This window comes from Cetorhinus maximus, chromosome 2, assembly GCF_964194155.1.
Source record: "Cetorhinus maximus chromosome 2, sCetMax3.hap1.1, whole genome shotgun sequence".
In the NCBI taxonomy this organism is placed as follows: Eukaryota; Metazoa; Chordata; class Chondrichthyes; order Lamniformes; family Cetorhinidae; genus Cetorhinus; species Cetorhinus maximus.
Window position 1 is genome coordinate 124350056 of NC_135880.1, and position 144179 is coordinate 124494234.

The 144179-nt window shown below is 42.8% G+C and overlaps 2 protein-coding genes across 2 annotated transcripts; both read left to right on the plus strand.

Moving 5' to 3' along the window:
* Nucleotides 1-2770: 2770 nt before the first annotated feature.
* On the plus strand, nucleotides 2771-44273 carry LOC144691383 (very low-density lipoprotein receptor-like). Its single transcript, XM_078559430.1, has 27 exons — nucleotides 2771-2795; nucleotides 5368-5487; nucleotides 8857-8979; nucleotides 9763-9885; nucleotides 11412-11780; nucleotides 12728-12850; nucleotides 12931-13044; nucleotides 19798-19917; nucleotides 19991-20116; nucleotides 20532-20703; nucleotides 21213-21437; nucleotides 22082-22200; nucleotides 22285-22424; nucleotides 24102-24243; nucleotides 25077-25214; nucleotides 25563-25676; nucleotides 29356-29727; nucleotides 29947-30069; nucleotides 31199-31312; nucleotides 36043-36162; nucleotides 36236-36358; nucleotides 38443-38614; nucleotides 40244-40468; nucleotides 40886-41004; nucleotides 41085-41224; nucleotides 41766-41907; nucleotides 43655-44273. The coding sequence occupies exons 1-27, from the start codon at nucleotides 2771-2773 to the stop codon at nucleotides 43810-43812; spliced, it is 4101 nt and encodes a 1366-aa protein (XP_078415556.1). The 3' UTR covers nucleotides 43813-44273.
* LOC144691391 (very low-density lipoprotein receptor-like) lies at nucleotides 43843-55366 on the plus strand. Its single transcript, XM_078559441.1, has 17 exons — nucleotides 43843-43927; nucleotides 44256-44375; nucleotides 45736-45858; nucleotides 46998-47369; nucleotides 48384-48506; nucleotides 48581-48700; nucleotides 49222-49341; nucleotides 49423-49548; nucleotides 50187-50358; nucleotides 50541-50762; nucleotides 51541-51659; nucleotides 51735-51874; nucleotides 52333-52471; nucleotides 53082-53219; nucleotides 54275-54385; nucleotides 54911-54985; nucleotides 55228-55366. Exons 1-17 carry the CDS (start codon nucleotides 43843-43845, stop codon nucleotides 55341-55343), a joined length of 2421 nt encoding a protein of 806 aa, XP_078415567.1. The 3' UTR covers nucleotides 55344-55366.
* Nucleotides 55367-144179: the final 88813 nt, after the last annotated feature.

The window sequence follows — 144179 nt, forward strand, 5'->3', positions numbered from 1 at the left end:
CTGATTTACTCTCACTCTCATGGAGATTAATCTTCAATTTGTGATTACACCATGACATTTCCTGAGAGTTGGTGATACTGGACTGGCCTGAAGCATCTACACAACCTGATTTATGCTGTACAGTACACTTAGAATAAAGTATTACATTATTAACAGAAAAAAAAACAGGCTTTTACAGTAAAGTAGTTGCTACATTCATCGGCCCTGTTGGTACATTTCGACCCAAAGAAAGAATTCATTTTGACCTGCGATGCAGCCCCTTATGGAGTAGGAGCAGTACTCTCCCACCGGATAGCGGATAGCTCTGAACGGCCCAATGTTTACATCTCAAGAACACTCAGTGTTGCAAAACAAAAATACTCACAAATAGAGAAAGAAGGCTTATCCATTGTATTTGATGTTAAGAACTTACACCAATACATCCATGGTCACCACTTCACCATTGTATCCAATCACAAGCCACTACTTGGCTTGTTTGGGGGAGATAAGGCAATATCCCCAATTGCCTCTGCACGCATCCAAAGGTGGGCATTGATTCTAGCTGCTTACGAATATACTTTTATCCACCAGCTGGGAAGCCAGATTGCAAATGCCGACGCACTGAGCTGATTAACTCTAAAAGTCAGCAATATGAACGTCCCAATTCCTCAAGAACTTGTCTTGCTATTAAAATTTCTGGATTCATCACTAGTACATGCCAAACAAATAAGAAAGTAGACAGACCGTGATCCAGTTTTGTCTCACATAAGGGAACAAGTCTTGCAGGGATGGTCTAATGAGCCAAAGTCTGATGAATTTAAGCCCTATTTTAATAGGAGATACGAGCTCATCTGCCAGGATGGCATCTTGCTGTGGGGAGCGAGAGTCATTGTGCCTCCAAGAGGAAGAGAGCCATTATTGACCGAATTGCATAGTGCTCACCCTAACATCCCTAGAATGAAAATGTTGGCGCACAGTTACTTATGGTGGCCAGTGATGGATACAGAAATCGAAAACTTAGTCAAGAGCTGCATACAGTGCCAACGTACAGAAATTGCCCCCTTCTGCTCGATTGCATCCCTGGGAATGGCCAGGAAGGCCATGGGTCCACCTCCATGTTGACTACGTGGGGCCTCTTTTGGGCACAATGTTCCTCTTGATTATAGATGCTCATTCGAAGTGGTTGGATGTATATGAGGTGAGATCACCCACATCTGCCACCACCATAGACAGATTGCGGCAGAGTTTTGCGATACACGGGTTGCCAGAGATAATAGTATCTGATAATGGAACAGCATTCACCAGCGGGGAATTCCAAAGATTTACAAGTCTCAATGGCATAACATATGTTAAGACCTCGCCATACCACCCTGCATCCAGTGGTATGGCCGAGAGGGCAGTCCAGACCTTCAAATCCAGAATGAAAAAACTGGATGGAGACTGTATTGCAACTAGAATATCATGTTTTCTACTCAGCTATAGAACTACGCCACACATGAACACCGGTATTGCCCCTGCAGAGTTATTGATGAAGAGACGTCTCGGGACATGTTTGAGTCTCATAAGGCCGAATTGAGGGGGCAGGGTAGAGAGAAGTCAGGAGGCCCAGAGAAACGATCACAATTACCAGAGCCATGAAAGGAACTTCACTGTTGGAGACACAGTTTTTGCAAAGAACTTTGGAGATGGGCCCAAATACCTATCAGGTGAAATTAATGCTGTGACAGGACTCCTTTCCCGTCATATATCGGTCAAAGGTCAGGTAATTAGGAAACACGTAGATCACCTCAGGAAAAGGGAAACAGATCTACAAGAAAGGATGCGCCAAGAATTCCCATTGGAGTCTACACCACATGTGGAAGGAACTCCACTTGGTTTGGAAGTGACTGTAGGATTGGTGAGCCTGAGGGAGTCGAAGAAACAAACTTATAGGTTCCTACTGGAGAGCCTAGTGGACAGATGACTCCTGAGAGGGAAGCCTTAGATAAACCATCCAAAGTCATAGAACTACGATGTTCGACACATTTGAAGAAGCCTCCAGAGAGAATGAATTTGTAAATAGTTTATTTATGTAAATAGTTGATATAATGATTGTAAATTGTACTTTAGAGTAAAGTGGTAGGGATGTGGTAATCTGAGGTGCAACGCACCTTTAAGAGAATGTGAGCAAATTGACCACGTGATGGCATTATCAGTTGTGTGGCACGTGCTACAATGTTAACTAGTAATTTAGAATAGGGTCTGGTTTGAGAAGCACGCATGTGTTAGTGCTCGTTACTTGTGTTAATAAACAGCATGTGCTTCATCTTACATTGGTCTCTGCATCTGCAGTATTTTGTTTACCAACTCACTCACCAGTAGATAGGCGTGCAACCGTATTCGCTGAGCAAAGCAACCCGATAGAAGGAACATAACAGAAACAAGACAACACTAACAAAAAAAAAACACACAGAACAAGTTATGATCTGAATTATTGAAGTCAATGTTGGACCCAGAAGGCAGTGTGGTGCTGAGTCCAAAGATGAGGTGCTATTCCTCAAGCTTGCATTGAGCTGCATTGGAATACTACAGCAGGCCAAGGATAAAGTCAGAGAGGGAGCAAGGTGGAGAGTTAAAGTGACAAGCAACTGGAACCTTGGGGTCACATTTGCAGACTGAATAGAAGCGTTCAGTCGCCCAGTTTGCATTTAGTGTCCCCAGTTTAGAGGAGACCAGGTCATGAAAAGCAAATACAATAGACTAAATTGAAAGAAGTACAAGTAAATCACTGTTTCACCTGGGAGCCTGAATGATGACAGAAGATGGTAAAAGCACAGGTATTGCATCTCCTGTGCTTGCATGAAAAGGTGCTGTAGGAAAGGGAGGGGCATTGGGGGTGACTGAGGACTGAACCAGGGAGTCGTGGAGGGAGCAATCCCTTCAGAATACTGAAAGGAAGAGAGGGAAAGATCTGTTTTGTGGCATCACACCAGAGGTGGTAGAAATGACAGTAGGTGATCCATTCAATATATAGGCTGGTAGGGTGGAAAGTGAGGACAAGGGGGACCCTATCATGATCCTAGGAGAGAGGGGATGGAGTGAGAGGATGTGTGCTTGAAATAAAGGTGAAGGTGAGAGAAGGGTGGAAATTGGAAACAAAGTCAATGCAATTTTCTAGTTCATGGTGAGAAGCAATGCACGAAGGTGGTTAAACATCAATTTTTAAAAAAATAATAAAATTACATACATTCATTTTAAGGAATTACTTCCGTTCTAATTAGTTCTATACAATAAGTAACCTCAAGCTGTTCGAGAAGTTGAATTTGAGCTATTTTATCCTTGAGCTCCTTAGAAGTTTGTTTCTTTCGGAGCTGAATTTTCAATTTAGAGTTACCCCTACTACCACAGAAACGAAACATTCAAGTGCCTGTCAGGGGGAATTGCAATTAATAGTTCGTGAGTTAAACCTTCTTTAGAGAACCTTCAATATGGAATTATTGGTGAGACCGGTTAACCGATTATCATTAATTAGTCCGATTCCAATCAGCCATCTGGATATAGCGACAGGTCCGGATTTACCCTGCAGTTAGTTAATAAGGTAATTGGGTTTGGAGGCACTCATTATGCAATCTATTATTCCGGACGACAAAAGGAAATTTGATATAAAAGCCAAGTCGCCGCAGTTGCTCGATATATGTTTTTGTCTATTTTAGTATAGTTAGATTAATAGAGGAAGCAAACTTTGGGTTCCTGCTTTTGCTTCAAGGTGTGATATGATTCCTCTTCACGTAGCCTTGTTGCTACAGTTAGTAGCATGTTTAAATCCGAACAGATTCGCAAATGGTGAGTAATGTAACTATTGTTTCCAGGCTATGGAATTAGTCTATGGAGGTTGTAATTTAGAATTTAAAGCCTTTACTGTGTGGGAAGTAAGGGGAGGGAGCACAATTTATAACCCATGTGGAATAAAATATCGGATTATGTTCCAATGCCTTTAATCCCAAACGGACTAAAATATTGATTTCCACCCCCCCGCCCCCCCAACCCGGCTTCTGTAAAACTCCTAATGCAAGTAATCACCTTTATAGTTCGTCACCAGTTCCACCTCAAAAACACTTCAATTTATTAACCCACCTGCAGAACAAAACGAGCAGCTTTCAGGAAGGGCTTTTCGCAGTTAATCAAAACCTTTGTTTAGAATATGCCATTTCGGCTCACCCAACTTCTCCTATTCAACCGAAAGCTGGTAGTAGTTAACACTTAACTTATAACTATGCACTTTTGTTAGTCTTACTTTTGATCAGGTTCAGTGTTATTCCCACCTTCAATTTTGTATTGCTGCAGTCAGTAGTTGCCAGGGAATAAGTCAATTGACTCGATTTCTGAATTGGCTTTAAAATCATTAGATGTAGGAACACAAGAAGGCCATTTGGCCCATCAAGTCTGCTCCACCATTCAATGAGATCATGGCTGATCTGATGACCCTCCACTTTACTTTCCTGCCTTTTTCCCCATGACTTTTTTTCCCTTACTGATTAAAAACCTGTCTATCACAGCCTTGAATGTATTTAATAACCCAGCCTCTACTGCCCTCTGAGGTAAAGAATTCCACAGATTCACTATCCTCCTTATCTCTATTTTAACTGGGTGCCCTTGGCCTGGCCATTGTGGCAATGGCAAAAAATGTAATGTTTACTAGGAAGTAATAAAGTGCCTATTTGTGAAGTAATGTTCAATAGTCTTAATCATATTTCAGAAGAATGAAATCATACTTGCCATATTGCTGGTCTTGCACTAAACTGTGCAAATTTATAGATTGTAAATTTGTTTTAAGTGGGCAATAATTAAGGTGCTGCCATTGGTGTTGCCTCCTGCAATTGAAACAAGTCAACCTCCTAACCAGTGGTAGTGCTAAGGTAGAAGGTTTTGGGTTCAAACTCCCTTCCTGTGATCTCTCAGTCTAGGTTGGCACTACTGATGAAGTGCTATAATGTCTTTTGGATGTGATGCTGAATCTCTGATTTCATATTGTTGGCTGAAAGAGGGCAGTGGTGCTCTGTCCAGCTCAGCACCTATCTCTGAGCCAATGCCACCTAAAACAGATTATCTGATCATTATCCTATTAATGTTTGTTGGAATTTGCTGTGTGCAAATTCATTATTTTACTGAGGATCCTTAGTGCCACACTCTCTTGTCTCCCCTAGAATTCAGTTCTTGTGAAATAACTCCAAATATTAAAGCTGTTCATAAGGACTTGACAAATATGTAACCTTTGGAGCAAATGGATATGTATTTAATATACATAATAGATTCAGATTTCATTGAAAAAGAAATAGCCTAACCAACATGAGTTAAATTAGCTTCCTAACTAGCTGTTTATAGTTCAACATCTTTTTGCTTCTTTTGAAGACTTAAAAGCTTCCTGTGATGCACCATGGTTTCGGTGCAAAAATGGACGCTGTGTGCCGTCACTGTGGAAATGTGATGGCGATGATGACTGTACTGATGGTAGTGATGAAGATGACTGTGGTAAGTAACTGACTTGTGTGCCAGAATGGATCTTTGCACTTGGGGCCTGAGTTCAACACACACACACACACACAGACAGAGCGCGCGAGAGCGAGAGAGAGCCTAATAGAAATGGAGATTGAAACTCCACCTCTACAACCAGTAGGACTTTCAATCTGAGTAAATAGCCAGGAGGTAACAAGCAAATCTTACATCCATGACTTAACACAAATTAACATCTCATGAAACCTAAACAATTGGTGGTAGAATTGGGTGAGGTCAGTAAGTTGTCCAGTTGCCTCAAGAAATGCATCAGATGAATGGGGAAGAGTGGTTTTGGAAATCAACAATCGGATGTTTGCTAGTATATAATTTCAATCTCCAGTCACTACAGTAATTTGGGAAATTCCTATCTAAAGAGAACACTACAATATATATTCTGGCAAGCCACATGAGTGCATGCAGCATGATTAGTCTGCAGCACATTGGCTTTTTGTATACAGAAGTCTGTCTAGAGGATGGTATTCCATATTTATGCAGGTATTTAAGCAATCTTGTACCTTTTAATACTACCATACCTATGGTGCTGACCATTGTATGCATGATGGTGACAGTGAAATAAAGTACATAACACTTGCATGTGGTAAACTGTGCTAGTCATGCATGACATAAAATTCATCTAACACTGTTTACTAAGTTACCACAGACCAATTACTAATTCTTAAAGGCTCTGTAAAAATCTATAATTGGCCATAAATCATACAGCCAAGAAAGAGGCCAATTGGCCCCATGTCTGTGCCAGCTCTTGGAGCTATTCAATCAATCCCATTCCCAGCTCTTTCTCCACAACCCTGCATTTTTTTTTCCTTTTTAGAAGTACTTATTTCATTCTGTTTTAATATTAATTCTGCTTCCTCAAACACCTTTTTTTTGTCATTACTTTAAATGTAAGGCTAGTAACCCACCTGACAGTGGAAACCATTCCTCCTGCTCTATTTTTAAACCCCTCAATGTTTTACCCCATGAGTTTCCTATTCCCTTCACTGCTCTACAGAGCATGATCTTTGCTTTGTGCATCTCTCTGGAGCACTAAACTAAAATAGTGGAACATTAAGTAGAACCAAAGAGGGATGCCATAAAATGCATATTAGATCTACTGTGCATGTATGTACAAAACATAAGATTGAGCTGCAGATGAGGGGGTGGGGTGCAATGGGGTGGTGGTGATAATGTAGTCCTAGCTGAAAAGGCAGGACTGGATAATAAATATTCCTGGATATAAGTGCTTCAGGAAAAAGATGGCAATATTATCCTTTTAAATATTGCTACTGTGCTGGAGAGAATGTTCTTGATCCCTCTAGGATACACTTTTTTTGAGGGGGGGGGTGGAAATAACTAGTGGTACCACTATGCTGCTGGGTGTTTTCTATAGCCCATCAACTAGTGGGAAAGGTGTATGAAAACTTTCAAGGAAATTATGGGTACAACAACTATAGAGTTTTTTTTTGGGGGGGCGGTGAGTTTGGTCTAACATGGACTGAGATGTTGTAGTGTAACAAGGCAAGAGGGGAAGACTTTTCAGAAGTGTAATTGGGAGAGGTTTCTGGCCCCCAAAAAAGCATTGCTGGTTCTGGGAATGCAGTGAGTCAAGTGGTGTTAGGGGACCATTTGGAGGATGGGTCAAGTTTAGGTAAGTTATGGAAAAGGACACATGGGTCTCTTTGAGGAGGAAGATGATACTGCCAAAATAAGTGAAAGAAGAATAGTTTGATATACTAGATGTGGTAACAATTGATAAGGGGTATTAGAAAGGCTGGTTGTACTTGCATTTTGTCACCAGGACTGCATTAATGCATCTGAGGACATTGAGGGAAGCCAGGGTGGAAATTGTAGAGACACTGGCCAACATCTTCCCTGCATTCCAGGAGGATTAGGTTGTACCAGAGGACTGGAGAATTGCAAGTGTTACACCCTGATCCAAAATGGCAAGGATAACCCAGCAGCTACAGACAACTCAGTTTAACTTTGTTTCTAAAAGCCATCAACTATCCAAGATGACATAACAGTCACTTGAACAAATGTAAGGAAAGCCAACATGGGTTTGTTAAAATCATGTTTAACTAGATTTAAGTTTTGGGGCAATTTTTGTGTACAGGGACTTCCAAAGGTGTGATAGTGTACCATATGACCAGCTTGTCAAAGCCCATGAAATAAAAGGGATAGAAGCCGCACGGATATGAAGCTGGTGAGTGGTGAATAGTGGTTTTTCAGATTAGAAGCAGGTGTACATAGTGAGGATTCCCTAGGGTGTGTACTAGGACCACTGCATGTTGTCATGACCTAGATTTGGGTGTGCAGAGCATAATTTCAATTTGTGAATGATGCAAAACTTGGAAGTGTAGTGATAGGCTGGCAGAATGGATGGACACACGGCAGAATTTCTTGCAGGGATATGCAAAAGTAATACCTTCCTCATTCAAAGAGAGGCAACATAAACTAAATATAATTCCAAAGGGTCCTAAGTACACAAACTGCTTAAGGTGAGGGGGTGCATTAAGAAGCTACATTTAATGCTAGGCTTTAGCAATAAAGCATATGAATACAAAAGTAAGGAGATTATGGTGAGTTTTCTATAAGACTAGTTAAATCCTCAGCATTCAATTCACCACACTATAGGAAGAATCTGAAGGTATCAGGGTGCACAGAAGATTTTGAGTAAGTTCTGGGGATGAGGGACTCTGGATAGATTGGAGAAGATAGTTCTCTCCTTGGAGAAGGTTGAGGAGATTTGATACAGGGTTCTGGACAGATGGGGAGAAACTGCTTCTGTTGACAGAAGTCTCAAGTGCCAGAGGGCATGGATTTGAGGTGAGGTGAAGAACCAATGGTGACATGAGGAAACCTCTATGCAGTGGGTGATTAGAATTGCTACCTGAGTGCCTGGTGGGGGGGGGGGAGATGCATTCAATTTTGGTTTTCAAAAGGAAATTGGATAATCAGATTTGCAGGGTTATGGGGGAGTAGTTGCTCTTTCAGAATTGCATGGAGATGAATGGCCTCAGCTATAACCATTCTGATTTAAATTGATTGAAGTCTTTCATCTTCAGTAACAGTCTAAATTACTCCAGATGTAATTTTTATGGAAAAAATGTCACTTCAAATTCTGAAACCTTGGCACAATTGAAGCTGGGCAATATAAAATTTGAACAGTGGAAATCTCTCCAATGAGCTTAGTAAAAGGAGAATATCCTTTAGTATTCTGTACCAGAATACTGTATCTTGTGGACCAGGTCAGCTATTGACTATATGTCCTCATGGTGCAGGGTTAGTGTTTCTAAGAATTGCTTGAAATAGGTGAGGAGCTGTATGTAATAGTTATTCTTTCCCCAGGTAAGATCACCTGTGGAACTTCAGACTTTGTATGCCATAGTGGACATTGTGTGCCAAGTAAATGGCAGTGTGATGGCACATCTGATTGTGAGGATGGATCAGATGAAAGTCCAGATATCTGTTGTAAGTATTGATTAGGAAGAAATTGATTAACCTTGATCCTGTTCATTCCTTTAATCACCATTTATCTTGCCTATGCTGAGTGTTGCATTTTGGAATGATTCCTGATTCTTCATCATGTAATAGGAATAGACCATATTGTTGCTTTGTATCTGCTCCATTATTTAATAACATCATAGCTGATCTACTTCAATTCCATGCCTACTTCTTTCTTCATAGTGGAGCTAAAACTTGCTATCTACATATCCATTTGAGTTTAATGCAGTAGCACAACAGCTTGATATATTTTTGACCTGTTGCCTCATTAGCATAACCTTTTATGTATTTTCACATTGTATGCTGCTTGCCCATGCTTAGTGCACATCTGTTTTTGAGACTTCATGTGCAGCTACAGGTTTTGTTGCTTTGTGTAAGTAAACTAATGGCCATAACTGCATCAATCTTGGGTGCTTATGCAGTGGGAAATTAATATCCAGAAAAACATTTAAACAATGTATATTCAAAAAATATTATCATATACAATGTTATATAAATTTGTCTAATGCTGAGTCAGCAAGGATACAGAAGAACTGTAGTGGGTAGTCTCTTGACAACTTTTATTTTACTTGCAGTAATTAAACCAATCCAAGTTGTGTTGGGGCTTCCTGGCAAGTTGGTGTGTAATCTTTTAATCCACATTCATGAACATTTTAAAGCTCATCAGGAAGGATAGTTTTGCATATGTATACTTACCACTAAACTCTGCCTCTAAACTTCCTTAACTATTGTTAAATATCTCTTGTTCAGATGCAAGAATATGTCACTTACATGAAATAAGCTGTGGTCCTGGGTCTCTTCAGTGTATTCCTGCTTCTTGGAAATGTGATGGAGGAACAGACTGTGACAATGGTAGTGATGAAGAGAACTGTGGTAGGTTAATTCTCTCTGGAACCAACTTTTGGCTAATACTTGAAGACAAGATCACAATTGGAGGAACAAAACTTTGAATTAATATGGTGTGAACAACAGTGTAATCTGACAGTAGGAATTGGCTGTAGTAAAATTATTTTCACTAGTTTATACTTGTGCTCCAGCATTGAGCCTTTTAGTTTTGTCTAAAAGAACGCTAGATCCAGCATCAAATATTTTTGATACCTGATTTTTTTAAAACTTTTCTTTCAATAAAGAGCACTTGACAAAAGGTACTTTCATAAATTCAGCCAATTATTTCCATATCTATTAGCTTGACAATAATGTTCATTTTGTAAACTTCTTTTCTTGGGTTCCTTTCTAGCATAAGTTGAGCTCAATTTCCTTAAATTTGTCACTTGCTAAAAGCAAACCATATCAAAGATCCCAGGACACAGGAGTTTAACTGCTCTGGAGTAATTTATTTTTATTCTGCTAATGTCATCTAGTATCAGATTTGTCACTTTCATTAGGCTGAATTCCATTTTTTTTCTCTCCTCAATAACCATACCTAGACCAATGTATTGTATCCTTCATGATGTGGGAATTGCTGGCCAGGCCAGCGTTTGTTGCCCATTCATAATTGCCCCAAATTGAGGCTAGCCCATTACAGGGCAGTTAAGAGTCTACCACATTGAGGTCTGAAGTCACAAGTAGGCCAGACAAGTAAGGATTGCAGATTTCCTTCCCTAAAGGATATTGGGAACCAGAATGTTATTTAAAAACCCAATAATAGCCTTAGTAATGATGACCATGAAACAAGCTTTATATTTCAAATTTATTAACTGAATTCAAATTCCACCAGCTACTGTGGTGGGATTTGAACCCATGTCCCCAGAGCATTGACTGGGTCTCTGGGTTACTAGTCTAGCATTACTACTACCACCCCCTCAATATTGTTTCATTCAAAGTCTGACTTTATGCTTGTGTTCATTTGATGTTTTCTTTGAACTAGTTATGGTTTTGCTTTGAATTTTTCTTTAATGTGATGTGGGCATCACAGGTTAAGCCAACATTTATTGCCCATCCTTAATTGGCCTCAAATGGTGTTCAGTTGCCATTGCCATCTGTGGTGGAGATATCTTTATTTTAAGAGGGAAAATCCATAGAATTAAAGAATGTAAGAAATTGTCTGACTTTTTGGTGAATGTCAGACCTGTATTCCATGATCTTACTGATCAGCATCCCAGAGCAGTCAAATTGAAAGGAGTAGGCCATGACTTTGGAATGTTGGAAGAGGTGAGTGAATGCAGAATAGAGGTTGCTTTTAACATCTAGTTTCCTTTGATGGAGAGTTATTCCACACCTCATTCTCTGCAGTAGGTCTAACTTCTCAGTATAGAACAAGTATTCACTTCCACTTGTATGTCAATAGATTGATATATTGAGTAACACTCCATGTACTATATCAGAGTACATGGTTTGTGCATTCAAACATGAGTTCTAATCCATTTTTTAACCTGTTCTAAAATTGGTATCTCTTTCAGGCACTTTGATTTGCAGTATACTTGAGTTTACTTGTTCCAATGGCAGATGTATTTCCAAAACATTTATCTGCAATGGTGAAGATGACTGTGGTGATGGAAGTGACGAAAAAGGTTGTGCTCAATCTATTTGTCACACTCATGAGTTCCAGTGCAACAGTTCAGAATGTATCCCCTTGAATTGGGTGTGTGATAACAAAACTGACTGTGCTGACCAGTCTGATGAATCTCCAGAACATTGTGGACATACCCTTCCTCCTGTGACCTGTTCTCCCAGTGAGTTCCTATGTAATTCTGGCGCATGCATCAATCATCGCTGGTACTGCGATGGAGATAATGATTGCAAAGATGGAAGTGATGAAATTAACTGCTGTAAGTAGTCTATATTTTAAACTTGTACTAGGCTAAACTTCTTCAAATTTGCTAAATTGACTAATCCTCTAGGAGAGAACAAATGAACTGTCCAATAGTCCATCTAGCTTTCTGGACAGACATTTAAATGACCAGTCTAATAAGACTGAGGATATGTAATTTTTTTTTTTCCTGCTCAAGTTCTTCATAGCCAATGAGTTCTTTTTGAAATAGCCAGTCATTGAAGTCACAAAAACTTGCTGTGAAATAAATGTTGACTTGCGACAACACTGAACTCTCCTGGTCTTTAAACAATGCAGTGGGATCTTTGAAACATTCTTTAATGCAATATCAAAGATAGATATCCCCAAGTGTCTGCCTTGATTCTAGTCCACCTCCTGGAATTGGGTTTGAATGCATAGCCTTCTCATGCATCAGTGAGCATAACTGTGGAATGCTTTGCGTTAATGCTTGTAGAGAAAATCTTGTTGCATCTCATCTTCTCATCCTGCAACAGGCTAGAAGGTTATCTTCCACCTTTATCCCATCCTGTGAGGTTTCCAAAGGGTTTACATTCCTGGAGAATGAAAGAATTTCATTTTCTCAAATTGGCATTTACTATTATACATGTAGTTCTTGGTTTAATTGTCACTTTCATCTACACATGATCCTGATCTGACTTTTTTGTTTAATGCAAACAAGATGCCTTTTGAAGCTTGCAACAGATGGACTTATAGACAACTCTGCAAAAGTCCAAATTTTACAACTTAGTGTAGATGTTCCTGTCCCACATTTCACTTTTTTATAAAAAGGTACCCACTTGGGTCATGCTAAGATAATGCAATCTGTTTAAATAGGGTATATTCTAGTGGATTGTTTGTGTTTCATGCTACATTTAAATTTTGTAGGTAAATGTTATGGCTGCTTTATACTATTTCTAATGGATTTAAAACTTGAATTGACTTTAGCTCCTCAAACATGTAGACCAGATCACTTCCAATGTGGTGATGGTAACTGCATTCCTGGGAGCAAGATATGTGATGAATTTGCAGACTGTTCTGATGCTAGTGATGAAGCCAATTGCAAGAAAGGTAGGTGCATAATTGCAAGTGCAGTTAAATTTGAAGTGCTTTTGAAGTTGCACATTTTAAACAGCTTTCTTTTAATTTAGAATGTACAAGTCCAACTGACTTTGAATGCCAAAGTGGTGAATGCATAGCTATAACTCAAGTGTGTAACCATAAATGGGACTGTAGAGATCGGAGTGATGAACCCTTCAAATGTGGTAAGTAGTCTTTGTAATGCTTGAACTTGGGTTTCTGTAGAGCCCAATATAACAATCTCCATGGTCTTCTGCTTTCTAAATTTGTCATACTATGTTACACTTTTTATGCCCAACTACTCATTGATCTAAGTATGACCATTTATCCCTCTCCTGATGTTCAAAGCTTTTTTCCTGGTTGAGTCAACTGAAGTTCTCCTGCATGGAGAATTACTCCAAGTGTATCCTGTCTATACAGAGTCAGACATTGCAGGACAAACTGACTTAACCAACTTGAGTTTCTTCTGCGTTAAAGATTGAGTAATCCGACTGGATGAGTTTACTTGGCAATTATTCAAAGTAGAATAATGGAGCATATTATGCAAAGATTTGACAATAGCAGTAGAATCTGACTTTTTTCTAAGCAATGGGAGCAAAGAGTAATGAAAAGACATCAACCCGAAACATTGGCCTGATTTGTCCTTGCCAGGTATGGTTTTCAGGGGGCACAATAGGGTAAGAGTCCAGCCCACCCATCCATGAGCTCACCTCCATAACACAATAGGTGGGCAGGCAGCCTTCCCACCATTATATAAGTAAATAATTAGGGGTCAACTGACCTTGTTAGCAAGGCAATTTCTACACTGGCCACAACATCATAATGCTGTTGGCATGGGCAGGCTGTTATCGTTTAATAAAGATGGGAAGGGGTGCCCTCTGGGCATCAGGGAAGCCCTCAATATCATTCCATCTTCTTACCCAACTACTCCAAAACAGCCAAGCTGGCCAAACCCTACTTATCCAATACCTCAGACTTGGATCACTCCAGGATCTGTTGGGCTGCCTTCTTGGGAATGGTTGCAGTCACACTCAGTTCTCAGCACTGCTGGCTAATCTGGCTAGTAGCTCCCAAGGGTGAAACTTCATGCCCAGTGAGGGGCTGAAGTCCCACTGAGCCAGCTTAATCCACCTACAGCAATATTATGGCTGCAGGGCAGGCTAAGAAGGAGCAAGTCTCTCTTCTTCCCTTGTTCTCCCCATCAGCCCTGCTAGCATGCAATCCATTAGCTGTATCTCCTGATGCTGCCTGACCTGTGTTTCCAACCTTTGGCAATCTTATTGCTGCATTGCATGTTTCAATGATGATAGCAAAGTCTCCACCAACTGGAGTTATTTGGCTCCCTTTCAGGAAACATTTCACACCACTACTTCACTCTTCTGGATCACTTGGCAATCTCAAATCAGGAAAATCAGCCTCTGCTCCAAATGAACATTATTTAAATAGGGGAGAAAGTGTTTTGGAATCTATTTCCTGAGCTTTATGGCCCCTTAAAGAATATTTCAGAAGCTTATGGCAGTTGCACCTGGCATGCTCTAATTGTAGTTTGACTTTTAGTCATTCATGGGACAGGGTTGCCCATGGCAGGGCAGCTATTTGGGTAACGATACCCAGCGTGACAAGAAGGGACTGCACAAACACTATATAAAAAGCAGAAAATAAGGACAAAGGGGAAGAAGGGTAACGAACCTAAATTAATGGCTCTCAAATGCATGTGTTTGAAACAAGAGAATTAATGGCACAAGTAGAGGTTAACAGGTGTGATCTTGTAACCATGTCTTTATGGCTATAAGATCAAAACTGGGAATTAAAATATTCAGGGGTATGTGACTTTTTGAAAGGACAGGCAGGAAGGGTGTGGGGTAGCTTTGTTAGTACCAAATGGAATAAGTACAATAGTAAGAAATAATCTTGGATTGGAAGATGTAGAATTCATATGGGTGGAGGTAAGAAATAACCAGGAGAACACTAGGTGGGAGTAGTCTTTTGGCCCCCAATGACTATACTATAGGGCAGAATAAATCAGGAGATAGAGGACATTTTTTTAAAAAGGCAATATATTAATCCTGGGTGGCTTTAATATTCATGTAGATTGGGGAAAATCAAATTTGGTGGTGGTGGGCAGCGGGAGGAAATAAATGCTCTTTTCACTAAAGGAAAATGTACTAGGGAAACTAATGGGGCTAAAGACTGATACATCCTTTGGATGTGATGGGTTGCATTCTAGGATGTTGAAGTACCTGCAGAGATAGTGAATGCACTAGTAGTAATCTTCCAAGAATCCTTAGATTTGGGAGAAGTCCCAGAGAATTGGAAAACTGTCAACGTAACACCCTTATCCAAAAAAGGAGGAAGGCAAATAACTAACTATAGATTAGTTAGCTTAGCACCCATCATTGGGAAAATGTTAGTTAATTATAAAGGATTAATGGAGCATTTAGAAATGTGTAATATAATCAAGCAGAATCCATATGGCTTCATAAGACATAGGAGCAGAAATTAGGCCATTCGGCCCATCAAGTCTGCTCTGCCATTCAATCATGGCTAAGTTTCTCAACCCTGTTCTCCCGCCTTCTCCCCATAACCTTTGATCCCCTTACCAATCAAGAACCTATCTATCTCGGTCTTAAATACACTCAATGACCTGGCCTCCACAGCCTTCTGTGGCAATGAATTCCATAGATTCACCACTCTCTGGCTAAAGAAGTTTCTCCTCATCTCTGTTTGAAAAGGTCTTCCCTTTACTCTGAGGCTGTGCCCTCGGGTCCTAGTCTCTCCTACTAATGGAAACATCTTCCCCACGTCCACTCTATCCAGGCCTTTCAGTATTCTGTAAGTTTCAATCAGATCCCCCCTCATTCTTCTATACTCCATCGAGTATAGCCCAGAGTCCTCAAACGTTAATTATGTTAAGCCTTTTATTCCTGCGATCGTTCTCGTGAACCTCCTCTGGATCCTCTCCAGGGCCAGCACTTCCTTCCTGAGATACAGGGCCCAAAATTGCTCAATATTCTAAATGTGGTCTGACCAGAGCCTTATAGCCTCAGCAGCACATCCCTGCTTTTATATTCTAGTCCTCTCAAAATAAATGCCAACATTGCATTTGCCTTCCTAACTACCGACTCAACCTGCAAGTTAACCTTAAGAGAATCCTGGACTAGGACTCCCAAGTCCCTTTGCACTCCAGATTTCTGAATTCTCTCCCCATTTAGAAAATAGTCTATGCCTTTATTCTTCTTACCAAAGTGCATGACCTCGCACTTCCCCACATTATATTCCATCTGCCACTTCTTTCCCCATTCTCCTAACATGTCCAATTCCTTCTGCAGCCTCCGTGCTTCAATACTACCTGTCCCTCCACCCGTCTTTGTATCATCTGCAACTTAGCCAGGATGCCCTCAGTTCCTTCATCAAGATCATTAATGTATAAAGTGAAAAGTTGTCCCAATACTGACCCCTGCGGAACTCCACTAGTCACCGGCCACCATCCTGAGAAGGACCCCCTTATCCCCACTCCCTGCCTCCTGCCAGACAGCCAATTTTTTATCCATGCTAGTACCTTGCCTCTAACACCATGGGCTCTTATTTTACTGAGCAGCCTCCTGTGCGGAACCTTGTCAAAAGCCTTCTGGAAGTCCAAGTAGATAACATCCATTGGCTCCCCTTTGTCTAACCTACTCATTACCTCCTCAAAGAAATCTAACAGATTTGTCAGGCATGACCTCCCTTTAATGAAACCATGCTGACTTTGTCCTATTTTACCATGCACTTTCCGAGTATTCTGAAATCTCATCCTTAATAATGGTCTCTAAAATCTTACCAACGACCGAGGTCAGGCTAATCGGCCTGTAATTTCCCGTCTTTTGCCTCACTCCCTTCTTAAACGGGGGTTATATTAGAATTTTCCAGTCCTCTGGGACCCTCCCTGACTCCAGTGATTCCTGAAAGATCACCACTAATGCCTCCACTATCTCTTCAGCTATCTCCTTCAGAACTCTGGGGTGTAATCCATCTGGTCCAGGTGATTTTATCCACCTTCAGACCTTTCAGTTTTCTTAGCACCTTCTCCTTGGTAATGGCCACCATACTCACCTCTGCCCCCCGACTCTCTTGAACTTTTGGGGATGTTACTCGTGTCTTCTACCGTGAAGACTGATGCAAAGTATCTATTCAGTTCCTCCGCCATTTCTTTGTTCCCCACTACTACTTCTCCAGTGTCATTTTCCAGCGGCCCAATGTCCACTTTTGCCTCTCTCTTTCTCTTTTTTTTATATATCTTTTTAAAAAAAAAACTCTTGCAATCTTTTATATTACTGGCTAGTTTACCCTCATATTTAATCTTCTCCCTCATTTCTTTTTTAGTTGTCCTCTGTTGGTCTTTGTAGGCTTCCCAATCCCCTGGTTTCCCACTGCTCTTCGCCGCATTGTATGCTTTCTCTTTAGCTTTTATGCTGTCCCTGACTTCCCTTGTCAGCCATGGTTGCCTTGTCCTCCCTTTAGTATGCTTCTTCCTAGGGATGAATTTTTGCTGTGTCTCCCAAATTACTCCCAGAAACTCCTGCCATTGCTGTTCCACTGTCTTTCCTGCTAGGCTCGCCTCCGTCAATTCTGGCCAGCTCCTCCCTCATGCCTCTGTAGTTGCCTTTATTCAACTGTAATACCGTTACATCTGATTCCAGCTTTTTCCTCTCAAATTGCAGGGTAAATTCTATCATATTATGGTCACTTCCTCCTAAGGGTTCCTTCACCTTAAGCTCCCTTATCAAATCTGCCTCATTACACATCACTAAATCTAGAATTGCCTGTTCCCTAGTGGGCTCCATCACAAGCTGCCTAACATGCCTAACAAATTTATTAGACTATTTGAGGTGATCAGGGGAACCAGTAGATGTAATATATTTGGATTTCCAAAAGGGGCTTGATAAGGTACTACACTCTGTACAAGGCTACTTAAGGTAAGATCCCATGGTGTGGGGGTAGCCCATGGTGTTGGTAGTGTATTAGCATGGATAGAGGATTGGCTAACTAATAGATGGCTGGTATAATGGGGGTATTTTCAGGTTGGGAACCTGTAACTAGCGGAGTGCTACAGGGATCAGTGCTGGGGCCACAATTATTTACAATGAGGGAAGTGAATGTATTGTCACTGAACTTGCCTTCCCACCTGTTGATGTCATTCAGAAGTGGGGAGGATGACTGTCTTCAGAGGGATATAGACAGGTTACATGGGTGGGCAAAAACTTGCTGGATAGAATGTAATGTGGGAAAATGTGAGGTTATGCACTTTGGCAGGAAGAATAGAGGAGCTGAATATTATTTACATGGAGAGAGGCTGCAGAAAGCTACATATGGATTTGGGGTCCTCGTGCATGTTTCACAAAAAAGCTAACATACAAGTTCAGCAGATAATAGGGAAGGCAAATGGAATGTTGACCTTTATTTCAAAGGGAATGGTGTATGCAAATAGGGAAGCCTTGCTAAAACTATACATGGCACTAATTAGACCACACCTAGAATAGTGAACAGTTTTGGTCCCCTTATCTAAGCAAAGATATATATACTGGCATTGAAGGCAGTCAGAAGGGTCACTAGGTTGATCCTGGGTATGGCGGGATTTTCTTGAGGCTGAGTAGGTTGGGCCTATACTCATCGGTGTTTAGAAGAATGAGGTGACCTTATTGCAACACAAGATTCTTAAGGGGCTTGACAGGGTAGATGCTGAGAGATTGCTCTCCCTTGTGGGAGAGTCTAGGACCAGAGGGCATAATCTTGGTAAGGGGTCACCCATTTAAGACCAATGAGGAAATTCTGTGGGTAGTGAATCTGGAATTCTTTTCTGCAGAGGGTGGGTTGTCACATACTTAAGGCAGAGATGGACTATTTTTTTAAATCCGTAAGGGAATGAGGGTTATGGGAAAAGGCAGGAAAGTGGGGTTGAATATTCAGATTAGCCATGATCTCATTGAATGGTAAAGCAGACTCAATGGGCCAAATGGCCTATTGCTCCTACATCTTGGGGCCTTATTCCTAATTGCCCTTGAGAAACTGATTTCCTAGTTCAATTTAGGGTTTCTGTGGATCTGGAATTGCCATGTAGGCCAGACTAGGTAAGGAGAGTAGACTTCCATCGTATAGGACATTAGTGAACCAGGGTGGTTTTACAACAATCAACAATAGATTCATAGCAGTCATTAGATTTTTAAATTCCAGATTTCGAATTCAAATTGCACCATCTGCTATGCTGGGATTCAAATTGGGGTCCCCAGAGCATTATACTGGGGTCTCTGGATTACTAGTCTAGTGACAATACCACTAAGCCACTGCATCTTGCTGCATTCTAGTTACATATACTTTTACACTTGACAATAACAAATAGTGGGGGGAGGAATTATTGATGCACACCTAGTATTGCAATGTAAACATGCAATGAGGCTAAATATTCAATCTTGGGAAGTCATGTTAAAGATCTGACCTTTTCTTTGCAAGACCCATCTGACCCACTTCTGGCTTTAGTTTATGACATGGTCTAAAGATTTGATTCATCTTGGTCCTCTTTGCATCAAATGCATTCTTGCTTAACCTGTCAAATAATCCAAGGGAACAAGTTGGATTTGCTCTCAAGATAAATGGAAGGAAGATCATTGACTTTCTAGAGGATTGTTGAATGTATAAATTCATCTTGAATGACCATTTGATTCATAGCTGCTACTTTCTAAACCACTTGAAGACCATAGTGATAAGTATTGTCTAACTCCTTGTGACCTAAAACATTCCTTTTAGGAGCAAACTTTATTTCATTTGGGCAGATTTCCATATTTTGTAATTTGCGTATATGATTTACATAACTGGGTCCTCATAACTAGGTCTACTCTGTAGCCAATCTTAAGGAGGTATTGTTGGATTGAAACATTTTAAGAATACATGGTTTTTCTCAACAGGGTTAAATGAATGCTTGGTGAACAATGGAGGCTGCTCTCATATTTGCAGAGACCTTCTTATTGGCTATGAATGTGATTGTCCTGATGGTTTTGAGCTAATTGATGAGAGAACCTGTGATGGTAAGTCTCTGTCCCTGCCCTGTTTATTCAATTTAATTTTTGCATTTTATTAATATGGAAAATGCTTTTGCAGATGTTGATGAATGTCAAAGTCCTGGAATCTGCAGCCAAATTTGTATTAATTTAAAAGGAAGCTACAAATGTGAATGTTATGAAGGATATCACATGGATCCTGCTAATAGAGTTTGCAAAGCTATAGGCAAGTAAAAAAATTTTATTGCAAATTTTAAAATTTGCTACTAATGTCTGGAATACAAAATGCTAGATTTGTTTCCCTTTTTTTTTAGGAAAAGGAGAAAATTGTAGGGCTGTTGGGTTATTGGGGTATATTCAAAGAGCCAACACAGGCACCATAAGTTAAATGGCCAGCTTCTGTGCTATATTGACTTCTAATTTACTAGGACTGTCAACCCACCAACTCATAAATACATGTCAAACATGATTAAATAGTGGAGGAAAAATGTAGACAAATCCATTTTGATCTGATTTAAGTAGAATTCCATGTTTTTACCTGGTCCTTGTATTTTTTTTTTGTTCATGGTGTTCTTTGATACAAGTTCAACATAAGTACATTTTCAGGGTTCTTGATTAGACTCTTTGGCCTTTTTTTAAAGGCAAAGAGCCTTACTTAATCTTCACAAATCGCCATGATATTCGGAAAATGGGACTGCATCACCATGACTACACCCAAGTAGTTGTGCAGCTGAGAAATGCTGTAGCACTGGATGCTGACATTGCAGAACAGAGAATCTTCTGGGCTGACTTGGGCCATCATGCAATTTTCAGGTAAGTACAGTATTGAATATGGCATTCAACAGTAGGAATAAGACTTTCATACAACTGTATGTTTGTGTATACAGTTACCCAATTCACTTGGCAAAAGTTCATTTGTAGTCATCATTAACACTCCAGAAACCAATATTTACCCCCTTCAGCTGTCATCTATTTTTAGAACTGTTTAATGGCAAAATGTAGTCTGGTCCTGACAGATACTCAATTTAAAAACCTAGCTCAGATTCTAGCCCAATATTTGAAGTGACAATGAAAATGCATTATTTGTGGCAGCAAACTTTTGTATACCTTCATGGTAATCTGGAGAACAAATTGTATTTGTACCTTGTAAAGGTAGGGTCTTTACTTTGAATGCAGTGGGATATAAACGTGATCTAGATTGAGACAAGGTAGTTTGAGTCACATTTCCATACTGGATGCCATATTCCTGTAATGGTACTGTTATCAATTGCCACAAGCAAAATGTTTGGTAACCTCTGCATTCATTTTTTTGCTCTTAAAAGCATGTCTGTGAATAGATATAATGGTACAGCTGGTCAGTCAGTCCTTGCTAAAGATTTGAGCATTCCTGTGGGAATTGCTGTGGATTGGATTTACAAGCATATCTACTGGGCTGATCAGGGTACAAAAACTATATCTGTGGCTACGTTGGATGGATCTAGAAGGACCATTCTCTTCGACACCAACCTAACAGAACCAACTTCAGTAGCAGTTGATCCACTATCTGGGTAATGCATTTTATTTTTATACTTAAGTTGTGTGTGCAATACATGGACACTACAATGCAATTGAAAAACTTATGCATTTTTGGGGTAGAAAATTATTTTAATTTCTGTAAATTGTCCTGACCAGATAGCATTTTCATTAGATTATGACTTGTCTAACTTTAAAGATCCCTATGAAGGAATGGGAAAGTAAATCAGCAATAATGAATATTACACCCTTTCAAATTGACCCCTAATGTAGGTGAAATGGCTTAACCTTTTCCCAGGCATGAAATTAGAATTTGGGACAAGGACCAAGAGAAACAGTTCTAATCCAGGTGGTGGCTCACTGACAGGAAATGATCAAAATACAATGTTTGGACAAAGTGTTTCAATTGAGTGGCATAAGGATCTTTCAATGGTGTAGATCATTTCACTTAAGATTGCTCAGTAAGTCTTGTTGACGACTCTGCTCAAATTTGCATAACATTTTACATTTTGTCAACAACTCAAATGTTACAAATTTAACCTTAATTGCATGAAGTTGCACTGTGATTGGATCTTAATGAAGACTTTAAATTGATTTGATGCTATAATTAAGGTGAAGCTGAACCACATTCCAGTTGTAGAATGTTCAACAAATCTTAAATGTAATTTAACATTTTTAGGTTTATTTACTGGTCAGACTGGGGTGAGCCAGCAAAGATTGAAAAAGCAGGAATGAATGGTGTTGATCGACAAATCCTGGTTAATAAAGATATTCAGTGGCCAAATGGCATTGCACTTGGTAAGCAGACTACAATTATTTACTTCCAAAAGAATCTTAGTATAATTGAAGTTTAGTAATCCATGTTTCAAATTTTCTCCACAGACCTTGTGAAACGTAGCCTTTACTGGGTTGATGCAAAATTGCACACCTTGTCAAGTATAGGCCTGAATGGGCAGGATCAAAGAATAGTGCTTTTATCACAAGATTTCCTTTCTCGCCCCTGTGGTATTGCAGTATTTGAGGTAAGGCAGCATTTGAAAATCCTACCAATGTAAAATTATGCATGCAAATCACGAGTCCTAAATAAGTTTTGTTCTTTTTTTTTGTAGAATAAGGATTTGGGATTTAATTTGAATTTTTTAAATGTGCCACCTGAAACATTCTTATACAAACCACAACCCTCCCTAATTTTGATCACCATTCTTAGTGAGCTGAACCAAGTGGCAGGCTTAGTTTTTTTCATAAACCTGGTGAATGAAGAAAACAAATATTTGGGTCTAAAATGGTGCCAATGATTTGGCCAAAAATATCAAACTGCCCTTGAGTAAATATAACCAGATTTTAGGATCATAGTATGCTACCCTAATTTGCCAGTTCACTTTTTTTAGCTAGCTCTTTAATCATGCCCTTATTTAGGTTTAAAGTACTAGCCTTGGACCCATTCTTCACCCCCTCAAGTTGAATGTAAAATGTAATTAAGATTGCAGCTACCTAGGGGCACCTTAACTGAGGTTATTAACTAATCCTATCCTGTTGCACAATACCAGGTCTAGTATTGCTTGCTTCCTGGTTGGTGCCAGAATGTGGTGTTCAAAGATTATATAGTATTCTAAAATACCTTTGCCCATAGATTAAAATCCCCCATGATTATCTCACTTTCTGACAAGCTCCCATTCTTTTCATATGCCATCCTACCATGTGGGTATTGTTAGGGGTCCTGTACACCACTCCCACAACAGACTTCTTACTTTAACATCTAATTTCTCACCTCTACCCAGACCGCTTCTATATTGCAGGTTTCCTGAACTTGGGTCATCCCTCTCTTGTACTAATACCATCATTAATTAACAGTGAACCCACCACCTTGTCCTAGTTTCTTGTCCTTCCTAAGTGTCATGTACCCTTCAATATTCTAGTCCCAGTCTGTTATCTGACAGCCATGTCTCTAATTGCTTTCAGGAGGTATCAAGGTGTGAAAGACTTGCATTTATACAGCACCTGTTCATGACCACTGGACATCCCAGTGCACTTCAGTCAATGAAGTACAGTTGAATTGCAGCCATTGTAATGTAGGGTGCACAGCAATGTGATCATTTTCAGGAGAAATATTGACCTGTGAAATTAGTGCCATTGGGCAGGATTTTCCACACCCACCACCAGGATCTTCTGGTCCTGCTGCAAGTCAATGGATTTTTGGCTAGGGTGCTGCTTTTTCACCAGCGGGTCCCACCTGCTATGGGGCCAGAAAACCCCAGCCACTATTTTTCCCACTTACCTGAACAGGTTGGACCTTTTTTTTTCTTCAATGTTTTAATGCATGGTGTATAAAGGTGTCTTGCATGCAGGTGAAGTCAGTTGAAGTGACTTGGCCTCAACTTAAATATTTTGTGTGCACTTCCCCATACCAACCACCTGTCTGGGGCTTACCATAGGTTAAAATAGCCACCAAATATTGGTTTTCTTTTTCCCCTCCATTTAATGTGATTCTAAGTTTTTTGTGTTTTGGCAAACTTTAGTCCAATTTTTTTTAGGTTATTCTTGGGTTTGCTCTTCCAAGCAATGTGTTTGCACTTCATGTGGAGAATTACACATCCATATTTAGTACAAGAAAATGCTATGACAAAAATTATGTAGAGAGGCTATAGAACTAATATGTATAACTGCTATTTTGCTATAGCTGAAAATAAAATATCTTCCAGGATCATGTTTTCTGGGCTGATGAAGAAACAGAAGCAATCTATGGAGCCAACAAGTTCACAGGAACAGATCTAGAGATGCTTATTTCTAATCTCCAGGAAGCACATGATCTCTTGGTTTATCATGAGCTAATTCAGTTGCCTGGTAATTGTCTGAGCCAATGGCTTGTTTTGTTTTGTTTTTCCAGTCTAATTTTCACTGTCTTAAGCAATTTACTATCTGCCACTAGCAGATTTTATGCACTGACAGCAAGTTGGCTCACATTAACTTGTTCCAGTGAACCCTTGTAGGCATTGGTTCTCTGCATGCTGATAACATCCAACTCTCACACTATGACACTAATCTGAAACTATGGATGAAGACTGAACTTAACTATTAGACAATCAAAATGCAATTATAAAACTCCACTCTAGCTGTAGAATCCCAAAACATTAAATACTAGCTGCTCCTTCTCCTGCTTTCCCCTCCCCCCCCCACAGGTTTTAAACAGTAACTACTGAATTCTGCTTAAAACTTCAAGTATTCTATTAACAATAGAAATGCTAGAGTTTAACTATATCTTGGTTACATATGTAAAGGATATTCAGAATAATTAAAGTAGCTTCCACCTTAACTGACTTGCCATCAACCTGATGGCAATGTGCATTACATTGGCAATGCCATACAATATCAACAATGACCTTGCCAAATTTAAGGTAATCAATAATTCAGTATTTGCCAGCAGCCTATGTTGGAACTTGGTAGTTCTGGAGACTGGAAGTAAAGTGAAGAATCCAATGGTGGACCAGATTTTGATTTCTCTCAAAGATCACTTGTCAATAAATTTAAGACTAAATTGTAAATCTAACTTTAAATTAAAGTACAAGTAAAAAAGCAGTTGTAGGACTTGCAATTTTGGTGCACAATTTGTGGTGTTTTTATGCTTTTGAGATTATACTTTACTACTCAAGGTAGTGACTGCTGAAACCTTCTTACAGGCACGAACTGGTGCAGTGAGGGTGGAAGCTGTGAATACATGTGTCTCCCTGCTCCGCAGAAAGATACTTTCTCTCCAAAGTACACTTGTGTGTGTCCATCTGGAATGAAACTGGAGCATGGACAAAAGTGCAGAACAGGTACATTTAACTATAGTCCTATTAAGTGTAAATCTCCATGATTTCAAATCTCTAGATGCAATCTGTATTTCTTGTACCCATGTGGTAACTATTGAATAATACTATTAGTTCTGAGTTGCAAAACTTCTTTGCTCCTCAGTATGGAGTGTGGATCTTTTCAAATAGAAAACATCAACTTGTGCGTGAGAAATTCAAAAGTTGCAAAAATGAAGCTTGTTAGACACAGGAACTTCAACTTTTTGGGTATTGAGCCTCAGCATTTCATCCAAATGCCTTTTTAAATAAACGATTTCATGAGCGATATTAAAATCTTAAACTAACTAAACCGTTTTTGTTCGGACTTTATAGCGTGTGGTATTTATGAAATCAGTTGTGGCCCTGGATCTCTTGAATGCATTCCTATGTCCTGGAAATGTGATGGAGCAAAGGACTGTGCTAATGGTGGTGATGAGGAAAACTGTGGTAAATTCTCTACTTGTTTGCAACTAGTCTGCATAATCAGTTACTTTTGCTTTATGTATTGTCTCCATTTTATCTCCACTTTGTGCAATTGTAACTGGTGGGTGCCACACCGATTGATGATTTCAGCATCTGAAGGCTTCACTGCAAAGCATTGATCTGCATTTCCAATTTGGGCTAACAGTACATACTGATGTACATCACCAAAAGGACTGTAGTTTTAATGAACTGCAAATATACAAAAAAATCTGGTCTCTTTTGACCTAGTTAAGCTTGAGAGGGGAAAACGTAACTCAGTGCAACCATGGGATTAATATATCATAGTTGAGGATCCCCTGGGGGTAGTGATCACAACATGGTAGAAGTTTAAATTCTGTTTGAGGGCAAGTAATTCTGGTCTCAAAACTAGTGTCCTCAACTTAAATGGCAATTAAACATATGAAGAAAGTTGTCTAAAGTGGGCTGAGAAAATAGATTAAGGGAAGGTCACTGGATGAACAGTGGCACATTTAAGCAGATACTTCCATGCTCAGCAAAAAATTATCCTCTTCAAAAAGGACTTGAGAAGGATACGCCACCTGTGGTTAACAAAGATGGACAAGGAAAGTATCACTAAGGCATACAAAGTGGCAAAATATTGGTAGGCTGAAGGTTTAGGACTTTTTAGGAACTGGATGACAAAGCTAAGGGAGAAAATTGATATGAAACTAAATGGGCAAGAAATATAAAAACACAGCAAGAGCTTCTATAGGTATATAGAGGCTAAAATGAGTGTGGGACCCTTGGAGGATGAGACTGGAGATTCAATAACAGAACAGGAAAATGGCAGCTAATTTACCCCAATATTTTGGGTCCCTAATGGAGGACACTGAACATCCCAAAGATAAATAAGCAAGGAGCTAATGGGAGGAAAGACCTTGTAACAGTCTCTAAAGGGACAGAGTATTTGCCAAACTAATGGGACTGAAGGCAGACAAGTTGCCAGGACCTGATGGCCTGCACCCAAGGATTTTAAAGGAAGTGGCTGCAGAGATATTGGAGGCATTGGTTGAAATATTCCAGAACTTGCTGGATTTGGGAGGGTCCTAGCAGATTGGAAAACTGCTAATGTGATGCCCCTGTTTAAGAAGGGAGGGGAGACAAAGAGCAGGAAACTATAGGCCAGCCAGCCTAACACCTGCCATTGGAAAAATGCTAGAGTCCATTTATTTAGGAAGAAATAGCAGGACATTGCTTAATGCAAACAGTCAGCATGGTTTTGTGCAAGGGAAATTGTTTGACAAATTTGCTGGACCTCTTTGAGGATATAACAAGGGGAGCTAGTAGAGGGGAGCTGGTAGATGTGTATTTGGATTTCCAGAAGACATTTGATAAGATGCTACAAAGTTATTGCACAGGATATTGGGGGTAATGTATCAGCATGGATTGAAGATTGATTAACATGACGGTCAGGATTAATAGGTGGTCTTCAGTTTGGAAAGACTTATCCTAATGCCACAAGGATCAGTCCTAGGGCCTCAATTATTTACTATCTATATTAATAACTGCACTCTGCCCCTCTTTAAAATGTATCAAAATTTTCTGATACAAAAATAGGTGGGAGGACATGTGATGAGGACACAAGGAATCTGCAAAGTGGTATAAATTTTTTGCCCACTCAACCTCGCAGAGTTTAATGTAGGAAAGTGTGAGGTCATGCACTTGGTAGGAAGAATCAAAAGTCAGACTATTATTTAAATGGGGAGAGACTAAAGTGCAGCAAAGAGGGATCTGGGTGTTCTTGTACATGAAACAAAGTTAGCATGTAGGTGCAGCAAGTAATTAAGGCAAATGGAATTTTGGCCTGTATTGCTAGGGGGTTGGAGTTGGTCCCTGTATTGACTAGGCTGATTCCTGGGATGAAGGGGTTGACTTATTAAGAACAGCTAAACAGTTAGGCCTTTATTCATTAGTGTTTAGAAGAATGAGGGGTGGTCTTATTGAAATGTACAGGATTCTGAGGGGTGGCTTGCCAGGGTAAATGTTAAGGTGTTTCCACCAGTGGGGGAATCTCAAACTTGGACTTAGTTACAGAATAAAGGGACACTTATTTAAAACTCAGATGCAAAGGAATTTCTTCTGAGGGCAAGTGTGAGGTCATGCACTTTGGTAAGAAGAATAGAGGCATAGACTATTTTCTAAATGGGGAGAGAATTCAGAAATCTGGAGTGCAAAGGGACTTGGGAGTCCTAGTCCAGGATTCTCTTAAGGTTAACTTGCAGGTTGAGTCGGTAGTTAGGAAGGCAAATGCAATGTTGGCATTTATTTCGAGAGGACTAGAATATAAAAGCAGGGATGTGCTGCTGAAGCTTTATAAGGCTCTGGTCAGACCACATTTAGAATATTGTGAGCAATTTTGGGCCCTGTATCTCGAAGGATGTGCTGGCCCTGGAGAGGGTCCAGAGGAGGTTCACGAGAACGATCCCAGGAATGAAAGGCTTAACATGAGGAATGTTTGAGGACTCTGGGTCTATACTTGATGGAGTTTAGAAGGATGAGGGGGGATCTGATTGAAACTTACAGAATACTGAAAGGCCTGGATAGAGTGGACGTGGGGAAGATGTTTCCATTAGTAGGAGAGACTAGGACCTGAGGGCACAGCCTCAGAAAAGGGAAGACCTTTTAGAACAGATGAGGAGAAACTTCTTTAGCCAGAGTAGTGAATCTATGGAATTCATTGCCCCACCAGGCTGTGGAGGCCAGGTCATTGAGTGTATTTAAGACTGAGATAGGTTCTTGATTGGTAGGGGGATCAAAGGTTACGGGGAGAATGGGGTTGAGAAACTTATCAGCCATGATTGAATGGCAAAGCAGACTCGATGGGCCGAATGGCCTAATTTCTGCTTCTATGTCTTATGGCAATGAATGTCTGGAATTCTCTACCCCAGAGTGTTGTGGAGCCTAGATCATAGTATTTAAAGAGGAGGTAGATTTTTAAAATATCGGAGTTGAGGGTTATGAGGAGCTGGCATGAAAGGAGTTGAGGCCTCAGGCAGATCAGCCATGATCTTACTGAATGGTGGGGCAGGCCTGAGGGGCTGAATGGCCTACTCCTATTATGTTCTTATGGTGGACTTCTATTATGGTCTTTTGCATCCTCTTACTTTCCCACCAACTTCCTCTAGTAATACAATTGGCCATCTCAGTCCTTCTGTCTCCTCTTCCGCCTTCTGTAAAAGTTTTTTTTTGTCTTATTTAGTGACTTAACATCTTGCTCCTTGGAATTCATTCCTTATCATTTTCCCTTATGTAGAAAACCGCCTTGCAAGTGGGAACACAGGAAGAAAATGCCAAGAGTTTGCTTTTGGATTAAAACTTATTTCATTAACTAATGTTATAGCAGCATAAAATGCTTAAATTCTAGTCTGACAATATTTGCATGCATAGTGTGCCTATATTGAAGGATAATAAAATGAGATTTGAGCAAGATGTTAATGGACTGAAAAGTCAGTTCTGAAATGTGTGTATGTTGAAATACTTGTCAGACCACATGTGTGGAGAAACACTTCCCCTCCAGATGTTTCCTGACCTGAGCAATTCCTGCATCTACAGTGTCTTGATCATCCAAGAATGTCTTTATTTCTAATATTGTCTTTATTTCTAATATTGAAGTATTACTGAAACAATTTTAAATATTTTTCAGGCACCCTTACTTGCAGTATTCTAAAATTTACTTGCTCCAGTGGCAGATGTATTTCCAAGTCCTTTGTTTGTAATGGTGAAGATGATTGTGGTGATGGAAGTGATGAAAAAGGATGTACTCAATCAGTCTGTAGTTCACATGAATTTCAGTGCAATAGTTTAGAGTGTATCCCTTCAAGCTGGGTGTGTGACAATAACTTTGACTGTATAGACAAGTCTGATGAATCTGCCAAACAATGTGGACATACTCCTGCACCCCTTGCAACCTGTTCCAATGATGAGATTCGGTGTAATTCAGGTGAATGCATCCACCGCCAATGGTACTGTGATGGTGATAGTGATTGCAAAGATGGAAGTGATGAAAGAAATTGTCGTAAGTAAAAATTCTTTGCCCTTGAGCACCTATTGCATTTGGCTCAATTTCTTAATCCGTGTAAGCAATAACTGTTTAGTGGAGAAATTTCTTTATCTGTGAAATGTAAATTGGCTTCCAGTTACATTAAGGCTGATTTTTATATTTATTCCTTTCTGATATTAGATTGAAGCTCTGCAAAATTTTAGTATTCAGTTTGCAAGTTAATGTCTTTTTCAGCTCCTCACACTTGTCGACCAGATCATTTCAGATGTGTTGATGGTTCCTGTATCCATGAAAGTGTGAAATGTAATGGATATATGGACTGCAGTGATGGAAGTGATGAAGTTAACTGTAAAAATGGTAAGAATATGCATTAATCAGACTTCACACTCTAGCCCTTTCCCAAAAAATCAGATTGCATTCATCTAGCAATTAGTGTAGTTTGCCCTCTATCATACTGATTTCCTTCAATGGACTAAAAGTATACATTTGGGCTCTAGTTACAGTTAGAACTATTTTGACAAACATAATTTAGTAAATTATGATATTGCCATTGTTGTCACCAAGATGCTTTTCCCACCAAGATAAATAGTAATAGATATTGAATGCCCTGGTCATCATGGGAAAGATGAATTAATGTGAGTTGGTCAGTGCATGACAAGGCAGAAACTGGAGAGATACTTAAAATGTTCAAAAACAGGATCAGGTAGGTCGTGAGGACTGAACTTTGAGAAATGGGGAAAATATCTCTTTGAAAGAAAACTAACCCTATTCCCTATAACTTTAATCCTTGACTATTTAACACTTTTGAGGAAAGCTAAGTTGTCAGGAATAAAGGATTTGGGTCATCTTTAGAAAAACTTTAGAAATTGGGCTTCTAAGATTGGAGGGGTGGAGAGAAGTGGCAGAGGTAGTAAAGTAGTGTTTATAATTGACTAATCATCTCCCATGAAGTTTGGGTTAAGTCACATGCTAAATGGAAGTGTTCCTTCTCTCTAGGAGAACCTAGACTGACTTTGATAGAATGAACCTTGTTGGTGCACTGCTTGATATGGTTAAGCCAGATGATTAAACTGGTAAAGATTGTGCCCCCTCTACTTGGAATGTAGAAGGAAGTGATTTGTTTAGCAAGATCTTGTTGGGAATTTGAGATGAGGAATTCTCCCTAAGGTCTTGAGCTACTATGTCTGATTAGCCTGATCAATTCTGTTCAACTGTAACAGCCAGGATATGATTAAAATCCTTTTAATAACCCTTGGGCTCAATAGTTGTCCAACACAGCAGCCAAGCACTTTATCCATGGCAGTCTGTTTACAGTGTATCTGGTCCAAGTTATTGGGTTCCTGTTTTACACAAACTTGGATGGTACTGGGTACTGACAGCAAATGCATTCTCTAGTGACTAATGTATATCCATGTAAAAACAAGTGGATTGCATTTTCCTAAACTCCCCTGTCACTAAGTGGCAACATTCAATTTTTCTCTTGCAGAATGTGTAACACCAACTGACTTCAAATGTCAAAGTGGAGAATGCATAGACATTACCAAAGTATGTAACCACTGGCAAGACTGCAAGGATCGAAGTGATGAGCCTCCTGAATGTAGTAAGTGGAGGATTTATGGCTGTAAATATACAACTTAAATACAATATGTTCTTCCTTTTAACAAAGGACAACTCCTTCAAGGTAAGCTAAACAAAATGTGAAACCCAGTGACTAGATAGCTAGGTTTAAATTTTGAGCATAAGATTCAAGAAGGGAAGATGTGTATACATGCCAATTGTCAATGGTTTTATGGAGAACTAATTTTTGTTTCTCCCCATGACAACAGTTGCCTTTTCAAGGTGGGCTAGGTGCCTAATCTAAAGATGGTCACTTTCAGTCATGTCTCTAACTTTGCTGAGCTGGATGCCTGTCTCTTTCAGCAACTTGGAGCCTGATGTTTCAATTAACTGCACCTTTTACAAGCCAGTGAAACATTTAATTTGACCAGTTTTTTTGGGAGTTCCAGGTTTCCACCCTTTTGTGCTTCTATCAGCCTGAACAGTGTGGCTTTAAAATTGTGCCCTCTTTTTCCACTATTCCACTAATGGAAAGTGGTTTATTAACCCTCATACTGGATTACCCCTTTCCTTTCTATGTTGAAGGAAATGCAACCTGGTCTATATAACATGTTCACAGTTTAAACCTTAGCCTGATCATTCTCATAAATCTGTCAATTATGCTTGATGCAATGCCCAAAACTGATTTCACTACTCTGGATACTGAGAATTAGACACTATTACATAATTTGCAGCCTTCCTGGAAATAATAAAGTCCAACATTCCATTAGTATTTTTGTACCTGCCCAGTGACTTGAGTCAGTCTGAAATCAAAAATCCTTTTGGATAACCCAGTTTGTCATTCTTGCCATTTAGAATATTTTCTAGCCAAGATGTCATGATACCAACCTTAACCTTACAGTTCCCTATCCAAGAAAATGGAAGAAAAACCAATGCTAGAAAGACTCTGCAGCTCTAGCAGCATCTGGAGAGAAGAATTAACAACATTTCAAGTCCATATGACTCTTCAGAAAATGGAAGTCACCAATCCATGTATACCCATAACTGACAGAGTAATAGGCTGTAACTTACATGCCTTAAATAGTGGCATGACATTGGTAGTCGTCCAATTGAGTTTGCAGCCTTGATTATGCAATATAATTTGAATTAATCGCACCTAATTCTGGGGTGCAAACAATTAGTATCCATCTTTCATGTTTCATGAAAAATTATAATAGAACTATAATTGTTATTCACTTTTCTTTGTATTTGGTATTTTGACCTTAAGACCACATTATTAGTTACCATCTTTCTCATTTGTTTAAAAAGCTAGTGTCCTTGTGCCTTGCAAGCTGTTTTCTCATAGATAAGCTTGACAGTTAATGAGCTTTTGAGTTCTTGCTACAGGTTTTACATGTCCTTGAATTGATATGGTTTAAAAGCTAATTTATCAAAAACATCAGATATTACCTGATTTTGAAGTTTCAATTTTCAATATCTTTAGCTGCTTTCCAAGATGAATGAATCTGATTTTAAATAGCCTTTAGTCATGTTGCTGTTTTTTGTTTTAATTGCAGTAAATTTCAATGCATAAGTTCAGGTTGTGCAGAGGCAAATTTAAAATCCCTCAGCACTTGCTTTTCCCTTCAGTAATTTTCTAAATTGCGGTACAGCCAAGGTGATGTGTTTGGAATAAAAGCAAAGAACTGCAGATGCTGGAAATCCAAAACAAAAACAGATACAGATATACCTGGAAAAACTCAGCAGGTCTGGCAGCATCGGAGGAGAAGAGCACATTTAAACTCTGCTCTTCTCCTCCGATGCTACCAGACCTGAGTTTTTCCAGGTATTTCTGTATCTGTTTTTGTGATGTGTTGGAATGGTCAGTATGAGTCACGGCTCTTTTCATAGCTATTCTTTTTAGATGTCACATAGCACTTTAACATCCATGGACTTGAGTTAAAGTTCATAGTTCAAGAATTGTGTTTGGATCAGTTTTGCAACCAACCTTTAAGCAATGGGTGTTAGCCTTGGCTTTTTGGTAGCACTCTTCAGTGAGGACTTGGACCAGTGCAATCTGGACTGACCATCAGTGCAGTACTAAGGGATTGTAGTGAGGCACCACCTTTTGAACCTCATTTGCTCTTTCTGCTGTTTGGTTTTTTAAAAAAAAGGTATTTATGACACTTCAGTTCTAAAGAATTACACAAGCCAGATTGTGTAGCATTGAGCTAATGGCCTAGATTTTTCACTTGTGCCAAAAGACTAGTGCGACACAAATGACTCACTATCTTAAGTGCAAGTGTTAAGTATTTTGACCTTGTGCCAGAAGTAGGTCTCTCACTCTGAATTAATCACCATTGGTTTTCCTGACAATTGTGCTTGTTTGTGGGCCTTTGAGGAGCTTCAAGATGAGTTGGATCTTTGGATACAAGGACACAACAGTATGTGTAGAAAGGTTGAGATTTTAAAATTTAATAACTAAACAGTGTACCTCATGAGAATAGTATTGTATATAATTCTGTAACCTGACTTAAGTGGTGGATTGACAGATTTTTTACAATGCTTTTGTGAAACCCACTTTAGGTTGTGTTCACTACCATGTTACCACTCTTGAACTTAATAGGATTATTTTAACTAAAATTGTAACTTCATTTCAAATTGTCAGATGTGTTCATAGAATATGGATTGTGGGATCATTGTCAAAGTTGGCATTTATTGCTGATCTTCAATCATCCTTAAGGTGGTAGTGAACCACTTTCTTTAAACCACTCTAGTCTGTGGCATAAGTATAACCACTGCTACTAGAATGGGGTTTCCAGGATTGTGACCCCACCAATAAAGAAAAGCAATTATTTTAATGTGGGAACTGAAGGAATTTGGTGTTTCATGCACTTGCTGACCTTCTAGGCAGTAGAATTTCAAGTTTGGAAGTTGCTGTCAAAAGTCTCGACCAGTTACTATACTGAATCTTAATGGCATACCCTGCAGCCACACTGCACAGGTGGAGGGAGTGAATGTTCAAGGTGGCAGATGGGGTATTTTCAAATGCATTGTCTTAAATGGTGTCCAGTTTGAATGTTGGAGGTGTACTCATTGACGCACTCCTGACATGCATCTTTGTAGATGGTGGAAAGGCTTTTGAAGTAGGTGGTGAGTTCATCACCACAAAATACTTGGCTTGCTGTTAAAGCCACAGTATTTGACTTGAGTTTCTGGTCAATGGTGGGTATTCAGCATGCCATAAATGCCAAGGAGGGAGTGCTAATTCTGGAGTACAAGCTGGGATGTCTAAGCCCATAGCCTTTTTGCATTCGTGCACTTCATTTATCAGTGAACCAAACTGGCTGAAGACTTGCATCTGTGGTGGGGACCTTGGGTAGAGGATGGAGTGGATCATCCAGTTGGAACTTCTAGCTGAAGATCATGGCAAACTCAGCCTTGTCTTTTTGCACTGGCTGAAAATGCTCTGCCATCATTAAGAATGAAGATATTCATGAAGCCTTGCCATTAGTTTAATTCACCATTCATGATGGGTGTGGTAGGACTGTGAAGCTTTATTTTGATTCACTGGATATGGATCACATGTGGTGTATCTACACCACATGGACTGCAGCAATACAAGAAGGCAGCTCACCATCTTGGAGGGCAATAAATGCTGGCCTAGCCAGCAACACTATTCCCATGAATAATAAATTAATATGCACGTAGCTTCATGTGCCTGGTGATGCTTCTTGCATGTGCTTCTACACTGAACCAAGATTGATCACCACCTGGCTGAATGGTAATGAAAACAAGGCCATGCATTAGATTGGAATTCAATTCTGTTCCTGGCCTACAACACTGCATGGATGCCCAGAGTTGCTAGATCTGTTCTGACTACCATTCGAGGTGGTAGGGCCTCATTTGTGAAGATGAAACTTTGACCCCCCCACCCCCCAACCAGTCTTTGAGCACTGACCAATACTGTCCATTTTCCATCTTTTATAGATGCATCTGCAACTGGTGAACAAGTTAGTGGGTTTTCTCCTCCACCCCCTCCATGTTGGCTCTTGGGTGGTTGTTCAGGACTCTTAACTCCTTAACTTAAAGTCTGCAAGTACATTTCATGCCTTTGTTTCCTGAAGTGGTAACAGGCTGAGGGTAGCAGAGGGAGATAGTGGTCAATGGGGGGCTTCCTTGTCCATGTTTGACCTGATGCAGTGACATTGCATACAGTCTGGAGATGATAAATTCTAGGACCATTTTGTTCCTAGCTGTGGTATACAACTGCTACCTCTAGATTTGTCCTGCTGTTGGGACAGGACACTGAGGAATGGTGGAGCCTGAAACATTAGCTAGCCAGTTGAAGTTAACCATTGGTTCATGGTGGGCTGCATTAGGTGATGAGCAAAAATTAAGATCCCCACCAACCCCAGTATGGAGGTCAGGACCCTCAAAGCAGGCCCAATGAGTGCAATTTGCACAAGAATTGGGTAGAAAATTGAACCATTATGTTCAATATTTTAGTTTCTGAAACAATTTATGTAAAGTAATGCCTTGTTGCTTAGTTTGCTTTAATTCTAATTGATCCTCTACAAATTTGACTGCCATGGTAGAGAAGCACTTCACTAATTTCACCTAGCTAGTTATAAGGAAGGTTTTAACAAACATAGAATGTAGATGGTGCTATGTTGTACATATTGTATAAAATATTTCAAACAGTGGTCATTTCCGAGACCTCTAGAGCTGGCCGATCAGCTTCAGCTAGTGGCTTTGAATATTTGTCCTGAACTGACTAACTCTTTTTTGCAGGCTTGAATGAATGCCAGATGAACAATGGTGGCTGCATGCATATCTGCAAGGATCTTGTTATTGGCTACAAATGTGAATGCTCTCCTGGCTTTGAGCTAGTTGATGGCAAAAACTGTGGAGGTAAATGTTACTGTTTTATATGTGATGTTTGTAATAGCTTCATGAAGCTGATGGAATATTTGACTTTCTGCAGATATTGATGAATGTCAAAATCCTGGAACTTGCAGTCAAATATGTATCAACATAATAGGAAGCTATGAATGTGAATGTCACAAAGGATATAAGAATTCAGCGAATGGAGTTTGCAAGGCAATAGGCAAGTAGAAACTTATTCAAAAACTAGTACAGTACTTGTTAATGCATCAAAGTCCTGCTTGGTTCTAATTCTTTGCCTGGAAGGAAAAATCCATTGTAAGCAAAATGGTAAGCTAGGACCCAACCCTGAGGTGCAATATTTGCTACTGCAACTTCAGTTTTCAATTGTCTTAAGATTTATAATTTTGCACTAGATCTGGGGTTGTTCCCCTTAGTTTTAGAGGCAGTTTGGTGTTCAAAATTGGTCAAGAAATGGTGAGAAACTGTTCTGAGGGTCAAGAACCAGGGGACACCCAGAATATCAAAATAACCCAAGCTGGCATAATGAGCACTTTAAAGATCTAGAATGCACTGCCTGCATGATGGGGAAAGCACATAGAGAAACCACATGCAGGGCTACAGCAAAAGTGGAGCATTGTTTTACACTTGCAAGTATGGACACAACAGGCTGGCTGCCTTCTAACTATTCTGATTCTAAACTTTTTTGTCTTATGCACTCATTGGTCATCTCAACATACATGTCTTGGTGAAATCTATGTAAAGGTCCCACATGGCAGAGTGGTCAGGAAAGTGGGATCTCTTGGGATACAGAAAAATTACCAGGTTGGATCCAAAATTGGCTGATAGGAAACAAAGGATAATGGTTGAATGTTTTTTACAAATGGGAAAACTGTTCCACAGGGCTCAGTGTTGGGGCATTTGCTGTTTGTGTGCATTTACATTCATTAGACTTAAATGTGGGAGGCATGATTGGGGAAATTTGCAGATGACACACTGGCTGTGTAGTTGATAGTGAAGAGGAATGATATCAATTGTCTGGTTGAGTGGACAGAGGTGGCAAATGGAATTCAATCCAGAAAAGTGAAGTATGTATTTGGGGAGAGCAAACAAAGCAAGGGAATACTCAACAGGAGGTTGAGAAAGTGAGACCTTGGAGTGCATATCCACAGGTCCTTTGAAGGTGGTAGGACAAGGTGGTCAAGAAAGCACATGGAATGCTTTCCATTTTATTGGGCAAGGTATAAAATACAAAAGCAGGGATGTAATGATGGAACTGTAAAATGCTGGTTAGGCCACAGCTGGAATTGTGTACAGTTCTGGTGGTCACCTTACAGAAAGGACATAATTGCTGTGTGGAGTGTGCAGAGGAGGTTTTCAATGTTGCTAGGGCTTAAATTGCAGCTAAGGAGATTGGATAGGCTGGGGTTGTTTCTCTTAGGACAGGCTAAGGGGTGACCTAATGGATGCTTACAAAATTAAGGAGCCTAGATAGGGTAAACAGGAGGAAAGACTTGTTTTCCCCCAGTTGAGGGATCAATTACCAGGGGCATAGATTTGAGGTGATTGGTAGAAGGGTTAGAGGGGACATGAGTTTGGGCATCTAATTCCTCCCTAAATTTGTGGCTGAGGCTCAATGCATTAAAAGGTACCTGATGTGCATCTGAAGTGCTGTAACCTGCAAGGCTACAGGCCAGGTGCTAAAGTGGAATTTAAAATAAGCAACTAGTTTGTTTTTTCTTTGGATGATACAGGCAATGGGCTGAATGGCCTTTTTGCACTGTTCTATGGTTGACAGCTATTAATTGAACCAATATGGTATTTGTATCAGTAACTGAGTCAGTCATGCTGATGGTAACCAATTACCTGATGCACTTTTGGGCACTAGCTCTTTGTTGATGAAGATGGAGTATTTACAGAATTAGCAAATTTAAAATGTGCCACCATAGAATTTAATCATGGCATAAATGCCACCAAATTGCCCCTAGAAATTCCTGGATGTACCATCAACTGTTTTATTATCCTAATTTCAAAATACCCCACTTTTTTTTTTTTAAATTTACAATTGTAATGTTTTGAAGGATGTCTTGGGTAACTTACCTGCTTACTGCTTTGAAGTATTCTCCAGTCACACTTGCCAGCAAATTCAAGTTTAACTGTCTTTTGAGCTGGATAGCTAGGCAACATTTGCTGTCTAGGCTTGCAATTGTCTTTAGATGTAATGAAGGGCTACTGCCTGTGAAACTTTCAGCAAAAGTCACTGAACAAGGAGACTGCTTTCTATAAGATTCTCCTTCTTTACAATAGGGAAAGAGCCCTATTTGGTCTTCACTAATCGCCATGATATTAGGAAAATTGGATTGCGCCAAAAGGAATACACCCAAGTAGTTTGGCAGCTGAGAAATGCTGTAGCACTTGATACTGATGTTGCAGCACAAAGGGTCTTCTGGGCTGATTTGGAAGAGCGAGCAATTTTTAGGTATGTGTTCTTTACTATGAGCTGTAACAAAACTGCATTGGCGAAGCCAAGCTTTAAGGCTTTTTTTAGTCTGGGTACTGACTGACTTGCACAAGAATTTATTTTGATCTATGAACTGCATTGTATCCACAAGTGGACTTGCAGTAAACCTGTATCCAACTGTATTTGAATCAACATTATTTAAATCCTTTTGAGGCACTTGTTCAGCAAATGTTTAAATGTATCATTTGGGAAAACTAGATCAAGAGCAGAGTTCTCAACCTCTACCTTCAATCAGTTTAATCTCTGCCCTTGTAACTCCTGAGGACAGTTTTCAGGAAATCCACTTAGATTAATCACAATTCCTCTTGCCTGCCTGTACAGTGGGTTTTTGTCCTTTTTTTAATTTGGATTTGAATTCTCATGTTTTGTATTAATGGTTCACACTGTAGATAATGGCATGTACCTTCTAACTGTGTAAAGGACCTAGCTAGAAGTCAGCAAAACAATACCCATTTGTACTATAACCTATAGCTTATGTAATCTACATTTGATAAACTTGTCAACAGTGCAGTTCATTTGCCATTTGAGTTTCAATCTGTTTTGTAATGCTGATTTGCCTCTGACCTGGAGTCATGGTCTGATTTTTGAGCAAGCTTCCCTCCGTTATTATGCAATGTGATTCATTACTGTTTCTGGCCTTAATGCTTTGGCAAAATGGTACATGGTACAATTTCAGTACAGGTCACTTATCCTTTATCTGTAAATCTCAAAACCAAACAAAATCCAAAACTTTCTTTGAACCGTACCAACCTTTAGTGTGAAGTCATCTAGGTGTTTGTCTGCACTGTTTACCTTGTGATTTTTGAACTCGTCAAAGAAATTTTATTACAGGTACCCTGTTGTGATACATCTTTCTTTTCCAACCGTTTTATTTACTTTATAGTAAACTAAGTAATTTCAGTTTTTGGATACTGCATATAATCTCTAATCTGAAATGCAATCAGCCCCAAAAGTTTCAGATGAAGGATACTTTACCTATATTGGGTTGTGTGGGAAATATGTGAATGTTCTTCTATCAAACCTACAGATGATTCCTAATACATTTTTATCACTTTGCACTGCATACCTTGTGCTGACCTTTTGTAGGCTGGAAGTTAAATGCTAAACATTCTAGTGGATTGCGATGAGCCAAATGGGTCCACCTTGTTAATTTTATAAACTTAAGGTTGAGTGTATACAGTGGGCATGTGCAATCACTACCCCTTTTTAAGGGGCTATTAATTTAGAGACACTCCAACCCCAGGCTAAAAATGAGTTTGATATAATTTAAAATTAATATCCCTCGAGGGTTGGTTCATTAGTTTATTTCTTTAGCTGGTGCCACTTAAGGGGCTGCCAATTTAACTGAGTAACAAAAGTTTATAAAGACCCTGATGAATAGGGGGTTGTAAAGTTGGGAACTGTTTGTAATGCCTCCCTTTGAATAAATCTATAACTGAGTAAAGATTGACTTGTCATCTCCATGACAAGTTAACACTTTTCTGAACATATGAAATTAGAAGCTCCTGAAAATTGAACTGAGCTGGAAAACTTTACTTAACTGTAACTTTATCTGTAAACTTGCACTAAGCTCTGACTACTTTACAGTATGTCCATGGATAAACATGAAAAGACAGTTCGTAAATCCAGCATTGTCAAAGATCTTGGAATCCCTGTGGGAATTGCTGTGGACTGGATCTACAAACACCTTTATTGGACTGATTGTGGCACTAAAACCGTATCTGTCGCTAACTTCGATGGAACCAAAAGGAAAATCCTTTTTGATACTGATCTGATGGAACCAGCTTCTGTAGCTGTTGATCCACTGTCAGGGTACTGAATAGTTTTTCTTTGTAATTTGAGATATTGCACATTAAGGTATATTTTTTTGTCAAGTAGCAACAGAACTGGTGGTTCATTTTTTGATTCTTTATCTTCAATCCTAACTTTTGCTGCTTCTGTATATTGAATTTCTTTGGATTGTTTTGAGAACATGCACCTTTTTTCTTACAATTTATTGTTAACAATCTAATTTCAAAATTCTTCATGTTGCAATTTTGAATATTCACTAACCTGAAAATGATAACTAACCATCAGTTACCACACATCACTGGCACACAAACACTGACTGCATTGTGCCAGACTATGGAAAGTGAAAATATGGAAGATTTTTAGACACAAGACCTATTTAAAAGCATTAATTTTTGAGGCATTGCTGTTCTTGCTTATGACTGAACTTGGCTTTTATAGGTTTCTTTACTGGTCAGATTGGGGTGAGCCAGCAAAGATTGAAAAAGCAGGAATGAATGGAAATGACCGTGATCTTCTAGTGGCCAGGGATATTCAATGGCCACATGGTATTGCTCTTGGTAAGCAAACGATTGATCTTTAAAACTGGAAGGCACAGCTTTCTTTCTGGCTTTTTATGCAATGTATATTTTGTCCACAGATCTTGTGAAAGGTCGTCTCTATTGGGTTGATTTGAAGCTGCACGTATTATCGAGCATAGACTTGAATGGTAAAGACAGAAGAACTGTACTGCAATCAAGGGAATTCCTCAGTCATGCTTTTTCAATTACCATATTTGAGGCAAGTTGATCTAATGTGTAGAATATCTAATGAGCTAGTTAAAACTAAACTATCTTCAGCTTAGACTAAGATTTTTCCTTTTTAAATGGAAGGAATTGATGAGGGCAAACAAGTAGATTGGAAGGAAAAATCTGGAGATGAAGGTAATGATGCTACAGAAGCTTTTCAAAAAAGCTGCCAACTGAGTTTGTACTGACTAGAGCACAAGAGGCTCGGTGGCATAAGGTTGAAGGAGCATTCTGCAAATGAAGGCTGAGGACTGAACTTAACAAGTGAGCTGGAGAAAACCATATGAACCTAGGTATCCTGACAGATGGCATAAATAATTATTTGGAGGACTTGAGCCATCATTGTCAATGCATTCTGCTAACTAGTTGTGATCAGTGACCATATTAGACACAATTTGTTGTTGCTGCTTTATTAGAATTGCTGTCAAAATGGGATTAAAGTTGTGCATAAAGTCTTGCATGTTAATTGGGGCATAAGGAACTTTTAAATAACTTGTGCAAGTGATGGTAATTTTATTTCTAACTTGTTCCAGGATCGTGTGTTCTGGGTTGATGGAGCAAATAAAGCTGTGTATGGAGCCAATAAATTTACAAGCTCTAATGTAGAGGTTTTTGCTGCCAATCTCACTGAACCTCTAGACATCACTGTTTATCATGCACTGACACAACCAGCAGGTGAGCAATCTGGCAAGATAATTTTTAAAGCTCCTGCCCGTTTTGACATTAGATACTAGGCCAGTCATTACCTTCCCCCTTGACGTGAGGCTAGATATGAATTGACTTTCTCCCACAGTAGCATGAGTATTAGAACATTCAGGATAACTTTGCTCTCTTTCTCTCCATTTAGTTCCCTGCACCAATATTTTGATTTGACAATATCCCTCCAGTATTTCTCATTTGTCGTGACTGTTTAAACCTGACCTACTTTTCAACAAAAAACAATACTGGGAAAAACTCCAGGTCTGGCAGCATCTGGAGAGAAACAGTTGACACTTCAGTCCATATGACTCTTAAGAGCTGAAACAATCAGGAAGATATAAAAATGAACAATGGACTTTCCAACACTAGCTGATTTATTGTGCAGATACTGTCTTGACCTCACTAGCATCAACAACTTGGCTACTTTCTTTAGACTTCTAGACCCTATTACTTTGTGCAAGGAAAGATTTTTTCCAGTAAAAATGTAAGGGAATGAATAGCAAAACTTTAAAAGCCTTGTCACTTGAAGACAATGGCCTGGATTTTGCTGTAATGAAATGGCACCAGTAGCATTTGACTGTCAGATTGCCTTATAATAAAAATTGAACATAAAAATCCAAAAGTTCTTGAAGTGCATGGCTCCTACACTGAGCTATTGGAAGTCCTTGCTGAAACTTAACACTGAAACCACTAATGTTGTGAACTTTGCCCAATAGTTCCACACTAATTGCTGATAAGGTTGGAGGTGGTGCATTCTAGGAGTGAGCTCTCTACTGTCATAAGTGGCAACTATTGCCAAACAACAGCTCTAGCTTCAATTTTTGCATTTGAAATTTTATTCAATCTCCAATTTCAGTCAATCTAATCTTTTTTTTTGTTTTGCTTCCATTATTTCCTGCTTTTATGCATCCCTGGTTTGGACTCTGATCCTCCAGATGCAACTCCTGGATTTTCCCAAATTGATGTGGTGGACTAATCAAGTCAGTGATAGAACTTGACTCCAGGGTCAGAGGCAGGGTTTGGTGTGCATTGTCAGGAGCTGAACATGTGCAGTTTCAGAAGTTGGTTGATCCATAAAGCTAGAGGTGTGCCCAGTACATGACAAGGGGCCAGGCTTTGCTGGAACTGTGCTTGCTACTTGGCCTTCCAACTCCGGAGCTAGTCTTCTGGTTCTAGTTTGAATCCAGTAACAGTGTACTTGCATCCATCGATGGCAGATGCACCCACTCTGCTGACTGGAAGATCTGGGCCAATCTGTTTGAAGAGCCTCACTGTTTGCCCTGTTCTCATCAGATCCCCTGTGCAGGGCACTCTGCTGGAAATCCCCACTTAAGCCTGCAAAAAAAAAAGTCTGGGCAGATGTCAGTGAGTGGCAAATATTTCCTTCGCAACAGAACAAAATTTCAAGTTAATTTTGTAGCCATCTGCTTTGAAGTTCTAATGCTGTCTAGATGGCATCAATTTCCACACTACAATATCTAAATGGCTACATCACATTTATTTGTGGTTACTGACATGCAAGTGCTGCTCAAAATACAAGTTTTTATTTTTTTTATTTTTAATCGAGGACTGGTAGTAACATTTTTCTGTCTAAATTTGATTGTAGTAAAGTTGGCAATTTAAAAATGCCAATTTAAATGGTATTCAAAACTAGATTTGGGAATAAAATTTGTTTTGCTGCCGTCAAAAGGATCCAGACTATGAACTGGGCTCTTTGTTGCAGGCAAAAATTGGTGTGCTGAGAATCTGAAGACCAGCAGCTGTGAATACATGTGTCTCCCAGCTCCTCTGACAGAGAGTCACAATTCGAGATACACTTGTGTGTGTCCATCTGGAATGAAATTGCAGGAGGATGGATGGCATTGCAGAATGGGTGAGTAAATGAGGTTTCCTTTTGAGTTTGCAACACTAATGTGCAATCTAACCTTAGCTGTAGTTTTGGGCTATAACCGGCTGTTAACTGAGCAGGCAGCATCTTATCAGACTGGGTACTGGGGCAAGAATTATGCATTTTAATTTGAATTTGGGTAAAATGACCTAAGATTTCAATATTTTGAACATTGATATGTTGCAACTTTGGCATGTAAGATGCTAGTCTTTAAGGTCTAACAAAACTAACCAGATATTTCACAGGAATGGGAGAAAATGAAGGACTAGGAAAACCAAAAGCACAAGTTTCTTAGCACTTAATTAAAATGGGCAGCCCATTCGATATTGCACAATTCTTCCTTTTCCTGCAGTAGGTAGTATCATTGCCACTGACTTTTCAGTATTTCTGATCCCAGAAAAGTAGAATATGGCTTAATTGTGCTTTTTCCCATTAGTTGCTACCTGTGGAACATCGGACTTTGTTTGCAACAACAAACAATGCATACCTAGTAGGTGGCTGTGTGATGGTAAAGCTGATTGTGAGGATGGATCTGACGAAAGTACAGAGGTCTGTTGTAAGTACTTACCTCTAACTTTTAAATAAAAAATTAAGTGTACTTCTAGGATTTATTACCATCTGCCTCACAGTTGGATTTCAGTTTTGTCGTAATCTGATTTGGAACAAAACTTTCCTCTTTATCCAGCTACACAATTTAGCGCTGAGGACATTTTAGTATTTGCTTGTTAGCAATCCTGCTATTCCCTAAACTGTAGTCCAAAACTGGCTCAAAATTAGATTATCCCACAGATTAGAGTCCAAGTTCATGTTTTACTCTTACCACTGGCAGATATTCCCAAGTTAGTTAAATTCAAAATTGATACGTTAGACTTCAGCAATGCAACTTGGAATCTGGTATGGGCTTTAAATGTTTACTCCCATGATGGTTCTTGCTTTGTATTTTCCACAGTGGACATCTAGCACCCAAAGCCTAGGTGACATTTCTAACTGAACAGTAGCCCTATAAGTTCTAAACTGTATTTTTTTAGGATGTTGAATTTTTATACAAATCACATTAACTTCATTCTTTAGAGCTTTCCTCCCATCTTTAACTTGTAATGGGCAGCAGTGATCCCTGTGTTCTATTTGCTTTGGAGACTTGGGTAACCTATTGATATCCTGGAAGCTTGCAATTAATCAAACTGGACAAGTCACAGTACTTATGGCTACAAGAGCTGATCAGAGACTGGGAATTCTGTGGCAGGTAGCTCTCTACCTGATTCCCCAAAGCTGTTCATCTACCAGGACACCCTGAAGGCTTCATTTGGGAGTTTCGACATTGACTTTGTGGGTGAAGCTTTCTCAGTATCACCAAGCCTGAAGTGTGCCCTCCTAAAAGTAAGCTGATCAGAGGTGGGAACAGAATACAATCCCAAACCAGTAACTTGTCCAAAATTCAATCATCTGCAGTATGCTGTCTTTGCTGCAGCAGAACTTTACAGGCATAGATCAAACTTGGCAGTTGCCTATGTACCCACCAGAACCCTACAGTAAACCCCAGATGGCAAACATGTCACCTTCACAAGAATACAGTTGTAACTATTAGCCATACTTTTCACACCCCCTCTGCTTTCCTAATGGCCTTCACAACTGCACTTGAGGGCTACAATATTGCACTGTATCTGATTATGGGCTTTCCCTTATCATACTGAATAGTCTGACATCTGGGAGCGCCCCCCCCCCCCCCCCCCTCTTTTGCGGGAACAAACTTTGTGCAAACATCTCTTATACTATTGATCAATATTTTTATGCCTGCAATTACTTTCATCTATACTTAGGAATTTTTGTGCCAGCTCTCTTAATCTGCCCTAGTATTGAATTTGCTTTCAGATATGAAAGGTGAAAAATTATAAAATGAGAGCATCTATTTTTTTCAGATAAAATAACCTGTCTTGGCCATAAGATCACCTGTGGCCCTGGATCTCTTCAATGTATCCCTGTTGCTTGGCAGTGTGATGGAGAAAAGGACTGTAGTAATGGTGGTGATGAGATTGGCTGTGGTAAGTTAAAGAAATGGCCTTTCTTTGCCTTCACACATGCAGGGAAAGTGGAGGCATTAGTGAGGGTTCAAATGGGAGTGTAACAATCTACTGAATTTGATTGCAACAATTAATATTGAAATAAAATCGGTGAGGTTGCAATAGCTTGGCAGCTATAAAAATTAGCTTGGTCTTTGACACTGAACACCACTTGCAGCAGACTATTAACATGTAGCCAAGGTACTTGACAGAATGGCATTGCCATCAGATTGTAAGTATTGCAGTTTCTCCTAAGACTATCGTAGATGAACCCAAGGATGCTTCAAGTTGGTACTTGCAGCTGTTTTTCTTTGTTAAAACAAATTGGTCACGAAGCCAAATTGGGTATTTATGCTCCATCTAATTAAATAGATCTAATCGCACACACTTTGTTCCCATATCTCTTGCTTTTTTCTACCTACAATGTTAAATTTCTGCCTCGAACACTAACTTGTAAATGCTACAACTCCACTTAAATTTCTCCTACCTTTTTCTAACTACCATGCATTTAAACTGAGACACATGTTCTAGATTCCAACTATTGAAAACTGTCGGCTTCTGCTTATAATTTGTTTTTATAAAATAGTGCTATTCTAATAGCCTCACTCATGTATTTCCTCATACCAGGCAGTATTCTGGTGAATGTGCAAGGTACCTTTTTTCTAGAAACCTGCATTCTTCTAGTGCAAAACATAGTACTGTGCATACTACTCTTGGGTTTGTAGCTTTTATGAAGGCTCATTCTTGAAGCTAGAAATAGTGTAATGTTGAATATAGTTTTGGGATTTTTTTTCAGTAAAAACTAAAGTGCTACTCCGCCTGTACCAAGTCCCAACACTGAATCTACTTCCAGCATTGGTTTCATGTATTAAGATTTTAGCAAGTTTGCAATACCATAATAGAATCCACCTTCAGAGCTTACCATGTAACCACTGCAATTGAGCAGAACATTATTCAGTGTTCTTTTCAAATACAGTTGATCAAACTTTTGACAGTTTTGTGACCTATTTGAATTGCTTGCTTAATTTACAGCTGCAAAGCTACTTGGGGAGGAAAGAGCATATACTATATTCAGATCACTTTGAAGTTAGTGTTTTAAGTTGTATTTTAATATCTTTCAGCTAAAATAACTTGCAGCCCTGTGGAGTTTACTTGCTCCAGTGGTAGATGCATTTCTAAGACATTCGTCTGCAATGGTGAGGATGATTGTGGTGATGGAAGTGATGAAAACAGTTGTGCTTCAGCTACCTGTGGCATTCATGAATTTCAGTGCAGTAGTTCAGAGTGCATACCCTTGAATTGGGTATGTGATAACAATGTGGATTGCACTGATAAATCTGACGAGTCACCAGAACGCTGTGGGCATAAATTTCCCCCTCCTGTGGCCTGCTCTCCCAGTGAGTTCCTGTGTGATTCAGGTGAATGTATCCACCGTCGATGGTACTGTGATGGTGACACTGACTGCGAAGATGGAAGTGATGAGGCTAACTGCCGTAAGTAGATTATTTGCTTGCCCTTATTGACCACACTAAGTGCAAAAGTATAGCCAAAATGCAGTCTAGTTGACTTCACTTGCAATCTCAAATGCAAATTGTTAAATGATGCAAGTAAAATTATTTTATTCAATGCCAACTTCAACTGAATCATGTATTCAGTTTATGAAAGAGACCTAAAGCTGAACAAATGGCTAGGTTCTAGACCTGTATCTCGTTTCAATCAAATTGAGACATTGCCCTGCAGAATACATCCTATACATTCTTTGGACGAATGCCTTTTACCTACTTTGAGCTGAGATGAAAGGATTACATATGGAGGATTATAAAAACAGCTGAAATGCAATTGCAAATCCTTGATCAAAAGCAAATTGTATTGTAGGCCTACCTCTACAGTGTCTTAAATGCAGAATTATACTGATGTAAGTACAGTTATTTTTCAACTTGAGCAGCAAGGCCAGAGTGTACCCTATAGAGCAATTTAAAATTTGAGCTGAAACCTGTTTCATTTTGCTGACATGAGATTGTCATGTTAAAAACTTCCCAAATTGCAGCCCAGCATGAGAATCTGGTACAAGTCTCCAATGTTATCACTGTAAACTAGTTCAGGTTGTTTTTGCCTCCCCCAAAAAAACCTCAGCATGAGCAATTCTGAACATATGGCTACATGAATGTGATGTAGCTGCACAATTACAATGTGTGCACCCTTATGGGGAATATTATCCTTCCAGTATCCTCCTAGTTATAATCTGCAAACCCCAAGAATGACCAGTTTATTCTTTCTGATGAGCAATGCTAATTGCCCCAATCTTGAGTGCTAATTTTGTGCAAGATCCTCTTGTGGCATCTTTATTGGATGCTTTGTCTTTTTTGTGTATATATGAAACATGCTGATCATTCCAAAAAATGGATGGGATAAATCTCAATTGGTCTTGGCATGTTTGCAGATCCGAAGTCTTAAGACCCTATTTTGAAAACACTTCCCATTTATTAAGTAAACAAATTTTTTTTCAGCTTCTCTAACATGTAGACCTGATCACTTCAGATGTCATGATGGCAATTGCATACCTGGGAATAAGAGATGCAATCTATTTAGGGACTGTAATGACGGTAGTGATGAAGTCGGCTGCAAGAAAAGTAAGTAAATATGACTCTCGGCTTGATAGCAGGACATGCCTTCCAAAGCACTCATTTTCTTTTTTGGGCTATAGTTTCAGAATGCCCTGGGCCTACTGACTTCAAATGTCAAAGTGGAGAATGCATAAATATCACCCTAGTATGTGACCACAAGCAGGACTGCAAGGACTGGAGTGATGAACTTACTGGATGTAGTAAGTGAATAGTGCTATAAAAAATCGATTTTGTACTGAGAATCTCTTGGGTTGCACTAGTTTAAAACAAAGTTCATGTAATAAATACCAGGGGTTAAATGTCCCTCTAAAGAGAAAGAAATCCACAACTGCATCAGAACTTAATGCTAATCTTTCTGTAGGAAATAGGCAGATCCATCAAATCTGGTTACTAGAGTTATTCTCCAGCCAATAGTAAATTGTCTATCAGGCTGCAGTTAGCGGTGGTTTCAGAAATTCACTACCTAAAATGCAGCATCCATTGCTGGTGTGGGGTTGATTAAGCATTCTGTCCAAAATTGGAACTGCTCTGCACATGAGGATGTAAAAATGATCCCATAAAATGTATTGGAAGTCAGTTTGGGGTCTTTAATTTTGTGGAATAAAAACACCCAATTTAGCACTCAACATTTTCTGTATGATATAACATTTTCTGTATGATGTGCAAGGACATTCAGGTAAATGACTGCACAATAATTACTTGTGACCATTTTATTCTTTAGACAAAAATGAGTGTTTGAAGAAGAATGGAGGTTGTTCTCACTTCTGCCAGGATCTTGTCATCGGTTATGAATGTAAATGCCCTACTGGTTTTGAATTAATTGACCTCACAACCTGTAACGGTAAGTTTAACTTTTTTTGGCAAAATCTCAACTACCTTTTCTTGAATCCTGAAGTTTTTTTTGGTTTGGTTTTTTCCTCAGACATCAATGAGTGCCACAATCCTGGATCCTGCAGCCAAATTTGTATAAATACTGAAGGAAGCTACAACTGTGAATGTCGTGCAGGATATCTTATGGATCCAGCTAATGGAGCTTGCAAGGCAGTAGGCAAGTATGAAGCCAATGGAACAGTATAACATGGATATTTAGCAATATCAGTTCAATGTTTGACTATGATTTGACTGTTTATTTGTCTAAATGGTGTTAACTTACTATCCATAAACCAATAAGGTGGTTCCAGGATCATAGTCAAACATTGAATTGATATTGCTAAATATCCATGTTTTACCTCCCCCACTCTTTATTTATCTGGGCTTTTCAGGTGCACATGTGCTTCGCTTGTCTGATTACCATTCCATTGATTTTTTTTTTAAACCGACTGTTCAAATAACATGAAATTTAGTGGGTGTGAACAACTTAAATTTGAGCTTTTTTAAGGGTTCCCTTCTCTTGCAGATTTAACTCTTCAAATACAAGCACTTAAAGTACAGGCCCTTTTTAACTTGAATCAGTAAAATGGCACATCAATAGCTATGTACTGCAAATGAGATCCATTATTTGATGCCTTCAATCTTTGGCTATACCTAGAATATCAATGAGTGGCATTTCCCTTAATGTTGTACCGGAATAACTATGCTTATAGATTTAATTTAATCTTGTGGTTACCTTTGCCAGATGATTAACTTGCCTAATAGGCCTGCTTTTTTGAAATGTGATTTCATGGTTTAAGGTCATCTTTTTTGTAGGAAAAGAGCCATATTTGATCTTCACAAATCGCCATGACATTAGGAAGCTAGGACTACATCACCAAGAGTACACACAAGTAGCTATGCAGCTAAGAAAAACTGTAGCACTGGATGCTGACATTGCAGAACAGAGAATCTTTTGGGTTGACTTGGGCCAGCGAGCAATTTTCAGGTGATATACACTTAATACTGTTTGTACTAAATTTGGACGTAGTTTTTTCTGTCTACCACATGTGAATTGTATTGTCTTCTGAATTTGATGCATCAAACCTTGTTTTACCAGGAGCCTTTAAGTAATTTGATTTCAAAGACCTGTGAAGTTTGCTTTAAACCACTTTGTACATGTTCTTTCAGTATGCTCATGAACAAAGGTGGTGAGGCTCGTATTTCCAAAATCATTGATGATTTGAAAACCCCCGTCGGAATAGCAGTGGATTGGATCTACAAGCATGTCTACTGGACTGACCGTAGGACTAAAACTATATCGGTGGCTACGTTTGATGGAAGCAAAAGGATGATCCTCTTTGACACTGACCTAAGGGAACCAGCTTCTATAGCAGTTGACCCACTTTCAGGGTACTATTGTCTATTGTATGAATAAAACAACAAACAAGGCATCTGCAAAAAATCCAGATGCTTCAAACAGTGCACCTTGTCTTTAAATTTTAAGACAATTGTCATTCTGGCATTGATGCCTTGGTTCTTGGTGCAATGCTTCAGATATCAACTATTCTAATTCTGGAGTCATTCTATCCCTTTGACTTGGGCATTCATTTGCCTTTTAATGGCAGGGTGCAGAGGTAAAGGCAAAAAGCCATTGAGGGTTGGTTGGTTGGTTGGTGGAGGGGGTGGGATGATGGCAGAGAAACTCCTCCCTGAACAAATGTTCAAAATTGTGCATTTAAGCACATAGTGAAAATTTTAAAGTTGTTGGAGTTGGCCAAATTGAATTACTGAGAGTAAGTGTTTGTGCTGACTGCAACCTCTTCTGTAAGAAACCAAATAGGAAGTGTACGCTAGACAACCTGGAGAATTGACGTTGTAGATCCTGATTGGTCCTGTCTGTATCATCTAAATCAAATGGCATTGCAACTTGCTATAACTATCTATCCCTCTCTTGCTGGATCATTACTGGATTAGAACAAGTGCTATCGTGCATTTTGTTTGTTTGGTTCTAAAGCATCCGTTTTAATTTACAGTACCACTTTTTTTTAAACTACATTCAGTATTTCAAAAGTTTTCAAAAGGGTATTTGCAGATAAAACAGCCTTATTTGAGTTTAGTAAAACATTTGCTCCTCATTGGGCACTTCCAAGGGTGTCTGTTTGTTTAATACCTATATTTGCTTTAAAAGGTTTATATACTGGTCAGACTGGGGTGTCCCAGCAAAGATCGAAAAAGCAGGCATGAATGGCATGAACCGTCAACTTTTAGTTGCCACCAAGGTTCAGTGGCCAAATGGCATTGCACTTGGTAAGTAAGGCTTTTTATAAAGGTGGACTTCATAGTTTCAAGCTTTCTTTCTAAATAGTGCTTCAACGTCCACAGATTTTGTGAAAAACCGTCTCTATTGGGGTGATACAAAGTTGCACATGATATCAAGTGTAGACCTAAATGGTCAGAATCGAAGAACAATATTGCAATCTCAGGAATTCCTTGCACATCCCAGTGCAGTTGCATTATTTGAGGTAATACAATCCTTTATATACACTGGCTTGTTTTAACAGTTTTGAGATGGATGGTCGCACTTAGTATTCTAGTTCCAAAGGTTGTGCACTATTTTGCTATCAAAAATGCTATTGTAAAGAATGAAAAACAGCTCATGCAGACAAGGAGGTTGAATTTGGATATGCTGAAATGGAAAACCAAATAAAGCAGGAATTGTACATGTTGGGAAGGATGAGTTGAAAATACCAGGATTTTGGTGTTGAACATCTCTCATCCAAAATGGACATAAATAGGCTATTCAAATTTAGAAAATTGACATTGTAAGGTTTGTATTGAATCTTTACTGTTATGCTCAAACTTAAGCATTCTAAATTGCCTTAATTGTGCAGGCAAAAAAATGCCATTTTCATAATGCTGGTGATGTTAGTTTAATCAAGTTGAAGCCTGGCATCTTCCCTAAACTCTAATATATTTCCAGGACCATGTATTCTGGGTTGATGCAGAGAACAAAGCTGTTTATGGAGTCAATAAGTACACTGGAAATAATGTGGAGGTTTTAGCTTCAAATGTTGAAGCTCAAGACATCATTGTTTATCACAAGCTAATACAGGCACCTGGTAAGAAATCTAGAATCTATTAATGGCTTGTGAAGGGAAAATGGAACTTGGATTTTTCATGCAGAGATTTTTAGGCTTTTTTCTCTTCCTATATTCTCTTTACTGTTATGGAACAGTTCCATTTTCTCCAGTAATTTTTCCATGTTAGACTTGAGAGCTGTGGCTCATAGCATCAACGAGTCTACCAATTTTTAAAATGTTTTGTGCTCCCATAATATGGGTTGTTTGAGTTGCTAGTTTATTGGATTCTGTATGCACGGATGCATTCTGGAGTGAACTGTTTGGACTGAAGTTATCCCAGGAATTGATCACTGCATCAATTATCCATCCAGATTTGTGGGGAAAGCACAGATCAACATTCAACTAATATCCAATTGAGAAATTGTACAAAGTCTGCAATTTGATTTTTCTAAAATGCTAAAACTATGGTCATTCCCAGTTTCTACTCCAGTCCATATGCTGAGTCCCTGCATGGAGATTTGCTAATGTGCCTGAGTAGGCACAATCTGAATTTGGTTAAACCAGACCACTCAAGGTTATAGCAACTTGCAAAACAGAGCTTGAACTTGCACTGAGATTTGATTTTAACGTGCAATTTTTGTATTCCCAGGGAAAAACTGGTGCCAGCATGGAGCTTGTGAGTACATGTGCCTTCCTGCTCCTCAAATTAACAGTCACTCAGCAAAATATACTTGTGTGTGTCCATCTGGAATGGAGTTGAGCAATGATAAACAGCAGTGTCACCCAGGTATGAGTGTCTTGAATAAACCAATGCTGGAAACACAGCAGGGCTGGCAGATCTGGAGAGCAAGCTAGTATTTTGGGCCAGACAAAACACAAGTTAAATATAATAGGGTTTTGGCAAGTGTTTTTGGGGGCACCATGGTGGGAAAGATTTTGAAAGAGAAGGTTTGTAACAGAGGGCACAGGATTTAAGTAAGTTTTCATGTTGTAAAGTGGAAGGGAGTGGTAATGGGCAATTGAAGACATAAAAGGCCTCAGGTACAAATGGCAGGATAGCTGTCCGAGCATAGTATTGGGCAGTTTAGACATTTTCAGCCTAACTGGAGTTAAAATGATTAACCTCATTTGTATCTGATGTAGAAAAATACCAGGTACCCAAAAGTACAACCAATAAATGGCTACAAGAAGCCAAATGAAGTTTAAAGCTGCTAAGCATGGAGGCACTAGAACATTGTTGCATCACTATACTTGTGAACCTATGGAGAATATAAGTACGCTCAAATCCAGGTTTGATAGACTGAGGCATTAGCTTATTGGTTTCAGGTGGAGTTTTGTCTGCCTTTTGAAAATGGTCACAAGGCTATTTAAATAGTCCCCATGAATGCATGTAATTGGTGTTGCAATTTGTCCGCAATATAAAAACACAAATCAAATGTAACTGACATTTTAAAGGCTTATGGCAGAATGCTTGCAATCAGCAACTTATTGTGATTAACCAATACAGATCAGTGGCCCAGGAAAAGGGGGTGACAGTTGAAGTTGGTCACTTGCATACAAACCCATGTTTATTGCACTTAAATTGGTTGGCTGTACCCTGTTTAAGTGTTTGAAGACTTGATTTTGAAACTAGTAGTTATTTAAATCTAAATATTGGATTCATGTGAAATGCTTAAATACATTTGAGCAACACCTTCCTTCCAATTGACTCATTGTGGAAAATGGTTAGTGCTTTTTCCTGATTATTGGTGGCTGCTTGAGTTGATTACCAAGCAGAAGTACATGACAGTTTAAGCTTGCTTTGCATTATTGAACTTAACAGCTGCTCTGGTTTCTTTACAGTAACTGCACATACTTCATCTGCAAATGTGTCTGCAATGGCTTCAGGTTTTGCCTCAGAATTTGCCTTTCGTTTGCCTACTGTATCACCAACAATCCTAGCTACTTCCGGAGGTAATACAGAATTAGCAAGCAGCATGAATTCATTTAACATGCATCTGAACTTCCAGAATAAATAGTAGCTTTGACAATAAACCAACCCTCTCTGCTTCACTTTGGCCTGGTTCCCAGAACTAGAATCTGGCATTTCAAAGGGCTTGTGTTGAAATTGGAACTTAGTTTCAGCAGTACCTCAAACTTGGCTGTTAATGAAGTTAAAACCAATTGTAACAACCTGGTTTATTTGTAAAACATTGTACAAATCTTAATTTATTTCTGCTGTGAGTGCAAGGTTCATTTGATGTTTGATTCATGGTAGATTGGTTAATGGCTCAAAGATCTAGTTTTGCCAGGTTGCTTGGCTCAAAACCAAATGCTGGAGCAATGATTTTGCAGACCTATTGATAGACTTCCCATGATTTAATGGGCTCCCATGTGTATTCTAGTAACTTGATGCTTTAATTGTATGTAGTGCTTTGAACTGTTTGACTAATATATTTTGAACTGCTTGTGTAAATGGAGAAGATATTTTCCTTTCAGATATAAATTCAAACGCCTCTCTTAAAGAAAAGTCAAGAAAAGGATCTACAGCCATTTGGGTCATTTTTTTTCTTGGTAAGAGCATGTTTTGAGCTTTAACTCAATTTGCTTGACAATAGCCCTTTTGTCCAGTAAGGTAAATAGTAATCATAAATTTGTTTGAAATTGCATGCAGGAATTGATGTGGTTAAGTCTTGAAGGTTTGTTTTGCAAAATTGGCGCTAAGTATCAGACTACTAGAAATGGTTTGGCTTATTTTTTGCCAAAATTTGATATCCTTTGGATTTCCTAATGCTATTTTTTTTCTTCAATTTCAGCACTTCTGACAATCACTGGCTTTATTGGCTTCTTTATTTGGCAATCCTGGCAGAAGAAGAATATGCAATACACAAGTTTTGAGAATCCTGTCTTTCAGCAAAAATGTTCTGACTGAACCAATAAAGTTTAATTTGGTATTAACTAGAATTTTGCCTAATTGCGAGAGTTGGCTGTGAACTTATTAATGAGCCATGGCCTAAGGTGGGATTGATTCTGATTGGCTGCTATTGTAATTGGTCATCCTGTCCATGGATTAGGAAAGAAAATTGACCAGTTGCTCATTCCTGTTCACTGCAACATCTAGTGAATACCTCCTGGATATAATGTCAAGTATGGTGTCTGGCTAGTCTGCAATACCCTGCAGCTGAATAGTCTTTTGGACACGAGCTGCTGCAACAGGGCCCCCAAAACTTAATGAATGGAGACTTTTTTTTTGTTATAAGAGATCACTAACCATTAAAAGGACTAATTCTTTAAACCCTGATTGGGGGTGGGGGGGAATGTTAAAACCATAAGGCTTCTAGTGGTAATAGATATATCTGTATTGCAGCCTTGGCTGGCATGCCATACCTTTAATTCTGCATTCGAGCTAAAGCATACCCCACTTTTTTTCAATGGCTAGCTTTTGAACACTCCAGTTGGCAGAATGGTTTTTCTCTAGGAATTGGAAATATTGTTTTATTCTACCAATGTAACAATTTCTCCTTTTTTGGAGGCACTTATGGTTCAAATGTGACAGCAATCTGTATTTTAGTGGCTGTCAATTGTGGTCTTGCCCCCATGTATGCAATAGGAGTTTTTATTCATGGTGTGGGCATCACAGGCTAGACCAGCATATTTCCCATCCCTAATTGCCCTTGAAGGTTGTAGTAAGTTGCCACCTTGGACTACTGCAGTCCATGTGGCATAGGTACACCCACAGTGCTGTTGGGGAGGGAGTTCCAGGATTTTGATCTAATGACAGAAGGAATGGCGATACATTTCCAAGTCAGGATGGTGAGTGACTTGGAGGGGAACTTCCAAATGGCATTCCTCCAAATGGCATTCCCATGTGTCTGCACTGCCCTTCTAAATGGTGGTTATGGGTTTGGAAGGTGCTGTCTGAGGCTTGGTGAATTCCTGCAGTGCATCTTGTAGATGGTACACATTGATGCCACTGTTTGTGGAGGGAGTGAAGTGTGACAGCTTTGTCCTGGATGGTTATTGAGCTTGACTGTTGAAGCAGCACTCATCTAGGCAAGTGAGTATTCCATCACACTCCTGGCTTCTGCCTCATAGATGGTGGGCAGGCTTTGGGGAGTCAGGATGTGAGTTAATCACTAGGATTCCTAGCCTGACCTGCTAGCCACAGTATTTGTATGAGTAGTGTTACAACTGGGATGGGAAGTGTGAATTATCAAGCCCCACTATTCTGCAGGCTGTAAATTAATTTAAACTTCTCACCTGAAATGGTTAATTGTGTACCTATACCTCTTGTACCAGAGACTCTGACCATGCTGCTTTTTAAAAACTGAGTGATTTTATTTTAAACAACTACTTTCAAGTTGCCAGTACTAGTTAACATGTAATTGGGAAGTATACCTATTTATCTCCTAAGAATTTCCCCTAGTGCACATGCACAAATAGCCCCTCTGCAGAGATGGGTTTTGGAGGATGGGCATTATAAAATAAAGGCTAAAGTCTACAGGGTCTCGACACCAAGAGTTCTCAAAGACCAGGCTGCTGGTCCCAGTGGATGCCTGTATGTTCTCAGCACTGGTCTCTGCTCTGCAGGTCCAAATGCAGACTGGTTACAGGCTACAAGTTGATAGCCATATACACTTTAAGGTAAGTTAGAGAGCTGCCTTTCCTCAGCTTGTTCTCCAACCAGACCTTCTGGCTTCCTGCATGCCAGTATTGCTTTAAATCTGCTTCCTGCAGCTTTCTCCCTTGGGATTGAATCTTGGAACCTTCCTCTGCTCTTTACTGTCACCTTCCACAGAACTGAAACTTTTTCTTGGCTCTTGCTCTTCCTTTGTGAAGGTGGTCTTAAGGCCCCTCCTTTGTGTCACACTCCTTGGCCTTGGGGCCTTTTTTTTTGGTTCTTTTGGGAAATCTACTTTCTCTGCAGCTCCCACTCCCCATATATCCAGTCCCTTGAATCCAGGCTTCAACTTCAGTTTAGAACTTGCTGTCCAGTCTCTGGCAGCTGCTTCCAACTGCACTCAAACTGGTTTCAACTGAACTTTAACTACTATCTCTGTGGGGCCTCTGGTTGCTAGGCAATGCTTGACTCTAAGAGTCAAAAACCTCCATTAGAATGCAGGAATATCTTTATGAAACTAAAACTTGAGACAAATACAGAAATACAAACCAAAACATTAAAGATGTACCTTTACTCTTAACACGTTCAAAAATACAACTTAAACTATCTCTTTCCTAACAATAGCCCAGTTCAGTTTCTGGACAATGGTAGCCCCTAGGATGTTAATGGGGGTTCAGTGGTAATGCCATTGAATGTTAAAGGGCAATGGTTAGATTCTCTCAAAGATGGTTATTGCCTGGCACCTGTGGCATGAATGTTACTTGTCAACCCAAGCCTGGATATTGTCCAGGTCTTGCTGCATTTGTACACAGACTGTTTCAATATCTGAGGAGTCAGGAATGGTGCTGAACATTGTGCAATCATCAGCAAACATCCCCGCCCCTGGCCTTGTATTGGAAGGAAGGTCATTGATGCAGCTGAGGATGGTTGGGCCTAGGACACTACCCTGAGGAACACCCGCAGTGACGTCCTGGAACTGAGATGATTGACCTCCAACCACAACCATCTTCCTATGTACTAGATATGACTTGCAACCAGTGGAGAATTTCCCTCTGATTCCCATTGACTCCAAATGCTGTCTTGCTATCAAGGGCAGTCACTCTAACCTCACCTTTGTGTTCACTTGTCTGTGTTTTAACCAAGGTTGTAATGAGGTCAGGAGTTGAGTGGCCCTGGCTGAACCCAAACAGTCAGTGAGCAGCTTATTTCTAAGCAAGCATCACACTGTTGATGACCCCTTTGATCACTTTATGGATAATAGAGTAGACTGATGGAGTAGCAATTGGCCAGGTTGGATTTGTACTTTTTGTATGGGACGTAGACAACTTTCCACATTGGGTAGATGCTAGCATTTTAGCTGTACTGGAACAGCTTGGTTAGGGGCATGGTGAGCTTTGGAGTTGGTGAGGAACTTCCAGGGTGCCAATTCTTCTGTTGCAGCAGCAGCACCACCACACTACTTTTAGCCCCAAGTAATTTTCTTTCCTCCAACATAAGGCAACTATTTTTAGTACCTGAAGTAAAGAATTTATCAGAATGGATTTTACTGCATATCTTGGCAACATTTACTAATTATCTGTTGTATAATTTCTTTAGCTCATTCAAATTAGTAATCTCAAATCAAATGTGGGAAATTGTAAACATACTTGAATCTTTGTAAAAATTTAATTTTCTATGAGTGCTTTAGATAACTTGCACAGGCATGAAAGGAACTCTTAAGCAAGGGCTGTTTTTAAAGACTCTGTTTAAGGTGGTTTGTATTTAACTCATACTAAGTCTTTGATTTTATATAGAGAAATGTTTTCAATTAAATTTGAAAGTTCATGTTTCCACTGGCAGGTGGGCTGGCAACCAAGTAATTGACCAAGCCACCAGAGATGCCAGTGTGAAAGGTGACAGAAACCAATTTAAATAGAAGAACCTTGGATGTGTTGCAGGTCTGGAGAAAGGGGGATGGAGTAATTGGATTGCTCAGGCATGATGGGTTGAATGGTCTCCTGTGCTGTAGCTTCAATATTGATGATCTTCATTCATGTGGAAGGCCTGGAGCAGATTTTTTGCCCACAGTACATCTATCTATTCAGAATTTTGTCAAGGCACATCTTGCAATCTTGACTTCCTAAAGCACTTGGCTGCTGGATTTCCTATGTAATAGTACTGCAAGCAGGAAAGTCTGTATACCTGCAATCAAAGTTGGAAGAATTTTCTGCTTCAAATATCTAGTTAGCCATTATGTATAAAGATGCAGCCCTTCAGTGTCTTTGATGCTCTTACATTTGTCAGAAGGATGTGGGCTCAGAATGGGAGTGCAAAATCTAAGCTGGCATTCCAATGCATTGAGGTAGTACTGCCATTTTTTCCTTGATTGAAAGATCCCACAACTTAACATCCAGAGGTTTTTTCCTTTTCCCTAGCCAACATTTGTGGCTCAGCTGAAACCACTGAATCCAGTCATTAATTGTGAGGTCTTGCTATTTCCTAGTGACATGTCAAAAGTACTTAATTGGCCATACAACACTTTGACATGAAAGACACTTTAAATACAAATTCATTCTCTTTACTGATGTGCAGCTCATTCCATGTTTTGGTTATAATGTGGCCAAGTCATACAACCATTAAATGGCTCTCTAGAGGGGACAATTTGAAGGAAGTGAAATTAATATTTTATACAAGCAAAGTAACTGCTGGTTGTTCCTCTATTTAATGCTGAGTGAACTTCAGTGTTTGGGTTAGGGTCCAAACTTTAGTGTAGAGTTTCAGGCTTAATACTTACCGCTGCATTGCTTTTAATTGGGGGTTCTTGAAGTCTAAAGACTTGTTGAATTTTTTAATTGCTGGTTTAAAATGTCTTTTTGTAGATGAGCTGGTGGTGCTGAATTACAGCTGTTGCAAAGGATGCACACCAAAGCTTCCATTCGAGTATATACCTGGTTTTAGGCAGAAACAATCATTGACCTGTTCTAGTCCACTCTTATGCACCACACAGATTTTAGCATTTGAAAATGGAAATCAAACATGTCAAATTACTCCCTGCACCAAATGGTATACTCTGCATTTGTGCACCAATGTGGATCTATTTTTTTTTATATTACAATGTGTTCGACTACAATTTATAGCATGTAAATCATTGCCGTTTTGGGGAAACTAAGCCTCTTCGAACTGGTTTCTTTGTAAACCCAACACATGAACTATGTTAATAAAAATATGCTGGAAATATGGAGGTCAAACAGCATCTGAAGTCAAATGAGATTTCACCTGTGTCCAGTATTTTCTATTTCTGATTTACAGCAACAAAGTATTTTGTCTCGACCTGCATCAGGTGACTTTCCAGAGTGCTGACAACCTTGTGTACCTCCTATTTTAGTGTTCAATTTCTTTACCTTTTTTAATTGTGTTGTAGGGTGGCTGAGTTCTATTTAGAATTGAGCTGCAGACACTTGAGGAAATAAGTTTATTTGCAATGTACTCCATAGCATCTACATGTGTGCTTTCAACTCCAATTCTATCTCTACACTTAAAAGCAAAATACTGCAGATGCTGGAAATCTGAAACAAAAACAGGAAACACTGGAAAAACTCAGCAGGTCTAGCAGTATCTGAAGAGAGAAACAGTTAACATTTCAAGTCCATATGGCCCTTCTTCAGAGCCGTATGGGTCATATGGACTCTATTAACTGTTTCTCTCCACAGACGCTGCTAGACTTGAGTTTTTCCAGTGTTTTCTGTTTTTTCTGCTGGCTACTCTCTATTGTCAATTGGTTACTGAAGATCATGTGATCTTTCCTAACCAGTATTATTCTTAAAGGTACAATACACATTAAATAAAACCATAATTACTACACTGACATTGGGGTGAGCAATAGCCTCCTTCTGTAAAGAAAGATGCAAAAGTACTCCATATGCCTCTGCTTCCTTCTGGTCCATAAATCAGTTTCTTCTTTAACAGCTGCATTCCCACTAGTCAAAGGGTGATATCCTTTTTTTGCTTGTCATTTAGTGACCCTGTACTTTCTATATACTGATTAAATGATAAATGTCAGATGTACAGTAGATAACTTTGTACTAGTTTTCACCACCCTTCCTGTACTATGTATAGACTGACTCTTTGAAGGCCTCTTACTGACTTACTATTTTGTTTTTCAATCCACCTGGGCTGGATCCCTTTTCAGCTCTCTTGAGTACCTTTTGTTCCTGTCCCATTTTAATGTGCTCGTACAGTAATGTGGCCTAGCCATGCTACCAACTGTACTCCTGAGCATTTAACATGTACAAAGACACAAACTTCCACAGCTTATACTCTTACAAATCTTGGATAATATTCCAGCTCCTAAGATTTGACCTGTGACAACACCTGAAATACCAGGTTAGCCTTTAATCTCAGATTTTCATCTAATGGGCTAACAATCCTCAGGATCTCTTGTGGGGTGGTTGCTGGTAGTGGGTAGTAGAGGGTGGTCCCTTTTTTGTACCCCAATATAGTGCGATGCTTATTTCTAAATGACAGATTGCATTAAATGTTTGAAACAAGTTCATCTGACTGTAGTATAAAGTACAAATGATGTGCTAATATATGATGTACTACTAACATCAGGCATGCATTAGGCTCCTGCGAGGTTAGAATTATGCCTAGGAACAATGTGGCTGTGCTCTAACTTATTTTAGATGTAGTACTAATTAACAAGTGTTAAGCAGATACCAGAATATGTCTACTGTAAGAACAAAGTCCCACACCTAGAGTCCAAGGTAGAAGGATACACCTCAGAACATAGTGGCAGCAGTGGAGACATTGATATAGAAAACACATTGGTGTTAATCAAAGTGAATAAACCTTTGAAAGTAGATTTTTTTAAAAATAAATCAGCAAAGGCAAATTGGAGAGGTAATGATGTCTGTACCTGGTGAGTAGTCCCTGCCCTTGCCTCACCCATTTGACTGCCTTGAGGGTCCTGCAGAGAGGCCAGCAGTGGGAGTTCTGGAAACGCCATTTTCTCCAGTAACGAGCTGCATCAGGTGTTCACGAAAAGGAGCAAAAGCTTCAAGTTGTTCCTTTTCTTTATGCAGTAAGCCCAGTGACCGACTACATTCGCCTAAGGCGGTGTATGCAGGAGCCCATTGCTGTCTTGAAGTATATTAAAGCCATTGACGCTTAGCTCGAAGCAAAACTTATCAAGTGAGCAAGTTTTAACTAGTGCTCGCCTACCTGGTTCTTGTGGTTGCAGGCTGCTCAAAGATGAGCTAATCCCTCAACGCCTAGTCATGGGTGACCAGGATGAAAAACACTCCGACTTAGACCAAAGGTCTTGCTTCGGATCATGTGGTCCAGCAAGAGAGTTAGGTCAAGCTTTTAATTTAATCTGGCTATTGGCAGCATCCCCACCCACACAGCCTGCCAAAATTGGTGAAAGGGTGGCAAAATCCACTCTCGCAGCCAGTTTTGATGCTTGCGTTGTGAATTGAAAACCCAGCATTGAAGCCAAGACTGCCCAACAGGGTACAGGGAATGCTTCCTGTATAGCAAAATTGGACATTTTGAGCATTTCTGCAAACCAGCAGTTTTAATCTAGTCAAACAAAGTGTTCATGAAACATTCCATCCAAAAAATCCAAAGTCAAGAAAGACAGAGTTGGTTTCTAGTGGAAGTAGACTATTGGTCAGTTAGTTAAAGTTCAAGGCTTTGATACTTTATACTACAGCAGCTGTTAACACCTTAGCAGTTGACTTCAACTGGCTTCAGCCAATGACTCTTCCATCGGATTTCAAATTGCAAGGTCCAGGTGGCATTCCAATAAATGGCAGAATTATTGCTCCTCTTGGCCACAAGGACTGACATTGTGAAGGACATAGCAAATCAACAATCATCTTTTGAATGGTGATGTTGGCATAATTATAGGAATCCTAGAAAACCAGATGATGCTCATCATTTGAATGTCTTTCAAGAAAGACAATCTTCAACCTTTTTATTTAGAAGCAGTGGAAATTCAGCCTTCAGAAAGAGGAAATTTATACACCGCAGTAAATTCCTTCCTTTCACAGACACCACAAGATCCAGAGCAGAGATTGAAGTTACGAATTTCTCACTACTCCATAAAGTAAAGCCAGAGGTGGTGAGTAAGGAAAGGCACTGCTGCAGACAGTGACCATCCCCATGAAGACATGGACCTGAGTTGGCTCTTCCTAGAGTGATGAAGAATCCTTTGCAGCATGGAGTGATCTCCTTGAGATTTAGGACTTAGAAGATGATTTGTCTTTCCAATTGATAGATGCACCTTTATGAAGTCTCTTTTTAGAGGAGCTGACTGTTTGTAGTGACTGAGCAATTTTCAGATTTTAGTTCCACTGAATCGAGCGATGTATTGCCTACTTTATCTCCTGTTGTCATGAAGAATTTTCCAGAAAGGATGCCTTGGCTGAGTCCAGGTCACTCCATTGAGGATTGCACTCTATCAAATCTTGGATCTTCAATGCCTTTTCAGTCATTGATACAGCTGTGGCAGTCTTCCCATGGAGTTGAAGACCATTCCTCTTCAGAAGCTTCTTTCCCTACTGTCTCCAAGGGAGCAGCAGGTTCCTCCGTGTCCTGAGTTCTTTTCTCGTCCCAAAGGTCTATTCTCTACAGCCTTTTCTCTTGGATCAGTATTTCATTGAAAAGTCTTCAGTGCTGTCTGTATTACTGGGAAGGTTGCAGGATGCCTGAACTGCAAGGGCAATGTTGCTAAGGTGTTGTCCTAATCTGCATATCTTTGACCAGATGCAGAAGAAAGCTCATGTCACCAAGACATTGTCCCTAAGGGCTGAGAATACTGAGAGATTGAATGCTCCAGGACAGTGACCCAGAGGAGAGAGTTGGGTAGAATCTGTAGTTGTAAAAAGGTGTTATATAAGCATAATGTAAATAGTTAAACAGTTTCATGTTAAAGTAGGATAGCATCCTTGGAGGGAGGTGTACTATAACAGGCTAACATATCCCATCTATGACATAGATGATATATTACTGATGTCAGTCAGACATGTGTTTGACTCTTGGTTGAAGTCGTGCCGTAGAGCAATGTGCCTACTCTGCAACCTATTTTAGATGTAGTACTAATAAAAGTGTTAAGCAGATTCCAAAATGTCTACAGTCTGTCTACTAACCTAGTCATTGAATTAGGTTGAAACAGACTTGTCCTTTTTCAATCCTAGACTGAGTTTGTGACAATTTGTTCTCCTCCACCCCAGCCTAGATTCACCACCTAGATTCAACTGTTCTCATGCTCTCTCCTACTTGGGCTGCCATGCTATTAAACTCAGTTCCTCTTCCTCTGCTGCCCACACCCTATTTCACTTCAAGTTCCACTCACCCATCACTGCTGTACTCACAATGTTGCCTCCTTGTCTTATGACTTCAATCTGAAATTCTCATCTCTTTTAAATCTTGGCTTCTATATCTCTTTGTAACCTCCCCAGGTGGGGGTGCACTTCCTCTGCTAGCACCTGTTGCCTGCCTCTCATCCCCACCCCCGCTTTGCCCTAAGATATGGATATTTTTTCTAACTCTCTCTCCTCCTCCTCCTCCTCCCTTTTTGTTCCTGAAGGGCCATTCTTAACAATCAAGCTTTTGGTTTCCCCAATGTGGTGGCATAATGATATTGTCACTGGACTGGTACTTGAGAGACCCAGGGTAATGGTCTGGGGAGCTGGGTTCGAATCCCAGCATGGCAGCTGGTGAAATTTTGAATTTGATAAAAATCTGGAATTAAAAGTCTAACGATGCCCATGAAACCATTGCCGATTGTTGTGAAAACCCATCTGCAAACTAATGTCCTTTTAAGGTAGGAAATCTGCTGTCTTTATCTAGTCTAGCCTACATGTGACTGTGGTTGACTCTTAATTGCCCTTGTTCAGAGGGCACTTAGGGATGGGCAATGAATGCTGGCCTAGTCAGCGATGCCCACATCCCATGAACAAATTTTTTAAAACCCTGCAATATTTCCTCCTTTTGCACTGGCTTCTAACTTTGTCTAATTTATGCTTAAATGAATCATCTTGGCTTCTTTAGTTGTCAATTATATGATTGTGTTATTGATTTCAAACTTGGCTTTATACACACACACACTTTTGTAGTACCTGTACTTTCAATATCTAGGATGCTAGTTAGTGCAAAGTGGGGTTTATGCTTGTTGGTGCAGCCTGTGCTGGACACTGAGGTTGTTAGTACATGCATCATGCCTTGCAAGTTGCTATTTGCCTATTCTGCATACATCAGTCTGTAGTACTGATATTGATTGTAGTCCATACCCTGACACACATGCACAGCTGAACATGCATTCAGCAGCAAAAAGGACCCACCCCACCACCAGCATCACTTAAAAAGGGGTCGTTAGCAACTAACCTGAAATTAGATTATAGTAATTGAAGATATAGCCTTTCCTACTGCCTATCAGGGGTCACATGGTTGTTCTTGGAGCCTCTGATCAATGAGCCTTAAGTGTGGGTAATCCAGGGGGAGGGGCTTCTTGACGAGGGCATGGTTCAAGCATGTAGCTCTGAAAAGCTCTCTGTAATAAAGCTATCCGTTTCAAGTTGAAACCTGTCCAGTATGTTGTCATTACATTTTTTTTTTAATGGGCAATTGCTGACTTTGAAGTGCTTGGTTAAAGTTGAAATCTAAAAGTGTTGCAGATGAAGGACTTGATTCTGACTTCCAAGGTTTCAGCTTGGTCTCCTTAGACAGCACCTTCCAAACCCACGACTACTAGATCTAGATGGACAAGGGCAGCAGATAGATAGGGGCACCACCCCCTGGAAGTTCCCCTCCAAGCCACTCACCATCCTCATGTGGAAATATATTGCTGTTCCTTCACTGTCGCAGGGGCAAAATCCTCCCACCCTAACAGCACTGTGGGTGTACCTACACCACATGGACTGCAGCGGTCCAAGAAGGCAGCTCACCACCACCTTCTCAAGACATAGGTGCAGCAGTTACCACCTCTGCAGCATATCAAAATGAGCTGAGCTACCAGCTCCTTGAAGCTGCTTCATCAGTGACTTCCTGTCCAAATCACATTAACATCCGGTAACAAATGCTACCGCATAAAATATCACTGGGTAGAAAATGGGGTTGCTGAAGGAATGTTTCTGTCTGGACTGCTCTGGAAGTCCCTGCACTATAGTGTCACTATTTGTCATGGTCTTCTGTATTCTACATGACATTGCCACCATGAGATACATGGCAAGCAGCTGATGAAAAAAAGAGGTGACCAACGCATCCCTTTTCTGGCCAGGCTATCCATGACTGACACATCAGACTGCAATTGTAGTAAACACATCATCAATTTCCCTTCACCAGCACAGGATTGCACAGGATATGTGACCAAGGGACAGGCTATTTGGCCTAACTAATTTATGCTCCAGTTGAGCCGCCTCCCATCTTTCCTCGACTAAATCTACCACTGTAAACATTTATTTGCTCCTCCCTCATATAGTTTAAATGCTATTCACTTTAACTACCCCCTGCGGTAGCCAGTTCCACATTCTCACCACTCTGGATTGGATTTTTTGGTGACTATCCTATATTGATGGCCTCTAGTTATGCTTTTCCCCAGGGTAAACATTCTCTGTGTCCACTCTATCAGACCTTTCATAATTTTAAAGACCTGTGCTAGGTCACCCCCTCGGCCACCTTTTTTCAAGAAAGAAGAGATCCAGCCTGTCAAACCTTTCCCTTTTGAAATCCTTGTTGACTATTCATTATTATTTTCTCAGTGATCTTCTATTCTCTCATTTAATAAGGACTCCATTATTTTCCTTTCAGTGATGTTAAGCTCACCAGTCTATAATTCTTTGGACATGTTCTGTCTCCCTTCTTAAATTTAAGAATTACATTAGCTACCCGCCAGTCCTCTGGTATTACACATTTTTCCAACAACTTATTAAATATGAGTAATATGCCTATGCAATTTCTTCCTAAGATTATTTTAAAATAAGCGGATGGAATTCATCCAGACCAAGGATTTTATCGTCTGCGTTTGTTTTATTTAATCAATACATCCCTTTTTTTATTTTAAATGCACTTATATCATTACTTATCATCTCATTCAACCTATTCTCATCATTCAACCTCATCTCATCATTCTACCTATTCTTTCTTACTGGTAGATACTGAAGCAAAGTAATTATATAATATTTCTGACATTTTTCTATTGTTATCTGTGGTATTACCCTGCCTATCTCTTGACAATCCTATTCCCATTACAGCCTCCCTTTTTTATTGATGAGTCTGTAAAATACATAATTTCATTTCATAGTTCCTCTTTGCCTTCCAAATTGCTTTTGGACTTCTTTCCCAATCTCTTTGTATTCTATCATATCCTGCACTCTGCTGCTGTCTATGTACTTAATTGAGGGTTAGGAAAGAGGCATACATTGTTCACTTATGTATTTAGTGGGACTCCATGGGTGTATAACGTTTAGTTTGTTCTTTTCTTTATCGGAATACATTTTTCCTGCACTCTGAATACCATTTGAAGTGTTTCCCATTGTTGGCCTTCATCGTTGTTTGCCGATATAGTTGCCCATTTTATTTTCCCAAGTTCTATTCTCAGTCCCTACAAAATTCCTTGATGCTTCTATGGGTGTGCTTCAGCATTTCTTTTCTTAACTCTTTAGGGATAATGAGTCTAGTTTCTTTGTACAAGATGCCATCTTGGGCAAACACTTCATCTCTATGCCTAATACTCTCTTATAGCAATAGGTGTGTCCTTGCTAATTCAGGCCATCCTTTCATCACTACTTCCTGTAACACTTGAGGAGTTGCATCTTGTTGTGTGGTTTGCTTGATCTGAGAATGATGCTTGTCTGTCAGATTCAAAGTCTCTGCCAGGTTGATGACTTCCAGATCATGTTGTGCCATTGCTTCTCATTGAATCTGAAAGGTTTCACACTCAGTACGAGCATCATCAACTTTCTTCAAAGGGAAGGTGGCTCTCAATAGCATGTCGGTAATGTACATCTGCTTTCCTTGCTTGTACTTCACTTCCAAATGATGTAACTGCAAAGGAAGTAACATCCTTTGTAGACACTTTGGAGTAGATAGAAGTGGTTTGAGAAAGGTGCTTTGAAATGGCTTGTGGTCAGACTGTACTGCCACTTTGCCTCTCCCAAACAGGCACTGATTAAAATGCTCACAAGCTAAGACAATAGGCAGGCACTCTTTCTCAATCTGTGCATAGCGTCATTTAGTTTACATTAATGCTCTGGATTCAATTGGAGCTGGCTGTCCTTGCTTCAAGTCCTGTTTCACAGGCATCACACTGCAGAGTGACTCTGTTGTTGACATCATAGTACCTCCGCGATGGTGTTATCATCACCAGTTGTTTGAAGCGAGTGAAAGCTGCATCTTGTGCTGCGTTCCAATACCATTGGACATCCTTTGCTGTGAACTTCCATAGAGGTTCACACTTTAATGACAAATTAGGCAAGAGCTTTGCTAGGTAGTTCACAAATCCTACAAATTGTTGAACTGCTTTTACCTCTGTTGGTTGCTGCATGTCTGCTATGGTGATAGGTTATTGTGGGTAGGTGGGATGCAGATTTCAGGTTACTATCAGATCAGCCATGATATTACTAAATGGCGGAGCAGGATCGAGCAGCTGAATGGCCTACTCCTGCTCCTTGTTCGTATGTTTGTATGTACGGCTCGCACCTTATCAGGGTCAGGGCAAAGTCCATGACCAAAGTACATGACCATGACTTCAGTCATCTTCAATCACCTTCAGTTGCAGTTTTTTCTTGTTCAGCTTCAGGTTCATCTGGCGAGCTCCCTGTAGCCTCACTAGATTCTGATTGTGGTCTGCAATGGCTTCCTCCATTGTGTCTCCACATCCATTGTCAAGCAGCTCATCCACGAACGTTTCCACTCCTGAGAGATGATTGTAATCTAAGCCTCGATTGATAAAGGCAAGTGTCCCATATGCCTTTTTCACCACGCCACTAACATGCTCCTCCACCTTCAAAGATCTATGGACACACACGCCAAGGTCCCTTTGTTCCTCAGAACTTCCTAGTGTCACGCCGTTCATTTAATACTTCCTTGTCAAATTACTCCTTCCAAAGTGTATCACCTCACACTTTTCAGGGTTAAATTCCATCTGCCACTTATCTGCCCATTTGACCTATATCTATATCTTCCTGTAGCTCAAGACACTCAACCTCACTGATAACCACCCAGCCAAATTTGTGTCATTCACAAATTTACTAATCCTACCCCCCACATAGTCATCTATGTTGTTTATATAAATGACAAATAATAGGGGACCCAGCACAGATACCTGTGGTACGCCACTGGACACTGGCTTCCAGTCACTAAAGCATTCTTCTGTCATCACCCTCTGTCTCCTACAACAAAGCCAATTTTAAATCCACCTTATCAAATTACCCTGTATCCCATGTGCATTTGCCTTCTTTATAAATCTCCCATGTGGGACCTTGTCAAAGGCTTTGCTGAAATCAATATAAACAGGTCTGCAAAGCTCATGATGTTACATGTAGTACCAGTGTCTATCTGACACATCACAGTCACTTGATGCTCTCCCTCTGCAGTCATCATTCCAATTGTCACAAACCATTTTTTGCATTGAAACTTGATGGTGCCAACCTGTTCCAGGGTGTTGAGTGATTCATCATCTGACATCTCTCCAGCAACTGTCTTTACAGGCTTGCTTTTCTTCTTTCCATCAAAACGCCTGCATGCAAAATAATTCAGCTTCTTGCAGTTAGAGCACTGCCCCAGGCTGGACATGTTTCCTTTTCTTTGGTGTAGTGTCCTCCTCAATATTTACATCCAGTTCTCTGGCCTTGATTTGTCTGCCGGTCCTTCGGTAAATAGTTCTTCATTTTCTCCATTGTCTTGTGCTTGGAAGGCCTGAACTGCCTCTCTGAATAGTGCAATGCCTCATCAGTCTTCCCAAAAATACACTTCAGCTGATGATTAATCACTTCAGAGCTTCTGCACATGTCAATCGCTTTCTTGAGAGTAAGTTTAGCTTCTCTTGGTGTACGTACTCTCACGACGGGATCTCTTGTTCCTAAGTTTTATGTCTTGGGTAAATGAGTTTGTTGGCCAACTGAACTTTAACTGCATGCCTTCCTATGTTCTCATCAATTGCTGCTTGCAATCAATAACGGGGAGAGACTGATGTAAGAATAAACAGTGATGGTTTATTGAAACATAGGGTAGAGCACCAGATCATACATGCTCACTCAGAAACCTCCAGAACTAGACTTACATTTCCCAGTTGCCCATGTTGTACAGTGATTCGTCAGTGCTGTCACATGATCAGTACAATTGCATTCTCTTAAAGAGACAGGGTACCTCACTTTACCACATCCCTCCCCCATTACTTAAAAGTACAGCTAACAAGCTTAAAAGACATTAACTATTTACAGGTCAAGTCTCTCAGGAGGTCTTCTTTGATGGGTTGAGCTTCGTAGTCTAACAACCTGGGCGGGTGTTTCTGAGACCTCCTTTTCAGGGGCAATTACCCACTATGTCCCTCAGTGGATAATTTCACCATCTTCTGGGTGCAGTTCTCTTCTGCTGCACCTCCCTCTAAGCTGAAACATATAAAGGGCAACAAGCACAAAGCAATACAGCATGAGCTACATGATGTATGAGGAGAGAGAGGAAAAGGAAAAAAAATATTTTTCTTTTTCTTTCTGAGGACTGTCAATAATTTCTCTTTTTCTTCCTGCTTGTCTTTTTCTTGGGAGCACCGACACATATCTCTGTCTTCTCTAATTTCGCTGTTGGCTGGACTAGACTCACGTGCGAGCTGAACGTGAATGAGCTCAGTAGCTGGGTTTTCTGACAGCTCTTCTGAGAATTCAGGGCCTTCCAGCTTTAAAACTTTAGGGGTTTTATGCAGCTGCTGCTTCAGCTCTTTCAATTCTTTCCTATCCTCATTAATAGTTTCCTGGAGAATTGCATATCATTGCCCCTTCTCAGCTAATTTGTTCCTTAACTCAGCCAGAGACAGGCTTAACTCTTCCTTTTCTTCTTCATAACCTTTTCATGGCACAAATTGGGAGTTGATTGAATTTTGTAGCGCACGAAAATCCTTTAATAGGTTTTCCATTTCCTTTCGAAGGATGTTGACTACAGTTTGAACTCTGTCCCAGTGTAACACTTCTATGGGCTTCTCCCGTTGGGTCTTTGTGTACTCATTTTTTCTTGCAGCAACACTTCTGGTTTTGAATTGGGAACTTAGCAGGCCTTCAAGATTTATCTCTCCCAGCCAGTTCCTTCTGAGGAGACTCAGTCTCCCGCCTGACATTACAAATAGGGGTAATTTTGCAGACTGATCCTCATATTGCACCTTGACTGGACATATCCCTTTCACATTTAATTCTTCACCCACCCTTGTATGTCCTCAGATTTGTGTGCAAAACTTCTAACTGCAAAAGATGGGTTCCTTTACTCAGTTATCTAAATGTATGATCTCCAATGATGGACATCGACACTCCCACATCAACTTCCATCTTAATGGGTTGTCCGTCAACTGTAATGACTACTTGGATTGGCTCGGTTCTACCCACTTTGAGGTTATGTAATGAATGGATGTCTGATTCTATTTCTTCTGGCTATTCCATGAGGTATATTTCACAATTTTTCCTTCTGTCTTTAATGTGTTGTTTTAGCCTTTCTCTGCAGTGCCACCTTATGTGGCCATAGTAGTGGCAGAAAAAGCACTCGACTTGTTTGAGTTGTCATTTGCTCACTGGAGGCCTGAATGTATTTCTCTCATTCATTTGGCGGGTTTTCACTGCAGTACCATGTTTTCCAATAGCCTGGAGCTAGAGAGCATTTCCCACCTTTCCATGGAGTCTGAAGCTTGCGCGTCTTTTGTTGCCAGATTGTCCTTCGCGACCAGATGGACGGTGCCATTTTGTGTATCTTTTATAACTTCGGAATTTGTAACAGCACTCTCCATCGCGATAGCTAATTCTAATGCCTTACTGAAGTCTAGACTAGGTTCGGCTAGCGAATGCCTTTAGATAGTATCATCTCCAATCCTGTATATCAGCCGGTCTCTCACCATATCACTAATGGACATTCCGAATTCGCAATGCTCAGTTAATGCCTTTAAAATGGCCACATAGTCAGCTATTCTCTCCTCTGGAAGCCTGTCCCTTGAATTGAACTTGAAGCGCTGCACAGTGACTGAGGGCTTTGGTCTCAGGTGGCTCTGTACAATTTTTATTAACTCGTCAAAAGTCTTTGAGTCTGAGGCGCTAGGTGACGTAAGGCTGCGGATCAGCCCGTATGTTTTGCTCCTGCATGAGGACAAAAGACTCACCCTCTTCTTCTCTTCCCCTGTGATGTCATTAGCAGTAAAAAAGGACACTAGGCTTTTGACATACTGAGACCAGGCATCTGAAATGGGGTCAAATGGATCAACAGGCCCGTACTGCGGTGAACAACTGCAAGGGGACTGCACTTCCCATAGGCTTTCCAAGTAATGACGAATTTAGCTGTTTGGCTTACCGGAGAGTTGCCCTCTCTCTGGGGTCTCTTATAATTTTCTGTCCATAGCCATTCTTTATGTATTTACCCTTTTAAGTGCATTGTCACTTTAGAAGCAGTCACCTTTTTAAAAAAAACTCTGTCTCTGCAGCTGTCAGCTTTTCTCTGCTGAGTTTCATACTCTTTTTGAGTTTTGGCAGGATCCTGCGATCGCGATTCTGCAGGGGGGGTGTGGTGTGGTGTGGGGTGGGGGTGGTGTGGTGTGGTGTGGGGGTGGGGTGGGGTGGTGTGGGGGTGGGGTGGGGTGGGGTGGTGTGGGGGTGGGGTGGTGTGGGGGTGGGGTGGGGGTGTGGTGGGGGGGTGGGGTGGGGGTGTGGTGGGGGGTGGGGGCTGCGCTGCCAGAAGCTGAAAGGAGGCTGTTGATGGAAGTGATTCCTCCACCTTCCTACTTGAGTAAGGTCACTTTCCGTGCTTCTCCCCTTCCCCTGAACTCCTTCCGTCAGTTGGAAAAATTGAGGCTGGGTGGGAATCAGCCCTTAAGTGGTCATTAATTGGCCAGCTAAGGGCCTCATTGGGGGGGCAAGGGCGGGTGGGCCGACTGTGGCCTCGTCTAGCCCACCATAAAATCATAGGGAGGTTGGGGTGGGCAGGAGCCCAGTGGGAGGGCCATCCGGGAATTTTATGGCAAACACCCTCCCCACCTACAAACCCATAAAATTCAGCCCATGTTTCATGTAGGGGGTAAAATGTTTTCTACCTGAATCCTATACTCACAAAGGAAATGACCTCAGAGGTCACATGATTCAGAGGTCACATGACTGTGTCAAGCCACCGTACACAACAGGCAACCGTGCAGAAAGGCATTTCTCCATATAATGTTGATATTTTGTAAATTAAACATATTCCATTGAGTACTTCAGCTAAAACAATACTTGCTACTGGCTACAGGGCATTTGTGAAAAGGCATTTGGAGGATATAGTACTTTTATTTATTCATTCATGAGATGTGGATGTTGTTGGCAAGGTCAGCATTTACGGCCCATCCCTAAATACTCTTGAGAAGGTGGTGGTGAGCCACTGCAGTTCTTGTGGTGAAGTTGCTACTATGGTACTGTTACAGAAGATGTTCCAAGATTTTGCTCCAGGGACAATGAAAGAACAGAGATACACTTCCAAGTCAGGATGGTGTTTGACTTGGAGGGGAACTTGCAAGTGGTGGGGCACCCCAACTGCTGCCCTGTCATTTTAGGTGGTAGAGGTCATGGATTTGGAAGGTGCTGTTGAAGAAGCCTTGTCAAGTTGCTGCAGTGCATGTTGAGGCAGTATCCCTGGTTACGATAATGTTCTCAATTTGCATCACACTTTTAGAAATGCTCCTCATGAGCAGAAATGTGGTTTGCAGTTTGGCATCCTTAATAACTAGCATCAGTTTTGTGCAGGTCAATTGCATAATATCTGTGCAATGGTATTAACTGCTCACAGGTATGGACATTTTCTGTGGTCTGATGTGGCAAAATAGTCACTTTCAGCAAAGTTGAAGGTAATGGCTCATCAATCTCTTGCCGATTTTTACTTCTGCCTGGAAGACCCTTTAAAGTATCCAGTCATCAACAAAGCACCCTTGAATTTCCTAGGTAGCATATTCTTGGATGATTAATTTATAATTGCTGACAAGGATCATGTGGATGTACCCAAAGAGCACTTGAGTAATACCAACCAACAAGATTCCACCCCAAATCTATTCGGAGTTAGTTGAACTTATTTTACATAAGGCAACAGTGGAATGCTTTACTTAACCTAGGTCCACTTAGTTTAGAGAATGTAAAATCAGTTGTATTTTCTGTTCCTGATTTTCACCCATGGCCCTTGGTTAGAAGTGGATGGAACCAATGCCTAGAGGGAGTTGACATCTCTGAGGATGGTGGGGATTGGGAGGGGAGTAGGTGGAATAGAATTATTTGTTTAAAAAGAAGTATGTTGTAGCTTGCCAGCTGGAAGCTTATTGATCAAGTGTTTTTGAGAAAACTAATGCAGCCACTTATTCTCCTTAGGGGGCACAGCAGCACAGGCAATCTGCAGATGCAGAGGTGACAGTCCATGGTGAGTTTAGCTTGCTGTAAAATGTGAATCTGCAGCTTCCTTTTTCTTTTCCAAATTTCAATTAATAATGTTCTTGACTATGATTGAACTTTCTCCAATTTCACCCAAAGACAGTAAAGGTTTCCAATAAAAACAAGAAATGCTGGAAAAACTCAGCAGGTCTAACAGCATCTGTGGAGAGAGAAACAGAATTAACGTTTCAAGTATGTATGACCCTTCTTCAGAGCTTATAAGCAATAAGTCTGCTTAGGCTAATCTTTTGTATTGTAAAACAAAATGCCATAGCAACAATGTAGCAGCAGAATTGCCTTAATCAAATCATAAGCTTCCTTCCATTAGGTATATAGGAAAAACTTTAATTAAAATTAAGATAATTATATTTAACCCTAATTCTGATTACATTACAATATTTTCTTTTACTGGTTTTGCTGCCCGATTTACATTTCTAGCATTCCCTCCATTTTTAATGCAAATTAATTTAGATTTAAGCTCCATTAAGAGGAGATCAATAGATCGTGTCCATTATTCATTACCAAATAATAAACCATGTCCAACATCACTAAATTATATCAATAAGATGTTTCACTTTAAACCCCATTGTAGTTACAAGCTAGAGCAAACTAATGCAGCAATCGTACTTTGTGATAGGTAGTCTGAAAAATTACCTTCAGCAACTAATTGAGCACTTTTTTTTAAAAACCCGAAGAATACTGTTGAAATATTTTGGAAATTGGGTTTTCTCACAGGATGCCTTCTTTGGCTGTGCCCAGTTCAGAAGGAGAAAATAATTCTTGGCGGAAACGTAAGAGGAATTCCAGGCTGATAATTGTACTATTGATCCTACTGAAGCAAACTGTGGACTGAAAAAAGAGTGTTTTCCTTTATTCATTTATGGGATGTGGGCGTCGCTGTCTAGGCCAGCGTTGATTGCCCATCCCTAATTGCCTTTGAGAAGTTGGTGGTGAGCTGCAGTCCATGTAGTGTAGATACACCCACAGTGCTGTTGGGGAAGGAGTTCCGGGATTTTGACCCAGCGACAATGAAGGAACGGTGATATATTTCCAAGTCAGGATGGTGAGTGTCTTGGAGGGGAACTTCCAAGTGGTGGTGTTCCCATGTGTCTGCTCCCCTTATCCTTCTAGATAGTAGCAGTTGTGGGTTTGGAAGGTGCTGCCTAAGGAGACTTGGTGAATTCCTGTAGTGCGTCTTGTAGGTGGTGCACACTGCTGCCACTGTTAGAGGGAGTGGTGGAGGGAGTGGAAGAGGTGCCAATTAAGCAGGCTGCTTTGTCCTGGATGGTGTCAAGCTTCTTGAGTGTTGTTGGAACTGCACTCATCCAGGCAAGTGGAGAGTATCACTCTCCCGACTTGTGTCTTGTAGGTGGCGAACAGGCTTTGGGGATTCAGGAGGTGAGTTACTCATCGCACGATTCCTAGCCTCTCACCTACTCTTGTAACAGTATTTATATGGCTAGTCCAGTTCAGTTTCTGGTCAATGGTAACCCCCCAGGATGTTGATAGTGGGGGATTCAGCGATGGCAATGCCATTGAATGTCAAAGGGCGATGGTTGGATTCTCTCTTGTTGGAGATGGTCATTGCCTGACACCTGTGTGGCGTGAATGTTACTTGCCATTTGTCAGTCCAATCCTGGATATTATCCAGGTCTGGCTGCATTTGAACATAGACCGCTTCAGTATCTGAGGAGTCACGAATGGTGCTGAACATTGTGCAAACATCAGTGAACATCCCCACTTCTGACCTTATGATGGACAAAGGTCATTGATGAAACAGCTGAAAATATTTGGGCCTAGGACACGATACTGAGGAATTCCTGTAGTGATGTCCTGGGACTGAGATGACAGACCTCCAACAACCACAACCATTTTCCATTGTGCTAGGTATGACTCCCAACCAGTGGAGAGTTTTCCTCCTGATTTCCATTGACTCCAGTTTTGCTAGGACTCCTTGATGCCACACTAGGTCAAATGCTTCCTTGTTGTTAAGGGCAGTCACTCTCACCTCACCTTGGGCGTTCAGTTCTTATGTCCATGTTTAAACCAAGGCTCAGGTCAGGAACTGAGTGACTCTGGTGGAACCCAAACTGAGTGTCAGTGAGCAGGTTATTGCTAAGCAAGTGCCGCTTGATAGCACTGTTAAAAACCCCTTCCATCACATTACTGATGATCGAGAGTAGACTGATGGGGAGGTAATTGGCCAGGCTGGATTTGTCCTGTGTTTTGTGTACAGGACATACCTAGGCAATTTTCCACATTGCCGAGTAGATGTCAGTGTTGTAGCTGCAGTGAAACAGCTTGGCCATGGGCGCAGCAAGTTCTGGAACACAAGTCTTCAGTGCTATTGCCAGAATGTTATCAGGGCCCATAACCTTTGCTGCATCCAGTGCCTTCAGCTGTTTCTTGATATCACGTAAATCGAGTAAATCGAATTGGCTGAAACTGGCATCTGTGATGCTGGGGACCTCTGGAGGAGGCCAAGATGGATCATCCACTCAGCACTTCTGGCTGAAGAATGTAGCAAATGCTTCAGCCTTATCTTTTGCACTGATGTGCTGAGCTCCACCATCATTGAGGATGGGGATATTTGTGGAGCCTCCTCCTCCAGTGAGTTATTTAAGTGTCCACCACCATTCATGACTGGACGTGGCAGGACTGCAGAGCTTAGATCCGATCCTTTGGTTGTGGAATCGCTTAGCTCTGTTTATCATTGCTCCTTAAACTGTTTGGCACATAGGTAGTCTTGTGTTGTAGCTCCACCAGGTTGACACGTCATTTTTAGATATGCCTGGTGCTGCTCCTGGCATGCCCTCCTGCACTCTTCATTGAACCTGGATTGATCCCTTGGCTTGATTGTAATGGTGTTACGGGGCATATGCCGGGCCATGAGTTTACAGATTGTGGTTGAGCACAATTCTGCTGCTCCTGATGGCTCAGAGCGCCTCATGATTGCCTAGTCTTGAGCTGCTAGATCTATTCAAAATCTATCCCATTTAGTACAGTGGTAGTGCTACATAACATGATGGAGGGTATGCGAAGATGGGACTTCGTCCTCACAAGGACTGTGCAGTGGTCACTCCTACCGATACTGTCATGGACAGATGCATCTGCAGCAGGCAGGCTGGTGAGGATGAGGTCAAGTATGTTTTTCCCTCTTGTTGGTTTCCTCACCACCTCCCGCAGATCCAATCTAGCAGCCAAGACCTTTAGGGCTCGGCCAGCTGTGTATGTGGTAGTGCTACTGAGCCACTCTTGGTGATGGACATTGAAGTCCCCCACCCAGAGTATATTCTGTGCCCTTGCCACCCTCAATGCTTCCTCCACAAGTGGTGTTCAAAATGGAGGAACATTGATACATCAGCTGAGGGGGTGCGGGGGAGGTTGGGGAGGGGCAGGTCAGTACGTGGTAATCAGTAGGAGGTCTCTTGCCCATGTTTGACCTGATGCTATGAGACTTCATGGGGAGCTGGAGTAATTTTTATTGAATGGAGTTGTTGCCCAATTAATTAGGATAAAGATATTTATCTCCATCCATGATAGAACAGATTTATCCTTGAGCTACACAACTCTCCTCCCCTGGAGGACTTTCTTTTCCTCTGACTGTGTGTCCAGTGTGTTCTCTCCTTGCTTCTCTACAGCATTGTCAGCTGGGCCTTCAGACATCCAAGTTCCACTCTCTGGACCGTTCTCCTAAAACTCCTCAGTCTCTCCATCAGCTGCCTCATTAAGATCCTTCTTAAAACATAGCTCTTCAGCCAATCTTTTTGGTTACCCTAGTTGGTATCATATCCTCTAGCTTAGCATCTATTTATAGTGAATTGTACTTCAGTGAGGCACATTGGATGTTTCTCTATATGAAAGTTACCGTGTAAAGGCAGGGTTTATATATTTACCAAATTAACCTTTGTTGCAGAAATCTGAATATTTTTCTTTATTTAAAAAAATGGTGATAGGCAGACAGGTTTACCAGGTAGGCTCTTTGTTCTTTTCTATGAGAGAGGAAAGTGGAATTTTGTGACAGACTGTTAAATACAGCATTAAAAGTTTATATCAAATTGCCCATTTCCAAAACAATCTCAACACCTCGACAAACCTTTTTTATTGTTATATTTTCTTTTCATGCATTTACTATTTTATCTATATATAACTAAAGAAGTTATAAAATGAGTATGAAAATGATCCTGCGCCCACGCCTCCATTATGGACACACTACTCCATGGGCGGAATCTTCCAGTCCCACCAGCCGCAGGAATCGTGGCCGGTGGGGGGGGCACTTAACTTGGCGGGAAGCAAGAAATCAGCCTCCCAGCAGCGGGGTGAACTGTTTGAATTTTGTTCTCCTGACTTTCAAGGCGGGAACCTCATTTTCATGCATTAGCACGTCATGTATGCTCATGAAAAGGCCAGCTCACTGCAATTAAGCTCGCTCTCCAAATTAAGTTCCCTGTCAGCAAGAATTTAGAACGTTCAGTTTTATGACTCTATATACTTGGTGTGCACCTGGTGAGCTTCACCTCTTCCATGGCTTTGGGGTCAGTAGATGCTGCTTTCACCTTCTTGGGGACCTTGTGTAACTCCACTCATATCAAGTGCTGGTATCAAGGCTGGATACGGGAGGCAGACTAAGCGGGGTAAGAGGGGGTGAGAGTGTCCAGGGAAGCGGGGGAGAGTGTCCAGGAAAGGATGGGGGGAGAGCTTGGTAGGTGAAGGTCTCATATGGAGAGGGACTAGACAGATGGCTCAGATAACGGGAAAGGGCAGGGACAGGGTGGGCATAGGGATGGTAACCGGTGTTGACTCTAAGGAGAGGGAAGGCATGTGAATTTGGATCATAATAATGTCCAGGATAATGAGGAGAGGTTCAAGGGTGACAGAGGAACATAAGAACAGGAGTAAGCCATTCAACCCGTCGAGCCTGCTCCGCCATTCAATGGCTGATCATCTACGTCAACTCCACTTTCCTGCACTGTCCCCATATCCCCTGATGTCATTAGTCATCAGAAACCTATTGATCAATGATTGAGTTTCCAAAGCCCTCTGGGGTAGAGAATTCCAAAGATTCACCACCCTCTGAGTGAAGAAATTCCTTCTCATCTCAGTCTTAAATGGCCTACCCCATATGCTAAGATTATGTCCCCTGGTTCCCCTGTCACCAGCCAGGGGAAACATCTGATCTACATCCACCCTGTCATGTCCAGTAAGAATTTTGTAAGTTTCACTGAGGTCAAGCCTTATTCTTCGAAACTCTAGGGAATACAGACCCAGCCTCCCCTCCTCTAGAGGGGAGAAGAATGATGATATTGGGTGGGTCAAGGGTGATTGGGGGTGAGGTTGGTGGGTGACAGGGGGAGTGTAGAAGGTTGTGGACCAAGGCTGGAAGATGACACGTATCATTTTTCAAATCTGACCTTGACTACGCAGTTAGTCAGTAAGTGAGATCACTCAAAGTGGAAGGAAAGTATTTTTGGGTGGGTGAAGTTCAAAGTCAGTACAAGTGGCCAACTAAAGGGACACCCTAATAATTATGAAAAACTGGGTGTTAACCATGCTCAGTTGTATCTCCTGCCTATGGTGAAGCCCACATTGCAGCAGGTTTCTTCCCAATTCATGAGTCTCATAACATTGAGATCCCAGCAAGGTGTGGAGCTGCTGTTCATTCTGTGCCATTTGCCATCTGCTGCAGTCAGAGGCAGGAGTGAAGGGAGGTGGGGAGGTGGATGTCTGCAAAGGGCACGGCTGGTGAAGAGCAGCCAACTCGCGACTCCAAACCTCCATCCTCTCACGCAAATGGTCATGGCTGGCAAGGCCTCATGTGGTTAGTCTTTCTATGGTGCCAAGGCAATGGTCTCTCAATAGAGTCTCGAAGGTAGTGGAAGCAAGTGGAATAATGTCAGAGGGAGACTTCCTGCACATGGCTCTCATCATCCTGGTCAAAGAGCAATGTTTCCTTCTCTGTCATGTATGAATAAGAGTAACACCCATCTCTGGTCGTCCAGGATGTCCTTCACCTGGAAGGGGTGGGGTGGGGATGTCATGTATAGATGGAGCCCAGGCTTAGCACTGGCCTGCCGGCTTTGAGATGGGGGGAAACCTGTAAAGGACATGCTCACTAAATTTATCACTTCAAGTCATTCACAGATCCACCGAGGCATCGATGATGCAGGCTGCATTCAACCCTGCCTTGTTTCTGGCTCTCATTCGGATGAGGAGAAGAAGGGCCCATTGCAACAGGGGAGGAGGAGCAAGGGTCTGAGCAGCTATAAGCAACGGGGCCTCAAGATGCTGACGAATAGGCTCCATTAAAACGGCGAGCATTGGCCCAATCATGGGTGTATCGCAGGCGGTGTTCTTATCTAGAAATGAGTGAAAGGCAATGCCGGAGGCGCCGTCGTATGTCCCGGGATGTGGTTTCTCACATCTGCCAGCTTCCCCGGTGCGAGCTGCAGCCGCAAGGACTCTGCAGGAGTAATGCGGAGCTCCTGGCCTGCAATAAGTGAACGGTTGTCCAGGAGACATTTAAGTATGGCGTCAGGACCTTCGACCCCATGAGGAAATGGCGTGGTAGGCAACTTCTAATTTTTTTTCTTTGAACATAACTAGATAGCCAATTTGATGTTGATTTACCATGTGCCCTTTTTAAATATAGGGACATACATTACCTCCTTTTGTACAAGGATGGTTTGAAAGCATTTCAAACCACTTCAGTGTCACTATTATCCTTGCCTAGGTGGATCATTCTTGTTCATGTTATCTCTGCAATCCTGCTAAATCATACAATTTGTATATTTATTTTCAACCAACGTTTAGATGACAAAAATATCACTGATTATTTTTCTGCTAGTAAAAATATTAACATTCAACCACAAAACAAAGAAGTTTCATTTGGTCACCCTTCACTCTGCTCAAGTATTTCAGTTACTCTTTGGCTATAGGTAAGTCCCACAAAGTTTTATTTTCCCTCATATTTTTCTTGTTAGTTATTTGTTGTAGACAGTTCACCCCAGAGTAATTTGCAGTTCTACACACCTTAGAAACTTCAACTTTCTTTGTAGTTGTTGATGGTTAGGTGTTGTGCCCAGAAATAAATCTTTGGGCGGAATTTTTACAGGCAATGGAAGGTGGGTTTGGGTGCATGCAGGGAGCTAAATGCCCTAAAAATGAAGTAAGGTTGGGATCCCAAAATAATTCCACCCCTTTCTAAGTTTCACCTGGATGATTTTGCAGGAAACCCATGCAGCTGTCAGGTTTATCATTTAAATATTATAACAGGTAATTAAGTTCTGTTTTAACCAATAATTTTGACTTTAGCAGCCAGCAGACCTGTTTCCTGAGCTGCAGCAACTGGCCAGTGTCATTGAGGTAAGTGCACAGCAGGACGAGCTTCTTCAGTGAAGCTGACAGTCTGAAGGTTTTGATTGGTTAAATTGAAGAGCTGCAGTCGTGGCCAGATGAGGAGTTACTGAACTCCTGCTCTCAGAGGCTGTTTTCATTGCATGACAGGTTACTGCCAAATTCTTGGAAACCACTTTGCCTTCCTTGCACTTCACTCACCCTCAGCTGCACTTCCCATCTGCCAGCCTTCCTCTGTCAGCATGGAAGCAGCGTGTGCAGCTGCACTTTGCACCTCTTGCTGAAGGGCAAGAGAAGCTGCACCACTATCAACAACAGCAGCGGCAGGAGCAGCACCAGCTCTGCCAGCAGTTGCCTTCTTGCCAACACATGTTGCTCCAGAGGGCAGGGGGGGTGGACATAGAACTCCAGCTCCAAGGAGGTGAAACCCCCAACATAGGGTCTACAAACAACAGGTCAGCTCTCCCGACATGTATGAGCACCAGTGCCTTGGGAGGACCAGGTTTTCATGGCAGGTTGTTGCTGACTTCTGTAGCCTCCTGGAACATGACCTCTTTCCCAGTGCAGCAGGTGAGCAAGGAGAGAAAGCAAAGAGGTGTGAGTGTTAGTGGCGACATCTGTGGAGAGGAAAGGACACCATTTGTGCAGGTTAACTGTGAGGCGTGGGTGCAAGAGGGCAATATGCTGAGGGAGAGTGTGTGAGTAGTGGCTGTCCTGAGGAGTGTTGTGTAAGAGAATGCTGGAAAAGTCAGAGGGTGGGCCTTGGCACTCACCTTTCCTGCCCGCCTGAGATCCTGGATGGTCTTGGCACACTCTTTCCAGGATGGAGGGTCCATACTTTTGTTACTGACTTCCTGGACCACTTCAATCCATGCCTGCTTGGTTGGAGAGGCCATCTTCTTCCTCCCCTGCTTTGGAAAGATCACCACACTGCAGCCCCCCAGACCCCACAGCAGGATCTCCAGGTAAGAGTGAGCCTTCCCAGGTCTCCTCTCCTGTGGTTGCTCAAGCCTCAGAAATCCATGTGCTGGTGAACCATTCTCACCCATGTTATGTTCCCTTTAATTAGAGATCCTTCCATTTACAGATCCAGCACATCATCCCACTCAACCTCCTTGATTGGATGGGGAACCCAGAATTGGGATATTAATACTATAAACAGCCAACTGCAGAGTTCAACAGGTTCCCCAGCCGCTAATGTTCGCGTCATTTGGTCGAGAACTATCAGTTTAAAATTTCGCCTATGTATTTAACAAACTGCTTGTATGTTTTAAACGTTTCAAGTGAAGGAAATTCAAATTTTAAATAATTTCTTCCTTTCCACAGATTCCAAATTAGATTGTGCACAACAAATATTAACTGCCTGATCATCTGTGTATTCTTTCTATCCTTAGATAATAATCACATTTAATCTTGAAAATGAAGACAAGAAAAGGCTTCAGCGCATAAATTGTGACAAATGGCTCGGAGACAAAATACTAAATTTGCAGCTTTTGACTGAGCAAAACACTGCAAAAATTATTTTAGATTCAATGCCATATTGAATTGGATAACCTTCCAATTATTTTTTTCTCTCATCCTTAACCAACATTGTTGGGATATAATTCCTTGAGTGTAAATCATCTTTCAACGAACCCAAAGAAACCATTATATCAGTTAAAACATGGTTGATCAACCAACCCTAAGTTAACTGGCAGTGTTATTGTTTGGGACCCATTTTCACTAAAGTCTCTAGGTGGAGCAGGAACCAGACCCGGCTTGATACTTAAATAAAAACAAAAAACTACTGCGGATGCTGGAAATCCAAAACAAACACAGAATTACCTGGAAAAACTCAGCAGGTCTGGCAACATCGGCAGAGAAGAAAAGAGTTGACGTTTCGAGTCCTCATGACCCTTCTGCTGAAGGGTCATGAGGACTCGAAACATCAACTCTTTTCTTCTCCGCTGATGCTGCCAGACCTGCTGAGTTTTTCCAGGTAATTCTGTTTTTGTTTCCTGCTTGATACTTGCTCTCTTCCCACCCCTTTATTTATAGTTCCCCACAGCTAAAATTGCCACAAATGAGGGATCAAACTCTGAACGTGAGAATGGCTTTAGTTGGAGATTTCACTGTCCGCCTATGTCAAAAGTATTTCTTCAAATGGCTAAAATGCCTGACCTGAAGAGCATATCAACACTGAGAAATAAGAAAGTGAGAGCAGTCATGCTAAATCTAGCCACATGATTAGCAGTCAATGAACACCCCAGTACAATACAAATAATTCAAGGTAAATAAATTGTCATATTCTTTTAATATTAAAAGAAATTGGTAATGCACTATTTTTCAGATGTCACCAGCACAATTAGTAAAATATACATTTATATGTATGAAGAATGTTAAACTTCTTCAAGCAAAACACCAGAACTACATCTTGACTTGGACCAGAATTTTACTGCCCTGCCGCAGCATGTCTCACCACCCCCCACCCACACCCCTCCCCCCCTGACCTCCCCCCCCTGCCCCCCCCCCCCCCCCCCCCCCCCCGGTGGATGCAGCAAGCCATTTAAACCTTCATTCAGTTCAGCGGGACCGTAATAGCCCTCCGGGCGGGAGGGGCCAAAAATTCCTGGCCTTGAATTCCTTGGATCCAACGTTAGCCTCAAATTTGGCAATGAAGTTGATTAAGGTAATTTTATGCCTTGGAATCATTAGGGCTTTTTGGTAGAAAGTTGGAAAGTTGTTCCACTTAATTTCATGGAACAATGCAATATTTTCTATTGACTGATCATTGGCACCAAGTTAGGTGCCATTATTCAATTTATCCTCTCAAAAAGCATTTTGCTAATACATACTAACGTGCCTTCTTCATACCCCTGACCTTTGCCTTCCTCTATATTAGGTCATACAGATAGCTCTACAATCTGTCTAGGGTGAAAGTGAAGACAAAAAACAGCACATGTTGATCAGAGAATTCCTCTATAGTGATGAAGCCGCACTAGTCACTCATGCCGAAACTCAGCTACAAGGACTCATGGATTGTCTCTCCCAAGCCTTTCTTACTACAGCACCATGAAAACTGTGGTTATGGGCCAGGTGTCATATCTCCAGCCTCAATCATGCTAAACAGCTTTCTGCTGGAAGTGATTAGCAAACTTTGCTATCTTGGGTCCAAGGTGATGGACAATCTGACCCTTGATGCAGAACGTGATACACACATAAGGAAAGCAACTGCCACCTTTGGCCAACTCATAAAATGTTCATGGAAAAACACCAAGATGACTCTTAGAGTCAAGATGCTGGTTTACAAGGCCTGTGTTCTCCGTGCCTTGTTGTATGGCCGTGAAGCATGGATGACTTACAGCTATCAAGAAAGAAAGATCAAAAATTTTCATCCTTGATATCTGCAATGTGTTATCAGCATCTCAATGAAGGATAAAATCACAAATGTGATAGGCTTCTCAAAGGCAAAGCACCCAAGTATGCTGGCACTCATTAAGCAGAGGTGACTCTGCTGGCTCTGGCACGTTCTCAGAATGGACACATTCCTAAAGATTTTCAATTTGGTGAGGTAGCTGGAGCCAGAAGACCAGTAGGACGTCCAAAGCTCCATTTCAAGGATTATTGAAAGCGTGACATGAAGGCCCTAAACATTGATTTTCACACATGGGGGACACTGGCCAATGATAGAGTAAAATGGCAACATTACCTGTGGGCCAGGGTGTACCGCCATGATGATCAGGGGCTACAGCAGCTTGACAACAGGTGCCAACACCGAAAATAACAACCCACAATGCCATCTGAAAACCACTTCATATGGGACACCTGTGGCAGAACCTGCCTCTCACGGATTGGTCTCTTCAGTGGAAGGTAAGCAAAAGTGCACCATATGAAACTATGTCATCCTCAATGGATTTGCTGCATATTCATCATCTCATGTAGATGGAAGGACACTGACATAACTCCCTCCACTACTGGTGCACTGTGCCGGCAGAGTGTACCATCCACTAGATGCATTGCTGTAACTCGCCAAGACTTCATCAACAGCACCCTCCAAACCCATGACCTTTATCGGCTTAAAGAACAAGGGCAGCGGGCTCATAGGAACACCTCCAGCTGCAAATTCCCTTCCAAGTCACACACCATCCTGACCTGAAAATATATCGCCATTCCTTGGTCACTGGGTCAAAATCCTAGATCTCTGTGTCTAGCAGCACCATGGGAGTACCTTCACCACACAGACTGCAGCAGTTCAAGGAGGCAGCTCACCACCACCTTCGCAAGGACGGTTAGTGATGGCTAATAAATGCTGGCTTTGCCAGCAATGTCCACATCCCATGAATAAACTAATCTAAAAAAAAATTCAAATGATCATGTTATCATACGCTGATGATAAAAATGAAAAATGAAACCCGGGAGAATGCAATGGAGATTAAATTTCCTGAGCCAAAATGATTTATTTTATCAACACAAAAGAAAATACTGTGGATACCGGAAGTCTGAAATGAGAACAAAAAAACCTAGAGAAATTCAACAGGTCAGGCAGTATCTGCAGATAGAAACAAAGTTAATGTTTCGGACTGACGACCTTTCATCAGGACTCTAATAAAAGGTCATCAACCTGAGACGTTAACTCTGTTTCTCTCTACAGATGCTGCTGACCTGCTAATTTATTTTGTGACTATTTTGCAATGAGAACACCCTTTCCCACTAGCAACTGTAGATACCAGCTGAATACTGTGTCATGCCACGTTTCCCTGAGATTGATTGACTCTGAGTCGCCATTGTGTTTTCACATTTTTTTCACTGACAAGTTTCAGGAAGCCTGGGAAACACATGGATTATACATTAAGCTGAAAAATCTGGGTCAATATTGCTCTACTTGAGTGATTAACATACGTTAATTGCTAATCGACCTCTCCCAGAGGGATCACTCGCTTTCAGCCTAACACACTGGAGTGAAATGTAGAGGATGGGAAGGGGTGGGTTGGAGTCAGCTTTCCAATGAAGTGTCAGTCTTCACGGTTTTAACCTCCTATTCACTCCCAAAGCCAAATGCTGCTCCGTGATAAAATGCCTCTTGATGTCACCAAAGAAAACTCTAACTTGCTGGAGGATATTATATAAATTATACAGCGTACTGAGGGGTAAAGCATGTATCTAGGAGCGCCCGTGGCTGGTAATTTAATTATACTCACATTCCTTGTACTTTCCCTGAACACTAAGTAGCTTTAAAATGCAGTGCTATAAATCATGATTTATACCACATCATCATGGTCTTCATAACATCTAAGTTAAATGTAGAAATCCTTTAAAAAGTTGCATTTCAATTATGCATGCTCTTTCTTTCAAAATGTCCAATTGTCCTGCCTCAATTCCAGTGCACTTGTAAGTAAAAGTTTGAACATAGTTTTTTTTCAACTTTGCAGATAAATCATCTCCAACCTATTGCAGAAACCAAAAGCTATTTCTGGAGACAATGATAAGGCTCAGATGGGAGAAGTCCACTTGCCAGGAAACATCCTCTTTTGCAGCCACTGAATGTTATCCATAATATACTGGCAGGTACTGAGGAGACAAATCATGTGTCATCTGATCCTTCACAGATCTTATTGTGAGGTACTTCAGGCACACAGTGACATACAATGATGCTCTCACAATGCTGCTAACTTCCACAAGTGCCAGGGTGAGGTTACAAACTATAAATATTTACATATGCTTTTATCATCCTGCCCTGTGATGACTATTATCATGTCCTCATGATTTCAGTACCAACTCAGGATCCTGATTTAAAATCTTCACCCGATATCTATTCTGCTGGACTGTTTGATCTTTGAATCAACTCTGGACTGAAGTTAGGATTTGAAGGAGAATTGCAATTTAAATATCGCCATCCATGAGCGGGCCAAGAGCTGATAAGAAAGTGCTACACTCCTGCAGCATTGTATTTAATAATACTCTCCATCTTCTACCTCCCAACTTACATTAGAACAGAAGAAATAGGAGCAGGAGTAGGCCATTTGGCTCTCAAGCCTGCTCTGCCATTCAATCACATCATGGCTGATCTGATTGTGGCCTTTACTCCACGTTCCTGACTGTCCCCCGTAACCTTTGCCTCTCTTGTAGCTTAAAAATCTGTCTAACTCAACCTTGAATATATTCAATGGCCCAGCTTCCACTGCTCTCAGAGCTAATGAATTCCAAAGATTAACGACCCTCTGGGAGAAGAAATTCCCCCTCATCTTCATCTTAAATGGCAGACCCCTTATTTTGAGAAAGTGCCCCCAGATCCCCACAAGGGGAAACATTCTCTCAGCATCTACCCTGTCAAGTCCCTTCATAATCTTATATATCTTATTCTTATACATCTTATATCTTATATATCTCATTCTGCTAAACTCCAATAGGTATAGGTCCAACCTGTTCCAACCCCTCATCCCAGGAATCAGACTAGTGAACCTCTGTGAACTGTTTCCAGTACAAATATATCACTCCTTAAATAAGGAGACCAAAACTGAGTGCAGTACGTCAGGGTTAACCAGTGCTGTGTGAAGTTATAACAAGACTTCCCTACTTTTATACGCCATCCTCCTCGGAATGAAGGTCAGCATTCCGTTTGCTTTCCTAATTATCTGCTATACCTGCATGCTAACTTTTTGTGATTCATGCATGAGGACACCCAGATCCCTCTGTACCATAACATTCTGCAGTCTCTCTCCATTTAAATAATATTCTTCTTTTCTTCCTGCCAAAGTGGATAACCTCATATTTTCCCACATTACACTCCATCTACCAAATTTTTTACCCATTCACTTAACCTATCTATGTCCCTTTACAGACTCTTTGAGTGGAATCGTCCCACATTTGCACTAAGTGTGGTAGCAGTCAGGTAAAACGATGTTTTACCCGCCTGTTGCAATGGCGGCTTCTCACACGGTATTGTCCCAAACCCGCTGCATTAATTATGCATCCCCGGGGAACACGTCATTTCCATGGCGGGTGGGCACTCATTCGCCCATCATGCCATCACCTCGCTGCTTCATCACACCGGGCACCAAATTTAAAGTGCAGCCGCGCGCATCTCAGTGTTCCCACACAGAAGGCATGGCCCCAAAAGGCAAGAACACTGCTGACCCCAGGATCAATGATACGTCCCTCGAGCACCTTTTGGACGCAGTGGAGGCCTGCCATGATGTTCTCTACCCCAGCCACAGGATGGGCAGTAAAATCATCTATCCGGCTTGAGAGGCAGTGGCAGTGGTGGTTAGCACTGATGCCCTGCAAAAGAGGACAGCCAGCCAGTGCCGCAAGAAGATGAATGATCTCCTTCAATCCGCCAGGGTACGTTACTCTTCTCATCGCTCTCAACTCACACACTCACAAACCCATCACACATCCACATGGATCTCACTCACTGCCAGTTCAAGGGGCATCACATTCACTCTCTCACACACACCATCATTATTCTTATCCCATCCTTGGGACCACTCACCACCCACACATGCCAGGCATACTGATCACCCAGCCTGGCAGATGTCTTGCTTACACTTTCTCCATCCCTATTCATGCAAGACATGCTGGAACACAACAAGAGGGAGAGCTCGTAGACTGATGGAGGAATGCCTGAAATTAAGATCCTCACCGACTTACAGAACCATCCAGCTGGCCGGCAACGATCTGGATCAGTCCTGTGCTGACGGTGAGTTCTGTGGTGGTCTACCAAGTGAGGATCAAGCAGTGCAACATCCACAAGACAACCATGCTGTGCGTGATGTGTTCTGTTTCACAGGCCACTGCCATGCACTAATTATCTCCCCTTGCTTCCGCAGGGACCTCTGCCAAACAATCAATGAAGTCCACGAACCAGGGCCTCCAATCAAACCCTGAAGAAACCTCTGAAGAGGAATCTATAGGCACCCTCCTTGAAGTCCCGTCACAGCGCTCACCCACACCCTCCACCAGCTTAAAGACACACCTCAGTGGGACTCAGCTTTACAGTCACCTCAGGATCACAATCTGGTGAGCATATCGCACATTCTGATCCATAGCAGGTGTCAGCAGAGACTTCCCAGGTCTCCGGCACTCGGGGGACTGTTGGAGGCTAGAAATCTGCTGAGCACAAGTCAGATGACGAGACTCTGGACTCGGTCATGTCACAGTTGCTGGAGCTGTAAAGGCAAGCTCGGGAACATCAGGAATTGCATTCCTCAGATTGCAAGGCACGATGGAGGAGTCCGCTAGCCTTCAGGCTGAGGTGATAGCGCCAGCATGTCAATGTACCGAGGCCAACACTGGTAGGATGGTGGGCGCCACGGAGACCTTGGTCCAGGATGTCACTCCTGCACTGCTGTGCAGGCTGGACTCCATCACGGATGCCATAGTTGGCCTCCAACAGCGTGTACGAAAGAGGGGTGCAGGGCATCCCGATCTCACTCCAGCTTCCCCTTCTCCTCAAGGAATCAGAGAGAGGCCTTTGGGCACCCATAGGAAGGAGGATCAGCAGGTCTATCCCCCATGGGCCATTCATCTAGGTGACTCCAGGAGTTCCAGCCCATCTGAATCCCCTCTTCCTGTGACCTCAGCTGCTCCTGCTCCACAGACTGAGGAGGGTGCCACTGCCACACAGTAGAACCCTGAAAGCAGGCCGGGGTTCTCCAGGTCTCGGCCTTCCAGAGGACGCCCGCCAAGGTCATCAGAGACAGGGCGTGGCAGTCAGCAGGCTGCCTCCACCTCTGCTGAGGACATCCGGGGAGCACCAAGATGTAGTGGCAGAGTTAGGGAAGTTAAGAAAATGTATTTCTTGTGTTGTGCATGAGCATCCATAGCAATGAGATGGAAGTAGTGATTTCTTGCTTCCTCCTTGTCCCATTCATGAGCTGCAACTAGCCTGTGAACCAACTGGGCATATTTTTCCTTTTGGAATGGCTTTGTAAGTCGTGAAGCATCTTTATTTGCACTTTTACAGTTGGATGTCTCTGCTTCATTTCATCCTCACTGAATTCTGAATCATAGCCCCCAAGACATTGCTCCTGAACAAGATCCAACTTCGTTCCTTGGCCACTCATCACCCCCTCCAGTAAATTGCACAGACTGGGCACAGGCATTAACCACTTTTACATAATGCTCACTATTATAAATAAACTCCCAAGAGTGTCTCCCTGCCTATGGCTCCTTGTTCTGATCAGCAGTGTTCGTGTCACTCAGGTGTGAAACCTTTCTGCACAAGATAAAGGCAGGTGTCTCAGTCCAGGACCTCTTCTCTGTGTCTTGTGCAGCCTTCAGTCTAGAGTGATGGTCCAGCCTCACACTCCCTGGAAACATTACTGATGTCTGCACCTCGATGGTGCTGGTCATTGCTATCAGAATGTAATGGGCAGGTGTCACAGAGTTCCATCATTCTCTCTGTGTGCTCTCAGCACCTTTAAGGTGGAGCTGGCCCCCATCTCTTCAGCATCTGTAACCAGTGATGCTGTGCTCCTGAAGAAATCAAGTGCTGAAGGTGGACAAAGGATCAGATGCTTTTAAAGTTTCATGGTTGCGTCTCCATGATGTGACTCTGATCACAGAGCGCAAGCGAGCTGCCCTCAGCCAGACAGAGTCAGACATTCACAGAGGCAATGTAATGATCTATAGAGTCTCATCACTGCATGTTGCCATCATTCTCCTGCAATCGAGCAACTATTTGGGCCTCTACTGCATCTCTATGACAGGACCATTATCATAGAGGGTATGTGTGCTGCCATAAGCCAGACTGGAGTTAAACATTCATAGGTGCAATGTGAGGATCCATGGTGTCTCCTCACTGCATGTCGTCATCTTCCTCCACAAATCTAGCAGTTATGAGGGCCTCGTGAGCGTACCTGCCTCGTCTGGCCAGTGCGAGGGCCTCATCGCCGTCATCGTCACCTTTGAGGACCTCCTCACCCTCATTGCCATTGACGTCCTCCTCATCGGAGCAGACCCCCAGCTCCTCCATCTCCTCCTCAGTCAGCTCCTCTCCCCATTGTAGCGTCAGGTTGTAAAGGGTGCAGCAGGTGTTGGCGATGTGTGACACCCACTGTGGGCTGTATTGCAGGGCTCCACCAGACTGGCCCAGGCACTGGAACCTCATTTTCATCATCCCGATAGTTTGTTCCACCAAATTGTGAGTTGCAGCATCAGCCTCATTATATCTTTACTCTGCTGCAGTCTGAGGCCGCCGCACAGGTGTCATCAGCCACGTCCTCTGTAGATAGCCCTTGTCCCCTAGGAGCCAACCCTGCAGCCTCTGTGACCCTGGAAGACGTCAGTATCTGTGACTGACTAAGAATGTAGGAGTCATGGACACTCCCTGGAAACCGTGCACAGACCTGCAGGATGCGTTTCTGGTAGTCGCACACCAGCTGCTCATTCAGCGAATGGAAGCCCTTGTAATTGACATAGTTGACCCCTTGTTGTGACGGAGATCTGAGTGCCACGTGAGTGTGATCGATTGCACCCTGCACCTGTGGGGAAACCCAAGATCTGGGCAAATCCCATTGCTCTTGCATCCTAGCTCTCTTGGTCCCAGACAAAATGCACAAAGTTATGTTCCCTTGCAAAGATGGCATCCATGACCTCATGAATGCATTTGTGGGCGGAGGCTTGTGATATCCCACAGAGGTCACCTGTGGAGCCCTGAAAGGAGTCACTGGCGTAAAAATTAAGCGCCGTGGTCACTTTTCATGGCCACTATCAGTGGACACCCTCCATGTGCCCGCGGCGCCAAATCCTGCAGTAGCTGGCAGATGTGATCGACTAGTTCTCTAGACAAGTGCAGCCTTTGACAACATAGATCCTTGGTCATCTGCAGGAATGAATGACAGCATCTATAGGCCCTGGGTCTAACTAGGTGCCAACCAATAACAGCTCACTGTGGCTCTTCAGAGACGTGTGCGGGAGCACCAGCTGCCCCTTCCTGAGGTTGCTGCTCCTCCCTCTGTGCAGCCAGGAGCCTCAGTTGCTCTCTTCTCCATCGTCTCCGCTCTCTGTACGGCATGAGGCATACAGCTAGTTCACCTGGCTCAATGCTCCTGATGTATTCCTCCTGCAGGATGAAAGAGAGAGTTGCATGGGTTAGCTTGTGTATACTGAGAACCTCTCTTGGTTAAGTTTGAAGGCCCCTTAACACATCCCAGAGAGTGGTGGACACCACTTGGATGGACAGAGATAAGTGCGCTGCATGGCTGCCTGAAACCCCAACCTCAATGGCAGAACGGGTGATGTGTTGCTGCTGTGGCATGTGGGCGCTGCTGAACACCAAGGTGATCCAGAGCGAGCACATCTGTAGTTAGTGTCTGCACCTCGAGGAACTTAGGATCTGAGTTAAGGAGCTGGAGTCTGAGCTGCAGACATTGCGCCACATCAGGGAGGAGGAATGTTACCTGGATACTTTGCTCCAGGACGGGGTCACACTCCTCAGATTAGGTCATTCAAATTTGGTCTGTGATCAGGGACAGGAGAGTGTGACTGCAGGTGAGGCAGGTACAGTCACCCAGGGGATAGTGTTCGAGCAGCCTCAGCCCCTGAAATTTTCCAACAGTCATGAGGTTCTTGCAAGCTGTATGGACAAGAACAGGAACTGCAGGGAGTATGAGCGAACTAACCACGGCACCGTGGTACAGGGAGTCATTCAAGTCGGGGGAGGAAATAGTATTAATAGTAGTAATAATTAATTATATCTGTAGTTAGTGTCTGCACTAAATAATATAAATAAATAAAAAATAAAAATAATTAATAATTAATAATAGTAATAATAGGAAATAGCAGTAATGGTAGGGGACCATATAATTAGGGGGATAGATAGTGAGATGTGAGTGTGAATCCCAAAGGCTATATTTGGGCCTGGCACCAGGATTAAGAACATCTCCTCAGGGCTTGAGAGGAACTTGGAATGGGAGTGGAGGGATCCAGTCGTCATCATCCACGTTGGCACCAATGACATTGATAGGTCTAGAAAGGAGGTTCTGCTGAATGAATTTGAACAGTTAGAAGCTAAATTAAAAAGCAGAACTTCCAAGGTAATAATCTTGGGATTAGTACCTGAGCCACGGGCAAACTGGCATTGGGTAAATAAAGTCAAGGAGTTAAATGCATGGCTCAAAGATTGGTGTGGGAGGAATGGGTTTCAGTTCATGGGGCATTGGCAGCAGTACTGGGGTAGAAGGGAACTGTTCTGGTGGGATGGTCTTCCCTTGAACCATGCTGGGACCAGTGTCCTGGCATATCAAATAACTAGGGATGTAGAGAGGGCTTTCAACTAAATTGGGGGGGGGGGGTGGGGGGTTCTGGAGAAAGGATACGTAGGCTTACAAAGCAAAATGATATGGCAGCATTGCAGGACAGCTACTTAGGCAATGATACCCAGAGTGTGACAGGAAGGGGCAGAGTGTCCAAACATTAAAAAAACAGCAGCAAATAGGGTCAAAGGGGGGAAAAATGATAAAAAGACAAAATTAATGGCTCTTTACTTAAATGCACATAGTATTTGGAACAATATAAATGAAGTAATGGCACAAATAGAGGTTAATGTGTATTATCTTATAGCCCTTACAGAGACATGGTTACAAAGAGATCAAAGCTGGGAACTAAATATTCAGGGGTATGTGACATTTCAAAAGGACAGGAAGAAAGAAAGGGTAGTGGGGTAACCTTGTTAGTACGAGATGGAATAAGTACGATAGCAAGAAATGATCTTGGATTGGAAGATGTAGAATCCATATAAGTGGAGGTAAGAAATAACAAGGGGAAGAAGACACTGTTGAGAGTAGTCTACAGGCCTCCTAACAGTAGCTATGCTGTAGGACAGAGAATAAATCAGGAGATAATGAGGGCATGTAAAAAAGGCAGTACATTAATCATGGATGACTTTAATCTTCATGTAGAGTGGGAAAATCAAATTGGCAGAGGTAGCCATGAGCAAGTATTCATAGAATGTATTCGGGACAGTTTCCTCGAACAATATGTTATGGATCCAACCAGGACTCAGGCTATTTTGGATCTGGTAATGTGTAATGAGGCAGATTTAATATATGATCTCAGAGTAAAAGATCCCTTAGAAAACAGTGACCATAACATGTAGAATTTAGCATTCAGTTTGAGAGTGAGAAGCTTGGGTCAAAAACAACTGTGCTAAACTTAAATGAGGGTAATTACAAAGGAATGAGGGCAGAGTTGGCTGGAGTGGACTGGGAAAGGAGTTTAGCAGAAAAGATGGTTGCTGAACAATGGCAGATGTTTAAGGAAATAGTTCATGACTCACAACAAAGATATATCCCAGTGAAGAAGAAGGATTGTAGGAAGGGGATAAACCAACCATGGTTAACCAAGGAAGCTAAGGATAGTATCAAAGTGAAAGAAAAAATGTACAACGTGGCAAAGATCAGTGGAAAACCAGAGGATTTGGAAAGTTTTAAAAAACCAACAAAAGATGACTGAAAAAATAATTAAGAGGGAGAAAATAAACATTGAGGGTAAACTAGCAAGTGATGTAAAAACAGAAAGTAAGAGCTTCTTTAAATATATAAAAAGGATGAGAGAGGCCAAAGTGGACATAAGCCCCTTAGAGAATGAGGCTGGGGAAATAACAATGGGGAACCAGGAAATGGCAGGGGAGTTGAATAAATACTTGGCATCAGTCTTCACGGTAGAAGACACCAGTAGCATAATCAAGGGGCAAAAGATGGGGAGGAAATAAATACAATAACTATCACTAAAGAAAAAGTACTAGGAAACTAATGGGGCTAAAGGCTGTTAAGTCCTCTGGACCTGATGGGTTGCATTGTAGGATGTTAAAGGATGTAGCTGCAGAGATAGTGGATGCACTGGTAGTAATCCTCCAATAATCCTTGGATTCCGGAAAAGTCCCAGAGCCAATGTAATACCCTTATTCAAAAAGGGAGGGAGACAAAAAACAGGTAAGTATAGGCCAGTTAGCTTAACATCCATCATTGGGAAAATGTTGAAATCAATTATAAAGGATGTAATAGCAGGACATTTAGAAATGATTAATGTAATCAAGCAGAGTCAGCATGGCTTCATGAAGGGGAAATCATCCTTGACAAATTTATTAGAATTCTTTAAGGAGGTAACAAGCAGGATAGATAAAGGGGAACCAGTAGATGTAATATATTTGGATTTCCAAATGGCGTTTGATAAGGGACCGCACATAAGGCTACTTAATAAGGTAAAAGCCCATGGCATTGGGGGTAGTATATTAGCATGGATAGAGGATTGGCTAACTATTGGAAGACGGAGAATTTGGATAAGGGGGTCATTTTCAGGGTGGCACCCTGTAACTAGTGGAGTGCTGGGGCCTCTCATTCTTCTATACTATACTGAGTACAGGCCCAACCTAGTCAGCCTTTCCCTATAAGAAAATCCCCGTATTTACAATATACATTAATAACTTGGATGAAGGAAGTGAATGTACTATCACCAAGTTTGCAGACGACACAAAAATAGGTGGGAAGGCAAGTGGTGAGGATGACACAAGGAGTCTACAGAGGGATATAGACAGGTTAAGTGAGTGGGCAAAAAGTGGCAGATGGAATATAATGTAGGAAAGTGTGAGCTTATGCACTTAGGCAGGAAGAATAGAAGAGCTGAATATTATCTTAATGGAGAAAGACTGCAGAAAGCTGCAGCACAGAGGGATTGGGGGGTCCTTGTGCATGAATCACAAAAAGCTAACATACAAGTTCAACAGGTAATAGAGAAGGCAAATGGAATGTTGGCCTTTATTTCAAAGGAAATGGAGTATAAAAATAGGGAAGTCTTGCTAAAACTATACCAGGCACTAGTTAGACCACACCTAGAATACTGTGAACATTTATGGTCCCCTTAACTAAGGAAAGATGTACTGGCATTGGAGGCAGTCCAGAGAAGGTTCACTAAGTTGATCCCGGGTATAGAGAGATTTTCTTATGAGGAGAGGTTGAGTAGGTTGGGCCCGTACTCATTGGAGTTTAGAAGAATGAGAGGTGACCTTATTGAAACATATAAGGTTCTTAGGGGGCTTGACAGGGGTAGATGCTGAGGGGTTGTTTTCCCTTGTTGGAGAACCTAGGACCAGAGAGCATAATCTCAGAGTAAGGGGTCGCCCATTTAAGACAGAGATGAGGAGGAATTTCTTCTTTCAGAGGACAGTTAATCGTTGGAATTCTTTACCATAGAGGGCTGTAGAGGCTGGGTTGTTACGTATACTCAAGGCTGAGATAGATTTTTAATCAGTAAGGGAACCAAGGGCTATAGGGAAAAGGCAGGAAAGTGGAATTGAGGATTATCAGATCAGCCATGATCTCATTGAATGGTGGAACAGCCTACTTCTGCTCCTATATCTTATGGTCTTATGGTCCTCAGCCCAGCTTCACCTGACCGATTGGTGGCAGCTTTGTCCATTGGACTGCATGCTGTGCTCTCAGCTCAGGTGCAGGCATTCTCATAAACTTGAACCAAGGGGGAGGCTGGTCCAAACCGGGATGGTGACATTGCAAGGGGCTGTGGGTGCCTCCACCAGTGACTGCTCCATGGCCAGCTTTAGCAAGGAGATTGTACAACGTGCCCAGTCGTCCAACTATTCTGAAGTCCTCTAAAATGCTCATTAGGTTGCAGTCTGTGCCTGAGGGGTGAAAAGCTCTGGAGCAATTATTGGAAGTTTCATGCATCTACATTGCTTGAGGGGGGAGATAAGCTAGAGACCTGACTCCATGCATGTCAATGTGGCTGCGTCTGAACTGTCTCAGCTGTAGAGGAATTGTCATTAAGGTTCCCCTAGCACATGGCTGCTTCCTTCCCCCCACCAGCCTGCACGTGTTTGTGCGTTACCTTCAACAGCAGGGCAGCTCTTGCCCCCCCACAATGCGCCTCAACCACAGGGCAGCCCTTGCCCACCGCCCCCCAAAACGCACCTCAACCGCAGGGTAGCCCTTGCCCTCCAACACTGCCCCCCCTCTCCCCTCCCCTCGCAATTTGCCTCAACCTTGAGGACCAACAGGCAACCTGGGTGAATGCTGTGCAATGTTGTTGTGCACTCACCTCCAAGTTCCCCTCAAAATGCAACCTGCCAAGTGTACACCTTACATATGCTGTTGTGAAACATGTCGGCGTGCAATCATGCCGACGTGGGCGGATGATCCAGCATGGGGAATGATTCTGGAAGACTGGCCTTATAATGATATGCAAATGTATTACAATGAGGTTCCTGATGTCTGATGGTGTGAAACACAGCCCACCATCTTTGGGCTGAGCGGATGATCGCAAACTGGTTTCACAACGTTGTGAAACCAATTTCTGGTCTTCTCGCCATATTGTCCGCTCACGCCACCAAGCACACCCAGTGCAAGCGGGCAGGGAAATTTCTGCCCTTTGTTTCCTCATCACGACTTGCTTTCCTACCTATCTTTGTATTGTCAGAAAATTTGGCGACAGCACAGTTGGTCCCATCATCCAAGTCATTAATATAGATTGTATATAGTTGAGGCCCCAGCACTGATTCCTGTGGCACCCCACTCGTTACAGTTTGCCAAGTTGAATATGACCCATTTATCCCAACCCTCTGTTTCCTATTAGTTAACCAATCATCTATCCGTGCTAATATATTATCCCCAACATCATGAGTTCTTATCAGCATTGATTCTGAGTTTAAAACCCTTCTCCCTGTTTACATGAGAAAACATTAGTCTGCTGTAATCAGGAAATGTTGCTTATCTTGTGTTATATAACTTAATTGTGATTTGTAGGCAGTTATTTTGGGATTGTCAATATTTCTAGGCCAGCTGTTGCTGTTCTCAGCACACATGGGTTGGTGCAGAATGGAAACTACCAACAAAAAGGAAAAAGCTGCCAAGGTTGAAAATCTGAAACAAAAACAGAAAATGCTGGAAATATACAACAGGGCAGTCAGCATTTATTGTAACAAAAGATTGAGTTGAAGGTTCATACATCTAAAAGTCACTAACCTTTTTTTATTCTTTCATGGGATGTGGGTGTCGCTGGCTAGGCCAGCATTTATTGCCCATCCCTAATTGCCCTTGAGAAGTTGGTTCTGGGCTGCCTCCTTGGACCGCTGCAGTCGATGTAGTGTAGGAACACCACAGTGCCTTTCAGGAGGGAGTTCCAGTGTTTTGATCCAGTGACAGTGAAGGAATAGCAATACAGTTCCAAGTCAGGATGGTGAGTGATTTGGAGGGTAACTTGCAGGTGGTGGCGTTCCCATGCATCTACTGCCCTTGTCCTTCTAGATAGTAGAGGTCATGGGTTTAGAAGGTGCTGTCGAAGGATCCTTGGTGAGTTGCTGCACTGCACCTTATAAATGGTATACACTGCTGCCACTGTGCATTAGTGGTGGATTGAGTGAATGATGAAGATGCTGGATGGGGTGCCAATCAAGCAGGCTGCTTTGTCCTGGATGGCGTCCAGCTTTTTGGGTGTTGTTGGAGCTGAACTCATCCAGGCAAGTGGAGAGTATTCCATCACACTCCTGATCTGTGCCTTGTAGATGATGGATAGACTTTGGGGAGTCAGGAGGTGAGTTAGTCACTGAAGAATTCCCAGCCTCTGACCTGCTCTTGTAGCCACAGTATTTATATGGCTGGTCCAGTTCAGTTTTGGGTCAACGGTAACTCCCAGGATGTTGATAACGGAAGATTCAGCAATGGTAATGCCATTGAATGTCAAGGGGCAATGGTTGGATTCTCTCTTGTTGGAGATGATCATTGCCTGGGACATGTATTACGTGAATGTTACTTGCCATTTGTCAGTCCAAGCCTGGATATTGTCCAGGTCTAGCTGCATTTGGACATGGAATGCTTCAGTATCTGAGGAATTGTGAATGGTGCTGAACATTGTACAATCATCAGCGAACATCCCCACTTCTGACCTTATGATGGAGGGAAGGTCAGGTGAAGCAGCTGAAGATGGTTGGGCTGAGGACACTAGCCTGAGGAACTCCTGCAGTGATGTCCTGGGACTGAGATAACTGACCTCCAACAACCACAACCATCTTCCTTTGTGCGTGGTATGACTCCAACATTAGAGAGTTTTCCCTCTTACTCCCATTGACTCCAGTTTTGCTAGGCCCTTTGATGTCACACTTAGTCAAAAGCTGCCTTGATGTCAAGGGCAGTGACTCGCACCTCATCTCTTGAGTTCAGTTCTTTTGTCCATGTTTGAACCAAGGCTGTAATGAGGCCAGGAGCTGAGTGACCCAGGTGGAATCCAAACTGAATGTCAGTGAGTAGGTTATGCTGAGCATGTGCCACTTGATAGCATTGCTGATAACACCTTCCATCACTTTGCTGATCGTCAAGAGTAGACTAATGGAGGGGCAATTGGCTGGGTTGGATTTGTCCTGCTTTTTGTGGACAGGACATACCTGGGCAATTTTCCACATTGCTGGGTAGATGCCAGTATAACCTTTTCTCTTAACGGAAGTGGACTGATCTTTGTATTTTCATAATTTTCTATGTTTATTCCAATAAATGCTACGGTTTGAAAAAAATACTTCACTTTCAGCAGAATAAAAGGTGATCTTTTAAAAAATAAACTACACAATAGGCATATGTGAATGAATAATTCAGATGTTTGTAGAATGAATTAAAAGTGCAATGAGATGTGTATATGAACATGTATCAAATACCAAAGGCAGGAGAGTGGCAACACTGTGCTTGGTGTCTGGTAATGTCAATCTGACATATTAATATAGCTCAGGGTCATAGTCTATCTTGCTCCTTGGTATAATACTGTACAGTAAACTACATAGAAAATAATGAATAATCTGGTAATGCACAGAAAACTACGCCTGTCTCTGTTATAGCAGAAGCAGAAGAAATTAACTGCTAGCATAACAAGATTACAGATGGCTTTAGATTAAAATGATAGGCTTGCTGTGTATTGTAAAACTGCAGCTGATATGTGAGCAGATTTGGAACCCTGTCACTGATACTAAGCTTCTGTTTTGCATTACAGGACTTGCAATACTCAATCAGTTAAAATTATATTTTGTGAAAAGGAATATCACTTCTAACAAACCAAAATATAATCAATCTTTACCACAATTCTTGTCACCACAACATTCGAGAAGTTCTCCAAACAACTTAATTACTAATGAAAAAGATTGACCTGATCTTAAAGATTTGAGCTGCCAATGTTTATTTAGGCTGACAGCCAATTTTAGTTCAATAATTTTTTAAAGAAATGAACAATACTAGGACAACAATCTTTCTTATCCAGCCTATGTTATTAACTGTGTAGAGTGGAAACTGAACAGTGAACATACAGAAGGACAAAAAGGCCACGTTTCTATATATAGCTCATGCTTTCCTTTTTACATTTCTTTCACTTAGCGCACTAGTTATAAATAGCCTGCTTCATTTCCACACTCATTATGGTTGGGTAAAGGTCACATGGTTCAGTTATCATCTGATCTCCCAGTCTAAATTACAGCCTTTTGAACTCATTAAACTAACCATTATTTATCTTTATATATATACATTTTATATTACAGCTAATGCTTCTCCTGTGCTATTCTTTACAATGAGTCAATGGCTTAACCACATCAACAGAAGGCACAGAGTTTGAAGTAGGAAAGTGTTACAGAAAAGTTGGATTAATTGATGAAACTGAAAAGCTGGTAAAGAAAACTATTAGTTTAGAAATTCTTGTGGATGTAAGAATGCTTGGGTTATGGATGTAAAGTATAAAAATTAGTAATGATACCAATTTGGCCCATGTGCCTTGCAGGGCACAACAACTACCTGTTACAATTTCTTCTGGAGTAATATAAAGGGCTTTTCCCTCCTCTTGCATGGATGACAGAGAACTAACCACCCACTCCAGAAAGTCCTGAAGAAGAAAGTTTTATCACCAATGAACTGCTTGTTGCAGGCTGAGAGCCCCCGCCCACCCACCCCACCACCCACCTTAGCTGCTTTCTCCATTGAGAAGGTGGACGACTGGATAGTGTCTAAGTGCACACTACATGCTCCTACACCTTTAACACTGGCCCACAGGGCATGATATAATACACCAGCCACAATCAAGAGATAGGGTGTGCACATTATCTCATGATTGTGGCTGTTTAGGGCCTTTTAGTTTGTTCTGGTGACTGTAAAATAGTTGAAAAGGCTGTTCAGAAAAAATTTGCAGAGGAAGTGGAGAGCATTTTGGGGTCCCAACAGCGGAGGCTCACATGTACATAGACCTGAAAGACTCAGCATAGGGATGGAGCAGTCAAAAGAAGGCTGAAAGGCAAATTGTAGATGATGGGCAATTGAGTGACACATATGCACCGGTCTGGAAAATATCAGCTAAGGAGGATGAGCTGAAGAATGGTAGTGGCAGGAGAAGTAGGCGGTCAAAGTTCCCGAGAGAGGAGAAGGCTAGTATGACCAGAGGGAAAGTCAGTTCAGGGCATCTGATTGTCCAAGAGCTAATTTGTTTAAAGTTTAGTGTTTTTTTTATCATTTCTTTTAGGTATTTTGTACTATTTTACTGGTAGCGATATATAGTGTTGAGTGAACCACCAACATGACTACTGAAGTGAGTTGGAAAGAATTTTAGGATCTGCCCAGTGACACCCGCTTTAAAGGATTTTGATTCAAATTTCTCAGTATTTTCATAATTTCAGAACCTTTTGCCATTGTCATTTTCAACACCTTTCAGGTATGCGGTGAACACAAATCTTTTACATAAAGTCACTAATATCCAACTGAGCTGCTAATAGACTTATTTTTTAATTGTTGATCTCCCTCAACTGCTTTTCTATCACTCCGTGGCCGGGATTTCCCGCTCCCAATTGTGGTGGCCGTCATGGTGGGCGGAAGTGGAAAATCTTGTCAGATCGCAAAAATCGGCTTTACATCATTGTAAAACCAGTTTGCGATCGTCTGTTCCTGCCATCCATGGCAGGCTGCATTTCCTGCTGCTGAACTTCGGGAACGTAATTTCTGTGGATTTGCATGTAATTACAAGCTCGGTTTTCTGGAATCACGAGGCCACATCAGCATATAATCACGCCGACATGTTTCACAACATTACATAAGCAACATGCACCTGGTGACCTGCACTTCACTCCTCAATTCGAGGACCATTTGCCTACCTTGTTTCGGGCAGCGCTCGTGGGATTCAATGTCAGGCTTCGCTGGCAGGACCTCCTAGGTTTCAGGGGGGCTAACATGAAAGTCTCAGCCCACCAGACCAGCTGTTAGGCAGTGGTGTCTTTTCAACAGCTGCAGGGCGAGGGCTTGCTTGGGGAAGGGGAGAAGCGACCTCCTGCAAGTTCAGAGGCTGCAGGGCGAAGACTTGCTTGGGGAGGGGGGAAATCCCAGGGTGTGTGTGGGGATACATGTTTAACAGTGCAAGTGGCCTCACGATGTTGAAGGCTGAGGTGGGCTCGGGGCACAGGCACCTCCACCTCAGAATGTCCATGGACAAACGGATATGCACCACAAGAACAATGGGATCAAGGGATACGGGAAGGACTGAGAGGTCTATGATGGAGGGTAATCTTAACATTCACTTCCTTGGCGACGAAGAGGGAGGGGTTTCCATACTTGCACAGGGAGGATCCAAGCTGATCTGGCAGTGAGAGCTCACCACCGCCACCATCCTTCCTACCTGCCATGATGGCGCAGAGAAAAAGTATAATGAGAACAAACTCTGCTGCTGGGGGTGCTGCAGGCGCCTTGAATGCCAGCTGACTGCACTGGGTGGGGTGGTGTGGGGGTGCGATTAAAGGGTCACCCAACTGAACTGGGCATTCCCACATGAGCAGACAGGCACAACTGAGAGATGTTAATGGTCTCTCAATGACATTGCAGGGAATTACCAAAGTGAAGCAATGATGAACATTCATGTGACGCTAATCACGCAAAGTGACGCTAATCGATCTCCTGGTTTAACCCCTTGCTTGCAGTGTGACATTTCCCCAGAGCAATGATGCAGTTAAGTACAATTGGGCACCTAGATAAGTTTTTGAAGCATGTTGCAGTAGTGGTGCCAGACAGTTCCCAGAAGACAAGCCTCAGGCCATCCTCAACATATAGCATAGCCTGTTTAAAAATTAATTCTTATTACAGTGCTGTGTATGAGGATGCCAGTGCTTGGGCCGAAAGCAGCACATCCAGGCATCTGACCAAAGCAATCTCATAGCAGTTGCTCATGATTAGGGAAGAGGGGAAGCACCCTGGTACACATCCCGCAGTGTAGATCATTTCTGTGATGAGTAGTTGGTGACACGGGCACCAGGGCCATGAACCCACAATCGCTCACAAGTCATGGCAGAAAGATTAGTATTGCAGACAAGTCTGACTCTCATTGATACTGCAGAGAGGAGGCCACCAGGAAGATGGAGCCTGGATTCATTACTGCCCCCATAATTACTGATAGGATTGAGAGAACATACGAACAAGGAGTAGGAGTAGGCCATTCAGCCCTTCAAGCCTGCTCCGCCACTTAATGAGATCATGGCTGATCTGATAGTATCACAGAAACACAGAATCACAGAATTTTAATGGCACAGAAGAAGGCCATTCGACCCATCATGTCTGTACAGGCTCTCCAAATGAGCATTATGACCTAGTGTCATTTCCCTGCCTTTTCCCTGTACCCCTGCACATTGTTTCTATCTTATCTAATGCCCTCTTGAATACCTCGATTGAACCTGCTCCCACCACACTTCCATGCAGTGCATTCCAGACCCAAACCGCTCGTTGTGTGAAAAAGCTTTTTTCTTACGTCGCATTTGCTTCTTTTGCAAATCACTTTAAATCTGTGCCCTCTCGTTCTTGATCATTTTATGAGTGGGAACAGCTTCTCCCTATCTACTCTGTCCAGCCCCTTCATGATTTTGAACATCTCTATCAAATCTCCTCTTAGCCTTCTTCTCTCCAAGGAGAGTAATCTCATCCTCTTCAATCCATCCTTGTAACTGAAGTTTCTCATACCTGGAACCATTCCTGTAAAACTCTCTTCAATATAATCACATCCTTCCTATCATGTAGCACCCAGAACTGTACACAATACTTCAGCTGAGGTCTAACGAGTGTCTTATATAAATTCAGCATAACCTCCATGCTCTTGTACTCTATGCCCCTATTAATAAAGCCAGGATACTATATGCTTTATTAACTGCTCTCTCCACCTGCCCTGCCACCTTCAATGATCTATGCACATATACACCCAGGTCTTTCTGCTCCTGCACCCCCTTCAAAATTTCACCCCTAATTTTATATTGTCTGTCCATGTTCTTCCTACCAAAATGCATCACCTAACACTTCTCCACATTGAACTTCATCTGCCACCTATCTGCCCAATTCACCAACTTGTCTATGCCCTTTTGAAGTTCTACACTGTCCTCGTAGTTTACAACACTCTCAAGCTTCGTATAATCTGCAAACTTTGAAATTGTCCCCTGCACACCAAGATCTAGATCGTTAATATATATCAGGAAAAGCAAGGGTCCCAATACTGACCCCTGGGAAACTCCACTACAAACCTTCCTCCACCCCAAAAAATATCCATTGACTATTACTCTCTGTTTCCTATTTTTCAGCCAATTTTGTATCCATGTTGCTACTCTCCCTTTTATTCCATAAGCAATAACTTTTCTCACAAGTGGCACTGTATCGAGGGTTTTTTGAAAGTCCATGTACACCACAACAACAGCATTACTCTCATCGACTTTTTCTGTTACCTCTTCAAAAAACTCCAGCAAGTTAATTAAACGTAATTTCCCTTTAGAAATCCACGCTGGCTCTTCCTTATCAACCCATATTTTTTGATGTGACTACTAATTCTATCCTGGATAATTGTTTCTAGAATCTTGCCCACCACTGATGTTAAACTGACTGGTCTGTAATTGCTGGGCTTATCCTTACAACTTTTTTTGAACAAGGGCGTAATGTTTGCAATACTCCAGTCCTATAAACCTGAAATTCCACCTACCCCCGACGACCTATCACCCTTGCTTATCAAGAATCTATCCACCTCTGCCTTAAAAATATTCAAAAATTCTGCTTCCACCACCTTTTCAGGAAGAGAGTTCCAAAGACTCACAACCCTATGAGTCAAAAAATTTCACCTCATCTCAGTTTTAAATGGGCGAATCCTTATTTTTAAACAGTTACCCTAGTTCTAGATTATTCCATGAGAGGAAACATCCTTTCCACATCCACCCTGTCAAGACCCCTCAGGATCTTAAAGGTTTCAATCAAGTCTTCTAAACTCCAGCGGATATAAGCCTAGTCTGTCCATCCTTTCCTCATAAACCAGCGCACCCATTCCAGGTATCAGTCTGGTAAACTTTCTCTGAACTGCTTCTAATGCATTTACATTCTTCCTTAAATAAGGAGACCAATACTGTATATAGTACTCCAAATGTGGTCTCACTAATGCCCTGTACAACTGAATCATAACCTCCCTACTTTTGTATTCAAGTCCCCTTGCAATAAATGATAACATTCTATTAGCTTTCCTAATCACTTGCTGTACTTGCATACTAGCCTTTTGTGATTCATGCATTAGGTCACCCAGATCCCTCTGTACCTCAGAGCTCTACAATCTCCCACCATTTAGATAATATGCTTCTCTTTTATTTTTCCTGCCAAATGGATAATTACATATTTTCCCACATTATACTCCATCTGCCAGATCTTTGTCCACTCACTTAATCTTTCTATGTCTGTTTGTAGCCTCCTTATGTCCTCTTCACAACTTACTTTCCTACCTATCTTTGTGTCATCAGCAAATTTGGCAACCATCTTTCCAATCCCTTCATCCAAGTTATTTATATAAATTGTAAACAGTTGAGGTCCCAGAACTGATCCCTGTGGCACACCACTCGTTACATCCTGCCAACCTGAAAAAGACCCATTTATGCCTGAGAAGGAGAAGATTGCAACAGAGGAGGCTGGCTCACCAAAGGCAGGAGCAAAACCCTCAAGTCCAAGGTCCAGCAGGATCCCCTCTGGACACAGAGGATGTGGAGAAAAGAAACGTCATGCATAGGCACCTTGCTAGAGCCCGAGTGTACAGACGTCACCTGTCTTATCTGCAGATGACCGAGAACCAGTATCACCGATGTCTCTGCATGTCCAGAGATCTGGTAACTCACATTTGCCATATTCTCCACGAATTGGCACCACGTGAACTCGGAGGACATTCACTGCCAGTGGCTATGAAAGTAACAGCCACACTCAACTTCTATGTCACTGGCTCCTTCCAGGGCTCGACTGGAGGCCTTTGCGCAATCTCTCAGGCATCCACACACAAATGTATACATGAGGTCACAGATGTCCTTTTTGCCTAGATGCACAATTACATCAACTTCAACAGAGATCAAGCATGCCAGGATGCTAAAGCATTGGCCTTTGCAGAGATTTCTGGGTTTCCACTGGTGCAGGGTGCCATTGACTGCACTCATGTGACTATCAAAGCTCCCTGGCAGCATAAACAGGAAAGGCTTCCACTTGTTCAATGTACAGCTGGTGTGCGACCATAACAAACAAATCCTGTAGGTTTGCGCTAGATATCCAGGAAGTGCCCACGACTCATATATCTTCAGTAAATCACAGATCCCAGACATCTTTGAGGGTCCACACAAGACCCAGGGCTGGCTCCTTGGGGACAAAAGGTGCCCGCAAAGGACGTAGTTGATGACACCCATGCAGCGGCCTCAGACTCCTGCAGAGAGAAGGTACAATGAGGCTCATGTCACTATCTGGACATTGGTCAAGCACACTATGGGGATGCTAAAGATGTGATTCCAATGGCTGGACAGATCTGGAAGAGTGCTCCAGTACACAGATCATCATGGCTTGCTGCACGCTACAGAACCTGGTGTTACAAAGGGGGGAATGGCTTGCCAGATGATGAGATGGAGGAGCTGCATGTCTCCTCCGATGAGGAGGACCTCGAGGGCTATGAGAGTGATGAGGAAGTTGATGCGCAGATGAAGGGGCCATAGCACAGGCCAGCTGAGGTAGGCATGCATGGGAGGGCTTCATAGCCGCCAGATTCCAGGAGGAGGAAGATAAGATGGAGTGAGCATGCTCATGGACGTGGCCTACATGAGGGGCCAACATGAATAGCAGCTTTGCTACTGCCATTTTTTCAACTATGCACTTCAAAATGACAGCCAGTAGTTTCACATCAGTCTCCCTTTGCCGTGACCCTTTGAAGGTTGATGAAGCCTTGGGAGCATGTTCCTCGCTGAGATCAGGTGTTGTCTGGAGGAGGGCATGTTGCATCAAAGGTCCAAAGGTCCTGACTCTTCAAACATCTCTGCTACATCCCATGATGCAGGAGCTAATCCACTATTGTGAGTGGGCTTGTAGGTGGTAGCCTTCAGTCGGACTATGCTCCTCAAGGCGATCCATGTCCAGCAATATGACTGCGCATTCTGAGTAACGTCGATGGTACATGGGTGAGACTTTGGCCAAGGCAGCCGAGGAGGTTTGCCAGGTCTCAATCCATGTGCAGATGAGTCAGTCCCCCCTGTCACCTTCTTCTCAATTCCATCGACATCCGGCACTCTCTCTCAGGAACGGTGGCCTTCATTTTTTATCACCTTACTATGGATGTGGACCAACTGAGGATGACTTCAATCAAACAATTGCATGCCAGCCATTAACATGCCTCCTCCTTAATGCAGACATTGTGCCCTCATGGGTAGCACTAGCCCTGGTGAATTGAAAAGTCTCTGACACCATGAAGCCCTCAAAGTCACGCATAGTTTCCAATATAGAGCACACTTAAGCTTATGGTCATACCCCATTTCTCCTATCAACATTGTCTGAAGGTATGACTGATGGTTCCCGATCATGCTCAATGGATCCATGGTCCACCACTTGTGCCCATTTGGAATTAGCATTTGTGACCACGGCCAGTGGTCGGGTGAGGGGATGCACAGTGCTGCATCCGTAAATTGAATCGAGAGCCATGTGGCCGTAACACAGACAACTACACGGTTAGAGACACTCAGGCCTGTAGGCTCGAGCGTCAGGACACTAGTTTGGCTGAGGGCCAGAGTCTCGTAGACTAAAGGTAGCACTTATTGCTCAGCTTATTAGATGTACAGTCAGAAAGTCGCAAGTGTGGCTGTGAGACAGGAACGCACAGTTCCTTAGAGTATGGCCTCATAGCATAGAAGCCCTGACAGATGACAGAGTCCATGGAGTTCGAGACATATCATCCTTCTCCACGCGTTAACACCTCTGACCTGCTACGCTACACCTTCACCTTTCAATCATGCATACGGCCTGGGAGAACATCTCTGCGTCTATGTCACACAGCCAAGAGTGAAAATGAGACGACCTTGCAAAGTGAATGACGTGCCTTCCACAAGCACAGACAACAATACGGATGGACGACTGATGTCAAAATTGATTTGAAAACGGCCAAACACTCCGGTGAAATATAAGCAGACTACACATTCGTCATGTCCATGATAGCGACATCTGCAATAAATTGGGGGAGGGAGCATGCTGTGTCACCTGATTGACTGAAACACAGCTCTTAATAAAAAGGAGGCAAACATAAGAGATGTGGAATGGGTCTTATTCTATGTACAGTTGTGCACATTACATCATGTTGTGAACACCTGTGCCATTGTTGTGCTCTTAATATTTCTTACTTTTCCTAACCCTACTGCTACATCTTGGTGCTTCCCCGACACCCACAGCAGAGGGGGAGGAAGCCTGCTGACTGCTAGGCCCTGTTGTTGGCGGGCATCCTCTGGAGGACTGAGAGATGGAGGGCCCTGGCCTTCTTTGGGGTGTCCAGCTATGGGACAGGTGCACCCTCCCTGGCCCGTGGAGCTGGAGCTGATGGGGTCACAGGAAGAGCGGAGTTGGATCGGTGGGACACTCCTGGAGTCAACTGGGTGGATGGCTCTGGGGTGTTCAGCTGCTGCTCCTTCTCCCTATGTGTGCCTGAGAGACCCTGGCTGACTCCTTCAGGACCAGGGGCAGCTGGAATGAGATCGAGCTGCCCCACACCCCTCTTATGTTGACAGTGTTGGAGGCCAACTATGACTTCAGCGATGGAGTTCAACTCACACAGCAACGCTGGACCAAGGTCGCCATGGCAGCTGCCATCCTGCCAGTGTTGACCTCAGTGCATTGGCATGATGGCGCGATCACCTTGAACTGAAAGTGGACGGACCCCTCCATTATCGCTTGCAATCTGAGGGCTGCAGCTAACATTTCTTCCTGATGTCCCTATACTTGTCGCTGTAGTTTCAGCAACTGCTTCAGGTCAGAGTCTGGAGGCTCATCATCTGAATTGGACTCGGCTGAATCGTGGCCTCCAGCAGTTTTCCAACTGCTGGCAACCTCAGATGTCCCTGCCTCCTCCTGCTGTGCTGACCAGATTGTGATCCCAAGCCTGCTCTAGATCCACTGAGGTGTATATACCTGTGCTGATAGAGGGTTTGGGTGAGCACTGTGATTGGTTTTCTAATGTGCTGTCCTCAGAGTCCTCATCCAAGGTGCGCTTAAGGCTGGAGCCAGAGTCCTGGTTGCCTCAGGGCATTGGGCGCGTGGCAGATGCAACTAGAAGAGAAAGTGGGGCTTATTACTGCATAGCAGCCTAGTAACATGCAGAACCGAGGCCTCAGAGTAGCGCTGACAGAGGGATGATCTGGTGCATGATCCTCATGTGGGTGATAGCCGCCAACCTCGCCATTGCCACAGGAACAGTCAATACCGTCTCCGGCCAGTGCGATGGCTTTTTTTTCTATGTATGTGTGTCTCTCACATACATTGAACTCAATATTAAACTCCCACGATGAATGGAAGAGAGTCATGGGCGGGAGGGGGAGGTGTTAAAAATTTTAAAATGGGAACTCATCCCCCACCTGCCAAACACTTGTCCATTGCTATTTTTATGGCGGCTGATAGCCTACGGTGCTAGAACATTCAAGAGGCAGGACACTTTATTGACATATTTAAATTCGGCTCACACAATGCAATTGGGAGCCTGGTTCATTTTAATGGATGCTGGCCACGTTTCCCAGGGCTCAGGGAATCCAGCTCCAGAAGATAAGCAGACCTTTTACAGCATGCTTTGTGGGTCAGGAGGATCCTAACAGAAATCTTCAACCTCCCTCCTGCCAAGCATGACATCTCTCTATCCCTGCCAAGATTGGCGACCCACACAAGTGCCAGTCTCTTGTCCCTCCCCGCTGATTTCCAGGGGCTGTCCCCAAGGGTTCACAAATGTGCTAATTCTGACAAATATAGATTTTCAAAAGGTACAGAACAATTTTAGAAGTTAATAAAATCTATGTGGGCAGAAATGTGGCAGATGAAATTCAAATAGGTACAAACAAAATTCAATAAGGACAATTGCAAGTCACACCACATTGCAAGGAATAATTGATGTCATAATTGCATTATGGATGGTGTAAAATTAGGCAAAGTTGAAAATTTCCAGTGGTGAATTCAACAATAAATTTGTCAAGTAAATGGAAGTTCTGGGACCTGAATTCTCCAGCCCCAGAAAATGAGACACCCATGTGTAGAAAGAAGTTGCTAAAGGGATTTTTAAGGAACTGCAGGTAGCATTTAGTGGAATCATCAGCATTATTTAACTATTTCTGTTTATTATCTTTATTTATTCATTTGGCTATGAAAGCAGTTATAATTTGGTTATGAGGTTAACGATCCATCCAATGGCTTCAGCTGACTCAATGTGAACGGTTGTGATGCCACCAAGAACGGGCCTGTCAAGGCAGAAGTTCAGTATGTGGGCGATGGTCTGACTTGGATGGCTAGTGTCAGCTGGTCACATCTTCCCTGGCCTGCCCTCAAGCAGTCAAAAGTTGTTTGATTTACTGTGGAAGGTTGAAACCTGGAACCACACTCTGGTCAGTTATCACATTGGGTTGGTGATGTTTGCAGTCAATCAGGAAGTGAGCCATTGAGAGGTCAGGATGTCATCAGTTTGTAGGTGTAGTAGGGACTACAGGATTTCAAGCAAGTGAGTGTTTTTTTTTGAGGTCCTGTGCCCTGCGTCAGTCGATGGTGTCCTTTGAGGAGGATGTTTTCCCTGCGGGACATCAGGAGGTTCACTATGTGCCAACACAGGAAGCCACTTGAGTTGCGTCGGTCTCCGTGTTCCAGAAATAATCCTCATGATTTCCTGGAGGTGTTATCTACCAAGTTTGTGTGGCATTTTTTTTATTCAGTCATGGGATGTGGGCTTCGCTGGCTGGGCCAGCATTTATTGCCCATCCCTAGTTGCCCTTGAGAAGGTGGTGGTGAGCTGCATTTTTGAATCGCTGCAGTCCCTGTGGTGTAGGTACACCCACAATGCTGTTAGGAAGGAATTCCAGGATTTTGACCCAGCGACAGTAAAGGAACGGCGATATATTTCCAAGTCCGGATGGTGAGTGACTTGGAGGGGAACTTCCAGGTGGTGGTGTTCCCATCTATCATCTGCTACCCTTGTCCTTCTAGATGGTAGTGGTCGTGGGTTTGGAAGGTGCTGTCGAAGGAGCCTTGGTGAATTCCTGCAGTGCGCCTTGTAGATGGTACACACTGTTGCTACTGTGTGTTGGTGGTGGAGGGAGCGAATGTTTGTGGATGCGGTGCCAATGAAGTGGGCTGCTTTGTCCTGGACGGTGTCAAACTTCTTGAGTGTTGTGGGAGCTGCATTCATCCAGGCAAGTGGGGAGTATTCCATCACACTCATGACTTGTGCCTTGTAGATGGCGGACAGGCTTTGGGGAGTCAGAAGATGAGCTACTCATCGCACGATTCCTAGCCTCTGACCTGCTCTTGTAGCCACAGTATTTATATGGCTAGTCCAGTTCAGTTTCTGGTCAATGGTAGCCCCCAGGACGTTGATAGTGGGGGATTCAGTGATGGTAATGCCATTGAACATCAAGCGACAATGGTTGGATTCTCTCTTGTTGGAGAGGGTCATTGCCTGACACTTGTGTGGTGGGAGTGTTACTTGCCACTTGTCAGCCCAAGCCTGGATATTGTCCAGGTCTTGCTGAATTTGGACATGGACTGCTTCAGTATCTGAGGAGTCATGAATGGTGCTAAGCATTGTGCAATCATCAATGGACATCTCCACTTATGCCCTTATGGTGGAAGGAAGGTCATTGATGAAGCATCTGAAGGTGGTTGGGCCTAGGACACTAACCTGTGGAACTCCTGCAGAGATGTCCTGGAGCTGAGATGACTGAACTACAACAACCACAACCATCTTCCTTTGTGCTAGGTATGACTCCAACCAGTGGAGAGTTTTCCCCCTGATTCCCATTGACTCCAATTTTGCTAGGGCTCCTTAATGCAACACCCTGTCAAATGCGGCCTTGATGTCACCTCACCTCTGGAGTTCAGCTCTTTTGTCCATGTTTGAACCAAGGCTGTAATGAGGTCAAGAGCTGTGTGGTCTTGGCGGAACCCAAACTAAGCGTCAGTGAGCAGGTTATTGCTAAGTTTGAGCCAGGTTAAGCAGCAGCACTCTGCTGTTGGGTAGACCAGGGCAAATAAAGCGGTGCATAGTGTGTTGGCTCTGCTGCTCCAGGTGATACCTGCCAGTTTCGATATGAAATTCACTCTGATTTTGACCTTGGCTGCGGTGTTATGGAGGTGTAGGCCGATGACATTGGGTCATGGGTGAGTGCTCAGCCACAGAACTGGACATAAAGTTCTTCCTTGCTTTAAGTTGTTCAGATGGAAAGCTGAAATAACTGCCTTGGCAGTGTTTGGTCAAAGTCCCTATTTTCTAAAGTAGGTTTCCAGGGAACATAGATTTTCAGTGAGTGTTTTCTCAATGTCCTGAAGCTCTTTAGTTGAAAAGCCAGGGCTAATTCATCAGACAATGTGAAGAGCCATGACTTTGTAGGTATATATGTTGAAGAACGCCAGTGTGAGGACTGGTCCCTCTGGGAGCCCATTGTTGATTATACATGAACAGCTGATTTGATCTTAATAATGTTATTAAAGCACTTCCTCCTCAAGTTAATGCAAGATGATGGTAGAAAGCAGTTTTAAAAGTAGTTCTATGAAATGTCACAACCTGAACCATTAATTCTGCTTTTGTCAGACCTTATAAATATTTCCAGCATTTTCTGTTTTTATTAAAACTATTTTGAATGATTTTCCTTCTGCTTGGTAATTATTTATTGATAGCTCTTTTTGTTGATTGCTAGTACTTCAATGGTAACTTTCCTACCTGTTTAATCAGAGTCAAGGCAATCATATCCTTCAGTTAACAGAATTTGTTGTGATTTGGTGCTTTTTATAAATCATGAAGTAAAACTTCTTGATCCATTGAGATTTTGAAAGTCTGGTGAGTATTTTGGACGTGTGATAGAGAATGCTCCTGTGCCTATGTGCTCCAAATAAGGCTGCTAATTATATAGACATATTGTGGTCTCATTAAAATGAAAACATTGCTAACATCAGTTAAAAATAGATCTAAATTACACCATATGTAGAAAGTAATGTCAAGTTACAAAAAAAGTCATCGTTCATGGAAGGGTACAATAAAGGGATTCTTCTTTGAAGCTGACAAACAAAATTATATAACGTTCCACAGACTCAAGGGACGTAGCAAGCAGCTGAAAATTGTACTCCTGCTACCAGAAAGCATGGTTCTGCCCCAGCATGCTGTGTCTCACAAGGTAAATGTGCTGGCTTATAATCCTGTGCAAGCTACGATCCCAACTGATCTCAGGCATGCTATAAAGAAAACATAAGACAAAGCTAAGCATTTCACAAAAGAGAGGCAAAATAGCCAAGTAAGCCATCCCAAGTATCTTTTGTGCCTTAGCTTGTTGGATCAAGCAGAGCTTTGAAGCAGGTCTGCTTTGCTAATTGCACAGAGTTCCCACACGCATGAAAATTGCTGTGCTTTACAGGATTTTGGAACCAAGCAATAGAACCATGTTATTTTCCACATTTGCCTAAATGTGTCAGCTTACCATGATACAAGTTCAAAATGATGCCTGATTGGCAGAATTCAGAAGTTCAGCCATTGCGGACAGTCTGATTAGTGCCCCTTACATCAAATAGAAGAAGGATAGAGAGTGGAGGATCTAATATGATGTGATCAATCCAGCAGTCACAAACTTGAGTGCCTGACAAATGAAGTTTAAGGATATCAGTACGATTGAGAGAGTGCAGAGAAGATTTACTAGGATGTTGCCGGGTCTTAAGGAGTTGAGTTACAGGGAAAGATTAAACAGGTTAGGACTTTATTCCTTGGAGTGTAGAAGAATGAGGGGAGATATGATAGAAGTTTACAAAATTATGAGGGGTATAGACAGAGTAAATGCAAGTAGGCTCTTTCCACTTAGATTAGGAGAAATAAACACGAGAGGACATGGCTTTAGGGTGAAAGGGGAAAGGTTTAGGGGGAACATTAGGGGGAACTTCTTCACTCAGAGAGTGGTGAGAGTGTGGAACGAGCTACCATCTGACGTGGTAAATGCGGGCTCACTCTTAAGTTTTAAGAATAAATTAGATAGATACTTGGATGGGAGCGGTCTGGAGGGTTATGGACTAGGTGCAGGTCAATGGGACTAGCGGAATAATATTTCGGCACAGACTAGAAGGGCCGAATGGCCTGTTTTCTGTGCTGCAGTGTTCTATGGTTCTATGGTTCTAAGTTGTGGCTATGGTACAAATGACAAAAAAAAATGCTATAAACATACAAACATACAAAAATGATGGGCAGGAAAAGACTAGCTGATTCATCAAGCCTATCACACAACTTATGAATGACTTGGCACTTCCTTTCCCCCCCCTGACATCCTGGCTTTGAAGGAAACTTGGCTCCTGGCCAATTGCACTTCTCTTGTTTCTCCTTTACAAACCTTGCTCTTACCCAGTTAAGGTTTCACCCGAATCTTCAGAAACAACTAACTCTTCACCCCCAACTCATCTTGCCCTCTCTATTTTAATTTAATTGCCTTTCTGTTCTCCCTAAATGGCTCCCTCCATATAAAATCGTTCACTATTAATTACATCCTTTCTATTTTGCCTTCTCACATGGCTTCTCTGTTCCTATTGTCTTTGGGTGGAAATTTTCATGCCGACTGATGTTGGGCGTGTTCGGCGGCATGAGCGGACAATATGGCAAGAAGGCCAAAAATCAGTTTCATGACGTATTGAAACCAGATTGCAATTGTCCGCTCTACCCGTCAATGGCGGGCCATGTTTCCCACTGTTGGATATTTGGAACCTCATTGGAATATATCTGCATATCATTATAAGCCTAGCTTGCCTGAATCAATCCCCCACTCTGGATCATCCAAGCATGTTGGCATGATTGTATGCTGATGTGTTTCACAACAGAATATATAAAGCGCACACTTGGCGGCCTGCACTTTGAGAGGAACTCTGAGGTGTGTACACAGTAACATTGCGCAGCGCTCACATGGGTTGCCTATCAGACTTCAAGTTTGAGGCACGATGTGCAGGGGGTGGGTGCAAGGACTGCCCTGCAATTAAGGCGAGTTGGAGGGGTGTTACAAAACTATAATAATTTTCATGATATTATTATGGGTTATTGTAAAGTAGGTTTATAGGGGTGACTATGGATGATTCTGTCTATGTGTGATTTAATTGAGTTGCAGTCAGCTAGACTGCGGGCTTGAAATTACCAAAAGGAGTTAGGTGAAGAAGGGTACTTAAAATGCTAATGAGTAAACATGGACGAGGTCTTAGCATATAAGGTGTGAAGGAAATGTGCATTTTTAGATAAGTGAGGGAGTTGTTTGGATTTCAAGGGGCTGGTAGGATGTTTAAAACTGGCAATATAAGCAAGGCCAAGCAGTGTGTTTATTTTTCTTAAAAATAAAGAGGTCACATTGGCAACATGAAAGATTTTTATATTATGGGAAAAGTAAATTTGCAAAGACGTATGGAGTATTGGAATTTACAGATTAAAGAGAGAGAAACATATATAAAGGGGAATGAAAGACCATGTTTGGGGCGGTGGGGGGGCATGTAAGATCCAACAGGAGTGTGTGAAACAGCCTTGGGGAAGCCTCCAGCCCTGTTTGAAAAAGTCTGCTGTGTCCAGTAACTAAAGTTGGAGAAAAGCCTTTGGAATTCCAGCGTTCAGTGGGTGCTGTGCTAACTTGCTGTCTTGCTTTTTGAATTTAAAATCTATTTTGGACTGTTGCCTTAAAGGTGGGTGTAGTTGGGAGTCAGTTTAATTAGGAATTTTGGAATTTGTTATAGTATTAAGTAACTATAATCTTATATATGTGCTTGAAATCTTTTCTTTTGTTAATAAATGTTTCATTTTAATTTTTAAAATCTCTAATGGACTCATTATTTTTGAATTCAGTGCACAAATCTTCTCATAATAAATACCAATTGCAAAACCATTGTGATAGCATGGCCAAGTTGCCCTTGTGGACTTTGTCTGCCTGGCACGCCACCTGCCGCGCCATAATGTGGAGAAGGGCCGCCCTGCGATTGAGGTGAGGGTGGGGGGGCTGGGGGGTAAGTGCTGCCCTGACCGTTGAGGCGAGTTGGGGGAATGGGAGCAAGGGCTGCCTTGCGGTTAAGGTGAGTTGAGGGGGTGCGTGTGCAAGGGCTGCACTGCGGTTGATGGTGGTGCACGTGGGCGGCGGGAGGGAGTGAAGTGGCCATTCATTAGGGAAACCTTGTATAAAGCGACCATTCCTCCACAGCTGAGACAGTTCAGACGCAGCCACATTGACATGCCTGGAGTCGGGCCTCTAGCTTATCCGCCCACTCAAACAACACAGAGGCATGATATTGTCACCAAGAGCTCCAGATCTTTTCAGCCCTCAGGCACAGACTGCAAACTAATTAGTTTCAGTGGACTACAGAACAGCTGTATGACCGGGGCCGTTGCACAATCTCCTTGCTAAAGCTGGCCATGGTGCAGTCACTGGTCGAGGTGCTAACAGCCCCTTGCAATGTCATCATTCCAGTTTAGACCAGTCTCCCCCACGGTTCAAGCTAACAGCGCAGCCGTGCAGTGTGGGTTAGGAGAATCCCTGCGCCTGAGCTGAGAGCACAGCATGCCGTCCAATGAGCAAAGCTGCCGCCAATCGGTCAGGTGGAGTGGGGCGGAGAAGATTCGGCTTTCGGGCAGCCATGCAGCACACTAAACCCTGGCCATCCAAATGTTGGCCAGCGTTCTCCGGGATGTGTTAAATGGCCTTCAGACTTAACCAGGGGAGGTTCTTAGTATGCCCAAGCAAACCCATGTGTCTCTCTCTTTCATCCTGCAGGAGGCGTACATCAGGAGCTTGGAGCCAGGTGAACTAGCTGTACGCCTCAATACGTACAGAGAGCGGAAATGAAGGAGAGGAGAGTGACGGAGGTGCCTGGCTGCACAGAGGGAGGAGCAGCACCTTCAAGAAGAAGGTGCAGCTGGGGCTCCCGCACACGCCGCTGAAGAGCCACAAAGAGCTGTCACTCGTCAGCGCCTAGCTAGACCCAGGGTCTATAGATGCCGCCTTTCCTTCCTGCAGGTGACTGAGAATCAGTGTTGCTGAAGACTGCACATGTCTAGGGAACTAGTCAGCCACGTCTGCCAGCTACTGCAGGATTTGGTGCCACAGAGTCATGAACAACATCCACTGCCCATGACCATGAAAGTGACCGCAGTGCTCAATTTTTAGGCCAGTGGCTCCTTTCAGGGTGTCACAGGTGACCTCTGTGGGATATCAATAGCCTCCACCCACAAATGCATCCATAAGGTCACGGATGCTATCTTAGTGAGCGCACACAACTTTGTGCATTTCGCTCGGGACAACGACAGCCAGGATGCAAGAGTGATTGGATTCGCCTGGATCTCAGGTGCAGGGTGTCACTCACGTGGCGCTCAGATCTCTGTTGCAACAAGTGGTCAACTATGTCAAGTGCAAGGGCTTCCATTCGCTGAATGTGCAGCTGGTGTCCGACCACCAGAAACGCATCCTGCAGGTCTGCGCCCTGTTCCCAGGTAGTGTCCATGACAGCTACATTCTCAGTCGGTCACAGGTCTCTGATGTCTTCCAGGGCCCACAGAGGCTGCAAGGATGGCTTCTCAAGGACAAGGTCTATCCGCAGGAGGCATGTCTGATGACACCCGTGCAGTGGTCTCAGACTGCAGCCGAGCAAAGGTATAACAAGGCTCATGCTGCAGCTCGCATCTTGGAGGAGCAAACCATGGGGATGCTGAAGATGAGGTTCCGGTGCCTGGACCGGTCTGGTGGAGCCCTGCAATATAGTCCACAGAGGGTGTCACACATCGTCGTTGTCTGCTGCGCCCTTTACAACCTGGTGCTGCAACGGGGAGGGGTTGGTTGAGGAGGAGATGGAGGAGCTGGAGGTCTCCTCTGATGAGGAGGACGTTGACGGTGATGAGGGCGAGGAGGTCCTCTAAGGTGACAATGACAGTGATGAGGCCATCGCACTAGCCAGACGAGGCAGGCGCACTCGGGAGTCCCTCATAGCTGCTAGATTTGTTGAGGATGATGATGACATTCAGTGAGGAGACACCATGGACCCTCATGTTGTATCTGTGAGCGTTTGACTCCAGTCTGGCTTATTGCAGCGCAAATACCCTCTGTAAAAATGCTCCTGTCATGGAGATGCAGAGGAGGCCCTAATAGTCACTTGATTCCAGCAGGATGATGATGACATGCAGTGAGGACACTCTTAACATTGCCTCTGTGAATGTCTGACTCCTGTCTGGCTGAGGGCAGCCCACTTGTGCTCTGTAATCAGGGTCATATCATGGAAATGCAGCCATAAACTTTAAATGCACCTGATCCTTTGGCAGCCTCCAGCACCTGACCCCTTCAGGAGCACAGCATCATTAGTCACAGATGCTGAAAATATAGAGGCCAGCAACACCTTAAAGGTGCTGAGAGCACACAGAGAGAATGATGGAACTCTGTGATGCCTGCCCACGACATTCTGGCAGCAATGACGAGCACCATCGAGGCGCAGGCCTCAGTAATGTGTCCAGGGAGTGTGAGGCTGGACCATCACTTTGGTCTGAAGGCTGCACAGAGCACAGGGAAGAGGCCCTGGACTGAGACACCTGCCTTTATCTTGTGCAGAAAGGTTTCACACCTGAATGACAAGAACACTGCTCATCAGAACAAGGAGCCATAGGCAGGGAGACATACTTGGGAGTTTATTGACAATAGTGAACATTATGTATAAGTGATTAACACCAGTGACCAGGCTGTGCAACTACATTTTCTTAACCTTCCTAACCCTGCCACTACGTCTTGGTGCTCCCTGACGTCCACAGTGGAAGTGGAGGCAGCCTGCTGACTGCCACGCCCTGTCTGTGATGATCTTGGTGGGTGTCCTCTGACCGGCCAAGATCTGGAGGGCTCCGGCCTGCTTTCGGGGTCTTGCTGTGTGGCAGTAGCACCCTCCTCAAGCCGTGGAGCTGGAGCTGCTGGGGTCACAGGAAGAGGGGATTCGGATGGGCCAGACACTCCAAGAGTCATCTGGGTGGATGCCCCAGGGTGTGCACCTGCTGATCATCCTCCCTATGGGTCTCTGCGGGCCCCTGGCTGACTCCTTGAGGAGAAGGGGAAGCTGGAGTGAGATCGGGCTGCCGCGCACCTCTCTTGCATACACACTGTTGGAGGCCAACTATAGCGTCAACGATGGAGTTCAGCCAGCACAGCAGTGCAGGACCAATGGCCTGGACCAAGGTCTCCATTGTGGCCACCATCTTACCAGTATTGACCTTGATGCATTGGCATGCTAGCGCTATCACCTCAGCCTGAAGGTGAATGAACTCCTCCATCGTGCCTTGCAATTTGAGGAGTGCAGCGAACATCCCTTCCTGATGTTCTCAAGATTGCCTTTGCAGCTCCAGTAACTGAGGTATCACCGAGTCCAGAAGGTCGTCATCTGACTTGGACGCAGCAGATTTCTGGCCTCCAGCAGTCCTCCGAGTGCCAGAAACCTGGGAAGTCCCTGCTGCTGCCTGCTGTGGATCAGACAGTGTGATGTGCTCACCAGATTGTGATCCTGAGACTCCTCTTATGCTAGGTCCCACTGAGATGTCTGTCTCTTTGCTGGTGGAGGGTGTGGGTGAGCGCTGCAACACATCTTCAAGGAGATTCCTCTTCAGAAGTTTCCTCAGGGCGTGATTGGAGGCTCTGGGTTGTGGACTCCGTCAGCTATTTCCCAGATGTGCCTGTGGAAGCAAAGGGAAATAATTAGTGCATGGCAGGGGTCTGTGGAACAGGACACATCATTCACAGCATGGTTGTCTGATGGATATTGCACTGTTGGGTCTTCACTTGGTAGAGCAGCGCCGACCACACCATCAGCACAGGAATGGTCCAGATCCCTGCCGGCCAGCTGGATGGCTCTATTTTCAAGATCTGTGAGGACCTTGATTTCAGGCATTCCTCCAACGGCCTGTGAGCTCTCCCTCTTGTTGGGCACCAGCTTGTCCTGCATGGATAGAGATGGAGAGAGTACAAGCAGGGTGCCTGCCAGGCCAGATGATAAGTATGCCTGGCAATTGTGGGCGGTGAGTGTTCCCACAGATGGGATGAGGACAATGAAGATGTGTGTGAGAGAGTGAATGGTGATGTCCTTTGAACTGGCAGTGAGTGAGATCCCTCTGGATGTGTGATGGGTTTGTGAATGTGTGAGTTGAGAGTGATGAGAATAGTGACTTACCCTGGAGGAATGGAGATCATTCATCCTTTTTTGGCATTGAGTGACTGTCTTCTTTTGTAGGGCATTGGCGCCGACCACTGCTGCCACCATTCCCATGCTGGATTAGTGATGTTGCTGCCCATCCTGCAGCCAGAGCCGGGATAAAGGACATCATGGTGGGCCTCCACTGCATCCAAAAGGTGCTCGAAGGGCTGCAGTCATTTTGGTTTTCGAGGCCATGTCTTCTTTGCAACAGTCATGGACTGGAAGCACTGAGAAGTATGCACGCAGCTGCACTTTAAATATGGCGCCTGTTGTGGTGGGCAAATCAGAGCTTCCATCAAAATGGGAATGCATAATTAATGAGGTGGGATTGGAACAATATGGTGTGAAAATCTGCCACTGTGTCCTTTTTCCCAATAAAATCCCAAGTCACTCACAAAGATATTTTCAAACCCTCAATTGTCCAATCTTTGGTCCTCCTTCTGCAGCTGATACCCTGTGCATCCACATTTAATTCCCTTGTTCCTAGTATAACATTTAGGGGTAGAAATTAGTTTGCCCAGCACCACTCCCAGCAGAGTTATGCAGTCCTAGAACAACTCCCTGTGTGCAGGCAGCCCTGCGTCCTGTACTTTAATGACCTGCATGACATTTCAATTGATATCGCTGAAGAATGCTGCACAGCCAGCACAGCTAATGGCCTGCAGCACTACCTGACCCGATGCATCGATCTAAGTTTATATAGTACCCAAGAAAATTTCTGCCCCTTACTTTATCCACCCTGGGGTTCTGCTTTCTATGGCCTTCAGCTTTGCTCCCTCAAGTCCAAGAGGCACAAACCTGAGTGTTGCTGGTCCACATATGATTCAGCCATCCATTGGCAGATCTGGCTTGACCACAATGACCTTGCTCACCTCTGCCAAATCGCTTACTACAACAGGATCAGACTGGAAAACAAAGATAACCCCAGGTTCTTTTCTCCATGACTACCCATCACTTTAAACCCCTCTGCCTCCTCAACCCTCACCTCCAATGTGGAATTCATGGACTTTTTTTCCATTAAGATTAAGACCTCCATTCAGCTGCCACTGCTCATCTGTCCCTTTCCCTTTTCTCAGCAAGCCAATCTTATCTCCAATCCCTTTTCCCACATTGTGGGCCAGAACCTGCATTTTCTCCAGCTTCTCTCCTGCCTACACTATTATACTCTCTCCAAGCTTATTATGTCCATGAGATCCATTCCCTGCTCCATTCCCACTAAACTCCTGACCACCCAACAACAACCCATCTGGGTCCCTATGCTATCTCACAATGTAAATGATTTCCCCTCCTCAAATACCATTACCCTCTCTTTTAAAACCAACATCCTCACTGCCCCCTCAAAAAGAGGAACCTTAACCTCTCTGCCTTTGGAAATTAAACTCCCATCTCCAAACTACCTTTCCAAAGGCCTTGAACTTGAACTTCCCAAATCCTTACCCATCTTTCACGCATTAGCTTCAATAGAGATAAAAATTGAGTGAGATATAAAATGGATTTCCAAATCGCTATCAGCTATTTTACACTGTTGCCTTACCCCTAAAATTATCTCATCATGCATAACATTTACTCATTGAGTCAGCAGAGAGAAAGCATTTTTCTGCTGAACTTTGGAGACATTTGCTAAGTGGTTAAAGCCCTGAGAGCAGTTTTACTGCCGGCCGATGGGACAGTTTTGCTGGAACAAGATGGAAATGATCAAGTTAAAATTTCTTTCAATATGTCCAAACAGCATTTGATGACATTGAATTGAATAATGAGTTCTGAAACTGTAGTTATCTATGCAACAGTCACATACTCCCTTGTGACAACTCGAGCAAAAGCTTGGCAACAAGAAATATGCCTGTTCTTACAGCCATCAGCATTGTTTAGCCTGGGGAGAATAAAATGAATAAATACTTAGAAGAAGAAAGCAGATATTAAAATGAATACTCTTTTGAAAAATAAGTTAGATTAGTATTGATGTAAAATCCTGATTTGAGCCTTGCTTTTACTATATAGAAGTGTTATTAACTTTTTTAATAATGATTCATAAACTATATTAATGAATGACCATTCTTTCATCCAGGCCATTTCTATCCATGCAATCAATTATCTTTTCAGAGCAAACTCTTTCAAATTATGATGTAACCACATGAATTCCCCTGTGTGTAGCACATTCTGCTTCTTCCAGCTCCTGCTTTTTTGCCTTTGGGTCCTCATTATTAAAATTTATGCACATACATAAAGATAAATTGCTGGATGCAAATTAATTAACAAAAAATGTTATCTACTGTGCAATAGGAGATTCTGGCAGCAGTGTACAGTTTCATCCTTGTACCAGAGCAGCATTAATGGTCAAAAATGACACAAGAAGCCCTTGATCTTAAAGAATCATAGGAGACACAAGAAATGCATGGTTCATATCAAGGCAGCACGACCACTAAAACAAAAATATTCAAGTATTCAGATCAAACACTTTGGCGGGGATGAGGGGGAAGGACACAAATATTGGTGGGCTTGGCTCTGAATCCCAAAGCCAACTCACCCAATCCGTTTTGAATGAAAACAGTTTGGGGAGTGGGAAACCAACACACACCCAGGAGATTGGTTGACAATGTAAGTATTATAATGAGGCTGTGAGTAGCTGAGGTGAACCTGCAGGTAGTGGTGTTCCCATGCATTTGTTGCCCTTGTCCTTCTAGGTGGTAGTGGATTTGGAAGTTGCTGTCAAAGGAGCCTTCATGAGTTATTGCAATGCAACTTGTACATGATACACACTGCTGCCAATGGTGGAGGGACTGAATGATTAAGGTGGTGGATGGGGTGCCGATCAAATGGGCAGCTCTGTCCTGAATGGTATTTAGCTTTTTAAGCATTGTTGCAGCAGCACTCAACCAGACAAGTGGAGAGTGTTCCAACAAGCACCTGACTTGTGTCTTGTAGATGTTGGACAGGCTTTGGGGAGTCAGGAGATGATTTATATGCCACAGATTTCCCAGCCTCTGACCTGCTGTTATAGACTCAGTATTTATGTGGCTGGTCTCATTCAATGTCTGGTCAATGGTAACCCCCCCAGAATGTTGATGGTCAGGAATTCAGCAACGGTAGTGCCATTGAATGTGTCAAGGGAGATGGTTAGATTCTCTCTTGCTGGAGATACGAACATATGAACGTACGAATTAGGAGCAGGAGTCGGTCACTCAGCCACTCGAGCCTGCTCCACCATTCAATAAGATCTTGGCTGATCTAAATTAAACCTCAACCCCACATTCCTGCCTATTCCCGATAATCTTTCACCACCTTGTTAAAATATATCTAGCTCTGCCTTAAAAATGTTCAAAGACCCTGCTTCCACCGCCTTTTGAGGAAGAGAGTTCCAAAGACTCACAAACCTCTGAGAGAAAAAATGTCTCCTCATCTGTGTCTTAAATGAGCAACCCTTATTTTGAAACAGTGACGCCTAGTTCTAGATTCTCCCACAAGAGGAAACATCGTCTCCACTTCCACCCTGTCAAAACCCCTCAGGATCTTACTAGTTTCAATTAAGTCACCTCTTACTCATCTAAATTCCAGTGGATACAAACTTAACCTGTCCATCCTTTCCTCATAAGATAACCCGCACAAGCCTGATATTTGTCTAGTAAACCTTCTCTGACTGCTTCTAACGCATTTACATCTTTCTTTGAATAAGGAGACCAATGACCAGTGGTCATTGCCTGGCAGTTGTGTGGTGAGAATGTTACTTGCCACTTATCAGCCCAAGCCAGGTCTCACTGCATGCAGGCACAGGCAGCTTCAGTATCTGAGGAATTGCAAATGGGACTGAACACTGTGCAATCATCAGTGAACAATCTCACTTCTGACCTTATGATGGAGGGAATGTCATTGGTGAAGCAGTTGAAGATGATTGGGCCTAGAACTCTACCTGGAGGAACTCCTACAGTGATGTGCTGGAGCTGAGAAGATTGGCCTCCAAAAACCATAGCCATCTTCCTTTGTGCTTACTATGCCTTCAACCAGTGGAGACTTTTTCCCCTGATTCACATTGACTACAGTTTTGCTAGGGCTCCTTGATGTCACACTTGGTCAAGTGCTGCCTTGATGTCAAGGGCAGTCATTCTCACCTCTGGAATTCAACTCTTTTGTCCATACTTGGACCAAGGCTATAATGGGACCTGGAGCCAAGTGGTTCTGGCAGAACTAAAACTGAGCATTGGTGAGAACGTTATTGCTGTGTGAGTGCCACTTGGTACCACTGTCAACAACACCTTCCATCACTTTTCTGACGAATGAGTATAGACTGATGGGTGGTAAATGGTCAGATTGGATTTGTCCTGTTTTTTGTGCAGAATATGTACCTGAGCAGTTTTCTACATTGTCAAGTTGTTGCCAGTGTCATAGCTGTACTGAAACAGTCTGGCTAGAGATGTAGCTAGTTCTGGAGCACAAGTCTTCAGTACTACAGTGTTAGATTTCACCTTGTTGACACATTTGTGTAATTAATAAGGCTTAAGTTATCAAATTGTACTGTACATAAGCTTAGTGATAAAAAACCTTAAATTGTATGTATTATTGGAACATTGTTAAGAAGTCTCTAAGTTGGTATCTCTTTAAGTGCCAAAATACTGTAATGTAGCTTTAAGAAAGAATATGTGGAGTTATAGCTGGGATTTGTTTGAATATTTGGGCTCCAGTGAGTCTAGCATCAGCAGTAAACAGAAGCCAAAACTTGGATGCTGATTGACTAGAAGGATGGTCTGAGGGCTAGCGGTGTAAGTAAAGGGTATAAGTTAAGGTTAGTTTGTTGTAGGGAATCCAGAAGCATCCTTCCCATTGGTTAAGAACAGCAAATATTTGGGTAGAAGTTATCAGTTGTGTGGACATGGGTGCACAATTTGGGCTGAATGTTGCAAAAACTGCCTGCAAAAAGTGTATAAAAATAGGACACTTGGCAGAGGCCCTTGCACTTGTCAGGGGATAACATTCATCTCAGGACACTTGCTAAGGGGGCTTTTGCTGGGAGAGGAAGTTAGAAGTTAGTGGTAGGGCACTTGTTAGGAAGCTAGTGTTTGCAGAGGACATTATTGCCAATCGGGTAATTGTCATAGGTTAAGGATTGCTGTAAGAATCCAGAAGTGACTAACGTAATTGTCACAGGGTTGGGGATTGCCATAAGAATCCAGATCATTATTAGAATGAAGTATTGGGGCTAAAGTAATAGCCGTAAGAAAATGTGAACAGTTTTTGTCAAGAAGCTAATTTTAGCTTGAGAGAGAGAGAGAGAGAGAACACTCAGGAATATGCAGCTACAGCCATTAAGGTGGATTGTCAAATTACAGTTGAAGCCTTAAAGCTGCATGTATGTTACAGTTCAGTTGATTAAGTTAAAATCTCAAAGGACATTGTGAGTCAAGAGACCAGGTTTAAGGAAGTATGAAGAAGAGAAGACTGCAGACATCCCAGGATCTATGGGAAAGACGGTGTATTGTGCCATGCTGCGACTAGTGGAATGTTAAGTATTGATTTTTGTTGTCCAATAAACCTTGTTAATTTGCATTCCAAATTAGTGATTGTTCTTTTGCCAATCAGGATATTCATGGCATGAATTTTCTTATACTGGGATTTAATAAAGAGTCCAAATCCCAACAACAGCCAGGATGTTATTGGGGCCCTTAGACTTTTCTGTATCCAGTGGGCTTGGCTGTTTCTTGATATCACATGGAGTGAGTCAAATTGGCTAAAGACTGGCATCTGTGATGGTGGGAATATCGGGAGTATTTTAAATTTAACCTTGGCTGTCTGAGTTGAAATGAGGACTGCCAGATCCAGGAGGCAAGTGTCTTTCCATTTACCTGTTGGATCCAGTTTGCCTGCTTCAACCTCTGCAAGCAGACACCCCCTCAACTCTTGCGATCTCCCTCCACCAATCCTTCTGATCTCCCCCAACTCACCTCTCACCTTTCTTCACTGAGTCATCTGATCTCACCCCACTGAGTTTTCAGTCTGCCACCACCCCACCTCAAAGGTCTCTTGTCTCCTCCACAAATCTCCCAATTTACACCTCCAATTCTTATAATCTCCTCCCTTGACTTCAAATCCCTACCACTCTCCCACCTCTCTGCTCCCTACCTGTGGCCTACTGCCAAAAACCTACCCAACAGACAGCATGCCGGCCTCACAATCTGCCTACCTGCAGCAGCAAGAAAATGGAAACAAAAATGCTAATTAATGTCATTAAATTCGGCAGGAGCCGAGGGGAACCCATTCCTCTGAGTTTCCTGACCTCAAAGTAACAAATAAAGCCAACCTTCCCCCACAACCACCATAACCTGCACCTCTCCCTCCTGCCTCCTAGTTAATACCAAGCCCATTGAGTGAATGAGACCCTAATTCTTTGTTGCCTGCATTAGCACATTAAACTGCTCGTACTGTTATGATACAACAGTATCAAAAAGCAATCTTAGAGAGGACCCAGGAACCAATGGTGCATGAAATGAACACAAAAGATCACACCAATGCAGCAGAGAATGCTTTGAGTTTTAACTCATGGTTGAACAGAGTTGGAAATGCTTTTCTATGCTTCTGATCTGTGGCATACTTGACCTAGACTGACTTATATTGAACGAAGTAGCTGAAATACATTAGATTCTGCAGGGTTTGTATAAATCAATTGATGAGTCTAACAATTCACCCAAAATAATCAATTTATAGGCACTGGCATAAGCTTGTGCTACAAGGCCTAATGAAGGGATAAATTATATCTGTACCAATAAAATTCTATAATATTAAAGACCCAGTCCACAGTAAACAAGGTTCTATTTTACAGAAGAATAATACAATTGTCATGACATGGTATAACACTCTAGCCAAACGTCAAATTGAATAAAATGCACTTATCATGAGTAACACCAGAAGAGATCAACTAGTATGCATGAAAAGCAACATCAACAGTTTACAATAGTTACAAAGACAAACTGTTTGCTGTGAGATGCTATGCTCAACACCTCAATAAGCAGCTTTAATGTTAACATCTTCATTAAAGCATGTAGTTGTTATTTCTATTGTTTACTTTCAGCGTCACTGATGGGTTACTCTACGGACAGCTGAAGCTTTAAATGCCTTTTGCTAGTCTTCAGGGATGTTTTTATTTACAGAAGCCAAACATTCTCAGCAAGACTGGCCCTTGACAAGTGTCGGGCTATGTGTAGTGCCAGACAGTAGGATAGTGAGTGTTTATTCTCTACACCGGTCAGTTGAGAACATGGGAACATAATTCCTGTTTGCCTTAAGGGAATACATTGAACTATTCTTAAAAATAAAGCTTGTGAGGGGCAATGACAGAAATTGTATTAGACTGAGTGCACACTTCCATTGACTAGCTGTGTCAGGCAAGGGGAAGGGAAAAAGATCATGGGCGGGATTTTCTGGCCCCGCCCACAGCCAGGATCATCCAGTCCCGCGAAAGTCAATGGACCTTCGGCTAGCCCGCCACATCCCATGCAGAGCTGGAAAATCCCGCCCCATATTTCCTTGTGTAAATATATTTTAAAGCTTTTTTTAGGAGACAATACTGCATTGTTTTCTCCTGATTTGCTGCCCAACCTTCTTGTATTCAAGAGAATAGTACAAATGGTCTACCCTCAGACTGCTGCCGAAAAGGTCTCCTCCCAGATACTGCCAAAACCAATTCTGGCCTGTCATTAAGCCATGTGTAAGAGCAGCTCAAAAGTGTATTAGTCTTCTTTGGCATCTCTGCAGCACCTCCACTGCAACTTCTTTGTCATCTAACAACTGGAGCTTCTCTCTCTCTCCTTTCCACTTCCAGTCATAGCCAGGCTATATCTCAATGCTTTTTCTTCCAACCCCTGCATCGTATAAGACTTGTAGCTACTTTCTCCTCAGCCTAACAGTACTTGGAGTTCAGACCAGTGGTGAAACAGACAACACAGCACAAAGATTTCAGGATAACTGTTTTTTTACTTAAAATCAATAATGAGATCAATAATGATTACAAGCAAACATCAGCATACATACGTACTTACTAAAACCAGCAATTGATCAGTTCGGCAGTGACTACTAGGTTCTTCTTTCTGTGTGACCGGTCAGGTTGCCCAACTCACAGCAGCTGCAAGTGCCCTCAAACTGCTATTTTTATACCAAAATACTTGGCTGGCCTCCCAACATGTACAAGTCACAGGTCTCATTAACAATTGTCAGTCATTGGTATCTTCTCTCCTTTGCTGTAGTGAGTCTTCATGCCATCTCTGTAGGGTTTGCAGAAGTTCCTCATTTTGCAACGGCTTAAAAATTTGTTCTGCAGAATTCTTCAAGCCCACTGTCTTATCTGAGATGCAAATGTTCCAACGATCGCCTTGTGGTTTCCTAGTCTTTTTTAAAATTCTTTCATGGAGTGTGAGTTTCGCTGGCTAGGCCAGCATTTATTGCCCGTCCCTAATTACCTTTGAGAAGGTGGTGGTGAGCTGCCTTCTTGAACTGCTGCAGTCCATGTGGGGTAGGTATTGTTAGAAAGGGAGTTCCAGGATTTTGACCCAGCGACAGTGAAGGAATGGTGATATATTTCCAAGTCAGGATGGTGCATGATCCCATTCTCTAGTTACAATCAGCTTGACTTCTTGCCACAGCCAATGAGGGTTGCTCACTCAGCTCGAAAATCTAATTCACTCAAGTAACTGCCATAGTCTATTTTCAATTGGCATGTTGGAGATGCAGCTCTGTAATAAGACCACCAAGCCTTGAGGGTTTTTTTTATATAGAACTAAATTAAACATTTATTAATTTAAGAACATATTTTAACATATACACATGTCTATAAATTACTACTATAATAACTTTTAAACAAATACCCAAATTAATCACTCCCAGGTAAATCTTCACCAAGGCAACAATAACCCATAGACGCAGACACCAGGCAAAGCACATTTTATCTTACAAATTCAAAATGTGGTTTCTTTCAATTTGGTTCCTTTGAAGACAGTTGTAGGGCTTACAGGCTGGTTAGATCTTACATGCTTCTGACTCACATACACAAACTGCTCTCGCTTTACACCTAACTTTCCTTTTGCATGTAAATTTTCCATTGTATGTCTAGGTTTTTTAATTTTACCTCTCCTAACAATAATCCTTTCATTCCACCAATTTTATTAGTAATATAAATACATTGATTGGTGTCTCCTAGCTAGGTGCAAGATTTTACCCATTCTTTTGAATGGTTTATTCAATAAATGCAAATGTACTCTTTACATTCTATCCTTAGCTTATCTAATTAACATCTCAAACTACTATACATCAAAGCACCCAGACTAGCTGGTTTTAATCCACACAGAGACACACACATAGGCACACACATAGACACAGACCCTACTACAATTCCAATTTAAAAATAATTTCCAATAACATTAATATCTCTTCATGATGCTGCGCTTCCCTTGAGCAACACAATCGGGATGTTAAGAGATTTTGGCATAATTGTGGAAAGTAGGCAACTAGCCGTATTCCCCTTTTGACAGAGCAAAAGTCAGCAGAATTGAGATTGGTGCAAATCCCTTGGGGAGCCTGAGAGTAGTCTGCCAGGAATACTGAGCAATTCTCATTACAGGTGGAATTTCTTAAATGTCCCACTACTTCCTTCCAGCTATTTTGTGCTGACATTTTGACCGGAATCCTCTGTTCCCACACAATACACATGCTTGGAGTTTTGTTGCATGTGGTGTTCTCAGGCTTTTTTTGAAATAAAACATGGCTACTGGAAACAAAAGAAGAAAACGTGGATGTGGAGTGTCGTGTCTTTAATGAAAAATGGAGAAATTATTATTTTTTTGTGGAGGTGAAAGGCAAAGCTGTGTGCCTAATTTGTGGATAAGCGATTTCTGTCATGAGAAAGGTCAACTTGGAAAGACATTACAGCACAAAGCACATCAAATAAGGAGAATTTCAAGGACAAGTGCAGGCAGACAAAATTAAAGCACTTAAAAAGAATGTGATCGCGCAGCAAGCAATTTTCACAAGGCTGAGAAAGGTGGTGGACAGTGTTACGCAAGCCAGTTTATATGGTGATTGAACTTATCGCAAAAAAGCTTAGGCCTCATTCAGAAGGAGAGTTTGTAAAGGAGTGCATCGTTGCAACCACAGCTTTACTGGCTCCTGAGAAAATCAAATTCTTTGGGAGTGTGAGCTTACCTTGCAGGACCATTTCAGATCGAATTAATGATATGGCTCAAGACATTGAAAAGTCTCTGAAAGGTCCTGCAGCTGATTTTGAGTTTTAATCTCTGGTTATTGATGAGACAACAGACAGAACAAATACATGCCAACTAGTGAATTTTCTGCACGGAATCAAGGTTTTGAGATTCGAGAGGACTTGCTTGCTTTAGTCGCAAATGCATGATACCACCAAAGGTGAAGATATGTTTGAGAAGGTTACATTAGCAGCACACAGGCTTCAGTTACCATTTGAAAAATTAAGTGGTCTTACTCCTGATGGTGCTCCAGCTATGGTTGGATCTCAAAAGGGATTAGTTGTTCTAATCAAGAAAGAAATTAGTCTCCTCAAACTTGACCTAAGTAAGTTGATTGTATGTCACTGCATCATTCACCAGGAGAATCTGTGCACGCAGTCCGTGCAACTGAACAATGTAATGTAGACTGTAGTATCGAGCATTAACTTCATTAAGAGTAGAGGGTTAAACAGCCACCAGTTTAAGGAGTTATTGAAAGACAATGAATCGGAGTAAGGTGATTTAGTTTACTATTGTAAAGTGCGATGGCTCAGCCGGGGAGTATGATGATGCGGTTTTACGAACTGAGGAACAAAGTGAAACTTTTCGTGGAGACAACGGGAAAACCTGTGGCCAAGCTGAGTGACAAGTGCCTGTGTGACTTGGCTCTCATGTTTGTCCTTACACAGTATCTGTCTGAGCTCAATGTCAAATTGCAAGGGCCCTAACCAGCTTCTTATTTCCCTTCTTTCAAATGTGAAAGCATTTGAACTAAGTTAAAACTGTGGCAAATGCAACTGGAAAAGGGCAACATGGTACATTTTCCTTCCCTTCAGAAACAAAAACCTGCAACAGCAGTGATGTGTGCCAGGGAGTGTGCAAGTTTACTTCAGAAATTTTGTGAGCGATTCCAAGACCTAAAAGTGAAGGAACTGGAATTAAACATTTGTGCCACACTATTCAATATTGAAGCAGTCGATGTGCCTGAAGACCTTCAACATGAAGTTATAGAACTGCAAAGCAACAGTAAACTTAAGGCTAAATCCAACACCCTGTTAGAATTCTGCTGGAATTCTACAAGCTCCATGTGGGCACCGATGAGTTTCCAAACTTGAGGAGACACGTGCTGAAAATTGCAACGCTGTTTGGAACTACCTGCTGCTGTGAGCAGATTTGTTCAAAACTTTCTCTCGCAAAGAACTGTCTGTGTGCCAGATTAACAGACGTGAATTTGGAAAGCCAATTGCAAGTAGCAACATCATCCGTGCCAGCAGACATAACAAGGCTCATTAAGGAAAATCAAACTCAGCCATCGCATTAAAGCAGTGGGTGAGTTGAACGTTTCTGTATTCTCTCTTAAAATAAATTGTTAGTTTTTATGTGTGTGTGGCCTGTGACTGATTTTGTCTATGTGTGTGTGGCCTGCGACTGATTTTGTCTATGTGTGTGTGGCCTGCGACTGATTTTGTCTATGGGCAGAATTTTCTGCCTGTTGGGCAGGCAGAGCGGGAGCGGGTGGGCGCGGACACGATCGCTGCCTGCGATCGAGTCTGCGCCATTTTACGCGGGTGGGCCAATTAAGGCCTGCCCAGCGTGCATGATGGCTCACAAGGACAGTGGGAGTGGGCATGTGGCAGTGGGACTGCAGTGACCACTGGGTCCAATGGCGACCCGGCGGCCTGTTTTAAAAAGCTGCTGCAGCCTTTCAAAGGCTGTAAATCATGGCCAGTGGATGGGATCCCCAGAGCGCTGCTGGTGAGCAGGCCAGGCAGGAGGGTAGGGCAGGTGGGCACTGTGCCCCTTGTTTTTCTGATGATTGCCTTGCTGCCCTCCTCGAGGAGGTGGCAGCACGATGGGAGGTCTTGGTACCCCAGGATGGGAGGAGGAGACCCCCCCACATGACCAAATGTTCCTGGGAGGAGGTTGTGGAGGTTGTGAGCTCCCACGAGGTGGTGCAACGCATGTGGATCCATTGCCACAAGCACTTCAATGACCTCTGGCGCTCAGGAAAGGTGAGTACTATGTTGGCATTGGTCACTTAACCCAGCAGGTAGGCTTTCCCCCCTGGCGCCCCCACCGCCCGAAGTCTGAGTGTAGTGACTGCATTGAATCATTGACGGTATGTGTCCTTCACTGGGTGGGCCAGCAGATATTGCCCATGCCGAGGTCACACTGAGAGGGTGGTGATGATATGGGTTCTGCTCCCACAGCATGTGGTACACTGAGACCCACATTACTGTTTTGGGGGCAACCTGGAGGAGCTGCACCTAGGCGCAGAGCTGGAACTCCAGGACATGTCAAAGTCAGGGTGCTGACATGCTGGGAGGGGAGCTTCAAGGTGGCGTGGCACCAATCGATTTGCTGCCCTTTGTGGTCCACGTGCTTGTGCCTCCTTGCTAGACCGTGTGGTGCCACATGTGATGTAGACAGCATTTGGCCAAGGTTGGGGGGGGGATTGCGGGGAAAGGCCTGGTGCCTTTGTGTGAGTGTTTGGCAGCAGTGGGATGAGGAGGCACTGGATCCCTGCAATGTCCCACTCTGGTTGGGGTGGTCCGTCCGCAAAGAGAATCCAGGTACATGTAGCACAAATCAATGCTCTTCTCTCCTTTTCAGAAGAAGAATGCACATAATGCCGCCAAGCGGGTGAGGACTGGTGGAGGGCAGACCCAGGTGGTGATGCTTGCCCGGTTCAAGCAGGAGGCCCTAGATCTGGAGAGGCACCATGCGCCAAGGTTCACCGGTGTCAGTGAGGCTAGGGTGCCATGGACAGGTATGCTTGCCCAGCATTGAGGTCACCATTGTTCTCCCAACAGCCATGGCAGTGCTGAATGTTCAGTGATTGAAGTTTGCAACATGGCTTGACCATTGCTTATGGAAGAATGAGCGCATAATGATCCGGGGGACAGGGATGCACATTGATATTGTCTCCACGTTAACTGATCCAATGTCCTTGTTCTTTCTTTCAGCATCAGCGGAGCAGGGCCGGGAGGAGGAGCTGCAGAGGCCCTCTCTCACGCCTGAGGGTCCTGAAGTCTCGGACTCACCAGTGTCACACCATCTCTGTCAGGCAGGCACCAGCGCAGATACTAGCACCTCAGTGGGAATTAGATCATTGGCTAGTGTCCCGGGGCACAGCGGTGAGGGCACTTCACAGTTGCTGGAGGAGCTGGCAGAGACAGAGAGTGCCCATGGCGCCAGCAGTCAGATGACTGCAAGGGACCAGGCACATGCTCAGTCGGTGCCTGATGATGTGCCTCTGCAGTTGTCCGTGAGGCAGCAAACGCAGGAAATGCGGCCGGGTGCGCGGGAGCATCTGGGGTAGATACATGAGGCTAAGCTCGGCTTGGTGTCCGTGGTGGAGGAGTCTACACAGACCATCGTTGACGCAATGAGCCTCATGACCAAGCGCCATGCGTCCTCCATGGAGAAAGTGGCAACTCTCATGGAGAGGCTCCTCCAGGAGACCAATCAGGGCTTCCTGGGGTTGCGCTCGGACCAGCAAACCCTCACATCGGCATTGACCTCAGCTGGTCAGTGCCAGTGTGGGAGATGGTCTGGGCACCAAGTTTCCCAAATCGGTGCCCGTCCATCCACAATGAGCAGGGAGGTCCGAAGCAACCTCACGTCAGCGCAGCAGCTGCCTGTCGTCTCTGCAGGCTCCTCTCAGGGCGCTCCGAATGAGGGTGGCAGCTCCTCTGCCCCTCTGCCAGTGACCGTTGCATCCAATGAGGATCCGATGACTGGGGAGCTGCCAACTGTGGAACTGGCAGCTCCCTCCCAGGCAGGGCCAGCACAGGCTTCACGGGCCAGAGGACGGCCGCCAAGGTCATCGAGGCCAACAGGACAGCAGAGTCAGCAGGCTTTCTCAGATGCCATTCCCAGCGAGGGATCAGCACCAAGACGTAGCACCTGAAAGTGTAAACATGAGACACCTTAGGCACACCACAGGTTTAGCACTAGTGCTTTTGTGTTGGCCCGCAATGAGGTCTTCATGAGTTGGTGTGATGTTTAACACCTTTGTCATTTTGTTTTTTAAGTTCCTTTTATTATACCATTAAATTCAGACATGTCACCATGGCTGAGGGTGCCTCTTTTCTTCTGCAGGTGGATGGTTACCAATAATGTTACGAGTGATTTGTGTAAACATTCAGCTTTATTGACAAGGACCTTTGTTAATGTTCCTAACCAGGCAGATGCTGCACTCTGGAATCGAGTATGGAGCCTGCAGCCCAGGCTTGTTTTGGAGGTCCTTACCCGCCCCAAGCCCATAAAACAGGTGATGGGCAGGCACTGAAATCAGCAGCCCGTCCACCATATTTAAATAGTTAATCAAGGATCAATTAGGCTTATTACCAAGCCAATTGACCATGATAATACGCTGCCCATGCCATAAAATGTTTGGCGTGGACAGGCCGGGGGCAGCCTGGTTTTTAAAATGAATTCTTCAAAGTGTGGAAAGGAAGGGGATGGGTTCTATCTTTGGGGGCTGCCCTTTGTGGTTCAGGGGCGGCTCCCCTAAAATAGAACCCCCCTTTCTTCCTACCCACCTGCTGCCTTAAATCCACCACTTCCACCAACCCCACCCCAACCCAACCCCCACCCCACGCCCTCCCCAACCTGCCCAAACCCTCCTCACCCAGGGCCCCAGGAAACAGCACCTGTTTCCAGAGATCCATGGGCCTTCTTCTGCTTCCCTGTTGCAGTTCCGGCAGCAACCACTAATGTGCTCTTAGTGCTGCCGGGACTGATGGGCGCAGCTCCCAAGGGCAGGACTTCCTCCGCAGTATGGGGCGGATGTCCCACAGTCCCACATCGGCCCTGTTTAGGTGGCATGGAGTGGTTTGGCTCCATACCGACTTTGCTTCTGTGGCGGGGGTGGGGTTGGGAGGGTGTGGGCAGTGGAGAACCGTCCACTTAATCTCCCTCCACCCCGTCCACTCCCGGTAATATTCAGCCCAATGTCTTTCCACTGTCAGGCTACTTTTATGACATTGGCCTGAATTTCACGCTTGACATGCGCGCCGAGTCGGCGAGAGTGGAAGCGGATGTGGGATCCGCTCCTGGCCACATTCGCGTTGCAAACCCAATTTCACGCTGGATGGCCAATTAATGTCCGCCCAATGTGAAACGTGCGGGCGGGGGTAGGGCCTGTGAGGCACTGGGTCCAATGGCAACCCGGTGGGCGCTTTAAACCAGCAAAGGCAGCTCCCTGAAGGCTGCCAGAGGAGAATCGTTAGACTTAGTCCAGAGACTGGAACAATGGCCTTACCAGTGGCAGGAATTGTCAGGCACTAGGCACTAACCCCACCCCCACCCCGGTTTCTCGGATGAATGCCTTGTGGTCCTTGCGGAGGAGGTCGTATCAGGCGGGACACTCTCATACCCAGGGATGGCAGAAGGAGGCCACTGCACCAAACCAAAATAGTCTGGGAGGAGGTGGCAGCTGAGGTCAGCAGCCACAGCTTTGTGCGGTGCACATGGGTGCAGTGCCGCAAAAGGTTCAACGACTTGCTGTGCTTGGCAAGGGTGAGCACCGAGTTGGCATGGACCAGTGTGGAGAAGTGTTAAAGGCTGGCCGTACCCCAGTGGAGCTCAGGAGTGTTAGAGTCTGAGTGCCAATTGTCAATGACCACAGAGTTGGCCAAGGGGGTGAGCCCTGGCTGCTTGGCCTGAGTGCCTTGCGGGTCGAGGGCCACGACTCGGATGTGCCCTGCAAGGTGCTCCTCAAGTAGGGTTGGCCAGGCTGCAATGGAGCTGCAGGTAGAGAGTGGACTAATCCATGCTCCACTCCCCTTTCAGGAGAAGAGGGGCCATAACACCGTCAAGGGGTCAAGGACAGGCGGAGGCCCCCCAAATCTCCTAATCTTGATGAGGTACGAAATGGATGCATTGGAGCTGGAGAGCTGTCACCCACCTCAGTCAGCCAGTCGTGGAGAGGCAGGCATCTCTGACGAAGGTGAGAGTGCAGTGCACAGAGGTGAGAGTGTCGGATTGAGCCAACATTCTTGTATAGTCTCATCATCATTAATGGGAGCCTCAGACTTGAAGCCCCCATTGATCATTGAAAGACAATGGCACCAAGATACAGATCTCCATTGTGTCACCTGGGCATCTGGCATGCAAAGTGACAGTGTGATGACTCAAACTAATGACATGTCATTGTTCTTCCTTAGATTCAGCACCGTGCACTTGAACGCAGGATCCCGAAGAGCCACCCTTGACACCAGAGGACCACAGGACTTTAGATGCACCTGCATCACACCCTCTCTCTGAACCATGCACCAACGCAGATACCAGCACCTCGGTGGGTGTTAGATCTTCGGATAGAATGTCAGTGCACAACGGTGAGGGCAATTCACACTCACTTGAGGAGCAGGCGGAGGCAGAGAGTGCCCAGTGCGCCAGCAGTCAGAGGACTGCTGGGGACCAGGACCATGCTGAACCGAAGGCAGATGATGCCCCTGGAGCTGTCCATTAGGCAGCAAATGCTGGACGTCCAGCAGGGTGTGCAAGAGGATCTAGTGGAAATCCATGAGGGTATGCATGCCATGGTCTCCATTGTGAAGGAGTCCATGCAGAGCATGAGCACTGTGTTGACCCTCATGGCTGAGCACAATGCCTCCTCAATGAGAGAGTGGTGGCTCCCATGGAGAGGCAGCTCCAGGAACAGAATCAGGGGTTCCTGGGGTTGCGCTTGGACCTGCAAGCCCTCACACAGGCAATGACTTCAGATGGTCAGTGCCAGTGTGGGAGATGGATGAGGCACCCAGTATCCCAGCTAGGTGCCCGTCCATCAATGGTGAGCAGAGAGGTCCAGAACGACCTCAGGTTGGCGCGCGAGTTGCTTGTTGTCTCTGCAGGCTCCTCTCAGGGTGCTCTGGATGACAGCAGCAGCTCCTCCGCCCCTTCCTACCAGTGACTTTGGCATCTGATGAGGCTGCAATGACTGGGGAGATGTCAGCCATGGCACTGGCTGCTCCCTCCCAGGCGGGGGCAGCACAGGCTCCACTGGCCAGAGGATGACCACCAAGGTCATCAAGGCCAACAGGACAGCAGAGTCAGCAGGCTGCCTCCAATGCCATTACAAGCAAGGTGGGGGGCGGTGCAAAAAGATGCAGCACTCGCAAATGTAAGTTTAAGGCACCATGAGCACAAGAGGGACTGTTCACGGGTGATCTTCTGTTTTGCCATGTTTTGTTAATATGTTTACTGGTGTGGCTATTAACACCATATATAGTTCTGTTCATTTGATGTGAGTGTCAAAATGATATAAATTTTGCTTTTGTCTTAATGGCCTCTGTATGCTTCACTTGTTTTGTAGGCGCAGGGCCCACCAGTATCTAATGCTGGACGTGAGTGGCTCTAAACTTTATTGCTCAGGCACTGAGTGGACTTTGGGTTCAAATGAAAGGGTCAATTCAAACATCCGGGATGGACGTGGCAGCCCTAGCATGAGGTGGAAGCAGATTTTTGGCAGCCTAGCTGGAGGAGCGTTAGATCAAGATTTCCCTGGCGTGCCTGCCTCCCTGAAGGATACAGAGGTTTGCCTTCACGCCTTCAGTGTTCTCCTCATTGTGCTGCTCTTCTGACTCACCACTGGATTCATCCTTGTGGCCTGTGGAGCTGCCTCAAGATCCTCTTCCTCCAGTGGGTCCCCACTTGTCAGTGCCAAATTGTGGAGAGCGCAGCATGCAGCCACTATCATGTGAGACCCGCTCTGGAGGGTATTGTAATGCTCCCCATGAATGGTCCAGGCATCAGAGGCGCATCTTCAGAAGACCTATGGACTTCTCTATCAACGCTCTTGTGGAGGCATGACTCCTATTGTAACACTTCTCAGCCTCTGTTCTTGGGTGGCAGAGAGGCGTCATAAGCCACATTTTCAATGGATAGCCCTTGTCACTCAGCAGCCATCCATCCAGTCGGGCTGGAGCACTGAATAGCCTCGGCACCCGGGAGTGTCTGAGGGTATAAGCATCATGGGAGCTGCCAAGGTACCTTGCACAGACTTTCAGATTCTGTGTCCTGGACTATCTGGACGTTCATCGAGTGGAATTCCCTCCTGTTGATGAAGGCACCCTTCTGACCTGCTGGTGCCTTGATGGCCACATATGTGTAGTTGAATGCACCCTAGATGTAGGGGATCCCAGCAATCACTGCAAAGCCTCAGGCTCGCTCTGTCTGGCTGGCCTCTTCCTTACGGAAATGAATGCCATTACCTGCCTGAACAGAGCTTCTGTCACCAGCTTGACACAACTGTGGACGGCTGGTTGGGAGACTCCAGACAGATCCCCCACTGACTTCTGGAAAGAGCTGGAGGCATAGAAGTTGAGGGCCATTGTGATATTCAGAGCCACTGGCATGGAATTTCTGCCCACACAGTCAGAGCTGATCTCAGGCCCAATCATCTGATAAATGTAGGTCACGGTCTCCCCGGAGAGGCAGAGCCTCCTTCAGCATTGCACCTCGGACATATTGAGGTAGCTGCATCGCCGCCCATCAACCCTGGCAGCAGGATAGTGGTGTCTTCTGTAGCTCCTTCCGCCTTGGACTGCTGCCTGGCTCTGCGACCCTTGTGTCCCACAGGTCGCTCCCCTGGAAGCTGCATTGGGACACCTGGCCTCCTCTCCCTTCTGCGCCTTTTCAGGTTTTGCAAAATGTGGACTGCCCGCCTGCCCATTTTAGCTGTGCAACAAGCGGGAAATCGCATGGGCAACGTAAAATCGGGTTTAATTGGGTTTTTAATGGCTTTAAGTGGCCTCTTAATTGATGGTAGGTACAGCTCTGACACCTGTGCGTGCCCGCCAAGCTGAAGATTGCGCGCGTGCAGGATGACGTCAGGATGCTTGCCCGACATCTTCACGTGCTATTTTACGCCCAATCAGGTCGAGCACTCACCCACCCTTGAGGCGTAAAATTCTGCCCTTGGTGTTTCTGTGTTTTTCCTTGTAAACCGAACGCTGTCAGGTACCTTTCGAATAGTCTCTTCCAGAGCTCCCATCATTGCCCTTGCTGTGGACCCTTGATGTGTTGGAAAGGTTGTGAATGGGGTAGTGGCTGTTAAGTCGCTGTTAACGTCGTTATTACTGTCCCTTCACCGCAGCACTTTTCGGTTTTGATCCTCTTCATTGCAAAGTCGATCTGTTCCAAGGTTTCACCTGTGGGTTACCAATTTCTGGCCTCAGTTTCTTAAACTGTGACCTCCAATGATGCCACCATGTATCAGAGGTTTTACTGTTGCTACCTTGATTGACCGGTTATAAAGTCATGCTGCCTTACCATACCTTGATGAGGCTTTGCTGATTCTACGAAAGAATTGAGAGAGCCATTATATAGTTTTTCTTGAAACTATTTATTAAGAACTATTTACAAGGACCTCAGGTCAAGCACATAATTTTCAGGACACAGCTCTCTTGGAGCCTCTTGATCAACTGAGTCCTGATGTCATTGTCATGTAGAGATGTTAATGTGTATAATGTTATTGGAAATTATTTTTAATTTGGACTTGTAGTAGGGTCTGTGTCTATGTGTGTGTCCATGTGTGTGTATGTGCGCCTTAATTGGATTAGAGCCAGCTAGTCTGGGTGCTTTGATGTATAGTAGTTTGAGATGTTAATTAGATAAAAGTAAGTTAAAAGGTAAAGTGCAATTTACATTTGTTGAATAAACCATTCGAAAGAATGTGTAAAATCTTGCACCTAGCTGGAAGATGCCGAGCATTGTGTTTATATTACTAATAAAATTGGTGGAATGAAACGATTATTGTTAGGAGAGGTAAAATTTAAAAACTTAGTAATACAATGGAAATTTTACATTCAAAGGGAAAGATAGGTATAAACTGAAAGGAGTTTGTGTGTGCAGGTCAAACGCATTTAACATCTAACCAGTCTGTAAGCTTACAACTGTCTGCAAAGGAACCAAATTGCAAGGGACCTCATTTTGAATTTATCAAATGTGCTTTGCCTGGTGTCTGTTTAAAGTCCATGGGTTATTGTTGCCTTGGTGAAGAGTTACCTGGGAGTGATTAATTTGGGGATTTGTTTAAAAGTTATTATGGTAGTAATTTGTAGGCATGTGTATGTGTTAAAATTTGTTGTTAAATTAATAAACGTTTGATTTAGTTTTATATATAAAAAACCTCTTGAGGTTTGGTGGTTTTATTCCTGAATTCAGAGATGCATCTCAAACATGCCAATTGAAAATATAGGTTATGACAGCTGTTCAAGTTTCTCTCTGGGATTTAAGCAACTCAGCCTTTACCAACTGCTGCATCATAATAGTCATGCTTAAATCATTAATAACATAATTGTCTCATTAACATTGACCCATTACTCTACATTTAACGCCAGTTACTGTGAGGTTTCCGAAATTAATCAATAAGAACAAATGGTAGTATGGCTGTTCATGCTCGAAACTGGACAGGGTTTGCTGCATGTCTGCTATCTTAAGTCCTGCTTGAAATAAAAGTAGAGTAAAAGGCTGCCTGGAATAATTTAATGCAAAGTTAGTAGAGGATAGTGCCAGAGGAACAAATCATGCTGCACACAGATCTTAATTGGCCTTAACAAGTCTGTTAAGAACAATACTTTTATTAAAGATATTAGCAATTTCTGATTAATTGTCACAGTTTACCAGATTTGCCTTGATCTCCACTGGATTTAATGCCTGAGATAGTGGACTTGGCCAAAGATTTGACCACAAGAATTTAAGTTGGCTTTTTAAAGAAGGGACAGGATTTGGAGTTCAGTAATCTCAAATGTTTCAGCTCAGACAGGGTACGGTTGGTGGGCAGGGGGTTGTGGTGCGCAGGGGCGGCGGTAGCAAATGCTATCCAGTGTAAAATAGCTTTACCCTGTCAGTTGTGAATTTATGTATTTTCAGGCCTATGGTGAAAGAGCAGATAATGGAGCTAATCGAATAGCTCCTTCAAAGAGCCAGCACAGCCACAATGGGCCAATTGGCGTCCTCCTCTGCTGCAAGGTTCTATGACTTTATGAAATTCAAATGTATAATTCAGATCACTCATTGGAAAGCAGCATAACTAATGACGCAGATTTTTTTTTCTAGACAAATGGATGTTTTGTCTGCTACTCGGAGTACATAGCCACATGATCAATATACGGATGAAATGGCAATGATGAACTGCAAGTTATGAATTTTAACATCCTTGCCTCATAACAAGACAATTGCTGGCATAGAAAACTCTTATGTGAATCTGTGCATGTCAGCTTCAAAATTACCTGAACAAATAATTCAAAATTTATTACCATAATGAATTGCAAATAAGGTACCATACCACATTACTTCACAAACATGTGAGATCATGGCCCTGTAAGCGTCTGCTAATATTTCATAGGATACCATTTCAAAAAAATACGTAACTGTTTTTCAATATATTCAGTTGAGCAGATTAAATCTGAAGCACTTAAAATATAGTGGGCTATGTTTCTGGTACAAAACAGTGTCATAGTGCCAAATCAAATTATTTGAAAAACATTTATAAAGAACCAAATTCTTATTCCAAACAACCTGTATTTATATAGAACCTTTAACATTGATTTCAATGGAAATAAAACTTGGGAAAGATGTTAAACAAGCTGCCAATTTGCTTTGGCCCATTTTACACTGTTGCACAAAGTCAAAATCTAGCCCATAGGCAGGCTAACAGAATGAGTTGACACTCGGAAGATGAAGTTAAATGCAGTGTGAGATATTCGATTTTGGGAGAAAAACACAAGGAGCTGGATTTTCCCCTCCCAATGCTTAGCAAACCTATGTCAGGAGATCCAAACTAGAGGCATGTGGGCCTGCAGATTTATACTTACCAGGCCATTCACAATGGATGCCACTTTCCCCGGAGTGCGAAATGAGGCAGGTCGTGACCCAGGGCTCACGTAAATGCCTGCTGCCAAGGCAATTTTTCCTGACATTGGTATTTTTGTCGAGGCGGGTGGGTTCCTGAAGTCAGGAGAGGTATATGCAGCCTATAGATGGGAAAGAGGTAACGTAGGGGCGGGCACTTGATGGTCTCATGGGGCAGTGGTCGCTGTATGTGACAGTGCAGTAGGCCTCAAGATGGGGAGGGGTCAGGTCAACATGGGGCATTGGGACATTAGCATCAAAGGGTTCAGTGGTAAGACAGGGATATCCACGAGTATGACAATGGGATCAAGGGTTAAAGGTGGAGGAAGGAAATTGGAGGGAGGGAAATCTGAAAATTATGCTCCTCTAGGACAATGGGAGGGATTTCCACAGTCACAGGGAGAGGGTTGAAGCTGGCCTCAGCACCACCATTTT

Excerpts from the sequence above, each read along its gene's own strand:
- LOC144691383 (XM_078559430.1), top strand. The coding sequence starts at position 2,771 with ATGACAGAAGATGGTAAAAGCACAG. Across the intron at positions 25,677-29,355 it reads TGGTGATGAGGAAAACTGTG|GCACCCTTACTTGCAGTATT; the intron begins GTAAATTCTCTA and ends AATATTTTTCAG. Across the intron at positions 41,005-41,084 it reads GCCACATGGTATTGCTCTTG|ATCTTGTGAAAGGTCGTCTC; the intron begins GTAAGCAAACGA and ends TTTTGTCCACAG.
- LOC144691391 (XM_078559441.1), top strand. The coding sequence starts at position 43,843 with ATGTGCAATCTAACCTTAGCTGTAGTTTTGGGCTATAACCGGCTGTTA. Across the intron at positions 49,342-49,422 it reads TGACCTCACAACCTGTAACG|ACATCAATGAGTGCCACAAT; the intron begins GTAAGTTTAACT and ends TTTTTTCCTCAG. Across the intron at positions 50,763-51,540 it reads GCAGTTGACCCACTTTCAGG|GTTTATATACTGGTCAGACT; the intron begins GTACTATTGTCT and ends TTGCTTTAAAAG.